Source organism: Takifugu rubripes, chromosome 21 (genome assembly GCF_901000725.2).
Source record: "Takifugu rubripes chromosome 21, fTakRub1.2, whole genome shotgun sequence".
Classification (NCBI taxonomy): Eukaryota; Metazoa; Chordata; class Actinopteri; order Tetraodontiformes; family Tetraodontidae; genus Takifugu; species Takifugu rubripes.
Genome location: NC_042305.1, coordinates 10998135 through 11142313, shown reverse-complemented (window position 1 = coordinate 11142313; position 144179 = coordinate 10998135). Strand labels below are relative to the sequence as shown.

The window sequence follows — 144179 nt, the reverse complement described above, 5'->3', positions numbered from 1 at the left end:
TTGTTCCAGAAATGCTTTATTCCAGCCAGCTCTGTCATACATTCTTTAACTGAAAATAAGTCATTCATGAAATAAAACAAATACTTAAAAATATATATGTCTTGTCAAACTGCTGTGTTAAGTGGATGTCACCAGATTCTACCTCTACACAATGACACACCACGACCCTAATTATTGTACCTAATAAATGTTATAATAATGACATGCAAATCTATATATTTTTTTAGCTATTTCCATACTTGCCATGTTGAATATGTCTTATTTTGAACTACTGTACTGGCATCAATTCACATTCAACTGGGTGGTTCCAACAGCCAAATGTTGATTACAGAATTGCATTTTGTCTGCTTAAGGTTCTATATGTTCCCCCCCTCCCCCTCCTTGAGTTCTGCTGGGCCTTCACATTTAATCAGGATGACAGAAACCACTTTTTAAGTTGCAAAATAGAAATGCAACACATGGAAGCCTTAAAAGGAAATGAGGACCTTCCCTGCCTCAATTGCTGTATAACGTCTGTGTGAGCAGTCACAAAAGCTGTGTGTCAAATCCTGCCTTAGAGGAACCGTCTTACCTTATAGAACCCCACTTTTTTACACCGAGATGTAAATATAGATATGTATGAGTGAGGGTTTTACGGCACCCTGTTTTTTCTCATTGACAACCATTTTTATTCACTGGATGCCCCTTTTATGGTGATTTCAGGCATTTTTAAGAACGCATCTTTACTGCCTAAAGAGGAAGTTGGGGATTGGCTCTGAGGGAGTGAAAGTTTCTGTGACCAATGTGAAACAGAAGCACATCCCAAAAATAAAAAAATACCAAATAACTGGGATGTACAGACCAAAAAACAGACAAACAGACTCACACCGGTCACAGGATTGGCTTAGAAATTTACCTATCTTTCTTTTTTTGCCATATGCAGGTAATCAAAGATTCACGTGCTTTCTGTTTGTGTGCTCATGCATTCCACAGACTAATCTGCCGCAGCCTCTGATTACAGATGTTTAACAATCAGTGGGAAAGCCAGTGCCAATAAAACTCCAGCTGCTACATCAATTATATAACTTGATATTAGACCTTTTATTAACAATTGCATGGAAGATAGGCTGCTAGTAGTGTTCATTGGTAATTACTGTCTTGCTGTCTGTTCAGGATTGACTAAATGTGGAGGCACAAAATCGTAATGAACGTTTCGATCCGCAAGTGTGACACAGTTACAGCTGTTCAGTCGGCTGATTAACTGCTGAATCAGAAGTAACTGTATTAACAGCCACCCCTCCTCCCCTCTGGATTGATCCATAAGAGGCGTGCGTCCATTGATGTCATGACGCAGGCATGACAATCACAAGCCCTACCCAGACACACATTCACACACCTGCTTTTTCTAGTCCAATGCATTGCAGGTAAATTGAGGGGGAGCATTGAACATACACACATCCATCTATTTGCCCCTCTGTCCATGATCATTGCACTTTAGTACACTTCCTGCACTAAAACCTAAACGACTTCCACCCCAGTGGACCCAGATCCTCCACTTTATTGGTTCATCGGTGGTTATACACTTAGACCATAGAATTATTAAATCCATCTAAGTGTTTTGAAATTAGTTTGTAGTACTTAACCTCTCTAAAATAAAGTACGGTACATGAGTGTAGCTTAAAGCGGACTCAATGAGATGAATTATTGACCGTTAAAGGTTTGATGGGTTGACCATTAGGTGCAATGTGGCAGTTAGTCTCCACAAACTCAAAGCGTAACACTTGCTTGTAATTCAAACATGAAACTTGGAGCATTTGAAGAGTTTTGGGATCCAGAATAGCTTTTAGAAACAGAGCCATCCAAAGAAATGTCTGGACCAAACATCCAAAACTGATTACACTATAAACTGTTCTGTACTCTAACAAAAATAAAATGCATTACACATCACCTGGACTACTGTGCACGTGGTTGTGTGATCATTTAGACCGAGCCTCCCTCTGAGCTCTCCTCCAGCCCTGTTTCTCATTAAGCATCTCTCCTGGTGCCAGAATCAATAAGCACAGATGGGTGAAAGGAAGAAAAAACAGCTGTCCTGTCCTCTGCTCCACTCTTTATGAATGGGCAGATCATTAGCAAATTCCAAAGTGTTTACTTTTATCACACAGGAAAGGCCGTTCTCTTTCAGGCTTCGCTGTACCAGTTTGTCATTTCTACAGTTGTAACTTCCTCTATGACCTTCGATTTAACATAAAGTGTTTCAACTGTTTAGTTTGGCTCTGCAGAAATCTATAGTCACTCAACACTCCCAGAAACAGATGAAAATACTTAGCTTAGAGTCTCTTTCTTTACCCTCCTTACCCACACACACACACACACACACACACACACGATGCATCTGTTTCCATACATCGCTGCATGGTTTCCACAAACAGATGCTTTTCAGCAGAGAGCTGAGTAGTGTGTGTTCGCCTGATGCACACGTCTGCACCTACATGTGTGAGTACCACCAGGCCTTTAATGAAAGGAAGCCAGGATGACCACTAACATCTCACGTGTGCCCAATCATAGCGGCTTTGCCAACCATCTCAGCACATCAGCAGCGCGAACCACAGGAAGGGAAGCGGAGAAACAAAGGGGACAATGAGAGGGAAGCCAGATTAAAAGTGAAGAAGGGAAAGAAAGAGAGAAGCTCAGGGCGGGATAAATGCTTCCAGTGTTTGCGGAAAAAGGAGAGATTATAACATGGCTTGGCATGGCTCCTTAGCAATCATCTGTAGCGCAAAGAGTGGGTGGGTTCTCCACCTCCACAGAATAAATGATACGAGGGGAAATAGGAGTAAACAAGATCAGTCATTATAATTACTCTCATACGGCGACTCCCATTCATCAACCACCCCACTTCAGTCTCCCTTTCTTTTCCATATGCCTCCACTTCCAGACTTTTATATCTGCCGCTTCATCGTGGCTTGATTGCACTTTTGTTTTATAATTCTCTTTCTATCATTTCATTTAGGCTTGTTTTGTCTGAACTCTACTACTGAAACTGAATTACTTGTTTCATGATTACAGGCTTGACACGTTGATGTGCCTCTGCGCAACAAGGAAGGAAACTATGACACTACAGCTGACGGCATATTAGCATTTAATTTAGAGCGGTTCTGGATGCGGCAGCCACGGCCAATGCTAACAATAATTTTAGCCAATTTCTTTGACTTTTTTTCACTGCAAACTATGAGTGAGATAGAATCTTTGGCTCTAGTTGCAAGACCGCGCATGCAGCACAAGGCTTTGAGCCATGCTGAAGGCATAGTCAATCATGTCAGCTGTCTCCAGGAATTGGATGTGGTTCTCTTGTTGTCTTGGACCTCCAGGCTGCTCTGTCTACCTCACTCTTATTCTTTCCCCTTTTCATATTTTTTTTCACAGAGGAATCTTGGATAGCAACTGCAGTGTGGAAGAAAATGCTTTCAACAATAGTCACCCACAGTTACTCACGTCATGTATGAATGAAAGAATGTGTTGTAAATGGTCTGTTCCAAAATGTGGTATATCCATTTAGGGACGCCTATAAGATAATAGGGGAAGGCTTTCTGGGGCCCTGCTGTATGGAAGGGGCCTTTACTGCCGTCACTGAAAAAAGAATATGTAAGTCAGGGAGAAATCCCTTGTAGAAAAAACATATAAATTCTACAGGTGACTGAAGCAGGACGAAGTTAACTTTAATTAGCTGCAAAGGCTTTGTGTGTTCAGCTTAGCAAGCTTGTGAGCTAACATTCACTAATCACCCCAAGCACACAGTAATCGTTAATTATTAACTCATTTGCAGAATGGAAAAATAAAAAGAGAGGACAGATGCTGCAGCTCTTGCAACATTAGCAAACCCAACACAGTTATGCAGCCACTAATTATCATTCTTGACAAGCAGGGATTATCGTTCTCTCCAATTTATCAAAGGATGCTTCTCACATGTTGTTCTCATTAGACACATTTTCTTGTTAAGCCCTGCAGGATGCTGTGCAGCAATTACGCACTGCATCTGGCCACTGGGGACATGGACCTGGCCTTCCTCTGGAAGGATGAACACGCTCCCGCTCTGGGAGATAAACCCCGCCAAGTTAAATTCTCCCCAACTGGGAGTGCACATAAGTACCAACACCCATACTGAAGCCACACCAGCACGTTCATGTTGGGGCTCTGGTTAGACATTTGATTGAATTAAAGAGTGGAAAAACATTTCCACAGAAGAATGAATAAATACTACCCTGCTATCTAAATCCATCCACCTGTTCTTTTCAGTGTGTTGCCAAGATAACTCATCAAAAGTTGGAACAAGGTGCTTTTTCGTCAGGACTGTGTAGGATAAACTTTGTGACTGGGCATCAGGGTTCAATAAGATTGGGGCTCATTTATCTGTGCTTTTCTTTCCCTTAACACCCCCCCTCCACACACACACACAAACACAAACACACACACACACGCACACAACCACCAACACCACCTAGCCAACTCTGCTGTCTTCCTCCTGTGGTGGATGCTATAAGTTGGTTCTTGTGTTGTCCAAGGGTTGCGCAAGGTCATTACAAGAAATACACACATATAGATAATTTATCTAGTGTGAGCGATCACATTCAAGTAAAAACCTCACATCCTCAGATGTATTTTTTAAATCTATAAAAAAGTGGATCTGTGTGTGTGTGTGTGTGTGTGTCCCTTGTGCAGTTAGCAGTCATGTCAACAGAGCAATCATTCATGAAGAGGAGCAAATACACTCACAGGGCTTAGCTTTGCAGGCAGGTGACGATAGACAAGCCTTTCAGAGAATGAGGGAGGGATGGAAAGAGTAGGAGGGAGGGAGGGATGGATGGATAGAAAAGAAGGATTGGAATGGAGGACTATACAGCACTAATGCATAGCCTTCATATTCTGGGGAGCAGTCGAGCATGCACTCGAGGGTGACTTAGATAACAGAGTGTATGGTTTCGGCCTGTTTGACGTGGGCGTAGACATCATCCTCAAACAGGAATTTGTTAAATATAAAAGTCACCCACACTATCACTACTTTTAGTTTGTGTATGATTGCAAGTGTAATTAAGAGTCTAGCCACTATTCCCTAGAGGGGTCGCTGGAGCCTATCCAAGCTGGGTTTGGTGGGAGGCGGGGTTAAAGATACTAAATTAAAACAACGTTATGTTTTCTAATATGTAAATGACAAAATCAAATTATTTTAAAAACCTTATTTAAACTGAGGCAACAGCCAAATGATCACTTTGAGGGAAATAAATAGTCCAGAGGTGCAGAGGAGTGATGAGAAATTGTCTACTTCTTATTGACGGAAATAAACTCTTTGGTTGTCTGTTCTTATACTTCTTGAATGCTTTTCGCCACAATTTCAAAAGACTGTGAGAGGGTTACGCTCAAGTTTTAGAAGCGGGTTTAGGTTAGCGTGACATCATTTGAAAGTCCCCACAAATTTGAGGATAAACAAAACATGCATATATGTGTATCTGTGAGTGTTTGCATACAGTATACGTACGTTTTTTATAAAAAAAAAGAGAGCAGAGTGTAAAACCAGGCCCAGAGGAATGGTTTATGTTGGTTCAGTGACCCGCGGCACCCCAGCAAATTAGAGGGATGCTGGTGAGATCTTACAAAATATAAGTACCGGTATGTGAACCGTGTTACCCATCAGCCACTGTGGCGTGGTGGTGCACATTTGCTGCGTTTTCATTTAAAGTACTGCATTGCCAAGAGTTCACAAGAGTTTGAAGCTTTCTCATTAAACAACAGTTTCAAAAAATGTTTATAGATGTCATATCCAGTCAGGAATGTTGAAAACGTGACACAGGACACCCCGCCACCCGGCGTTGCAAACACACCCCACACTTTGTAAGACGTCAGCTTAAATCTTGCCGCATTTTGGACGGCACACAGCCAAGTGGCACGCCTTTATTGGCTTTAAAAGATAATGACATGCCTACAGACAGACTCTACCCACTGACTCAGGGTCAGCGAGTTCCCGAGGAACGCCGCAGGTTGGGTGGTGAAACCTGACATCATTTTTGCAGCTGAGGAGAACTTACAGGCCTGTGTTGCTGCCAATCGCACGGTTTTCCAAACTCTCTGTTAAAAGTGGACAATAAATTGCTGCCACCCATGTGGCTGAAAAGCCGCTCCGCCTCTTTCAGCATCGGTGCTGCGCACTCAAAGCCATATGCCCTTTTTCATTACTCCGGCCAGGCCAGCTGTATTGTAACTACAACCAATTTCCTTGCACTCTATAAAGCTGTCAATCAAAATCATACAGAACAAGGAGTGGAGGAGGAAGAGGAGGGGGGGGGGGGTTGTATGTGTGTGTGTGTGGGTGAAGGTTGGGGGTGCAGGAGTGGGCTGCAGGCCTCCAGATGTCATGAAAGAGGGAGAAGGAATGGAAGAGGAGGAGAGGATCTTATCAATGGTTGTGCTAAGCAGTATTACATAAATGTCTTTTTTTTTCAATCAAAGACTGCATTCGTTGCTGGACGCGCCGCACAACTGGCATTTAGAACAGGATCGTTTTTACAGTTCAGGTCTTGCGTGTTGCACTTTTTCAAGAAGTCACTCAGACCAAATCAAAACTTCAACACTTTCCATTTATTAAAGTTATGAACAAAAAGACAAATAAGTTATAATATGTTTATTTGTTAGAATTCTATCAGTGTTTGAACATTAATATTTAGAGAGCTAGTACAATTTTCTACTCTCATGGCTAGCCTTTGACGAACCCACAGAAACAGCGGCCTCTCTCCGAGGATCGGAAACATAATACTGAAGGGGAGGTGTCCACGTTGTCTCACAAGACAGTTAGCAGTGAAAATGTGCACCTTATTGGTTTTTTTCTTTCCTGTTGTGTTATATCATTACATATAAACTCTTTAAAAATATACTTCTGTCAAATACCTTGACAACTACTATGTACACTACAAAAATAAATTTTCATATAAATAAATTATATGGCATACATTTATCTTTGTAACTGAAAACAGCATACATCCGTGCCAACTGAGAATGAAATGGCAGTCTGGAAGAACCAATTTTTTTTTTTCCTTTTCAAATCCTCTAAGAGCTATGATGAGACCTGTAGTGTAAAAAGTTATATACTCTTTTTCTTCCTATTTAACATTAGTAAGCACTTTATACAGATCAAACTCCATTAATGTAAAAACATTAAACTGTAATAGTGTTTTCTTTTTCAATAGACATAAAAATCCCTGCAATTGTTATCCACTGGCATCACAACAATATTGAAAGAAAATACCATATTTTATATTACAAAAATATAAATATCACAAAAAAAACATACAAACAAACCAACAACAACAAAATAAAACAGTTGCCAGCTATGATCCTCTCCACTATTGCCAATGTGACATCGGGAGACAACAAACAGAAATACCTATTCAACGCAAGCAGCTGACATAACACGGTGGACAAAAGGAGGAAAAGCTGCAAAGAGCTACGTGTGTTGGACAGGAAGTGAGTGTGTGGCGGTAAATTGAGGTGTAGACTTGGTGAGCGATGGGGTCAAAGGGGCTTGGGTCTGGTATTGAGGAAGGTCGTAGGTATGCAAACTGGCCATTGTGGCAGACAGAGAGAGAGAGAGAGACAGTGTGGGGGGTGGGGGTTGGGGCTGGCAGTGTAAACTCTGACCCCTGAGGCTATGGGCTGTGCCATTCATTGTCATCGATATGACCAATTAGCATCAGTGCTGCGTTGTGGATTTTTATTAGCTGAGGTCAGTGGTGACATCTGAGGCCAAATTATGTTGTCCTTACTGTCACTGAATGTTTGCTGAGAATGAAAGAACATCTTACTCCCCTCCCCCTCCCCTCCACCCCACACATACACACACACACACTGAACCACATATACTGTAGAGCACATGGTTAGGCCATAGAGGACTAATATAGGAAGGATGGACTAGCTTATTGGTTGGACATAAATAAAGAGCTTCTGGAGTTGAGATATTCCTGTAAATGCAGTTGAAATTCAATCAAGTGCCATGGTGAATTAGGTACATACACAGTTCAGTATGTAGTGTACACGGTACAGTATACAGTTTGGGATTTAGCTTATCCACTAAACACAGCCATTTAGGGTACAGAGTTAGTGCCCCAAGTTGACCCTGTTCCAGAATCAGTAACGTGAACGTCCCTGTATAAAAAAAAGTGAGTTTCTGAGATGGATTTACTGCTCGTATATCAGTATACAACACAGAACCTGTTTTTAAGCTTGTTAGGGTTTAAAAAAAACAATTAAAACCTCTTACAGTAAAATACACCTGAAGAGCAGCCTAACGGACAGTGATACAAAGCTGGGAACAGAAACAGGTTCCGATGTAGAGGCAATAACTAAAAGAGGAAAAGAACAAAAAAAGAAAACAACCTTTAAAATTCTTCATATCTGCTCGTCTTAAATAGCACGCATAGCGTGTCAAGTTAAACAGTAACTGTTTGATAACTACCACAGGTTTGTGATAAAAAAAAAGATTGTTTAACATGTGTACCTCTATAAAATAACACATGCATACACACGCACCCTCACATGCACGCACAAATAGCCCTGTTTGATAACAGTTGCCTGTTTTCAATAAGTGTAAATATTACGGTAGTCATTTTTGAGAAGGTCTGTTCTGATGTAGAAGCTGGAAAATAACAGGGTTTTTCACATAATATAGGCCACACACGTACACACGCACACTTACACACAAACACACACACACAAGCGTTTGAAGGTGTAGACAGGTCACTTATGCTTAAAGAGACCTTTGCATAGAGTTATAAATGTATCATTTTGAGCAGCAACAGTGAATGCTGTCATGGTTTTTTTTCTAGATTTAAATGAAACTTTCTAATGGCACAGATCCACAGATGAATGAACAGTAATCAGATCTCTCTCTCACACACACACACACACACACACACACACACACACACACACACACACACAGGCACACGCCATTGAAAATGGCAGCCCCAGTCTGTTAACATGAGGAGTTGAACAGCTCCTAAAATTATAGCTACTTTTTGTTCATATTTACATATGTATACATCTTTTAAATACACATAGAGATATCTGTGAGAATAGTCCACTGGGTTACAGTAAAAATGAGCACCATGAAGGCAACACTGAAAAGTTTCTTGCCACTTAAAACCAGAGGCGAACTGGGCTGGACTATGCAGGGCTGAACTTCACCAGACACGGTCAGCTGCTTAGTGATATGGAGAAGTCCATCTTTGGCCATTATATTTCCATCCACACCTAGAACCAGAAATAGATGATTTTACTGTCAGTATATTATTACTGGAGCTATTACAAAACACATGAAGGGAAGGCTCACCTCAGCTTGCCCGTCTGCCACTGTTCCTGTCAGCTACCTCAAACTCCAAATCTTGAAGCTCCATGGCTTCCACCTTCACGCCTCTGGCCCCAATTTCAGTGTCCTGTGGCACATGTGGGTCCTGGAAGTTAGGCTCCGGCACCTCTGTCGGTTGTGATGGTGGGCTGTAACTGTCTGTTGCAGTGTAACCCGGGTAAGAGGCAGGGGGGTTCTGGCCGGGCATGGGAGGCGGGTGGACGGCGACAGTGACAGAGGCTGATGCTGTTACTGTGGTGATGGGCTGGCAGAATGGAGGGAGGTTAGGGTGGTGGTGTGGAAGGTGCTGGGAGCTGTGGGAAGAGCGGGCTCTGTTGCCTGCTAAGTGTTCTCTGTGTCCGTGTGAGCCATAGTGGCCCCCAGCCTCAGTAGCAGTTTCAAAAGCGTCTATGCGCGGGCGGGCTGGGGGCGGGACGTGCCAGTGCAGCTGGGTGGGATCCCTGCTGGTGCGTTGCGTAGCCCTGGGCTGGAGCCCGGAATCGCAACCCTGAGAGGGGACAGACTGTAGAACAAGAAGTTTGGTTACGATGTGATATGGTGCAACGGATAAATGAAAACAGGTTGAATTTTCTTACAGAAGACACATAGGCAGGTGGGTCAGGCTGCCTAGCAGAGCGCCTGTGCCCTGATCCTGATCTCCTTTCCTCCCCTGTCCGGGCGGTTCTTCCTCTGCTGGTGTGTAGGTGGTACTGCTGCTCCTCGGCTCTTCCTCGGCCTCTGTGAGAAGGCAGGCTGTAGTTCTGCAGCTCACGGCTGATCCCAGATACAGTGGTGTTGGAGCTGTACTCAGAGTCAGATGAGTCTGAAACTGCACCGGAGGCATTGGCGGTTGGGTTAGGGTGGCGAGGACGGACCGAAAAGTGGACGGTGCTCGGGGGGGCCTCGGAGGACGGGGTCGGTAGCCGGCTACGGCCATCAACTGGCGATACCTGAGTCAGAAGAAGAAAGAGGCAGCAGTGAATGATAAGTCCTTTGATTATTAGCTACGCAGCAGAAGACTTGTTCTAACATCAGCTGGAGATTAAATAAGAAAACAGCATGTCTTTACCTCTGGGTAGGGTCCAAAGTATGATAGTAATACTGGAAGAAGGACTAATCCATTAAGAACTCCAAGAATTGTTAGGATGGCCAACACTGCAAAGAAATACCTGCAACACACAAATGCAAACACCAATCACTTTTCATTTCTTTCTTCCAAAACCAAACAGACCGATGGCGGGCAGACGAGATGAAAAACAGTTTAACAAAGAAAACACCTGCACAAAACCACAAAGGTTTAGACGTGGGGAGACATGCGAGATTATTCACAACGCATGCCTGAAATGATACTTCAATAAAGAAACTCCCAGAAAACAAACACTCATGTACAGGCAGTATATAAACCCCCCCACAGACAGGCAGGCATGCACCGCGGTTGTGAGGAGTGAAGCAGAAAGGTACCTTGTGTCCTGACAAAGAAGGTTAGTCTTAAAGAAGCCAAAGAGAAGAAAAGAAAAGGGGAGCATAATTAGCCAGGGCTGGTTAATTCAAAGGCACTGAAGGAAAGAGAAAAATAATGGAGAGAGACGGGAGGGGGGGTATCAAGGGTGAGGGCATTCTCTCTTGGGTGTGTGGTGTATAAGCAAACATGGAGGAAAACAAAGTGGTGAGGAATGTGCAAGGAGGGGAGAGGGGGTAAAGGAGGGTGAAAGGGGGTGGAGAGGAAGGGAACATTTGCGGGTGGGGGGGCACAAGAGGACAGGGGCCTCTCTCTCCTCTCCCGCTCTTAAAAAGTGAGAGGGAGAGGCAACAAATGAAGTGAAGGGTATAGAATTTAAACAATTTAGTCTAGGAAGAGGAGAAGGGGACCCTCAGAGCGCCACTGCTTCCCGTTCTCTTTTATTTCTCTCTCTCTTCTCTGCCTCACTTCTCTCCCTTCTTTCCCGCTAAGCCCCCGATGAAATTCCCGGCCATTCCACAATCTCCTCCATCTAATTAAATCCCCAATGTATCAGGTAAGCCGCCCTCTCCTCTCACTCGTATCCTTTTTTTCCTCTCTCGGACAAAGTGATGGACCACTTCAGCATATGCTGCACCGGGATAGAGTGATATGTTCTGTAGATGGGCCGACATCAAAAATAATCCTCATGAAGGTATGTCACAGGTATTTGACAGAATGGGATGATTATTCAGGACTAGTTGTTCTCCAAACACATGAGTCTTTAGCAATTATTTCTGTAAAAAAAAACAGAGCCCATCTCTCTTCCCTATTCTTCTATTAAATGGTTGGACTTGTAAGCAAATGAACTGTCCACATACCAGGAGGGGTAAAAGCCATCTCACCTCTGGACCCGAGTGTTCTATGTGTATATGCGTACAACGTGAATGCGTGCGGCCCACATACCAGGATGTGTGCCCCGCCGGGCTGTTTAGATAGAAAACATTTGCAGGGCTGACAGGCGAAAGTCAGGGAAACATTTCTTTCTTTCAATCCAAGCAGAAAAATACGAGCTGGGTCTGTTGTTATTGCATGGTCTTGGGCCACAGCTTTGTTTGCTCAAACAACAGCAGAACCTTTAAATGGAGGCCTGGGACTGAGCCAGACACCAGAGCACACCAGTGGAGGTGCGGAGAGAAGGTCTGTGAGGCCTCCCTGTGTTCGTGTGTCTGGAAGTCCTACTCAGTGTGTTCCTGCGCGGGCGCTTGCTGGCGGGCTCGCCGTTGTTGACCCTTTTGATTGCAGGGTCATGGAGCCGCTCTGTGTTTGCCTGGTGTGCGTAGGCACGGGTGTGCAGGTCAAGCAAATTATACCTCTGTGACTTTAAGCTCATCCCTCAGATGACTGGAAACTTCTTATTACACTGCAGGCTGGATAATGTACAGAATGATTACCTTTTCTTCCTTGTATGGAAGCAGCTCGCTTGCTAACAGAGCCACCGACACAGGGCCCCCCCACACTGTGTCTGCCTTCATTTCCACTTGTCTTGTCTTTCCGCAACGTTCGACCCCCACCCCATTAATCCTCCTTGTGCTTATAAATGTCTTGTGAGGGCAGTTAAAGTAGCTGAAGGACATTACAAAAGCCAGAAGCTTTCCATGCCTTCCCCCCCCCCATCTTAGTCTACTTCATCCTATAGCCCCCCCTCCTCTTCCTCCTCCTCCCCGTTCCTTGTTCCTCTGACCCTCAACCCACTATCATTCCCCTGGTTTCCTCTAAAATGGCATGCACGGGAATTACTAAGCAGGATGAAAGAAAAGCCGAGAGGGACATTTGGGGGGGAAAAAAAGAAGTTCCGAAGTTTTCGTAGAGAACAAACAACCTCAAAAAAATATTACAGGCAGGTTTCTGTCAGGTGGAGCTGAAAAAGAGAAGGAAAACAAAAAGGAGATGTGGGTAGAAGACAAGAAAGAGATTGAGGGGGATGAAGGAAGAAAGAGAAGTCCTTTCATGCTTGACTGGTGTCTCAGGTAGATTCCTGTGTGACATACAGGTTGAGGCATGGACTTAACGGTCTAGTGACGCCACGAAGACGCCATACCATAACCTTTGAGCACCCTGCGTGCTCACCTGTAGGAATTCTACTGAGATAAATGCTGCAATTTATTTTGCAGTGTTTACGTTTTGTACCCACCTGACAATGAAGTCAAACTCAGAGCCCGCGAGCATGAGGACTCCTAAAAGGGTGGAAAAGGCTCCGTCGAGCACCGGCGCAAACATGTGCTCTAATGCCAGCACTGCCCGCTTGTGGCGATCCCCTATGGCAGTCAGGAACGCCTACAACACACACAAAAACCTCATTCATGTCTCCTCTCCAGGGAATCATAGGCTTCAAAGTCAAACTTATCTTCCATAATAAAAAGGTGGCTATTCCCCGCTGAAAGGTGAAAAGGTCAGTCATGCATTTATTATTTCATCATGGGTACCTACCAGAGCCACATGGACAGTAAACTCCACTCCAATGCCCACGGAGGCAATGAGAATAACCACAGGAACAGCACTTAGCTTGATTCCCATCAGCCCCATGAAGCCAAAGAGCTCCACCGTCATAAGAGAAAGCACCAAAACCTGAAAGAGAGGACAGCGGTTAAGAAACTGACATGAGTGCTGATTTCACACTGTAGAAACACACTTTAGGGTTACACCGGTGCTTTTTCTCTAGTTTCTGGGCAATCATTTTTGTGAGCACCTTTATGTTAACCGTGCTGTAGTAAGGGTGCATGTGATTAAAATGTGTGTGTGTGTGCCTCTTCAGTGCTGAGCAGGACAGGAGCTGGGAGTAAATGCCATTATCAGCTGACGGGTGTCAGGTTGCATGGGGCCCAAACGCTTTGAAGTGAACACAACCGGGCTGTACATATGCGCACAAGCACTTATACACATTCAGCCAGTGATGGTGAACATCTCTAAACATTGTATGTCCTTCGTTAAATGAATCTTATGCTTTAACTCTCAATTTTGCTTTCTACCAAATGATATTTGGGATGCAGCACATGATCACTGTGCACTGATCGGAGCTCTGCTGAATGGATCAGAGACATCTGTACTCCAACAACAGACCAGCCAGTTAAACTTGACCTCTCTCCATAACTAGTCTTTTCATCTCACTGGTAAAGTCCTGAATGATGAACAGGAGGACCCCTCTGTTTAAGAGCTCAGGCAACCGGGCCCCTGCCTGTTGTACAACAGAACCCACTAGAGAGAAAAAACAGGCCCCTCTGTGTATGGGTTTCAACGTGAATTATGTAGCTGCTTGTTTACACGTTCTGTACTGTACGTGTGCAAACATATCAAGGTGTCTGTGAGCTTGCAGTGTGTGTTTTGTGTGTATCCTTGGAAACTGCTTCAGCGAGAGGGAGAGGACAGGGGGGAAATCAGACTTTATGTAGGTTTAGAAGGGGGAGCGAGAGGCCTGAGCCACTCTGTGTCGTCTCGCTATTTATTTCAGCCTCGGTGTCTGGACGTGTTGGACCAGACTAAACACTGCGGGCCTAACAAAACAGCAGAAGATAAACACTGGTGACTGGGGCTGCAATAACACGCAGCGGCTACTTCTCCTCTCCTTCTGTCTCATCTTTGAGATTCTTTCTGGACCACACATAAAACACAGGAAGTAAAACAGTAGAGTAGGAGAAGCTGTTACTGCTAATAACACGCAAGCATTAAGAATGAAATCAGGGTCATGTGGGTGTATTAGAGGGTCTTCTGCATTCCCCAAATATTCATATTACACTCACAATGATGCCAGCGGTCCACGGGTTAAGCAGGAACAGGGCACAGACGAGAAAGGTGCAGGCGAGCACGACGCTGATGGACAGCAAAAGCCAATGGCGCAGACTGACATACTGTTCCCAGAACAGGAACGGGTACCCATTAGGGTAGGAGGGGAGGCCGTGCCGGCTGTAGTTGTTGCAGATGGCTCTCACGCTCTCGATGGCTTCCACGAACTGCGGCGTCTCCCGGAGCCCGTTGAGGTAGAAGGGGAACTGTGCGTATTCAATGGGCTCAGCAGCTGGAACTGGATGGGGACACAACAACAGCTGTAATTATGCAAAAATAGTTATACCAATGTGAGCGACACATCACTGCATAACCTCAAGAAAGGCATCAGGTTAAATTAAAATGCCAACAATGAAATCCTCACTCATTGAAAACGGAGTATTTAAACATACGTGATCCCAAAGCATATTTACAAAGCAATTGACATTCCTCAGCTAAACCACAAATATCCAATTGACAGACCACTTGCCCTCTGCACCCAAGAGCAGCTACATCTGTGGATGAGTGCATGTGTGCGTTTGGGGAGGGGAGGCTGTCGTGGTGTCGTGGAACAGAGCTCCATTGAAAATGCAGCCCGTCCACAGCCAAGTTTGGCTAATGAGGCCCCTATCAGTTCCAGGCACAGCTGAGTGTCATGGCTAACCTGAATCTTGGTAATTACAACGTCAGAATAACTGCCATGACCACGCCCTAAAGTCAGCGCTGCCATGTAAAGTGTAATATAGATGCATGTGCACGTATACCTGCCTGTCACTCATGGGTGAAGTCATGTTTGGCTGTAAAACTGTACTCATTTATATTTTTGTTTCCAGTGGAATGATCAACTCCACACTGCACAAGGCAGATGAAACCAACTTGGCTTCTCCCCATTAATCTTTCTTTCTTTCCATATGTCGTTTTTCTTACATAAACATATGTTGTGTGCAGTCTGGTGTCGAGGTGCGTTGGATCCACAGTACCTGCAGGGTCAAACGGGAGCACAGAATATTCTGAACTATAAATTTCGATTAGGATACCGGTTGGCTTCAAGCCAAACAAACTCTGCTCCGGGGACGGGGGGGCCCTCCCACAAAGGTAAACATTTCCAATCACATTCCCAAGGCAGAGTACTTCCTGCTTGTGGTCCAATTGCATTTCCCACCATAAACCTGGCCCCTCCCTCCCTACCCAATCATTTCTCTCCCCTGCGGAGCACTTTTTAACCTGCTGCAAATCACAGGCTACAATCAAACAACAACATGGCTGTTCCTTTTACGTGATTTACAGTCAGTGTGTGTGTGGCAGGGAAATGAGAACAGGGTGTGTGTAGTGTTTGGGGTCACTGAGTTTTAATAATGTGTGTGTGTAATGCTCGGGCCCCATAGTAGTCGGGATTATAGCATTCACCACAGGCACCATTAGAAGAACCACAGTGAGCCGTGTCTTGGTCCTAAGCCTTGCAACCTGAGCTCACGCATATATGGGCACATACACATGCGTGCACACACACACACACACATATATAGCTACTGCTGCAGTACAGTAAATGCACGTTCTGCACTCATGCTAAGAGGCAGACAAGTCTCATTAACTGAAACCACAAGAAGTAAACAGTGCTCACATGTAGCAGACGCCTTATGGAACCTACAGCAGGAAAAGTTTCATCCAAAACCAACAACAAAGACAGATACTATTTATATTTCTCTAAGATTTTAGAACATTTCCTCAATCTTACTGAGGCACACATGGTGATACACTTTAATAATTACTACAATGTAATAATGACTATATTATTTAAAAAAAAGTATTTTTAAACTACATGAGACATTTATGTTGTTTGTATTTCTATTTTCATTTAAATCTAGTCTGCACAATTAAAAAACACCCATCAGTCTAAAATCAAAACAACCCTTTAGCTGAAGAGTGGATTATCAAAGTGGGCATGTTGACTTACTGCTGAGGGGTGTCTTGGGCATGGAGTCGCTGCGGTCGTGGAGCCACTCTGGAGGATTTGGGCGAATGTTGGCCTGTGAGGCGGCGTATGCCACGGGGTCGTTGCTCACCCAGGCCGTTAAGTAGATGTAGAAAGCACCTGGGTTGATGATGCCGTCTGCATCCACAAGTCTCTGACGAGTCAGCTGTAAAGCACAGACAGAATTAATTGTGTAATTTAAATAAACGTCTGAAGGTCTGCATTAATATGCATTAATATATATATATATATACACACACACACACACATATATATATATATATATATATATATACATAATGTGTCTTTTGCAAGTACTAATCAAAATACCACGTAGCAATTAATGCAAAATAAGTGAAAATACCAAATAACACAAGCTTTAAATCTTATTGCTGCTATTCAGTATACATTGGATTCAGAGCGTATTGTGGAAACAGGAAGTGTTTAACGAAAACTTTGTACAGGTGAGCCGACCGCAGAAATGCTTATTTATGCACGTGCACGAGTGGAGCAGCTTTCAAAATAAGAGTCAAATTCTAGTGCCTCTTTCTTTCCAACCAAAGAAAAATCAACAATTCAAACACTGGCCGCTTTTCTGAAAATGTTCATCACCGATTCCCAGAATGATGACGCCGCAGCAAAACACGGAAAATGTTGAATCAGCTTCTACTTTTACGTACAGAAGATGCTGGCCAGCCCCAGTGACTGAGGTCGGTGCGAAACATATGAACATATTTGTGCTTATATCGTACAGAAGTAATCTTGGGACTGCGCTGTTGTTTCTGGGGTTCCCTGCTTGATTGCTGTGACACACATCCCCTTGATCAGTTTTTACCCCCAAGCTTACAGTGCAGGTGTGAAAGCCTCAGAAAACCAATAGTGATTCATAAAAGGCGTCGGCATCACCCAACACCAACACACGCTTAAGACCAAACCCTGTTTTTATTTCAATCTGCATGCAGATTTTCCACGAGTTCTTTTTCATTTGGTCTCATTTGTGGCAACGGCACGTAGATGGCCACCTCGCTCTCCCCTGCAGGAAAGTGGAATGTAGCTTTGCAATGCTACCTCCTGAGAGGTAAATCCATTACTGCATACCGCTCTGCCACTTTCCCTTTGAGGATCCATAAATCCCTCCTTTGCGGAGGCAGGAAGAGTTTAGGGGTGAAACTGGACTCATGGGATGAGATGGATGGAGTAAAGGGAAAAGATTTTGTGATGGGGGTGGGGAGGGAGGGGAGAAAAAAATTGCTTGAGTTAGCGTAACAATAAAAAAAATTGGCTGGAGTCCCTGAACGCGTCTGTGTGCAGTTAACCTGGTTGTTAACACTGAAGGAAATGCCACCCAGCAAATGGAGTAGAGCTATAAAAATAACACAACATCTGTACAAATGTTGCTCACACTTGCTTCTCCCAACCCCTACGGGTACCCAGAATGCCCGGCGCCACAGATCAACCGGACCCTGAGAAGCAAACGATCTTGAGAACATTGAACCGGCCTTGTTTCTACATCAAAAGTTTCAGTTTTTCCCAAAAGCATGCCTTCCACATGCGCACAGCTAGCTTCCATACTATTCTACAACTGTGCCAGCATCACAAAAACATTAGCAGAGACAAATCTACGGAATAGCAAATCACAATAAACTATGTTTTTGACCATCATTTCGATATATATAAAAATGGCTACTGTACACAAAGAAACACCCACACAGAGAACGTGCAAACACATGGATGTAGTTCCCAAGAAAGAGGACAGGACAGTGCAGAGAAAAGGGAAAAAGAAGAAGCACAGAGGGCGCACAGGCACAGGAGTTAGAGCAGGAGTTTGTGGAGTGGTCCCGTTTTCCTGGGAATCTGGATTGAATTTAACAGCGGGAAACACAACAACTGTATGTCTTCAAGCTGTCACGGAAGCCCAAGCAGCTCCGCGGGCGGCCCCCACACCTCACAGCAAACGCACTTCCCTCACAGATGGAGGAAGTGATGTGGCTGTGCTTCCTGTCAATGACTGGAGGGGATCAAAGAAGAAACACTTCTGGATTTTTGTTCTTACAGATGCTTCAATGGCCCTAGTATTCTTTATTTCAAAAAAGCCAATTTTAAATATAAAGCCTTTCCCAAACACAGACACCCTCTGAGAGAATAGTAAATTGTACAAATGTTTTAAATAAATAGCTAACAGGGTTCTTAGAGACAGGCTTCAGCCCCAGCAAATCCTTAAATTCCTGAGCTTGTCAAAGTTTAGTAGAAAAAAGACAGGAGATGGAGTGAAAGACAAATAAATTACTTTTTTTTCCAGTCTGAAAAGATTCTCCTGGTATCGTGCACATCGTGGTAACTTGCCTGTTTGAGGTTAATTGGTTTGTCTCGTCGTCCTGTCTGCACCAACAGCTTGTATGCAAGGACGCCATCGTCAGATCCGTTCCTGTAGTTGTTGAGGGTGATGCGGCCAGCCGCCCAGTCCTTATCAAAAGCCTGCTGGAGACCTGTGAAAAAACAAATCTTTATCTTCACAAAACTATGCAAATAACCCACCAATACTTTATAATAAACCTGATGAATATGACCAGCCTGAAAAACAAGGCTCCAAACACCTAAAATCTTCTGCTTTTGGTTCAGTGCTTTCATTACACAATATATCAGTGCCATGTGTCTGGTGGTGGTCGACTGTGGGAGACGCTGTTTTGGGTCTCGTTCCTGCCTGGCTCCAATTTGTCCCACCATAGCAGTAAGCAATATAAGGCAAAGGTCTCTTTCTCACGCCCACGGCTCTCGATGTGGTTACCAACCAGCTCACACGCAGACACACACAATGTGTTTTATCCCTTAGTCTGGCATGATATTATTGTTGTAATGTGCTTACTATTTGATGTAAATTGTGTCAATATGTAAATTAACTTGTTTCATAGACAATGTGTTATGATTTACCAAGAGTATTGATGTAGAACATGTGCTTTAGCATTCATTTAAATCATTTTTAATTAGATGTAATCTTTTTTCAATAATTATCTTTGTACAATCCATCTGCTTACAAATTAAGTATAAAAAGTTGGACTACCTTGCAGCCAGTCCCTCAGGTAATGCAGCCACATGCGGGGCAGCTGTCCATTGTCTTCCTTCAGCACATAGCGGACAGAGTGGAACCTCTGGTGGAGCTGGTGCAGCAGAGGCTGGTTCTGGGCGTAATCTGCCCGCTGTGTCACCACATACATGTTGTAGAAGGAAAAGAATTTGAACTGGGCGCCGATGAAGTCGTACTCGCTGGTGTCTCTGGGCACGATGTCCGTCAGTTCCAGGCCATCCCTCACCTGGGTGGTCCCGTATAAACTGACTCCCAGCAGGCAGAGGAAGAGCACAATAACAACCACCTGGGAACAGAAGATGAGAGTTTCATCAACAGATTTGCCTGCTGAGTGCTGGCATGACAACTTCAGCTGGCATCAATTACCATTGTACACCACGCTGCATATTCTGAATGACGAGCAAAAAAGAAAATGAAACACATGCATGATCTAAGATGGACTTTACCAACACATTCCAAAAGTTACACAACAGGAATTCCTCTCAATCGTCACCAATAAAGTCTATAGTTTGAACGTCATCGCAAAAGACATATGTATTTTAACACCCTGACAGGATTGTGAGTTCAACTGAGGCTAAATGTTAAGATTAGATAACATGCCTTTAATAAAATGTTACTTAGTTTTTAATATTGCTCTGAAAGATTGGATTAAAAAAAGAAAAAGATATGACTTCTGACTTGTGCTTCTTCCTCGTCACTTCTAGTGCCTTCAATTGCCAGAAATTTGAAAGTCAAACATAATGGGCTATGAGGCAATAACAGGAATGCGTGAATCAGTCAGTGCATGAATGTGAAAACCAAAACAACATTTGGCACTGCGAAGAAACGATTTCCTGGTAATGCCAATTACAGGCCACTGGAGGACTTCAGTAGGAGAAGGCTTTGAGTTGATAGACCACCCAGTGTGTGTGTATGTGTGTGTGTGTCTGTGTGTGACCACAACCTCCATCTGAGATTTCCTGAAAATTCACTCCAGTGATTCATCGTCCAGTTCAGATGATCTCGGCAGTGAATCAGTCGCCACAGTTTTACGTTACACTGGGGGGGATTTTCTCATATTCAGCTCTTTCTACAAACACTAGGGCCGATGAAATGAGCTTACCTTGGCGGTGGGCTGCAGAAGAAAAGGAGCGTAGTGCCTCTCAGCAAACGAGGCAAAGGTCCAGCGGGAGCAGGGAGACTCGATGCAGCGCAGGCCTGTCGGGCCTTCTCCAGCCTGGGACAACAGGTCCCGGGTGGAGCTGTTGTTCTCTGCGCCCTGGCTGGCTGCAGAAGCTGCGTCACCATGAGGAACAGAGCTGGCGGGAGGAGGTGCGTGGTGATGATGGGAGTAGGCGGCGGAACTCCGCGATCCCACATTAGCCCGACTCCCGTTGTTGTTGTTGAGATTATCGTGATTGTTGCTGCCAGTGCCAGCATTGCTGCCGTAAAAGTCAGTGGTAGGATTGATGGGCTGCACGGAGATCTGGGACGTGGGCTCGGCCGTGGTGTAGAAGGCCTGTGTCCGCGGGTCGTACTCGGTTCTGAGCTGAACGGTAGACTGCATGGTGATTTGGGTCTGCTGGGCAAAGCTGTGGCTGCTGTAGGACGGAGGGGGGCTGCTGTAACTCGGTGGGGGAGTGTAGTACGACGGAGGGGGAGTGTGATAAGACGGGGGAGGGCGGTAACGACTCCCATCTGCTCCATCCATGTACACATGTGGCTCGATCTGGATCACGTGATTGGCACACGGGCTGAGGACAGAATACAGAGTTTGTGAATTTATTACAGCGGAACGCAATGAATAAACTGACACAAAGACAGTAACACAAAGTTATACAAGCAACACAATCATTCAATTGAAATTGCATGTTGTCAATGAGAGATTTGAGGAACACAAAATGAAACACTTCAGTGACAGTTTTAACCTTCATTTAGAAGATTCCTCTGTGTGTGTGTGTGTGTGTGTGTGTGTGTGTGTGTGCGTGCGTGGGTGCATGCGCACCTGTAGAAGCAGCAAAAAATGTCAAAACGTCTGTCTTCTCGTCGGTACAGATCCATACTCAGGATGGCGGGAAAGATGAGCAGCACCATGGCAAAGTTGAACACCACCACCACAGCAGCCTGCAAGAAACCGATTGTCACAAGACATATGGTTGCATTTAGCGTAATAAAAGGTCAATAAATGTGTCAGCATCGACACAAACTGGCAAATTCCAGATTGCACAAAGACTGGGATGGTGTTGCGCAATGTCCTGAACAAAAGCACCAGGAACGATTCACATCATACAATCGGAATAAGATAAAACTTGGCTGTTAACACATTTCCAGGTGCTTTCAAGAGTAAAAACACACAAAAGTGTCTCAATATGAGTCACAGAGGACACAGTTGTGTTGTAGTTAAGCATTTGAAGGTGGTGTGCTGGAGCAGAGGGTGGGGGTTGGCGTTGGGTTGGGGCCCCCACCTAGAGTGCATTCTGTGTTCCAGGATTTTGTGTAGTTTCCAGCACTTACACACACTCTCTCTCTCTCTTTCTCTCATACACACACAAAATCCAGTGCCAGACCACCCAGAGAGGTAGAGGCCTGCAGGGCTTGAGGTGATGAGCAAGCGCTGAGGCCATACAGACAACACACAAAAGAGTGCAAGCGCGCACACACACACACACACACACACACACACACACACACAGACACACAATAAAGTGCCTCACTTAAACCACACCTTATCAAGCACAATCAAACAGACACACAGACACACAACTCCTTCATTCCTAAACTCACTACTCAGTCAACAGGGGAGATAAATGATGTGAGAAAAGGAGGAAAAACTTCTGTGAGTTGGATAGAACAATTCATTCTCAGTTGGCCCACTAACGTCCAGACGTACACACACGGTGACCGCGCGCTGACCCCAGAGCGGAAAGATTTATCATCACATCTGTCCGCATATAAATGTGCGTGTGTGTTTTCCAGGGAGATGTAGCCGTGGAGGAGTTGACCACAGGAAGCTCTGCACGGTGATGAGTTGCGCACATGCATGAATACCAGCCATAGCTGTATGAGGTGTGTGTGTGCGTGCGTGTGTGTGTTCCTTTTATAAAAGATGGCTATCTGTGTGCTTGTCTACCTCGCTACAAATCTGCCTTCCACCAATTGCAAAACCACACTTGTAAAGTATGCACGCAATGTGCTTTTGTGTGTTATGCTTGCATCGGCGTGTGTGCCTGTGTTAAATTCAAGACCCTCTGTGTGTGTGTGTGTGTGTGTGCGTGTGTGTGTGCATAAAACAAGGCTGCAGGGATTAGACCCATGGGGTAAATGGATCATGTTTGACAGACTCACTCTACTAAAGCCATCTATCCACACATGCTAATATTGTACTCACTGTGGAGACATCTTGCCTCAATATGTGCTCGTGTGTGTGTGTGTGTGTGTGTGTATTTGTGAAAGTAAGAAAGTGGGAGGTGAGAGCGTCTCCATCACCCGTAGGACTTGCGTGTATCCATTTGGTATTATACAATCCTCGGGTTCATACTGTTTTCTCCCCGAATACATGTTTCATAATGACGGATTCATTTCTTTTAATCTTCACCCCAGAATCTAGTCGGCAGGTCAGAAAAGAAGTTCTGACCATTGGAAAAAAACGTCTTCCGAGATGCAATTAGCTGGAATTTTGAGCCTTGCTCACGGGCGCTGCACTGGATGTTATTCATCAGAGACAAATCCTCTTTTAACCCATGCAGAGAATAATTCTGGTGCTCTGAAGACGCCCAACACAGATCAACTAGATGATTGTAGCTTTGCAGCAACAAATAGAAAGAGGAAATGTGACATAACAAAAAGCAAACCTACAAATGAGATATTTACATATGTTTTGTGGTTTACAAGAGAATAAGAGGCAGGTGATTTAATGTAACACCAGCCTTGAGATACAGTATATGGATTCTAAACATATATATCCAATATATTGTCTCACTGGTTCGAAAGGCTGCATTATAGTACCAGTAGTGTGCTGTATCTATACATCTGCCTTCATATAGTTAATTCAAATCCAAATTGGTGAGAATCACTTATCAAGAAAATCATTGTATTATGAAGGTATGTGGTCACATATATGTTGTATAAGGAGCTATTCTTTGATTTCTGACACTGCTGCATACTTCAATTTTGGATGAATGAACTATTCGTTGCTTCTCGGGGGCATTTTTTCAGACGGACAGATGCTCTCATTCTGTCCCACTTTTGACTGTTCGTTCTTGTGTGTATGTAATTATTGACAGATGTTTCAGTGCTGAGAACCCCCCCCCCCACACACACACACACACAGCTGGACCCCCACCATCACCTTCACACACGCATGCACAAACATCAAGATCATTTATTTTCAACCTCCCACACAGATTCTGCAACTCTACACGCGCGCACACACACACAGACACACGTGCGCGCACACACACAGACACACGCGTGCACACACACACAGACACACGTGCGCACACACACACACAAACACAGCAGGATTCAGTTACATGGAGCTCAGCTGCAATCTGGACAGACGGGACCGCCACTGAACGGCCGGATAGATTTAACAAAACACACTCCTCTGTCTTCCTCCTTTTGTCATGACCCCTCAGAAACACATACGCACGAATACACAGTCGCTTAACACACTTACCTGTAGGGAAAAGGCTCGCAGCGCTGGGATAGGGATGAGGGCCGCCATGAAGAAGGCTGTGACATTACTGATGGAGGTGAGAGCCACACTGGCCCCTGTCCTCTTCAAACACTCGCCCGTACGGTCCTGCGGCAGAGGGAGATGCAATAAAATCACTGAAGCAAAACACTCCTTATCTGATTTTAGCCAGAAAGCAAATGAGTAACACTTGAGATTAACTATAATTGTCATACCACTGATATGAGTGACATTAATTGCAACATTTCTTAAAGCCCTAAAGTGCTCCGATGTTTGAAGAACAAAAGTAAACACAGAGCTAGATGGAATGCCGCCCCTCAAAGCAAATTTATTCCCAGTCATTTAGCTGATTTATTTTCTTTCACTTTTGGTGCCAGCAATTGTGTGAAGAGCAGAGGACGTGCAGGACCACACAGGGAGTGTGTGTCTGCCTCCGTGTGTGTGAGAGAGATCAGGTTCGGCTCTGTTTGGTTTTCATCTCAGCCACACAAAGAAAGCTTGGAGATGAGGGAGGCACAGAGATAAAGCCGAGAAAGAGGAGGAGAGCAGGGGCAAACAAAATACAAGCTGACAGAGTGGTGCATGGCTGTGGTTTCCCACTCTGCAGGTAAAAAGAATAGTTGTAATTTGGAGCGCCGCTTTGATAAGAGTTGGCTTGCTGCTGCGTCGCAGGCACAGACAGGCTTTCACGCATTCCTTTAGGGGCAGATAAGGCAGCAAAGAGATGGGGCACAGGGGAAGTACGGGACGTCGGCCTCACCTCAAACGGGATCCGCTTGTTCTGTCCAGTTTCACTGAAAGCATGAGCGAGAAGGAACACGTCATCCACTCCGACCCCCAGAGCCAAGAAGGGCAACACCTGTTGGATACACATCGTGAGCTCGGGCAGGACAAACGCATCAATTCTCTCTTCTCTTCTCTGGTAATTAAAAAAGCCTTTGGTCTATTCTTTGGTAGGTCGCTCTTGATTTCTATTTTCAGGCTACATCATGAGGCAGTTTCACAAAAATAAAAGTAATGCAAGAAACAAGCCGACCTGTGTGGTTGCAGCATTGAAGGTGATGCCCAGAAGAGAGCAGAGGCCCAGGCCAGCTGCCACAGACAATGTCACCAACAGGACGCCTGCCAGCCCTACAGCCCCCTGAGACTTGGCACAGTCCCACCGAAGCATAGTCAGACATGCATAGGCCAGCTGGAGGCAGAACATAATTACACTCAGATGTTGTGCTTTAACTTATTGTTTTTGGCTGTTTTTCTTCTGCGCTCCACATGTGTACTAAATGCAAATGTTCCAGTTTAATGCCAAAGGTGCATTTGGCCTCACCATCAGCAGGTATCCACTGGCCACTCGAATGACACTGACGTCAGAGAAGGACTTGAGAATGTCTTCCAGGGTGGTGGTGGTGAAAGTCAAGACCTTCTGCGACGAATTTGCGGCGACACTCTGCAGCACAGCCTGCAGCGAGACGGGGAAGCAAAATGACAAATTACTCCAGGAAAGGAAGCTGTCGACAGAGAACGGGATAAGATAGCATCGGATTCATGCGTGGGCAGTTTCAGGATGTGTGGCCACACCACGATAACATCTTCTTTCTCTCACCCTAACTCAGTGCAGACGGATGGCTTCAACACTGAACTGCAGTTGTGGCTGACGTACATTAGAAAACACACACTAGATCACACGTGCTTGCACCAATGTGTGAGCGAGACACACACAAGATAATATTTAAGCACACACACTTAGATATTTGTCAAGAATGTGTAGAATGACATAAAAATGCATTCAAATTTTCATATCCTCTTCCTATCAGTGGCGGATGAGCCACAAATCAATTTTTTACGCACATACACCGACATCACGCGCCTACACGCACACGCCGCACTGAGCCCAGGTTGAGGCCTCCATAACAAAGACTAGATGAGGTCACACATGAGCCACCAATGGGGCCACAGCTGGAAAAGTGATTGTGTGTGAACTTCTATGTGTAAGAATGTGTGTTTGTATATGTGAGAGAGAGAGTGTGTGTGTGAGGGAGAGAGAGAGAGAGATCCAGCAATACATTAATGTTTTCCAGACTTTGCTCGACCTGATGCTAGATCGAGCCATTTACCTCACACTAACAGTGCCCCTCGTAGATATGAGGGGCACTGTCTAAGGCTTGTAAGGGCTTAGACTATCTAGTGGGGCCTTTCCATGTTCACCTGTATCCTGTTGGTGATTTACAGTGTGGTTAAGGAGGATTTAGGGAAAATGTCTTTCCAGTGCCCCCTTTTCTTGCTGGGTCCCTCCCTGCTTCCTCTCTTAAGTGTTTGGTTTCATACCTCAGCGTATCTCCTCTGCCAGGCCTCCAGTATAGCTGCTGCCTTTTCTTCATTCCAGTTGATGTTGGAAACCTCCTCGTAGCCACGAAAGTGCTCAAACATCTGCTTGGGAGTCATCAGCTGGAACATAGTCTGCAGGGCCTGGGCACTGGTGAGGAGAGGGGGGGGTGAGCCAGTGGGTTGAGCAGGGAGGAGAAAGGGAGGCAGAGATGGGAAGGATGAAAGAGGGAGCAATGAAAGGAGGAGGTCAGTACGGCTGCAGGCTTTTAATGACAGCGTGATGTTTATAGCAGAAGATCTTCAAGGCTGCCGAATGGCCTTCTGGTTTTGCCTCTGACATCAAAACAAAGTCAAATCATCTGGCGTGAATGCGGCACGTGAGGTGATTGATGCCCATCACCCAATAATAAACAGCTTTTAAGCATTTAACTTTGCTCCACTGTGAATACCAACTCGATAGCTTTGCTATTTGTCAAACAAAACGGGGCTGACTTTGGGTTTGGAATGGTTTAAGAGAAAAAAACAACCTTCTAACATTCCTGTGGTGTATATACAATCAATCGGCTCAATAATTGCTCACATTTATATTATGTATATGTTTCGCCCACCAGCTACTTCATTAGCTCCACCTGGCCAACTGCTCTGTAATCAGTTGATCACATAGCAGGTCAATATGGTCTGCTGAAGTTCAGTTGCTGGTGCCAGACAGGCTGGGCTCAGTAGTTCCCAAACTGCTGAATTTTCATGCATAAGCATCTCTGGGGTGTAGACAGAACGGTCTGGAAAAACAGTAAATATCAAGAAGTTCTCCAGAAGAAAATGCTTCTCTGATGCTGAAGGTAAGCGTCTAGTCCAGGTTTTTCAGTGGAGTTGCAGTCAATGAGTATAAGTAAGAACTACACATCAGCAAATACATGGAGTGCAAATCTAACTTGAACATTTTCCTTATTTAACAACCAAGATACCCAAATATGGTCATGATTATCCTAATGGTGGCAGCTAGTAAACATAATGTGGAAACAGAGTGCCACACTCAAAAACGTTGCCAGGAAAAAACAATGTACTCTTGTGCAGTGCATAAGCGTGCATGTGCACAATTGCCTGCATGCCCGGCTTTATAGGTTTAGATGCAAAGCATCTTCTGTATGATTCCTGTATTTGCATTGTGATGAACGTGTCTTTCCCCCCATGCCCTATTTCCCCTTCTCCTCTTCATTTACATATGGGCCTGATCCTGCTGAGGGTTTCTTCTCGTTAACAGGCAACTTTTCCAAGCCAGCGTCGCTTGTTTTGGATCAGGCTCTGGGTTCTGTAGCGCGCATGGGGACTATTTTGATTTCCGCAGACTCTATATAAATAAAGTTGAATTGAATGTTCTGGAAATAACAGAGAACAACATCTGCTAACTACTGAAATCATTAAATATGTACATTAGAAATACATAGATATACTGTTGAAGCTAAAAATGGTCTCCTGGAACACTCTTTAAGCTGATATTAAGTCCAGGTACTTAAATTCATTGTATATTTAAACAGAGGCTATACATCACTGTGGATGTGTGTGTTTAGGTTGTGTCCAAGCAGTGCAGTCAAAGCTGAGCAGGAACAGCTGGAGCTCTAAGATTTCACTGGAATCTGCTAATGGCTGCAAGATTTACAGCACACTTGCATGTGCCGCTTCAGGGAGCGTAAAAGACAGGAGGGGAAAAAAGCTGGCTCTTTCCAGAAAAAGCCCTGAAGTGATCGCAGCAGTGTTTATGAGGCTGTGTATGTGTATGTTACCTGAGCAGGGATCCACTGCTGTTCTTGGTGGTCCCTCCAACAATCAGCTCCTCTTGCCAGTGCATGTACTTCCTGGACAGACCGTGGCAACCGCCAGTCAGGACCCGGGCCACGTCAAAGGGCTGACGCAAGAAAAGAAAAAGAACTTAGCAGCTATTTTCACGTTACCACAGCGCATTTGTAAAGATCGGGGATGGAAAATGTGTTTCCACACCTTAGTTGTGTTCTTGTTGGGCGCTGTGAGGGGGCAGTCGGGGTCAGTGGGGTTCAGACAGGGCCTGTCCATGTAGCCGCGGCCGATGCCTGCCTTTTCCAACATTTCCTCAAAGCCGTCCACGCGCATGTTTGACCTTTTCATGTCTTCCAGGAACTCCTTGGGGTCGAGGCTGGTCCATTTAAGTGTTGATTTACCTCTGAAAATGTAAAAGTGAATGCGCTTAGGTTTGACCATACCTTTGGGCTGTGGGTCAGCAGAGGATGGGTGATTCTCAGATGGTGTTACATACAGTCCACTAATTACACTTTAAGAAGGAGTGGCGTCTGAGTTCTTGTGCACCAAGGACAAAACTGTTCAGGGCTCTGAACATTTTCTCACATGGTTTTGGTGTGATATACATTAAAATGTTTTTAGGGAGGTGGCTCACAGGGGAAAAAGAAGGAAAAATTCCCACAATGCAACAGCAAAGTGCTGAATTCCATTTCCAGATCAGCTCTTGCCTGTGTAAGCCTCACACATTCCAGTCTCTTTTTCTCTGAAGCTCTCTGTGTCATTCAGACCACATTGTATGTGCTTAACCAGGCTTGGATTATTATTCCCAACCTCCCAACCAGAACATAGTAAAACAACACACACACACGCACGCAGATACACACACCTTCAAACATTCTGATGCCACCAACTAAGGCCGATCCACTTTCACACATGGACAAAACCCGTACTATACATGCACTGATGGCAGTGGCACACACAACATTCAAGCGTACACACATGCAGATGCAAAGGTCTACTGAGTGTTACTGTAGCAGCAGGCCATTAGCAACACAAGAGACGGACAATAGTGTGAGGCCCAGGACCGGCGAAAAACTATCGCCAGCGATACGCATGCCAGCAACCACTACAATAGAGCCTTCAGAGGGAATGAGTTCAGGACACACACGTACACACACTCTTCCTCTGTGGTGTCTCTTTAGATGGGTTCAGCATGTTTGGGCAGCCAAAACTGAATTCGGGTTTGTTTTTCCACTTGGTTCGGGTGGTTCTGACCGGTGTGAAAACAGTAATCACATTCCAAAATAAAAGGGCCGAATCCCTCAAAAACAAATGGTCTCGCAAAGTTGTGCACCTTCGTGTTCCACGTAGAATCGTCTACCTGCATCTACACTTTTGGTTCATAAACATCGGACCAGGAGCACCCAAGAAAATGGGCTCCAGAGAAAACCAGAAATTCCCAACCTTTATCAGTGAATGTAAATTCATGACACTTACTGTAGGTAGACCATTCCAGTGTGGAGCTTGGCTCCTTCCCAGAAACAGTCCAAGGGGGTGATGATGAGGCAAGGATGTAGCCCTTCTATTAGCTAATGGGACACACACTTGTTAACAGGGAAAGACACCAAATCCAAGACAGTAAAATTCAGAACCGACTACTTACCTGATTCATATAATGAGTTTCTGTGACTAGTTCTCCTGATTTGTAGCATAAGTGTTCTAATTTCCAATGTCTAAAACAGAGAAAAAGCAGTGTTGGCTCAGCTTGTGCTCGCATTTTACGAAACTGAAGTTGTTTAAGCTGCATTGCTTACCTGTTGTAGAGGTAAACATGAACTCTGCTGACTCGGATAGCTGACTCCAGGTGCTGCAGGAGCGCTTCCACTGTTAGAACATTGGCCCCTTCCTCCCGCGGCGTCTGGATCATCAACTGAGGGTTAAACATGGCCTCCTCACCTATCTTTTGCCGTGTGTATTTCAGTTCCTGGTTTACACGCCCCCCAACTGGACAGAAAAAAGCAGGTTCATTTTAAAAATACATTCAGGCATAATTTAATAGGATTGCTTGAATATTCAAAGCAGGTTATGCCACTGCATGCTGTAAACCTGATTTATTTACAATAATTCTGCGACATTGTGTGATATTTTTTTTATTCTCACATTTGTCCGGTTTCAAATAGAAAGCAGCATGACATCATTGTCCATGGTGAAAAACTTTTTGCTAACGTTTACAGACTAATGTTTACAGACGTGCTGTCTTGCATGTGTTTAAATAAAATCTCGAATTAAGGCCATTATCTGTGCAGAATTTTGTGTCAAAACCATCATACTTCCTTCAAATACAAACAAGTACCGGTATAGTTTTTGAAGAGATCCCAGCCGGGCCACGGCATTAACGCACTTGCATCTTGAACAAAAGCCAGAGCGACCAGCGTCAGACGTCTCAACAACACCAGTGAATCCAGTCATGTCACTCGTACAAATCTGCATCTCGCTTAAACAAGCTACTTTTCTACTCGAGTTTGCTACCAAGCCAGTGTGGCCAGACCACATTGACAGCACATGTCTGTGACTGTGTGTGTGTGTGTGTGTGTGTGTGTGTGTGTGTATGTGTGTTTCGGATACAGAGAGGGAGGCTCTCACCCAGGCTTTGCTCCCAGTATCGTGGTGAGTCTAAGCCCTGTGCGTGCGCTCTGAGCCCTGAGCGAGGCCGAGCTACAAAAGCAGCCTTTCAGGCCCTTTAGCTGCCCTGCTCCACTCTTGTAGAGCCAAGGCCAGCCTGGCAAAGGCTCTCTCCCAAACAAATGAACAAATGCTGCAGAGTGCGAGCGGGCCAGCATCAAAGCCAGAAATGTTCAGTTTAATCTAAAAATTCAATACTCTTCATCTAAAACCGCAACGCCAGGTTAAGAGTCTGCCCGGTTCTGAATTCAGCTGAAGTGTAGTGAAGCTGCAGCGTGCACAGCTCCGCAGATCTGATTTACAAGGAGAGGATTTGAGCCGTTCCATCATCAGCCACTAAATGCTTGGTGAAAGCCTAGCCAGTTTATAGTCATCCTCTTTCACTTGCTCGCACACAGACACACACGCACATACGCGCCACAGAAAATGCCAGGTGAAAGAGACGAATGTGTGAAAAATGTGTAACATTTTATTATGCCTTAATCCAATTTAACAATTCGGCTCCATTTGTGCAACGGCGGGCCTGGATAGAATATGTTCAGCCCATTGAAATGGCATTAAAGTCGGACATAAGCACGCCTGTTCAGCTGAGCCAGACCACCCAGTCAGACCAGTGGAACAGAGAGGGAGGTGGCCATGTCCTGGACCATTAGGAAAACACATTTGATTTCTTTTTTTCCTGTACCTGAAAAGCATTCCCATCTGATCCCGTCTGAAAGCAGGTTTGTAATATTCATCATTAATAGCAGGCTTGGCCTACGGCGACATGCTTTCCTCTCCAGGGGCGGCTACGTTACGACATGGCAGGCACTGAACTGACTTTGACACTGATGGCACACAAAGAAGTCGAGGAGCAATTAAAACCTCAGCCGAAGTGTGGGAAAATTTTTGAACACGGATAGGGAGGCAGAGGTGGGCCAGCTTCGAGCTCCTAACTGTGCTAAGACATAAAAATGGGCAAAGATTTCTCGGAAATGAATCACTGTGTGTAACAAACAAATCTGAAGTTGGCAACTGCCAAAGATTGAATAGAATTTACAGCAAGAGGCAGGCAATGGATACTCTCCCTTTCTCTACAGGAAACAGCACATCGTGGCCCTGAGCTGAGAGAATTCCACACTTCACAAGGTTACAATGTTTTGGGGTCAACATCCAAAGCCCCGGGGTGAAATTAACACCCCAGCTGGACCAAAAAAAAGAAGTGTGTGTGTGAGCACACTGGCGAGCATGTGTGCATGAGTGTGTGTATGTGTGTACACACAGCTGTGTTTCTTAAATGACACATATTCTCATATTCCTTCTCCGAGGAAAACTGGTTGACCCCAGCATGTGTCGATATTTCGGAGGTCGCCCACTCTGGCCTCAGCTGTGACAAAAAAAACAAAAAAACACACGCACTCTGTAGTCACTGCTTTATTTTGTTTTTAATATAGAAAAGGCAACCTATGTTACGACTATATCTTTAACCTAGCATTCACTCTAAATCCAAATATAAAATAAACTTGTGCCGCTTAATTGGAGACTCTAAGCTGTCCACAAATTGCTAATGTGTGTAAATGTGTGTGCTCGGAAATGAACTTGTAACTTATCGAGGGGTCTTGTTTGCTCTTCACCTGCTTAGATAGACCAGCAACTGTAATTGCGACTCACAATAGGCTAACAACTAAACTTCTTGGCCACGATGATAGAATTCAAAGCAACCTATAGAGGGCGGTCTCCATTCATATTTAAAGCAGATAAGAACAATTTAACTTAAATCGATAGTCAAAATATAGTCCCGGATTCAATCTGAAACACTATAAAACTTGTAATCTTGTAAAAAAAGGTCCGCATCTCAAGAAATGTAGATTAAAAATCCATTTATTGGATTGCAATACAGTGCTTGGGTGTGTTTTTTCTAACTGAAACATCAGCATTAAGAGCCCAACAGCGTAGAACATATACGCCTATCACTGTATCACAGTGCTCACTTTGAGTATTCAGCGTGTTGCATAACATTAACCCCTTGTCCCCACTTTTCTAAGGGTAGGAGAATGGGGGACGGTGGGGACGAAAGGAGAGAAAGTAGGTTTCTAAGGAACTGACAACAGCCCCTCCTTCCTTTCAGTTCCGACCCCACACCCCCTAATACTCTCATTTTCTCCCTCTTCGCTCTGTTCGGCTCTGGTCCCTGATTGGGTAGATCATGGTGGCATTCAGCCCGGCCCCTCTGTCAAAGACAGCCCACCCTCCCGACCTGTCCCCCTTTGCCAACTTTGACTCCCTTCTCCATCCTCCGGCAAACAACAGTTAAACTCACCCCCGACACACGAACACGTCTCTCACAAGACGGTAGCATCTTACACTTTCAGACAAAAAACAGCGCGCACACTGCCGATAACGCCGATGGGACAGAAGAAACCTGCATGAATTCATTAGGACAAAAAGGAAAGTCACAATAGATCTCGTAGATATTTTGGTACCAGACAGGATTCTGTGAGGAGGAGATCACCTTCTCAAGTATACAGTACGAGCGTGCATGAGCCTAAACATATCTTTGTGTGCATGCATATGTGTGCGAAGATAGGATTAGCTGGATTAGGCTCTCTTTGAGCAGGGACCCCCTGTGGTGAGTAGGAAGCCCCCCGAAAACAGGTCACCTCTCTGCCACCAAGTCTCCGGCGACCTCCCATAGCACGAGGCCCCCAGAGTAATAAATCTGAAGCAAAAAAACAGGAACAAACGTGTGCTGGTAGGACACGAGAGTTCCGTGGACCCTAGAAAAGATGTGTTCGCTCCTGTAGGCGTCTTTATGAATCATTCTCTTTAGCATTTCTTGGAATGCTGACGTTCCTTCCGGTTCATCTTCCTCTCAGCTGCTCTGGTCAGTCAGCGGCGCCAACTTTGATCCCCGGAGATAATCCACCTTCTGACACTTTTACCTTCTACTGCCTTCTTACACATTATCTTTGCTTTCTGGATTTTTCAACCAGGTGAAATCTGTTGTTTTCACATCAGCATTTCTGCAGCCTGAAGAAACTACACTGGAATAAATATTAAAGAAATCATTTGGTGATGTGCTTCAGACCCCTGGGCATGAACTGAACTTTGCTATTTGCATTTTCTGGCTAAATACTCTAAACTGTGCCTTTCCAGACAGTTTTGCGACAGATTTGCTCACGTGAGTAAATGTAACCTCATTTACCATCAGCGCAGCTCTAGCCTCGATGTGCTGTTGCAGGACCATCAGTATCAGTTGGAGTAACACCACATTTGGCAGTACGCAACGCAGTAATAGTAGTTTTGAATGTGGGTTCTGCAACGCAGGTGTGCACACAGCCACAAATATGTGATGAAAGGCCTCACTGAGAGCTGAGACCCTATCTGACCCATGGCGAGGCCCACCACCCTCCCGCGCTCTCTCGCTCACTCTCCCCCCCTTGCTCTCTCTTTCCTTATTTCCTTTCAGCTTCCAGCGAGCAGGGAGGAGGGGGCTGCTGCACAGAGAAAGGCTTTAATAAACAAGGTAACGGGGTAAGAGGAGAAAAGAAGTGAGCGGGTAACTGAAAATGGGAGAAAAAAAAGAGCAGAGAGCGGGGTTCCCCTTAGGTGGAGAACACCCTTGCGTAGGACACCCCTGAGCACCCTGATCCATGACACAAATATGACACCCCAGCTACACCCCCAAACTTCATCATTACCATATGTATGGCTCTCCCTCGCCCCTGATTATGCTAATCACCTGTCCAGCCCCTACAGATCCCAAAAATGGGTGTATTTAGCAGTCGGCTGGCTCCCAATGAAGCTTCCCCTGGGCTCGAGGTGTACATTCACACACTCCTCAATGGGCAGATTCTTCCACGTTGCTGCCTTCATTCAAGTCCACCCCCTACACTCCCCTCAACCAAAAATCCTATTCAGTGCTGGCGAATTCAGAGTAGTCGAAAAAGAAATAGGTGAAGAGCATGTATGAGCCTGTGTGCAGTGGTAATAATTGATTTATAATATTCAACACGTCAGACAGCATGTCCGATGAATGGAAGGCTAGAAAAAAGTGAAAAATGAATAGTGAACAACTCTAAAGACCTCGTGTGTGTGGTGCTAAAGAAAATCTTTATGTCATGTCGGAGCCTATCAAATGCAAGCCAGGTGAGTGCTCTATCCCCGCTGTGTTGTGATTGGCCCACAGCCCAGCCATAACAAACCATGACATGGGCCTGAGCAGCCAATCTCAGGCAGCCATCTCTCTGTCATTTCCTGTAAAGATGGTCTCTGATTTCAGGTATCCCAAAAATCACATATTCTTCAATTGTGGAACAAAGGACAGAGAGAAGGACCGATGTCAATGTTATTGCTGCATCCTAATTGTATTTCCAATATGTCCAATCTCTTGTAACCAACATATCCGTGCACCACTCCTGAATATGTTGCCAGCTCATAGCAGGCTCTATGTGAGCATTTCGAGGTTCAATACCATGCTCAAGGACTCAAGGTGCTCTGAAGGAGTCCTGGCACCTCCACCTACTATCAGAAAGCCTTCCATGATTTTTCCACCCAGGGGCTTGAACCGAGAACCCTCCGCTTCTCAGCCTAGTCCCCTACAGACTGAGCAACCGACATCCGCAATGTATTTCATGTGTTCTCATTAATACTTGGACTTATTTAACTGAAGTAACTACTTCCCATTTCTTCCTGGAGTAGTCTACACCCTGTTTGACTGAAACTTTCACACATCTTCGGAACTTTTCAGCGCTGGCTGTGCGCGCATCTGGAAAAAAATGTCAGTAGCAGATGTGCAAAGAGAAAACCCCGGACAGTGGCAAAAAAAAAAAAAAAAGAACCCCATAAGGCCTCGTTGCACAAAATCCAGCTGCGTCACGTCACAAGCGCTGCCATTGCTTCAGTCAGACTCGCAGGGTGGTCTCGCTGCAGGAATGTATTTCACTCTGACGCATACTGACTCAATCTGGAGCTCCGGACCTCTCAATCATCCGCGAGAGGAAATGTTTAACTCTTTATGTCTGTGTGTCGCACATGTGAATGTGTGTGTGCGCGCCACTGCCATTGCCGCCAGATTTCTATGACGTTGTGCTGCAGGAATGGAAATGAACCATACTGCTTGTGTACGTAACCAACCGTGCATGTGTGCCAGAGGGACTGAAAGCTTCCAACAAATTTGGGCTTGTTTATAGTGGGTCTACATCTGCATGAAAAATTCTCACTGTGCTGCGGCCTGAAAATCATCAATCTACACCCCAAACTCTCTCCTGGTGCACTGCGAGCGCCGCAGCCAAAACACAAACACACTACTGCTACTATACTCCTGGTTCTTCAACTCCCCCCAACACCGTCACACACACACATTCACACAGAGTCTCTCACTCTTCCTCTGCTGTTTTGTGCTTTCTCCACCCCTCTGGCAGCCGCTGCTGCGAGGGAGGGAGGGAGAGGAAAGAGGAGGGAGGGAAGGAGAGGAGAGGGGAGGGAGGGGGGCCAGACCACCCTGCTCTCATGGCAGGGCTGAGTGTTTACATTGCTGTGGCTCACTCTGTAATACATCTGGCATTCTGAGGCCACTCTCTCCAGCCAGGGATGGAGGAGCGGTGGAGGGTAGGTGGTTTGGGGAGGGGGGGGGGGGGGGGGGGGGGGGGGGGGGGGAAGGGGTGCTTGGGCAAAGAGAGACCTTTCTGGCAGAAAGAGAGTGAGCAAAAGAGAGAGAGCGAGAGCGAGAGAGCGAGAGGTGGGGGTGGGTAATTCTCCTCACAGTCTCCTGTGGTCGGTCATTCGCAGGGCTCTGGTTTTTGAATAAGAGCGGCTGAAAGAATGCAGAATGTAAACAGAGAGCTTGGAGGCATCTCAGGATGTCATTTTTGAATGGGAGTATGTACACACACATACACACACGGGCGAGCGCGCACACACACACATATGTACATGCAGAGCACTGTTAAAAAGTTTGTAATAGTTATTGCATATTTAATTGAAACAATTAAAAGGAAAATGCTTGCAAATGAGCGAGATACAGCTTGGGAAAATAGCGCTGGGAGTGTGTGTACAGTACCAGTGGCGGAGTGTTTTGCTCCACTAAATCCCTCACCAGCTAGCCTGCACTTTTCATCAACTCATAAAGTTTAACACAACACGTTGGAATGTTGTTCCTCCTATCAAGGTTTAATCCTGCTTGTGTTTAGCTGATAAACACAAACTTGTAGTGCAGTTTGGAAAAAGTCTTTGTGTGTGTGCGTTTACGCTCAAATGGACGCGTGCGGCTGCCCGAGGTGGTGAAATGGAGGAAGACGGGCGACTCTTTGCAGTCCAACCAAACTGGGGGAAAATAATGGGTGTGTGGCCATGTGGGTGTTTGATAGAGAGAAACAGAGAGGAGGAAAGGCTGAGATGGACAGCTGGAAAGAAATAAAGCTGCAGAATATAGTATTAAACATCAAAAGCGCCCGTTTGACGGCCCCAGTCCACCGCCTACTCATTCACAGGATTTCTGTGTGTGTGTGGGAGCGCGCACATGTGTCAGTACTCCCAAAGCCATCAAAAACTGGATGATTCAATCACGCAGACCACAATCCCCTCAGTGGTGGTACCACATTCACATTCTCCGCTTTGTCCACAAAAAAGGATGTCAAGTTTTTTTAGGCCTTCTTTAACATTATTCTCCTCTAGTCAATCCCAGCAAAACAACAAAACAACCACCAACTCTGTCAACTCAGCTTAAATCAGACTTCTTAATAAAAAACAGACGTCTTCTAAGACAGAGGTGTAATAGTAGATACTGTATTGGCCAATCAAAACTTCATGGGCTGATTCAACTACCACACATGGATAGCATAAAGAGAGAGTTTTAATATAAATCAAAAAATGTGCATTTTTAACATAAAGCCAGAGGTAGGCGCCAACTCTAAATGAAAATCTTGAAATGCATACATATGCCAGGTTAAAAGGAAAAAGATTCAATGTTTTCGCCTCAATACTAAAGACACAAGAAAAAACACCACTCACATCATTTAAAAATGTTCTTCTTAACTGCATTGACATAAATCTGAGAATATAGAACATATGAGAGCATATTTGTGAAATGACATCTCTGCTTCTCAGTTTGGATACAGCAAAATATGGATTTCAGAGTAAACAGATGCCCAACAGTAATTATTCCTTATTACAATAGGAATTTTGTCCATCCTGAGAGCAATCGCACCATAGCACTACGGCGTGCAACATCCACCAGAACATTTCAGACAAGTGTCGCTTCAGCTCATTTGTCTCTCGTGGTGAGTGCTGACCCCAAAGTTTGGGTTGCATGTTTTCTTTTTCTTTTTTAAAAGTGCTGGTAATTACATTGATTTTTTTAATGAAATATAATGTTTAAAAATCATTTTAAACTAACAGCACTGGATTCCCGCAATGACAACACAAACATGTCTGGTTCGCTGCCCTCTGCTGGAGGACAGATGTCAAAAGGTTAAACACAAATTCATAAAGCAAAAGATGAATATCGGAGCAGAATACACACTTAAGCACAGATTGAACTCGAACGCGTCGGGTGGCAGCTGTGACTTCTGCTCGTCCTCCCCTGCCTCTCCCACCCTGCCATTGGGGGCCCTCCCCTCTGTTGTGAGCTTTCACTCTGCACCCAAACCACAGGGTGGGTATCAGGTGAGGTTTTAAATAGTGGGGGCCTCTAAAAGATGACCTCAGGGTCCCAGGGGTCTACCCCTGCTGCCCTGGCCTCCACAATTATGCCCCCTGAGCAAGTACTCCATCACCCAGGTCTCCTTTAAGTCTGTGGCCTTGAGACTAGACCCAGGGTGTAAATTTGAGGCTATATGGTCACTCCCTCACATGAATCCTCTGAACAATCTGATCCATGCCCACACATGTCCAAGCAAAATCTAAAAGCTCACAAATAAACAACTGGAGCGTAACTCTCGTTAATCTATTTCAGCCCTATTTTCAAAAGGCCTCCCCTCTTTCTCCAATCAACACAGCCCCACAGCCATATCTACGGAGCCGGAGCGGAGGAGCGAGGGGGCCGTCCTACAGGAAGGCCAATGTTTACGTGATACTGTTTTAATTAGAGGCAGGCGGTGGTGCTATTTTCTTTACAATTTGCCCCATGTTTACCTTAACCCAGAATGCCGAGAGATGGTTCCATTTTCCATTTTGTAAGCGAGATGAAATCTGAAAGGAGGCTTATTCTACGCCTCCTTCAATCCGACACACGTATTATCCAGAGTCCCGTGCAATTGAAGAAAATGGATTTGAGCACAGGCTTGTTTTGTGAAGCACACAGTCACATTTGTGTGCACGGGGAGGTCAAGAGAGGAGAGCACAATACTACAACTTCCTGTTCAAGATAATAATTTCCTGTGCTCATCACATTGGGAAAAAACCTCATTTATCTACAGTGTGGACACTATCTGCTCTAAATTCCAATAAGAAGGACTAGCATATTACTGTCACTCCCAAAATGTTTAGCTGAACTCTTATATGTCCGCAGAGGGTTGAAACAATCACTCTTTGAGGAGGCACGACACCGCGCTCCCAATTGGTCTCTGTCGCTTTGTCTAATAAAGCAAACTTCCTGTGTCTGAGCGTTTATAAACAGTGCCGAGCGAGACACCGTGCGAGGGCAGACAATCCCGGCAGAGGCTGCAACACGTGACGGCGCGTAGGGTAAACATGCCATCCACCTCCGGCCCGCAGCTAATCACGTCCTGCTGCGGACCTCGGTCACATCTGCAAGTGACAAAATTTACGTAATAAACCGACGCAGGGGTGAGATCATGAACACACAAAAAACACAGCACCAGCTAACTTTAGGGAATAGGAGCAATTGTGTGCGCGTGTGCGCGCGCGTGCTCGAGGACACACACATGCATCCGCAGGCCACACAGCTTCCAGGCGGGGTTGACCGCGGGTCGACTGCGGAGGGCAGTTCCAAATGAAACATAAACAGCCGCTCTGTCCTCTCCTCCTTTTCTCCTCTTTTTCCTCTCGTGTGACGGGCCGGTCTCCCAGCACGGCCCAGCGTAGCGCTCCGCGGCCCAGGCAGAAGTAATCTATCCATCAGCTGTGCAGTCTAATCTAAACAAACAGATCTTTCCCTAACAACATCTGGAACCCCTCATGCACCGGGACCGAGGAAACCACTGCAGCCCTGTCCCTGTCAGGATCTGTGTGTTCCTGCCTGCGCATCAGTACAGGACAGTGTAACAATGTGCTGTAAACGTCCACCTGGCCCCAAAACGTCTATGGTGTACATTCCAAAAGAAGCCAAGGGGTAAAATACGCTCCAAACAAAAGCAGAGGTGCTAATGAACAGAGGTAATGCTACCGACCAGAAAGCAGCAGTAAAGGTCGGTGGGGAAAAAAGCAGCTTATAGATGTGTTTAGATGAGTTGAAAATATCATTTAAGGGGTGTTTTCTGGTCGGATGTAAGGGCAAGGCAACCAATTTGCCTCCGTGAAGGCAACCAAGGGCTAAATTGTGGGCTACAGGATTGTTTTGAAGCCATCACTTTTACTTCAAGGTGATAAGATGCAGACATAGATGAAGATGACTGATGATGAAAAGACTGGGACAACATCAAGTGCTCACAATGAAATTGGGAAAAGCTACAGAGACACAGCCTTTATTACAAATGTTGTTCTGGATTTATCCCAGATTTGGTCATGCTGGGGTTCTCCAAAGTTCTCTGGAAAAACAAATATGTTGTCCTGTGTGTCGCATGCGAAAAGAGGGTGTGAAACACAATGAGTTGCACTGACTCCAATTAGGAGTGTGATCCTAAAGAGACTCCCCTCTGCTTCAACCAACCGTGCCTTCGCCGCAGATTACACCCACACACCGTCTGTAAGACCCCTGTAAAAGCCAGGAGCGCTCGTCTGATCAGACGCGTTTCCCTCATTTCCCTTTTTATCTTTGAGGAAGAGATGGAGAAAAAAAGTCGCGCAAGTGTGACAGTGGGTTGGATGTGCATAAGCGCAGGTTTGGCTCACTATTTTCTAAACTGGCCGATCCAATTCCCTACAGCAAAGTCTGCTCCTCCATTCATGACTCTTAAAGCCAACTCTAGCCCCAAGTAGAGGAATGTGGATCAAAGGAAAGAAAAAAAGCAGAGCCTCTTTCCCTTACCCCCCTAAGCACCACCCATACACACAGTTCCGTTTTTCCTTGAAAACTTTCAGCCTTTGTAAACTCCTTCCCCCCCCCAACAAAAATAACAATTAGGAGGCCCATCCACTCCACAAACAAGAATTCCTCTCCTCGCTCCACTTTTTCCTTGCAGCCGGAGACCAATCTTTTTGGAAAGTTGAGAGCTGTCCAAGAAGGGACCACACACACAGTCTCCGAGCATTCAACTGCTGGGGGCAGGCAGACACACACTCATGCACACACACACACACTCTCACAAAATGGCGGCTTTGACAAAAATTTCCTCTACCCCAAAAGCTGCTTATGAACTTAATTACAACCTTCCTTCTGAGCCCAATTACAGTCACCTCTTTCACATCTTGCGTGTATATTCTGACATGGTTTGGGGACCTTTGAGAGGCTACCAAATCCAGAACATTAGAAATTTTTGTTTGGTAATTGGTTTCTTTGTAATTTGGCCAAATTGATAACCCAAATCAGCAGCATTGTTTGATACTTACTCCTGCCGTCTTGCATTGAAATTTACACTGAGGACAAAACTGAAAGATCAAACAATAAATCAAAGTTTCTTACCTTCCACCCAGAGCTTCTCCACGTCCGTCTCCAAATTAGCTGCCCTGAGGCCCACGGCGAACGCTCCGAAAATCATCAGGCCCACGACCAAAAATTTCCCGCAGTTCTTTTGTATGTAACAGCCCAGCCTGAATAAAAGTCTCTGAAACTTCGCCCTCAGCCATAGAGGTGCTTTCCTCCCAGTTGCCTTCCCCTACGATGAGACAAAAGTCCTAATGTCACCATCAGTTGCAACACAGAACACTCAAAACACTCACCTGCGCAGGTAAAACGGGCTTTGGGGTAAAAGGGTTAAAGTCACACGTGCAACAGGAACCTCATCGCCACACTGGTGCAAATCACCAAAGGAACGCGCTCTGTAATACACCGTGCAGATGGCTGCCTCCAAACCCAGAGCGGACTCCCCTGGGTGCGAGCCACAAGTTCTTTCATATCAGTAACATGTATAAACTGTAACTCTAGCGGGATACGTGGAGGAGGAAGATATCTGTCCCTGCAGGGCCCCCACAGGCAGCTCCGTCCGTGTCTGTCATTCCCCCATCCGCAGTGATGAGTTATGAAAATGTTGATACAGACGGGCTTACGTTAGGTGTCAGGGGTTTACTCTAAAATGGGACCGCAGCCGGACCTCCAGAGGTGAAGGAGGGGAGTAAAAGGACACAGTTCTCAAGCCACGGGTGGTCTTTCTGGTAATAAGCCCTTATTACACCGATATAACCTGCTCCGAGACAATAACATCCCCATGAATGGGATAAAAGGGTGTCAAAAATGGGAGTAGTGTGGGAGTATTCTGACGAACATCCAAATGTGAGGGCGCATGTGGCTGGAGAGCTGCACATTCCACCACACACACCTCGGCCAGCAGCCCGTGTGTTCCGGCTCGCACGGGGAGCGGAGGAGCCATCACGGGGGGACTCGCTCAAAGCCACATGGGTTTTCTTTTCTGCTCTGGACCAGTTTAACTGATCCGGAGAGGCTTCTGCACCGCCAAACCTAAAGATGGGTGTTATGAAACACTGATACGTGCTCGCTAAGAGACATCGGCGTGTTTTTTTCCTTCTCTTTCTGTCCCGTCCGGGACCGTTATAGATCGGGATGCGTGCAGGACGCGTCCGGGTTCCTGTAGAGGCAGCTCGCTCAAAACAGAAGCCGGGTGATCGCGGGGGTCTTAAACGTTGCGCGAAATAAATGAACACAACTTTTGGGCTCCCCCCCCCCCCCTTCCCCGCAAAAGACCAGCCTGTCCCGTTACCTAGCAGCGACCGGACTAGAGTTTAGGCAAATCTCTCGGCGAATGCAATACATGCAAAACATTCAAACTCTCTCGGAGGTTTAAAGAAGAACAATGAGCACCTCTGATATTTGCTCCAAAGCGAAGCCCGCATCGCAGTAGCTCGGCCGCTGCAAGTACTCCAAATCCAGCGGTGCGGTGCGGACACAGTGGCCCCTGTTCCTCCGCGTTACCCTCGGCCGTTCGGGGTCTCTGTTTTCCTGCTCAGAGGGCGCATTAGCAGCCGAGGCCATGTTGCGGGGACTGCGAGGTGGTCAGCGTTTCCCACTTTATAATATTTCCCCGAAGGCGCGTAGCGATATCCCAAGGCAACAAAGTTTCACTCTCGGAGATCTCACACCCGTGAAGTCGGACTTCATACTCCTGTAGGAGACGGCGAGTCAAAGTCTGCGCCTTCCATCCCAACATTTCGCGATCCGGAGGTCTCCGCCGCTTTCACCACATTCACCGTGTCTCTAAAAAAAGTAAGTTTCTCTCAAAAGACGTGCTGCGCAAAGCGATTCCCATACACGAGTCGATCGGTAAGAAGCCTCGATGGTGGCTGCATTCTGTTCGGATCTATGTGGTCTTCCCTTGGGCCGCGCGTCACGGCGAACTCTCAGATTCAATAGAAGGGGAGAAAAAGACCTCTCTCCATTTGGAGGCAGAGAAGGAGGAGGGGTGAAAACACGCACAAAAAAGACTCCAGGTCCCGCCTCTGGGGCTGTCAGATCGCTGGACTTTCTCGCATCTGATTGGTTCCAGAAGGGCAAAAATTACTCAGCAAACACGACTATTATTAGCTGCTTAGCAACAGCTCACTAAAGTAGAGGGACCACCCAGGCGGAGGGACCTCGTGTGCATCTCTTCGGGGGAGATTCCGAGAGCTGAGGTCCCTCGATGCGTTTGGGTTTTTTTTTTCTCCTTCTTTATTTCCACGTCGCGCCCTGTGGACAGTAAGAAGCTTTTCCCCGGCGAGGATCTGGAGTCAGAGTACGCGCCCCGTGCGTGCGCAGGGGGGCCAGGGAATGTCACAAGTCTTTAACTTATTCCTCCACCACCATGATGGTGGTAGTGGAGCCTCAAATTACAAAGATATAAGGGGAGGTACCAGATGTGCGGTGACAGATTCTCAGTTTACAGATTAGACGACTCGAAATCAATCTTTTATTTTGAGGCTATTAAATGCAAGGTTGTCAGAGCTTAAACATTTTATTGCATGCTTTGGTTAAGAAGGGATGATGTGATCTAGCCTAAATTTATTGCTCATGCCGCAACTGTGTTTACCCAAAAGCTAAAGATTTCTCCACAATTATCTTGTAGTTTATTCTCACCCAGTTGATACAGTAACCTTATTGTTGCCAATAACTGTCAATATGACCCTTCTTGTAGTCTGTGGTGCGAAATGAATGGCTCGTTCTGTCGTACTTGGAGCGCGCATTACGCACGAACGCACGCACTGGGTGACGCGCATCCAGCGGCACCGGCTTGAACCAGTCGTTTGGCTGTCATCAGCAGACCACACCTACCTCTAATCTTCATTATATGTGTCAAATTGACACATTTCAACCTCCCATGAAAGACAGAGACACTGAAATAAACGTAATCAAGGCAGAATCGCTCACCTGCTCTGATTATCAGCTGTTATCATCTTCAGCCTCGATTGGGAGAAACGTGAAACAACACCCCCCCTCCCCCAAAACCTGCATCACACCATGATTTAGAACTAAGACCGGATAGTTTTTCGGCACCATCTAATGGTGATGCGCATCAATAACGTAATGCGATTGGCCTCAAGCCTGGTGTGGAGTGGGGGAAAAGGACCTGAATAGGGAGAAAGTAAGACGGTGATGCCCCCTAATGCCCCTGACCAGAATCAAGTGTGTCTCCGTGGAGCATCGTTATGGTATGCGCTCTATTCAGGTTGTTGTCATGGCGCCGGTGACCCAGGACTCGGTCAGATTGTGTCTTTCTGGAAATGTCTCCCCCCCCTTTTTTTCTTTTGCATACTGTAGCGTAGAGGCCATAAAGATATGCCAGTAAAAGTACTCTGGGAGATTATACTGCAGGCATCTGTTGAGCTAATGAAATACGTATGCACATAAGATGCCAAAACACCCAACTGCAAGCTGTTTTTTTCCCCTTTTTCTTTCACATGGACCATTTTTAAGTTAAACAAACAAAGCAGAAGTCGATTCAAAGTCAGTCCTTGGAGAGGGGAATATGTTCAAGGCTGCGTTTCTGGGCTAATTGAAAGATTCTGCAATGAAGTGAGTGCATGTGTGTAAATCTAAATATTCCACTTCATTTAAGAGCCAAAAGGAAAACTGAAAATTTGTAATTGTCTGAGCAAAATGTTCCCCACAAAATCTGTTCAAGCCTCTCAAGCCTGATGGTATACAGTGTTTTTATTGAGTGTTATTATCAACCTAGGTATATGATGGGGAAGCCACTGTTTTGAACTTTAAGAACATTAAATACATAATGATTTATCATTAAAAAGTGTCTCTGTCAGCGAATCAGCTTCTTTAACCTGTGGCTGGGTGTTCACACCTCTCAAGGCTGGTGGCTGGCGAGCAGCCAGGGGACAAAGCAAAACTGCCTTGTTTAATGCATGTGGTCATTTATGATTTGCAGGTGGATAGTAGTTCAAAGCAGAAACGTGCCAGAAACGCCTTTAATGTCCTTAAAGGAATACTTGACTATGGTACAGTAAGTGAGGAAGAATTGACGGCAAAGCTGAATAGCTTTAGCCTGAATCATTAGCTCCTCGCTCACAGGCACTTGAGGGTGTGAATATTGCTCCCCTGTTACTCTTCATGGCTCTCTGTGCTAGTCACGGAGGTGTAATGGGAGTCCCAGTTCCATGAAGCGGCCCCTTAATCGGCTCTCTGCGTGCAAGGGCAATCCGGCGTTGCAGTGACGTGACGATGCTGTGATCGATAGCCGGGGGAGAAGCAGCCAGCAATGATAAGCAGCTAAAACAAAGTTCTTGGGAGATTTCCAAATAATGGCTAAACTAATTAGAGCTCTTGGCATATTCCAGAGGTTTCACAGCTGTCTTTGCTAAATCAACCACTCAAATAAACATTCTTATAACTATTGCCGGAACTGCCTGGGACAGGAGGAATCTGCTGGAACCCAGAAAAATGAGAGACCGACCCCCTCAAAGTCTGGACCTCAACCCCATCAAGCGAAATTTAGGGCGTGTTGGAAAATAAATTACACATATCTGGACTAGACATGCATCAGTTGCAGAAGGCATGGGGGTAAGATTCTTGTTGGAAGTGCTCAGGAATGAACCCAACATGATTTCAGAGACATGTTGAGGTCCCTGACAAACCATCTGCAGGTTTCATGAACTTGGTGCAGTATAATCATGTGTTAGCGGCGAATAAGCTCTATATTTTCAGATCTGTCATCTTATGAGCTATTTTCCTCTTTATTTTTTAACTTTCTCAGCGACATTCCGTGAAGCATTTCTCTTTTTCTGATCAAGTGCAGCTTGATGAGGAAGAGAGCGAATTCTCGTTAAAGTTCTAGAGAAACGATCTAACGATTGCTACAGGGGCGGTGAAGGCGGGCCTGTTCTCTGTGTTGGTAACAGCAGCATGAAACCACCTGTACATTAAAAACAGTGTACGTGAAACACTAAAAACGACGGGCAAGTGAAATGGAAACGAAGCATGTTAGGATTAAATGGAGGAGAACGCCAACAGTATTGAACCACATATACTTAAGTCTTTCAATGAGGACCATCTGCAGTGCTTTGGGAACTAGCAAGTAATGGAGAATAAAACACACTGAGCAAAGATCATATTGATGAATGTTTAACACTCATCATCATAGTCATCAAGTCTGTTTCGGTCAAATTCGGCCAATGTTAGTTTCTTCCCCCTCTTTAAAGCCTGTTTACACATCCATCTGTTGAGTGCATGTCAAGGTCAGGGCGGCTCCTTCGGTTCCTGATTACAATGTTATGACGTGAAGATGGAGTTGAATGGCGCAACATCTGTAATTTGGTTGAAACAACAAAAAAAGGGGGGGGACTCCTAAATTTAATTTCTAGGTGTTTTGAGCCTGTGCCCCCTTTCATTGTGTCACTCACAGCTGCTAAGAAAAATTTGTTGGGCCATTCTCCCCCAACGGCAGGTGACGTCATTAAAAAGCCTCTTTGTGATTGTTTGACGTCTCTCTGCTCCGCGCCGGCGTGGTGGCGATGGCTGCGTGTTTATCAGAGGCCTCGGCGCGCAACTGCATGATATCGGTTCACACAGGAAACTGCATGATGTGAGCTCCAGTGTAATGAAGTACGCACTTTTAAGGACTCATCCATGAGGTTTGAATGAAGTTTTCTTGTTTTATTCACTACAAAATAAATATATGTATGTATAATGTATGAAATGTCAACATAAAAGTCTTTGAATGTGTAAATACTTGATGGGTTTGGTTGGGCTGTGAGAGACTTAGAAGAGACCACATCAGGATAGATCTGCATAAATAACTCCACAGGTAATATATAATATAAGTACAGGTCATAATCCAGCATTCACAGATGAAAAAAAATTAAAACAGAATGTTCCTCTGGTGTTTCTGCAGATATTCTATTGAAGAGAAAACTGCGGCAGAACTGCTAAAGCAATTTCGAAGACGAGGATTCAAAATCACGCTCCCACTTGTCTCCTCACATTCCTTGCCCAGCCTTCATCCCTTCCATATGCTTGAACAATATTTGAATATTGTATTTGATTTTATAAAGCGTCAAGCACTGTGCTCCCCTGCTGGATTAACACATTTCAACCACGGTGCAACAATTTCTCTATCAAAAAAGATGAGTGTTCAAGGCCGGTGTGTCCTTGCGAGGACTATTTTCAACATCTTCAAATGATCAAAGCCATTTAAAAATCCATGCAGATAAAATTTGTGTCACTTGTGCAGATGACTTGTCCATAGGGGTCTTTTGGGAGGAAGCAGGGTGAAGACACGGCTCAGCATATCAACCCTTTTCCACCGAGATCGGTGAAGCCCACGTTACTTTATAAGATCTAGAACAACCCTGGTTTAAGACAGTTTGCTGGCCGATGCTCATAAAAATGTCTTTTAAAAAAAAAAAAAAATGAATACATAAATTGTCAAAAAATACATGAGCGGTCATCATAAGTGGCTAATGTTGAAAACAAAAATAATGAATGGCTTAAATGAAGTTGCCTAATTAAAGTCATTCCAGGGCGATGCTGTGGTCAGAACTATCGCCTGATCGTAATCTGATTCCTGGTTTCGCTCCCTTGTTCTCCTCATGTGTGCACAGGTTTTCTCCAGGTATTCTGGTTTCCTCCCACAGTCCTAAAACAGGCTCGTCAGGTTGACTGGAGACTCTAAATTGCCCCCAGGTATGAATGAATGGTATGTGCACCCTCCAATGGACAGATGACCTGTACTGAGGGAACAAAAAACAAAGCCAAACGGATGAGTGGACGGGATTAACGCTGTCACGTCATCTTCAACAAGTTGCTCGTCAGCGGTTTATGTCTGTCTGTTTATCTGCTTCGAAACAAACACGGTGTGGATGGTTTAAATGGTCATATCTGCAGAGGTGATCCAGTTTTAGGGCAACTTCTTCAGAATCAGAATCAGAATCAGAAGCAGGTTTATTGCCATTGTTCATGTAATACACAGTATTACACAAACTAGGAATGTGTCATGGTGTGACGCTGCGACAATCAACATAAAGAAGACCACACTAGAATAAGTTAAATAAAATAAAATAAGACAAAATAAGACATATATACATTATATACATAAATAGTAGGTCCCCACTTTACTCTGCACCTGATCATCAGCCCTGCACCTGCAGGACATCCAGACTCACAACCATCACACCTTTTCTATCCATCCATGTACTTTTGTTTCGTTAAGCACTTTCTAGGCTGTTACATCTTTAATTGGTGTACATTTTGTCTGTTGTGTGTTCAGTTTTTAAGAATTTTGCCACCGCTTAAACATGGTCCAAATCAGGCTCTGCATCACAAGACATATTTACTTTATGAATGTCTTATGATGTATTACACCATTGCTGTTTGTTATATAATTGAATTAACTGATTATTTGATGCTGCTTTATGAACTTGATAGCAGTTCCCGCTGCTCTTAGGCTGTAGAGAACAGGAGGTCTGGACACCTTATAGGGTTCTTACTTTGTGTGTCACTTTTTCCAGTTCCCCTCCCACAGAGACCCACCCTCAGCAAAATGTCTGCAAAGGTGGATTTGTGCAGCTGTTTGAATTTAATCCAATTGCATTGGTTGCTGAGTGTCTGTGTGACTCAATGTTTCCTCGTCCTCAATTTATAACTAGAACTCGGAAGAACACTCGGACCCCCGTTGTTTCACCACATATTGTGATTTACACCCATAGCGCAGTACATATATTGGGTTGCTTTATAATTAAAGCCTCTTTGGCTTCTTTAGACGATCTAATGGCAAAGTCCCTCTGGAGCATCACCAAAATGTAGACATATGGTCCTTTGCTCATTATCAGCATTTTCAGAAAATTTCATTTAAATCTCTTTATAACTTTCTGAGCCATTTTGCTGACAAACAAACAAATGGCAGCTGTTAAATAGCCTCTTTTGCGGAGTTAAAAAAAAGGATTTGTCAGCTACATCTGTGCGACCGCTGGGCGCCTGTTTTCTGTTGCCTCCCTTTTGTCTTTGCGCTTTCTCCATCTCTCTGTCCAGTGTTGATATTGTATCATGGTGCTTATTTGTTGAGGCATGTGTATACATTCAGGGCTGCACACATTTCCTGTTAACATTCAGGACTCGAAGTTAAAAAAAAAAAAAAAAAGAGGAATACAGCCTCTCGGGCTAGTTGTGCAGAACAGACCACTGCCTTGTCTAAATATGAGCCAGCTCCAACATCTTCTCCAGATCCAGCAGTAAACGCTGGCTATTAGAACGCTGTTGATTGCTACACGGAGTTTTAGTAGAGTTCAAATCCAAACTCATCCAAATTTACGAGCTTTCCATAATTTATGAAATAATGATGGGATCAACACATTGCAAAATTCCATTGTGCGGTCATTGGACTTCTATTTCACAATGAAAGAAGCATTAGAGTTTGCGTCCTATGATTAAGCCAGTTGTTTTCAGGATTTTCGCTGTAATGTCTGCTTTTGTCCCACTTATTTATGTTGCAGTTTAAATGAAGAACGCTGGAATTACCCTCTCAGATCCGAGCTGCTCTGATTATGTGGAGAAAGCCAGTCGGAAACTGGGAGAGATAAACAGAGGCCAGGCGGTGCTGCGAGCTGTCAAACTGCTCCGCGTATGATTGAAGACAACCCCGCGTTGGAACGTAAACATCCCTACAGGCCCTCGCCATGCACTCAGCCCTTACTGCTGCACCGGCGGCCATGATGGACCACAGGGAACCAGCAGCTGGGTCAAGATGGAGCAGGGAACAGCTTTATGACTGAGCAGAATTGTTGGAAGTCACACTCTTACAGTGCTTTCAAAGGGAGCAGAGTTTAAACAGATGTTCAGTATTGTAACATATGGGCACTGGAGCATGTTTGCATACTTAGTATTTCAAATGTTTCCAACAAATCTGTGATTTATTCAATGCAAGGGGGAGTATAATTTGCTAATCTGCTGTTCTCCTTCAGGAGTTAGAGAAAGCAAGGTCAAAAATGTGGTGTGGCTAAAAGTTGAAATGCAGTTTCTCTGCACACAAATTTGTATTGGATGCAGCATCGGAGAGATTTAATCGTTTTGGTTGAGGGACCCCTCGCTGCAGTCATTTTTAGATGATAAATCTGAAAGAAATTGACAGTAAAATTAGCAAAATAATTCATGCATATAGTAATTTAAGAATCTGTCTTGTTTTATTATAACATATCAATCTTATTTATTACAAGCACTATTATAAGCCAATTCCAGGTAATACAGTCTCCAGTCTATGAAGTGAATCCTCGCAACACGCGTGGGCAGTCACACATGCCTGAAATACCACAAAGTCGTTCGCACAAACACGCGAGTCACTCAAACTGTCCGCCACTGACAATTGATCAGAGTCCACCCTCATGCACGTTTCAAACACACGCACTGACTCCCTGGTGACTCTGCTGACCTTTGACCCGAGGTGAAGGGGCTTGTTGTCTGATGGTGTGGATTCATTCTCTGTGTGTGAAGTCATTTCCTGCCAGTGGCACTGTGAGGGGGCAAAAGAGGCTGAGTTGGGTGACCTCGGAGGGGGGCACACTGGTGGGGGGGGCAGAACCCAACAGGGCAAAGAAAGTATTGTGTAAGAAATACTGCACGTTGACCACATATTTTATTCTTGTGTTCAGAAGCCAACAAATATTGTATAAACCTTTATATTTTTGCATGAAAAGTGCACATGAGGGTGATTGAAGACTTCAAAGGTGTGAGTGTGTGTACTGTGACAGACTGGTCCAGGGGGGTATTCCTGCTTTTCCAAAGCTGGGATATTCGACACTAAGGACAAAGTGCAGTTAACAGAAAAGGAATGGATAGAAAAGCATACTGAAAAAAAGGACCAAATCAAGACAGCAGATTCTGGTGGGTTAGAGTGCAGTGCGTGAATGACGGTATCTTCAGTTCTGTCAGGATCGAGTCATTGCTTTGATTTTCATTCCGGAAGAATTTGTCAGTGTAGGAGTTCTCATCTGTATACTTTTATCACTCATCGCTGCCGCGCTGATGCCATAAACCGTGGCCCTGAGCGACACGTTCCAACAAACACGGGCCTTCCTCCGACGGAACCAAATGTTCTTTGTTTGTGGCATGTGTCAGAATAAGGGCCTGTGTATATCTGAGGGAGAAGGGGGAAACTATCCTCCCAAGACCGAAGAATCTGTTCAGAACTGCATTTATAAACAAGACATAATCAGTGTTTTGAGATCCACATCTGCCTCTTATCAAGCCCAGCCTGGATGCTGATTGAGAGGCCCAGCAGGCCTCATTGTTTCTTCAGTGTAGTAGCATGTCACCGAGGAAAAACAAAGCGAATGATATGTAAAACACTGTCATTGTGTTTAACAAAATACAGAAAGAACATAACCGACGGCCAGACTGCCACGTTTAAACATTATTACAGTGTTTACAATACAGTCTGTGTGTGATGTGGCTGTTGCAAAAAGAAAAAAAAAAAATTAATTACACTTTCGCTTTGCTGAGGTTTCACGTATTTGCTTCAGGTCAGTTCTTCGTCAGGACGCAAGGGGACTATATTTGCGCTATATTTGCTCTTGTCAAACATGTCAGCAGTGAAATAGCACTGTCTGTAGACCTGCTATTCGAAAAAAAGAAATGTCAGCGACAATTAGAAATTCACACATTTAATTAAAAATACCTCATGGACTGGAAATTCATGTAGCTGTAATTAATTTGCTGCTTCTCTAACCAAAGTACTTTTGCAAATGGCGTACTGACGAGTAGTGATGATGTTGTGAACACGCACAGCAAGCTGACGCCTGCTTAATGCTGGAGTTTAGAAAGATCTAAACCCTGTCATGGTGTGTTTACCTCAGTGGTAACTTTAAGTGTTTGTTTTGTCTGTTCTGAGATGTGGATGCACAAGTACAACTCCTTTTTTTATTTTATTTTTTTACAATTCCCATAAAAACAGGGAATGTCTTAACAGGATCCTGGCTTTTATTTAGCGTACAGGGTGAAATCAGCATACGTACATACAGCTCAGTTGTGGCCTTCCAGAACTTTCTGTAAAAGTGCCATCCTCAAAAAGTAAAAGCCCTCAAACATGTGACAGGGGAATGTTTCCATTTTTTTAAAGGAAAAGCTTTAATTCATGGAGACAAACTGACCCATCATTATATTTAACAGGGTATCATAAACATTCCTGCATTCTGGATTTGGTGTAAATGTGTCTAGTTTGATAGATAGTTGGGTAAAACCCATGACCTTGCAATGCAAACAAGGGTCTCCTGTTTATTCTCAGGTTGGAATCTGCATTGGATTACTACCTGATACTGTAATAATAATTTATTCTAGAAAATGTCGCAATGCCCTTCCTTTAAGTATTTGAATCAAAAGTGCCAAATGGCTAGTTGAGGGTTGTGTGGGGTCAGGAGGATGTTCAAACATGTCTAATCTAAACTTAAAAATTCTCAATTAATATTTATGCCAAAGACATGCTAATCTCAGCAGATTCTGCATAAAAATCAGGTCAAATTTAATGACCCAAGTTTACATTTTGGCCTTCAGCTCATTGTGTTAGAGCAACAGAACACAGGAAACTCATCTGGAAGTGAGAGTAACAGCTGGCTGTTGCATTTCACTATCAAAAATGTTTATTTCTTAAAATAAAATCTTATAAATGTGCAGCCTTGAAAGTTGATGCATGATTCATCAATCAGTTTTGTGAACCTTTTCTTTGTCAGTACTTGCACCTTGTTTACATTGATATCTGTTTCCCCTCGGGTCGAAGGTTCTGTTTAACCCTAAGAGATGATGGATGGTGTTAGATCGGCATCTTAACCTAATGAAGAGTAAACTGTGAGTGACGATACATGGGGTGCAAATGTCTGTGTTCCCATAGGCTCGGGGATAGAGCGCTTTTTCACAACGGGGCACGAAATGTCTCTGGAAATAGTTTCAGGGTTTGAGGCCTCACTAAGTGTTGATTTTAATTGAGCACAAGAATGTCTCTGTGTTTGATGTGCACACTGTGTTTGGATTTGTGAGAGCGCGGCATTTAAGGGAGCTAATTACATGCATATTTCATTAATCTCTTCATACTGTCAAATATGCGGCTGCTGGGCTTTTGCTGTTTGTTGTGGGACAGTTTTGTGCCACATGTACGGCACAAACACACAACTGCAGTGATTTGGTGTTATCTTATAGATTTGAAATCTCTTTGTCAATCGGTTGGCATATGGAAAAAGTCCGGCTAAAAAGGGATTAACGTTTCATGTCTCACAGTCAGAGTGCGTCAGAGAGCTTTACAAAGAAAAAAGAATTCTCGCTGGGTGAAAAGTGCATCTGTGTTTGCTTGCTTATTCCACATAAAAGAACCGTTCAAACTTGTTCGCCTTTCATACACAAGCAAAGGCAAACATTCTCTTTATTGTGCAGACTCCTTCTTTCTCCTTGTTTTAGTTTCTCCCTTCCTCTCCGAGCCCTGGAAGATTGCACTCAAACACCCCGGAACAAGCCTGGAGGTCCTCAGACCACACACAGAGCTGGATCTCGCTCGTTCTTTTCACCAGCTTCCCCTGTCATACCCAACATTTTGGTATACGGCCACTTCCCCTTTTCAATCTTTATTTACCCTTCGTATTTCTCCTTTCTGTTCCATATGTTTCTGCAGAGCTCGCCAAAGATTTGCATGACCACGCTGCCATGTTTCCATCTCCACTCGAGCAATTTGTTCCACTTTGTTTGTTTAAATATTCTGATGTGAACTGTAGAGACAATGGTCACTGGGAATGATATATGCGCTCATGAGACCACCCAACCAGCCAGTTAAAGACACGGGGAATACGAGTCCGTATTTTTCAACACCTCCACCGTTCCCAAGGCCTCGGGGCTAAACGAGATCTCTGTCATTATGAGTCTATGTGGGATTATGACACAGTTTGAATGATGGTCAACTGCATCCAGATGAAAGATGGGATGTGCAAACCCAGCTGTTTGGAATTAAGAATGAAAGCAGAAATGATGAGTCATCTGATAGAAATAAAGCAACTCCCTGCTAATTACCGTGGAAGAAAACACCTCAGCTACTTTAAGTTTCACTGAAGGAGTGTTGGCCTACTTTATTTCTGTTACCGTCAAAGGGACAATGCAAGGTAAACATGAGCAAAAGCAACTGCTGAAATGGGACTAAACCACATTTACAGCGCCCTATGTGGAGCTTTTGCCACTGCCAGATTCCACCCCCTCCACCCCAGAAGTGGGTTAAATATGATAGGAGTCCTGTCCACAATAAAGAAGATCAATAAAGAATAAATACAGAAACAAAGAGGTGGGAGGGGCAGAGAGCCTTGCATATATACTGCTGCAAGATTTAGACAACTTAAACTTTGTTCTGGAGTAAAAGTTATCCCCAGGCTGCAGCATTTGTGACTGTAGATGTCCTCCCGCATATTTGTATTTTATGTTCTGATCCTGTGATCCCAGACGAAAGATGAATATGTTTAAAGATGTAAATATGCGTGTGCCCCCCCCCCCCACGACTCCGATAGCCTTAAATAAAATCCGGTGCAACTGTCTTTAGAACACACCTAATTTGAAAATAGATTCAATTTGTGTGTATTTCCATCTCAGTATAAATACAGTTGTTCTGGGAAGACTTCAGAGGTTTGCTACAGAACACTGCCGAAGAAATCATGATGAGAAAGGAAAGCACCAGACAGATCAGGTTGTGGGCAAGTTTAAAGCAGGGTTAGGTTATGAAAACATCTCCCAGGCTTTGAATATCTCAAAGAACACTCTTAAATCCACCATCCAAAAATGGAAAGGCCAAGCAGGTCTGTTACAACCACCAACCTGTTGAGCTGCATGAAACTGGAGTGATTCTTCAGGACAACAACCCTAAACATACAACCGCAGCTTCATTTGGGTAGTTCAGATAATCTGACTAAACAGGCGATTTTGCAAAGAATTTTGAAATAGCTCCAGAAAATTAGTGGAAAAGAATTGCAAAATGAGCAAAAGTGGTAGAGACGTTCCTCAATTGACTGTAATTGCACTGGGAGAACTATCTATTTACTACTCAGAAAAGCCACGCTTTTGATATTTATTTGGAAAATCTGTAACACTTTACAAATATGCACTACTCTGTACTGGTCTGTCACATAAAATCCCAATAAAAATATTAAAACATGTTCGCGTTTCTAACATGACAAAATCTGAAAGGAGACTGCAACGTTATGGGACAGATCATGGACACACAGAAATTCTTTCCATTATCTTTTAGCAACAAACAACTAGTACGTACTAGTAGAAGTAAGTAAGATTTATGACAGACAACAAAACCACTGGATGCAAATACACAAGGTAAACCTTATCACTGTGTTTAGATAAGTGTTCCGTTCGGCATCTCTCTGAGCACAGGAGGACATTTTTTACGACCTGAGCATCACCTTGGGTGGCAGCGTCCTCAGACCACACACTAAAACAGTGAAGATGAGAGATGAACACAGGGTGGAAAGATAGAACATTAAAGCAATAAAGGAGGGGAACGTGGGGTGCTAGAAAAGGCAGAAAACGAAATGCTGGTCATTTTGTGTGGAGCAGAAGCATATGCGTTGACTATGTTACAAATTATATATAATTTTGTAGCTGTATCCAGGTTTTCCTGAATATACGGTTTTCCTCTTTTTATGAACAACTTAAAATGTGCTTTTGTTTCCAACATATTTGCAACTTTAAACTAAAATCTTCTATAATCTTATGGTTAATGTTTATTTGTGGCGTTAAAGCTGCTTCAGATTTTTTTCCATTTACACTGTATAATCTATGGTTTTGTGTCAGAATTACAGGTCTGGGCTCAAGGGGTGGTCACAATAAACTCATATACTTAGTGTAGCCATATTTTTTTTTTAACGGCCATTTCAGGTTGTGACATAATTGACAGATTTAAATAGAAAATAATGTTAAATATCAAATAAGTTGCAGGAGGGGAAAATGGAGTAAAACAATAGACAAATGTGGCAATAAACCATTTTCTTTAACCATTTTTTTCCCCCCGGACTTACATCCTCTGGGCCTCATGGGACCGTTCTCTCTCATTCCCTCTAAAGGTTTCCAGCTCTGATTTGTCTGGGATTGCAGTACAGCCGTGAAGAAGAAAGCAATGTGTGTTAAATAGCCCGTAAGCATGGCTCCGTGAACCTCTCTGGCTGCCATATGGTCAATGTGTATGTGCGCCACAAGCACTGATGCATGCAGACCCTCAGCATTTCCAAACCCCCTGATCCATAAACACATGCTCTTTGTATAATGATTACGAAATTGTGACCTGAATGAAGTTATTTATTCATGGTTTTCGGATTACATGCAGACAAATAGGTAAGTTACACATAATTACCTCCATTCAGCTTTTAGCTCCCCTCACACACAATTCCTGCAATCAAAATCCAACCAATTGAGCCAGCACGTACCCTTGTCCCACATCGCATTTGCAGTTCAACTGCCACAGACACCACAGGGTACCCAACCCTCCCAATACAGACTGAACTGAGAAGCACAGGGCAAAGTAATTGCATGCTTAAACGCTTGAGAAACAAACGTCCAGTTCTGCTGAGTTGGTGTTTTTTTGTGTAGCCTCATTGTTGGGATGTGCAGTCATGCAGCTCTTCGAAGTGCTCGTCAGTGTTTCATGTTGGGTAAGAGGTGGTTCAGATGAGCCAAAGAGGGGGATATTTCGCTCCAAGATCAGACACTTCGACTCTAATGTAGCTGATAGGTGGTGGACAACAGTGATGTAATAACAGCCGTGGGTATCTCTGGAACTGTCTTTATTTCGCATCACACCACGAAACATTTGGGAAATTTAACCAACTATTCAAAGGTGGCAATAAGCATTTTAAAAAGGTTTAACCCAACAAAAACTTTGATGCACATCCTGCAGTGAGTTGAACTTTTGTAGCTGACAAACAAAAGGCTCCTTTAGGCGGCTGCAGAGTAATGAGGGATGCTAGATCATAAGTATGTTGCTCTACAGATTTTCCATCTCACTGCAGGACAAAAGGGACGACCCATCAAATTCAGGTCATCAAGGCTTCGACGGTATAAATCAGCTCACTGAGCAGAATCACTTGTGTCATCATGGCTGTCTGTGGCCCCAACGTGGTAAACAAGGCTAACAAGACTGCCCTTGCAAAAGATATAAGATATATCATTATTTCACTTCAAAAAGAGAAAGAATTAAAAAGTATATCATATTTCTGAAATCTTGTTCTACTGTCAAACCAGAATATAGACAATACTCTAAAAGTTTTATTACATTCAGTAACTCAATGATAACACAATGTTACTTTGATTTTTCATACATGTCTCTCGTTTTATACGAGAACTATTTAAAAGGGAACTGTAACGATATATAAAATGCCACACTCTGTTCAAACTGCAAAGTTTTGCTGTAAATTAGCCTTCAGAGGGTTGTAGCTCAGTGTCAACAAACCTGTGTGAGATCCAGCGCAGTATGTAAAATGTTTGACATCAGTGCTTGGCCTTCTTTATGAGAACATCTGTGGCAGCTGCCCTATAAATTCCCAGCTTTGAGAAAACAGGAACAATAAGTTCCATTTTTGAGTGGCAATGTACCATAGCAAGAAGCAGACCAAGTCCTGTCGGATTTGGGGTGCCAAGTTTAGGGAAAGTCAGGTCAGGGATGAAAAAATGTGACAACGTTACTGTCTGTTCTGCTTAGCAACAGACGCACATATGTCTGTTGATGGTCATTGTAGAATACATGCAAACACATTGATTTGTAGGAAATAATGGACAGTGAGAGTAACATTTTTATGTGGTGAAATTTAAATGAGCTTTATAATGTCAAATATTTGTCATTTTTCTTTTCAAGGTAAAACCAAATCTTATTCTGAGTATAATCAATAGTATGCAGGTACACACGTTCAACAATATTTCAAGTATAAATAATAGGGGCATTAAAAACAAGAATTATTCTAACTCGTAGCCAATTATTATTTCTCTCTTCTTTTTTTTAAAAATTGCAGCATCATTTATTCTTTGAATATGTTCAGGCCATATTTATAAAAACGACTAAGACCAGTGCCCTAATAAGGAACAATATTCTTATAAATCATTTACTTTCTTTTTTCCCGGTGCTTAATGTCCAAAATATTTCTGGATTTTACTCAGTTTTTTTGTTTGTTTTTTGCTATTTCATATATTAGTGTGATGGTTGCCACACATTTGTCAATTAATACTGCAAAAACAAAAACTCTGCTACTAGAACTACACGTTTTCCTGCTAAGTAAGGATTTCACATCTGGACAGACCCGAGTGTCAAAAATCCAGAGTGTTCTTGAACCTTCTTCTACGTCTGACTTGCACACGTTTATCCATTTAATCAAAGCACTTTCGTTACTCACCGGTTTAAAATAATTAAAAGAAATTTAATATGTACATAAAAGCCTAATCAAATCATTATACTAACAATAATGGCAGATTTGATTATATTTTAATAGTTTGCCCAGTTGGTTATAATAGTGATTTAGAGCAATCGAAAATGTTTCGAAAGTGCGTTTGCCTTCAAAAAACTTATAAACACCAGCGGCTCTTGAGCTGCGGCACGTCTATATTGCATTGTTCTCCCTTTCGGGATATAAAAAGACATTTTAATTTAAAGAATGGATGGCAATTTTATTATAACGGCAGCTCCACACCTTATAGTCTGTGACAAGCCTTTGAGCAAAGCGGTTATTGCATTTATAGCCCATAACATCTTCTCAAGCTAGTTAGCATGCTACTGTGACTTTATCCTTCTCACGAAGAACAGGATATTTCTATGGCTACAGATAATTGGGTAAAGAATGGTAAGAAAAAGTTATATGCATATTAACGTTAAATGTTGGCTTTATGATAGACATTGATTTATCCTGCAGCACGACCCCGAGAGACATCCGAATTGAGATTATGTTAATATTTCCTTCTTACATTTGCACTTTTAACTCGTTCAGAATGTTGGTCCTAGGTGATCCATCAGAAATAGTTAGTGTAATGCTTCTGTGCCTTGTTCAATATAATACAACCAGTGTATAAACATATAATTGTTAGCACATAATTTACCTTGAGCTTGTTGTTTACCAGATTCTTGGCAGGTAGGTGACAAATGTCTGGTTCATGACCCAAAAGATGGCACCTTGCAAGAAGCCACCATTCAGAGACTCAGCACCTCTCATGATGAAGATACCATGGCATGGGTTGTCTTAAGCAATCAGAGAAACGATGAACAAGAGGAGGAGGTTGTGCCTGTCTCTAAAATCATAAGAGCAGGCTTGAATCACTGGACTCAGGAGAAACCCGTGTTTTCAAGCAGCATCACAGACCCACAGTCCTGTGTGGCCCTAGAGCTGAATGATGCTGATGGAGATAAAGTCCCCTATACTATCAACAGATACCTGAGGAATTACCAGCGAGAAGGGGTCAGGTTCATTTACAATAACTACATTCGTTCCAGTGGTTGTATCCTAGGGGATGATATGGGCCTAGGAAAAACTGTACAGGTAAAAAGCACATCAGCTGCTAGACATTTTTTGTCTTTTATTTCAATGACTTTATTTTGTGTTTGTCTCTCTCACTGTTGTTCTCTACCACTTAGGTCATTGCTTTTCTTTCAGCTGTGCTGCATAAAACAGGCACATGGGTGGATGTCCAGAAAAACAGGCCTCAGTTCCTGCAAAGTCAGTTTACCTCGTGGCAGAATCCGCCAAATAAAGCAAGTATTAAAATATCCTACTTGCATAAAGAAGACACACTTGTCACAATATATAGAGCTTTTTGTCCAGATCCAGCCACTAAGTGAGTGACCTGCTCTAGGTGTTTCTCATTGTGGCCCCACTATCTGTTCTGTATAACTGGAAAGATGAACTGGACACGTGGGGCCACTTTCAGAGCGTGGTGGTCCATGGGTTGAAGAAAGAAGAGGAATTTGCTCGCATCAGGAAGGGACGGACTGAGATTGCTCTTACTACCTATGAGACACTCCGGCTGTGTCTTGATGAGTTTAATGCGTAAGATATGGTTTCATTTTAATTTCAAAACACCATCAGTGCCCAACCCTAAACCGTTTCCTTAAAGGGGCGCTTCTCTCTCTCTCTCCTTTATCAATAAGTAACAATAATCAAGAAGAAATGTGAATTTTCTTATGTTTTCTTTTGAATGTTTTGATGATAACACTTTGTCGTCCATACAGCATTGACTGGTCTGCTGTGGTTGTTGATGAGGCCCACAGGATCAAAAACCCGAATTCACAGATCACTCAGGCCATGAAAGATCTGAAGTGTGAGGTCAGAATTTTCATTATGAAATCAGCCTTTTATGTGAGAATTTAAATAATTTTAATGTGGATTTAATGATAACAAAGAACTCAGTTGTGACCATTCAAATCCATACTTTTTTACAAATTCATCTAAATACATAATTATCCCAAATGGTTAGATTTTGAAATTTGACTTCTTTCCATTTTCATCAGGTCAGAATTGGCCTCACTGGCACAATCTTCCAGAACAACCTTGAAGAGCTGTGGTGTGTCATGGACTGGTATGAAGTAGCATGTCATTTAGTACGTTTGGGTTCAGATGCCTCCTGCTCGGCAACTGACTTATTATCAAACATGATTTAAATTCTATTTAGGGCCATACCTGGTTGCCTTGGCAGCCTGGGACTGTTCAAGACTCATTATTCATACCTGATTGAGCAAGCACAAAGGCACAGTGCAACCAAACGTGCTCTAGCTACAGGAAGGAAGACTGCCAAGGCCCTGGCCAGGAAGATTTCCCACTGGTTCCTCAGAAGAACTAAAGCTCTAATCAAAGAACAGTTGCCCAAAAAAGATGACAGGGTATTTCCGTATTTAATTAATTCAACATTTCTTATTGTTGGTTATTCATTATTAGATATTCTTTCCTTGGTGCATTCCGACAAGGGTTATTGGTGTGAGAAATACTGTGGTATTTTCTTCTAGGTGGTCTTTTGCTCCCTGACAGAATTTCAGCAGATGGTCTATCAGACAGTGTTGGACACTGAGGATGTGACGTTACTCCTGAGGGCTTCAGAGAAATGCAGTTGTCAAAGTGGACGCGCCCGCAGAAGCTGCTGCTACAGCGTCAGTTCACCCTGTTAGCTTTTTATTGAGCTTCCTTAATGACACAATGTGAAGTGTAGTAGTGTTAAGAAAATGTTTTGATTAGATCACCTCCAATTAGGCTGTGATAGGAGAGATTTTTAATATACTTTGTATGACTTGGCCTTTTTTATGTCTAATCACTATTTCTTACTTTTTAATTCATGTAACTTTATGTTGTTTTTCCCCCTCTTTTTCCATATTCTAATTGTATTTTCTTTCATTACAGACAAACTCAGAAGGTTTGAAAGTGAAGCATCTCTACTTTATTTACTTGGCTATATTAAGGAAAGTCTCCAACAATGTAGCCCTACTTAAGTCCACTGCAGGTACCAGCAAGTCTCAGGTAAGAATATGGTGACCAAAAACAGCTTTTATATATTTGCTACTAAAACCAGGACCGTTATTTGACTGTTCAAGTGCTGACTTGATTTGAAATATACATATTTTTTTTACATACAACATGCATTTTTTTTGTAGGAAAAATATGTGGGTGCCATTTGTTCAAAGGTATTCCAGAAGTTTCCAGATTTTGTTCGTAGATGCAAAGATGAATCCTTTGAGGCTTTGTCAGACCCAATGTACAGTGGAAAGATGAAGGTATGGTTTAGGATCTCTGTCATTGACGCAATATTTGTTGTGCTCTTGTGGATTAATTATGCCAAATAATCACTTTCCTCCTTAAGGTTTTGGAGAAGCTGCTGAAATATTACCTGCAAAGAAGAGATAAAGTGCTTCTTTTTTCTCTGTCAACCAAGGTGAGTGTTTTTAAAGCAATTCAGGCTAAAGTGACCTTCAAGTCATTGATCTGCGGACATTTCATGACCATATGTGTTGAACCAGCTGCTAGATGTGTTGGAGAGCTACTGTATGGCACAGGGGCTGGACTACAGCAGGCTGGATGGAACCACCAAAGCCAAAGACCGAGTCCAAATTGTCAAGGAATTCAACAGCTCCTCTCACGTGAATCTCTGCCTGGTGTCCACCATGTTAGTTAAAGAAAAAAATAGAGATGTTTTTATTGTAATTCATATATTGTGATGTTTTTTGCTTTTAAAAATACTTTTTGCATTATTTAATATTTTGTGTCCTATTATATTTTGTTTTCCTGCGATCTACACAAACGCCCTTTGCATAATCAGGGCAGGTGGACTTGGTCTGAACTTTGTGGGAGCCAATGTAGTGGTGCTGTTTGACCCCACCTGGAATCCATCCAGTGATCTACAAGCTATTGACAGGTAGCTTTTGACCTTTTCAACTCTAAAATTTAGTCACATTTTAGGCACGTTAAAGTCCTGAGGGATTTGATTCAGTATTCGTGCATTTTCTTGAACCACACCAGTTACGTTGATTGAAGGTTAAATCTTTTAACACAACATCACCTGGGAAGTTGGGGGTGAAGAGATTTATATAATATTTTTTATTTATTACAGAGAGAATGCTAATGCCTTATGCACTAGCACACTTTTTCCTTTTAGGGCCGAGAATGTATCGGCATTGTTAAATAATTCTTTATTAATCAGAGTTGATATGGTGAAGAGACATTGGTGTTTCTCCACAGGGCTTATCGCATCGGCCAGTGCAGGGATGTGACTGTTCTTAGACTCATTTCACTGGGGACTGTAGAGGAGATTATCTACCTTAGACAGCTTTACAAACAGGTATGTCCAAACTAATAGTCACGGTTGCATCCTGATACACAATCTGCACCTGATATGCACCTCTCTCTTATTGTACCATTTATAGCCTGAACAACGGTTACAAAGGTTTAAATTGTGTGCTCTCTGACCTATTTTGGTTTCTTTTCCGTCTTTCAGCAGTTGCAGTGCACGGTCTTGGGTAAGGAGAGTTCACGGAGGTACTTTGAAGCAGTGCACGGCAACTTCAAAGGGGAGCTGTTTGGGATCAAAAACCTCTTCAGGCTGCAGACCCAAGGAACCTGTCTCACCCAGAAGATCTTAGAGGTTAGAATACCCAAAAGCGATGTTTTGTTTTTGTTTAAGTTACATTTTAAAGGATTGTCTCTTTAACTCACATAAAAAGACAGTCGCAATTATGCTGCATTTCCTTGGAATGTAGTCTTATATGGTCATGTAAGCTACTACTTGCACTAAACTGGAATGTCACAATGTATTACATGTTCTTCCTGACAGCGTGAAGGACGTTTGGAGGCTGGAATCACAACCACCAGCGTGTACACAGGCGAAGGGCCGACAGAGGAGGGAGTTAGCGTGAGTACTATTGCCCTTCTTGGGGACCCAGAACACAAGGCACACATCTTTCCCATCCCTCAATCTGTCTTCTTTCCCAGGCAGCCCACTCATCCCTCGATTCCCATGTGAAAGAAGGGGTACCTCAAACCCTCTCATGTGTCAGTCAACCAGCTCGTATAAGTTAATTTCTCTGTTTGCTTCAACATTCTTAATTCCATTTTTGGCATTTAATAGCAGTTTATTGTTTCTTACTTTGTGCCAAAGTTATGTGTGCCCCATTTATGAGGAAAAACAACTGCCACCAAATATTCTTATTTTTAATGGAACACAGACAGAGCTGGTTTTCTTTGACATTCACATTATACAGGCATTTGGTGTATAGATTTACAGTAGACAGTATCATTATCATCAGAAACTCCAGTCTATATCCTTACACTTGAATTCCATCAACGTTTGTCCAGAGCTCCAGTGTTTGAGACGTACCAGAACTTTAGACTGGTTGTAGGGAAGTTTTGATGTTTTGTTCAGACTTCATTCCATTAGAACTGAACTGGCCCATCAACTATCAAGTATGAAATATTCTTTAAAAGCGGCAAACCCCAAGTGTAATTTAAATGTCTTGGCTTGTAAATCTTTTTTTTTTTTTTTACTAAACTTTGAATCTTAACTGGTGGAGCTTCTTTGTTTGCTGCTTTTGCTCTGATGCGGTGAGAAACAGCTGGACATAATTACTTGCTTGTCTTAATGGAAGCTTCAGACCACACCGAAGCTGGTTCTCTGCTCCTCTCTTATTTATTTACACATAGATAGAACATTCAGTAAGATCTTTCTTCCAGCCGTGCTTCCTCCTCCAGTCCGCCCATATTCCCTCAAAAGCACAGAGCAGAACATTGGATGACTTGATACTGCTGAGGTCCAGCAATGCGAGAACAATTATTGTTCTCATTCCTGACTGTTCATATGTATTTATATTTATGTGTCCTATTCATATTTTTTATGTTTTATTGTGTACATCTGTTTTGGAATGCATATTGAAGGCTCACACAGCTTTGTGTACGGAAAAAGGTTTGAAAAACAGTTTAGACATATAGTGTTGTTAATATGTATCAGATCCTCAAACCACCCAGAAGGCCACATTTTCTATCTAAATCGGTTCCATCTTCAGCTGTTTGCAGTTTGTTTATTTTCATTTCAGGGATCTGGGAATTCTAGAGTCAGACCAGATGATAAACCAGCAAATGAGAGGCGAGAAGCATTACAGGTCCCCGAAGGAGTGTTAGACTTCAGCAGTGGGAGTGAGGAGGATGAGTGTGAGTTTCTGAAGAATGCTGTGGATACCAAGAGGGGTGGGCATGCTGCCACTGAACCAATGAGTCTCCTACAGCATGGATTCTCTAAGCTACTAGAGAGGGTTAATGGCAAGGCCGAGCTAATAGAAGATGAGAGTTGTCCAAGTAGAGATGAGAGCTCTGAGGAAGACCTTGAGGATCAAGGGAAGACTGCCTCCTCCATCCCCTGTAACCCAGACAATCACGCAAGATGTCCAAAATTACAAAGAAAAACAGCTGACATCTCCAGTAGTTCAGACAGTGGAGGCAGAAATGAGGGCAGAAATGACAAGACGAGACATCATTGGAAAAGATGGACAAAAGAGGGAAGGACTGGAGGTGAGGAGGGTGAAAAGAAATCCTCACCCAACAATAGCAGACAAGGTGACTTCAGCAGGCCCGTCCAGAAATCATACCATGCTGAGGTGTACTCAGATGAATCTGAGGATTTGGACACAGAAATCACGACCAGGCAGAAAGAGAGCACATCAGGCAGTAAGCAAAGGGCAGACTGTAACAAAAAGAGACAACATGTCAGCATCAAGGACAGATCAAAATCCTCTGAAGACGTAGAGATGTTCACATCCTCAGAAGAAGAGCACACTCCTTCAAAGAAAGGCAAACGTGCTCGATGCCATGTCACATCCGTACAGACTAAAAAATCTGGTCCGAGTTCCAAATGTCAGCCCTCGCCAACATCAGGGAGGAGAGCGGGAGCTATCGACAGCGTGCTAGGTCAGGTTCAATCCTATAATTATTTTGGAACTTTCACAAACTGAGTGTCCTTGTCAATGGGTTTGTGTTGTTGTTTAAAGGGCGTGTGCAAGAGGTGAAGTATACGCACTCTAATCAGCGTGTGGTGGGCGGCAGCAGAGCAGAGGAGCTGATCAGCAGAGCTGCAGAACGGGATGTGTTTGAGCGCAAGATGCACTCTCAGCTCCCAGCCAATCACCTCCTAGACAACGCTGAGGTCCGTATGCCGCTGTTTTCCTGCCTGTTGAAATGACTTGGACATCAACTGAAGTGACTTTACCAACCCAAAATTCAAACAATCACTCAAATTTAAGTGATTATTTCCTGCCTGAAAAATAAAGAAGGGACACTCATTTGTTTTTATAATAACAGTCTTTCCAAACATAAAATAAAACTCTTTCTTCAGCAGACCTCTGTCCTGCTTAACTTAAGTGGTGAGAAATAACAGAAAACAATTGAAAGCAGAGCATGTCTGTAATGCTGCAGTTAGTGCAATTAGAAAAATGCTAACAGAAGTCCTCTTAGAAACATGCTGAGTCACAGCAAACAGGCTACAGAAACAGTGCGACATCAGACTGAACTGTGAACTGATATTTTTTTGCAAGCAACAGTCCCAGGACTAATGACATGAGCCGGATATATCATTCATTAATTCTATTGACATCTTATATTTTATGTTTGATTCTCATGATTACTCAGGATGAAGCACTCCTGTGTCAGCTCAATACGGGGGCGTTTCCCTTTATTTCTAAAAATGGGATGACTCCATTTTTCAAGAGAGGGTGGCAACCATAGTCAGGCTGCGCATCTCTGTCCCACACCGGTTCAGCAACAGCCTGCACTGTTTCGCCAATTTTACCGAGTAGTTAGAACGAAGAGTTGGATCTGTTTATAGCTTTGCACATCATGTGTTGTATTTTGAAAGATATACATCAGATGGGCAGGTAGTATGTTAGTACAGCATACTGATGAGAGGTAACAGAAGCCCAGACACCGATATCAGTATTCTCTTCTGTAAATCTTGATTGTAGCAGAGCCTGTCAGCGAGCCCAGCCAATCGGCCCTGCCCTTCAGCTGTTAGATCGCAGAAGCCCAGTGCAGACCATCCAGTAATCTTCACCAAAACCAGTGTGCACCATACCAGACACACCACCTTCATCGTTGGAGAGACCCCACAAGCCATACGCAGGTAGGGCAAGTGAAAAAACAACCGGGACATGAGATGGACTGAATAGATGGTTGGGCATGAAAGGTTGAAGTGGTGACCAGCAGGAACATTAAAAAAATGTTTAAACTGTAATAAAAGAGTTTTTGAGAAGAGGAAAGGGCTGAAAATAATGTGCGGTTTGAAGTCGGCATGTTCGCTTCAAAGGAATTCCTTGAAATTGTAGAGAGACGGTTCAAAAATCGCCACAAATATGATGTCTAGCACCCCCACCTGGGCCTTTGTGTGCGTGTGTTCAGCGAGACCACCGCTGAGATTTCCCTTCCACCTATTTCCCAGGACCGTGCCAAAGATTACCTCGTTATGTTCATGCCTGACAGTGCAGGAGTTTTCTCCTTCACAACCGCAGACCTCCTGAGACTAACCAAAAATGATCGCCTCAGGACTTCCAAACCCACACTGACGCACACACGCGCAGCCTCAGAAGAATGCACACACACACAGACACACACACACAAGTACACACCTCTGTCCCATAATATCGCCTCCGCCCACTGCCATCCAAAATACTCATATAGACACACAGACACCTTTTGTGGTACTAATCTCACTTTCCAAAGGGAAGCCTGTTTCTGCCCCCCATGGCTGAAGTTATATTGACGTCCCCTTAATTAACCTCACTGTTGTAATGATTTAAGTCCACAGGCATGTCACGTTTTACTGCCATCACTTTTAATTTATTGTTTTTCCACTGAAACCCACAAATGTTAGTAACACCATCATAACACGGCTCTACCACCAGCGACCTGTGGTCAGAGCAAAAGCTTTAAAACCTGCCTACAGGGTGAAGAAAACCACCCCCTGCTCTATACGTAGACTAACGCTAATCCTAAACCACAACTTGTTGAATAACGTCGCATCGCATATATAAATTAAAGTGTCTAAATACACAAGATGCGCCGTCTTATTTTTGGGATGTTTTCTTTCCTGTGTATTTTTCACATTTGTTAGGCAGCAGCTCGAGGAAATGGCGGTGAAATTCCAATTCCCCTCGGTGCGCCAGTTTGCTGCGGAGCTTCTCCGAAGAGACCCGGGGCAGAGGGTGACTTGGCTGAGGCAGTATTACACGTCTCTGGACCGTCCCGGCCTGTCTACAGTCACAGACAACTTCCCGCAACCTGACTCAACGCGGAGCACCTCCTCTACATCCACAATAATAGCTGCTATGGAAACTCACGCAGACACCAGAACCTTACAAAACTGTTGTCAGTTAGCCCAGAGAACTCCTAAATACACTCGGAGGAATCCTAAATCCAGGCCTGGAACCCCACAAAACAGTGTTACTTCATCACAGAAAAAGCCCAGAAAACCACAAACTGGTGCTGAGGAACCCCATAAAAGTGAAAAAGTCTCCCGCAAGAACAGTCTAGGTGCTCCGAGTGATGTTCCTAGTGTGCAGTCAGAGTGTCAGGAAGAGATGGTCTGCAGGACCAGAGAACACAGGAGGACAAAGAGAGCCAGTGTTTCTGGTTCTGGAGCTTCCAGGGCGGGCGGCGGCGTTGGCTCGGATCAGGCCAGCAGCAGTGGTCTGGGGTCTGCGGAGGCAGACAGAGACGGCCGTTCTTCTGCGGACCTCAGCCATGACACGTCCGCCATGTTGTCCAAACCCACAGCACAGGAACATCGGCAAGAGCCAAAATCATCGACCGGGACCAGTGAAAATGTTCAAGGCCAAAGGGAAAATGTTCAGAGCCCTAACACCCCCAGGCAGAACACACCTACCTCCCTTCACAGTTCCTTCCTCACTGACCTGATAGGAGACACCTCCATCCTTGACGATTTACTAAAACCCAAGTCAAGAAGCGCCCAACGGACCCCCACCTGCTCATCAGTAAGGTATCCGGCGACACCGACCCCCGGAAGGAATTTCAGCACAGACTCGAAAACCGAGCAGACCCGATCAAAAGGCAGTCGCAAAGACTTCTGGGACATCCTCAGCGAGGGTAACGAAGAGAGTATTAACAGACTAACGGACCCAGCAGAGGTGAGGAGGGTTTGTATCAACACTAACTTTGCAGCTGGAAGCAGGTCTGGAGAAACGGAGGGCAAAAGTCTCTGGAAGACTAATGAGAAGTTCCTGTGGAAGAAATAATGTCACTTTTAGATTAATTTTAGTTTTGTCTATTATTTAAACGACTGTTACAAAGCTTCATTTTCTTGAATTTTAAAATCCTGCCTATTGTTTTTTTACGATTTGATCCATTTTTGAGGGGTTTGTTGAAATCAGTGCATAATGTGATGGCAATGTGGGGGGAGGGGGAAGAATTAAAAAGGATGTTTTTGAAATATTCAGTAAAAACATCTCAGTCCCTGACACTCCTCTCCCGCTCCACACGAGCGCATACAGTATGCTGCGGGTTGAGTTGACCTCGCTCACCGTTCGGCACAAACTCCACTAAAGTGCCCTGAAATCAAAACTATTGTTCAGACTTAAATCATCCTCATCCTCACACGCACAGACACAACTCGATCTCAAACCGACATTTTCTTGACGTTTTCCCGATCCCCAAATATGTGGAGCAGAAAAAAGGTCTTTTGGAGCGTGGGACCTCTTTCTGCTGTCGCCCAGAGGAGAGCTGCCGTGTGCAAGCGTTGTTTTGTCAAGCACAAATGTAAAGGTGCTGATAGCCATCAAATGTGGAAAAAAACGAGGTGGCGTGCAGCTCAGGAAGTGTACGCGGACCCACTGGGTGGGGGATCTCAACCGAGACCACACACATCACACCATTTCAGCCCGAAGTTGACAAAAGCCAACAAACTCCTGCCAAACCCGTTTTTCAGCCATGTTGGTGGACGATGTTAGCTTAGCATTAGCATCGGCTGGCGTTCTGACATATCTCAGATTATCCTTTACACAACCTCCTGTGTCCGTAGCACTATTGGAGTGTCAGATAGTGGTGTTTTATTACATATTGGGGAATTTTTCCATAGTGTGAGCTGTACCGCGGTGTTTTTCCACCTCACCCATCAGTGTCTTGTCTCCTCATGTCAAGGTCTGGATGAGACGTGTGTTTAGGTTTCCAGTCACTTTAACCTGGGTGTCTGTTTGAGTCTTTTATAAACCACACATCCAGGCAGAGCGGCAGGCAGGCGGCTCTGGCGATGCTGGTTTATTTGCAGAGATCAAACTGTGACACCTGATTTGATTTGATGAGGCGAAGGCCGTGAATGAGCGCCGACCCCCGTTGACCCAGGTCCCGAGTCATTTACGGCTCAGGTTTCCGTTCGGTCAATCTGCAAAGCGTTAAGGACTCGCTGATTAAGATGAATTTGTGAGTCTGTTGACTCTGCTGGACCAAGTACGTACTGGCAATCGGCAGTGGATCACATTTGGAGCTCCGATTGTCTTTTAGCTAGACTTTGCTGGGACTTTTATGGCTCTGGAGCGCCAGGCCCGGCCGGGCTGCTGCTGATGTCACCTTTGTAAGAGGCCGAGCTGGTGAATTCCTACAACTGCAGAACTCTTTGCTGCTCAACTCTTGGAACTGAAATGTTGATTTTTACATTTTTTCTTTTTTTTTTGCACTCGGCACCTTCCCCACAGCTCCGTGCGATACCTTCAGCATCCAGTGGGATTCCAGGGCCCAGACAGACTTGTCCTCTCTGGTCTGACGTCATTCCTATGGGATGGAGGGACCGTCGTCCCGGTACAAAAGGAATGGAAACTTGCGTGCTTCCCTGTGGGGTAAATATTGACAGAGCGGATATGTAAACGTACAAAAGCAAAGGCCTCTCCTGAGCTGCAGCGACTCGTCTGTTGCGCTGCCAAGGTCCTGTGCGTCACTGGATCCATTGTTTACCGTACGGAGGTCTCGGTAAGCAGGCGACGGCCTCCCTGCCCCAGCTGCAGCTCCTCTGCTGTTTACGTTTGCTCGGTCCTTTGCCTTGAAGTGAGGCTACATAAGCAAAGGCCGGGCCACATGTGAGCGCGGGGCTGCCGGAGAACTGGCCCACTCTTTCTTTTACCCTTTTTGATCCCTCTCAGCCTCCAGATTTCTTTTGGTCACCTCGCTTTAAAATGAGATTTATCTCAAAAAATGTTCAAACCCTCCCCGACGTCTGAGGGAATTATTGAGCTCTGAATATAAAGGTATAGAATTTTTACTGTTTTTTAAACTCCAGTGCCAATACTGGAAAATTATAGGAGGTGCAGGTTTTGTGTATTGTGTGTCTGAAGGTTGTGGTCTTGACCTTGGCTCCTGGGTGGGCTGTGGCGGCTGCGGGTTCCACTTGGCTCATCTCTGGACCCTCGTGTTTACTAAAACAACAAGCGAGCAGTGTCCACGGAGGAGAGAGGAGTCACGCAGGGAGCATCATCAGAAGCAAGCCCTCTTCTCCTTTTCTTTCCCCCAGCTCAAACACACACAGAGTCCCGACCACCCACACACACACGCCACCGCGGCTCGCTGACACGAGAACGACTCGCCTTTCACCCCTTCCTCAATGAATCTTTCATCTGCTCGAGGCATCAGACACGTCGAAGCTGGCCCGACTTCATATCTGTGCTATAATGTGATCCAGGGATGGTAAAATCGTTCCTCCACCGTGCATGTTGATGCTCCTGCTAGCCTGTTATTATGCAGTAATAAAGTACCATTTGATAAAACACCGTTTGATGTTGGAGACACTTTGAAAATTGAAGATTAAAAGCTGGCAAAAATGAATTTTAGCTCACCTCAGGCGAAGAATATCCCCAGCCTTCATCAGCTGTTGTAAAAATGAACGTATTGTGTTCATATAGCAGTTGTTTGTGTGTGTGTGTGTGTTGTGGGGAGATGTAGACAACACATAACCTTGAAATATGTGAGGCTTCATCACATTATATTATATTTCACACATTTAAAGTGATCACGCATAATATTAATTTGATTAAAGGGTTGTGTGTATGTGTATTCAAGCACTGCACAAAGCTAGGTGTGTGTGTGTGTGTTTGTGTGTGTGGTGCGACTTCAAGTTGCCGAACAGAAAAAACCTTTGCCTGTTCCGCCATCTAGCGGTTATATTGAATATTACCTGCGAGTGTGTCAGAGGACTTACTTTAAAATTTAAAAATTGATACCGTTATTAGAGAAAATTACCATGTGTAATGAAAAGTGACTGAATATTTTGGAAAAGTATCAATATTTCCATTTTATGTCGAAAAAAATATTTTGATCTTCACAACTACACCTTTGTATTCACTGTGAAATAATATTGTCGAGGTGCAGGGAGACCTGTTAAACTTAGTCCTATTCAAAAGAATACACAGCAGATTAAAAGAAAGTCTTTTGTCAGCTTTCACAAATGGATTGTTAGGTCATTCTAATTCCTTCACGGTGCTGTCTGACTGTTCTGGCGGAAGATGACTTCTTTTTCTGTCAGGCCAGACGTGGATTGTCCAGGTTGCTCTGACCGTCCCTCTCCTGCTCTCCATTTCTGAGCAGCATATTTCCTGTTCCCTGCCCTTTCTCTCATGGGGAGCATCAATTATCAGGGCTGCCTATACAGCCCAGTCACCCCATGATTAGTGACTCTTAGGTAAAACATCCCTGCAACATGTGCTGCAAACAGTCCTGCAGGCCTTCTGCTGCAGAAGCTCAGGTACATGTGGGGAAATGTTTGTGCATGCTCCAAACACTGTATATCATCCTGTGAGCAGCAGGCCATCAAGCCCACCTCTCCACAACCTCCTCGGTTCTCAGGCCCCATGCCGAAACTCATCAATTCTCTTCCACCCCCGACCGCTTGTGTGCATGTCAGACTGGTGACTGACACCTGAACTCATCAGAGAGGAGAGGTAATGTGAGTTACAGGTGCGCACGTGTGCATGCAGAATTCAGGAGACTCTATTTTCATATATGAAATGGTGTCACCTCAGTATCCTTCCTATTGATTGGACACATTATTTTTTGAAAATGCATTATTCATAGAAAATGTAGAAATATGACTTTAAGTCTGTTTATTTCTGTTGTCAGATTTTTCAAATGTACATTCAAAAATCAGGTGAATGCAGCTGCAATAGTTGAAATACTTTGATAGATTTTCATCACAAAGGTCAAATGTTAAACTTCCCTAAGTACTAAGGTGATTGGACTCAAGCCCTAGGAAGATTTTCTTTTTTAATATCAGTTGGAAATAAGGCAACTGATGTTTTTGCAGGGTTTTTTGGTTTTTGCAGAGGTCCAGCTGAGTTTGTGGACGACCCTGCCAGGGAGGGCTGTCAAAACTTGGTTCTGATGTTCAAAAACCACCGATTTAGAGGTCTTAAAAGAACCATTTGTAGCAGCACTTAGGTTATTTAGATTGTACATCTGCTTTCATCTCTTTCTACCTGTGGCTTCATTTCTCACAACTCAGTCTCATATTTTGCTATCAAATTAGGCAGAAACAGAATTTGTAAGTCTAGATCCATTACATTTGAAATAACGGTGAATTAGTCAACATTCAGGCCATAAATGGACCCAAAAAAGCATCATCTTAACAGCCAAACATTAGTGAGCAACAGTGCATGAGGAAGATGCGTGAGACGACTCTGAACTCAGCCTGATTTATATGCGGACCTGTGGAATCAAAATCAACATTGTGCGTGAGCGGAAGGCAGAATGAGCACATAAAACAGAGAAATTCAACCTGATTCAGTCTTCAGGAGAACTGTGAAAAGGTTTTATTGCCTCAAAATTCCATTTAAAGGTTACAAGTTGCAGATCAGTAAATAAATACCTTGGGTTTTTGGGTTTAAAAACGTTGAGCTTGACATCATGTCTACACATAATTCAAGTGACAAACACCCGGTACATTTTGGAGTCACCGGATTTTACAATTCCTATTTGGTGCCTTGGTCCTTTGCCGTTTTCCTCTTGACATAGTTGTTTAGGCTGCGTTGCGTAGCCTCGGCGTAGAGAAGCTTGAGAGGGATGTGCTGCAGTACCCAACCCTGTTCACACACAGATCACAGGCAAGTATCAGGCTCTCACTACATTAAGTCTTTTTTCCACTGTTAATGAATGTATCCTGTGGCTCTTTCTCTCACCATAATGATGTGACTGACATTGCCGTACGTTTTGTCTCCTGCTCTGAGGTACAACAGGGAACGCTGGACAAAGTCTTCTGGAGACAGAGTCACCATGTTGGTCTGCTGAAACGCCGCCATTCGAGTGGAGACCCCGAACGGAGCCACCACCTGAAACCCAAGGAGGTGATCAAAGAGGGCGGCAGTGGTTTAGGAGGTGGCGGAGCCTCAGGAGGTACCTGAATAATGATCCCTTTGTCTTTGTATTCAGCTTGAAGGCCTTGAGAAAATCGCTCCACAAACACCTGCAGGGATGGAAAATACCTGTGAGGGCGCAAATGAAGAGCGAAAGTCCAGGAGTGCAGGTCTGCACCTTGGAGGCGGCGTACAGGGTGTACATGGGGAATGGAATGGAAGCAATTCCTGAGGACACGTTCAAAATCAGGCCTTTCCCTCTGTGGAAGGAGGACCAACGTTTACAGGTGTGTGTAAAATCTTGGGTTACTTTATCTGACCATGTAAACGTGGGAAGAAAACCTGTTCTCCATGCCAGGAAGAATCATTTTGCACATCTGGGGAAATAAAAAGAATGAAATGTCAAAAAGATTTTCTTTTCTTCTTCCTTACTTCCTACTTTTCTTGTGTATTTCTTTGTTTTATCTTTTTTTAAATTATGTTATCATTTATTCTCTTTCATTCAAGTGTTTCTTAGTACTCCTCGTGTGTGTTTTCTTTTTAGGACAGGGTTTTTCCTTTTAGGTGTCGCCCAGGGTTCGTCTTGATTTGACTTCCTGTCAAACCTCCCTTATCTGATCATCCTTTGCTCCCTCCATCCGTCTGTTTTTCTGGCTCAACTTGTTCTTTTATCGTCACATCAGAAATATGGACTCTGCACTGACTTTAGAGGTGCATTCAAATGGGAACTTTGTTCCTTTTGTATGCAAAGATTCTAAACACTGGAGATGTTTAATGCATTTAAAGTTGAAATTGACTTTTCGAAATTCGATCCTTCCTTCACTTTTGTATCCAGGGGAAAACCACCATGATAGAGAGGTCACTTCCTGTCCCCTTTTTTATTTGCTTTTTTAAAAAATGTGTAAAAGCAAACTCCTACCTTGACAACAGTTCTCACATTACAGTTAATCACCCGCGTCACGTCCTGAAATGAGAAACAGTTGTTGGAAGCTGACAATACAATAATAACACGTTATTTAAAGGGAACACCTTATCTTCACTGACCTGGTCCAACTCTTTAGAATCAAGGAATTTTGAGGGGATGTAGTTTGGCAGGATACCTACATTATTGACTAGAACACATAAAGAATACTAATTACAGAAGAGGAGAGGAGAGGAGAGGAGAGGAGAGGAGAGGAGAGGAGAGGAGAGGAGAGGAGAGGAGAGGAGAGGAGAGGAGAGTGAGGAGAGGAGAGGAGAGGAGAGGAGAGGAGAGGAGAGGAGAGTGAGGAGAGGAGAGGAGAGTGAGGAGAGGGGAGGGGAGGAGGGGAGAGGAGAGGAGAGGAGAGGAGAGGAGAGGAGAGGAGAGGAGAGGAGAGGAGAGGAGAAGAGGAGAGGAGAGGAGAGGAGAGGAGAGGAGAGGAGAGGAGAGGAGAGGGCAGAGGAGAGGTGGATCTTTTAATATTACATGTGGTGTTAATCCCACCTAGAACTCCAATGTTCAGGTCCCTGAGCTGGTCCTCAATTTCACCGAAGACATTTTCCTTTACAAAATCTGTCACTATGACTTTCACGTTCCTTCCAGTGGTGTCAGCTGACAAGAAAAATAAAAGGAGCCCTTTAGCAACACGCTTGCCATCTTTGTCCATATATTCATAAGCAGGTCTTTTTTTTAAAGCTGTTAAAATAGAATTTAAAAAGCATTCCTTTACTTATTTCCGCAGCCACCTGGTCCAACGTCTCCTTATTCCTACTCATGATCACAACGTTCATTCCTCGTTTGGCTAACTGAGAGAACCGGCAGCGCAGTGGTGAATGGTCAGATAAGAAAACCCAGCAGAGGTGACGAATCAAAATACAACATTTTCCCAGACGTGATAATAATGTTACTTACGTACCTCAAATGCATAAGCTCTTCCGATGCCCTCTGAAGAGCCGGTCACCACTAAAGGATGAGAAACATGAAAGCATCCGTTAAGGTTCCTGCACCATCTCCTCTCATCACCAGGAGCACCGTCAGCCAAAGCTGCACGCCATCATCTCCCGTCCTGCTGCTCCCAGGTAGTTCCCACGATCTTGTTTGTATTTGTATTTGTTTTCACTATTCCAAACCCATCCTGTCCTAACGGGTCGTACAGTGTCTTCCTAAGTTCCGAGAAAGAATTTCCTGAGAACAAACAGAACCTGCTGGTCTTCTGAGTTCTCTCCCGTCTCCGTCTGATCATGCCTATAAAGGAAACAGGCCCTTCTTTCACTGACAGATTATTGTTTTTATTTTTCAGGACTGGGAAATTTGGCAAAATTTGGGAGTTTTGGCAAAGAAGGCATGGACTTTGGCTGTGCTCTTCTGGATCAGCTCCCAGTGTTTGTTTAGGATGTTTCTCTGAATTATTTGCAAGAAACGTTCCCAACTGGCTGCATCCCTGTGAAAATTCTTAAGTAATAATGATATTTCTTTCCTGCACTGTTGTTCCAAACTGTGGCTCTTGTGACACATCACCACTGGTGACCACGAACATTTGGGGGTCCAAGCAACAACCAGCAGAGGCTCGACAGACACTCCAGAAGCTTCAGCCTGCCTCAGGAGCTCCAACCTGTTGGACGTGCTTCCGTTCTTCAAGGAATGTTTGCTTCGCTGATAAATCCTGGGGTGAATTTCTTACAGGGTTTTGTTTATGAACATTATAATAAGAAAAGCCCTTTATTAACACACTCTTATAATTGATTATAACATTTTTTCTGATGTTTTATGAAATTTGATGGCACTGTCAGATATCAATTTACCCATTAAATCACCCTGGACAAGTAATCTGTCTATTACAGGGCCCACATGCCATTCAGACCTTTTGATCTCTAATTAAGCTAATGAGTATTTACTATATAACCATATATATAAAATATATTATTCTCTGTCAGTGAAGATAATGAAACAACAATAAAGCAACACAACTATATATCAATTGGGCACTAAAGACTCTGGGAAATGACTCTGGCCTCAGCGTGTGGTTTAATTGGCTCTGAAAACGAGAATTAAGTGCTCGGCCGTTCCGAACAGTACGTGAGGATTGGGAGAAGGGCTATCCCAAAGTCCATATTTAGAAGTGTAACAAATGTCAGCAGACAATAAAACACAGGACTGCACTGAAGATAATTTGTTGTGAAATGAAATGACATTGGACCTTAAAAAGGAAGGGAAACTTGTCTCAGCATGAGTTCATTTAATTGGTCCCATTCTGGCTCTCCCAGATGCTTCTAAAGGAAACAGGAAGAGATTTGAATCTGTGAGAGAATTTTCCACGAAAGTAGAGATTCACCGTAACCCTGGCTGCGTTCTCACAGTTGCCTTCACGTGTCCTGTTATTGTTCCCCAGCTCATATATAGGTAAATTTGCCATCACCAATGGAAGAAATGCTAATCTTATCTCCTTATCTTTAATTTCCTCAGTTAATTCATTCAAATATCAGATTTCTCTTGGGGTGCAGAGCAGATTCCATAACCGATGATGAATATGCACCCGCTCATCTCTTTCTCTATTGGTAGATTGCTGTATTTGCATCTCTATCTGTCCTCTTCCCCTCTCCTTCTCCTTTTTTTAACCAGCCAGCCTTCAGCAGGAGGGTCCCCCCATATGAGCCTGTTGGTTTCTTCCAGTCACAGGGGAGTTTTTTCTTGCCACTGTTAGGCGTCAGGCCCTGGGGTCCTGTAAATCGCCTAGAGGCAATTATAATTGCCGAAGACGCTATATAAATAAAGATTCACTGGAAAAAATACCTTCTGCAAACATAAAGATTGCATCAGATATAGCAAGTTCAACACATCTTAACACATTCAGGCTACTTTAGACTTTCTGGTCACGCATCTTATGCTTCTGTGACAAAGGAATGTGAGCTTATTTAAGTCACTTTTTGGCTAATGGGTAATAGTATAACCTACCGAATAATGGAATGTGAGCTTATTTAAGTCACTTTTTGGCCAATGGCTAATAGTATAACCTACCGAATAATGTTTAACACACATATACATAGACAGACAGACACGTACTGACCTGCCCACTCTCCCATGGATGTCATGAAGGCATTCGGCAATGGAAAACAAAGTTTGGGGAAAAGCATCCTGCTGAAAATGAGAAGTTTCACTCCATAGTAGACAAAGACTACAGTCCCCACACAAATAAAGAACTGCTCGCTGAACTCCATGCTCATTTCTGGGCGCCTGCTGCTCTGACAGAAGGTAGTTTCATCATTCACTGTAAATGAAAAATAATAAGTTGGGACTAAGTGTACCAGAACAGGGGGCACGCCCAGTTCTCTCTCTCTGGCTCTCTCCCTACACACACCTACAACACACACATGTGCACGCCCACAGACTTACACGCACACACATATTTTAGATTTCCCTGATCCCGGTCAACTATAAGCCGGACTTTAGCCATTTCTTATTTTAACCAAAATCCAAAATACTGAACTTAGAACAGTAAGAATGTTTTGATATGTAACAAGGAGGTAAGGAGGGCCAGCTCTGTCCTGGGATGTCCCCTGGACTCGGTGGAGGTGGTGGGAAACAGGAGGATGATGGCTAAGCTGTCATCCATGTTGAACAACACGTCCCCCACCTACAGGACACCCTGGCAGCACTGGGCAGCTTCTTCAGTGAGTGGCTGCTCCACCCTCGCTGTGTGAAGGAGAGGTATCGCAGATCTTTCCTGCCGGCTGCTGTCAGACGGCACAATAAACATACAGACTGAATATTATATATTCTGATATGTATATTGTTGAACTACCTGAAGGGAACATCACAGATGTGCAGGACAGTTACAAATACCTGGGGATCCCACAGGCAAATGGTAACCACGAGGAGGCAGCTAGGAGGTCAGCCACAGCCAAATACCTGCAGAGGTTAAGACAGGTCCTGAAAAGTCAGCTGAATGGTAAGCACAAGATCCAGGCCATAAACACCTACGCCCTGCCAGTAATCAGATACCCTGCTGGCATAATACCCTGGCCACTGGAAGAGATACAAGCCACTGACATCAAGACAAGGAAGCTCCTCACCATGCACGGAGGGTTTGACCCTAAGTCCAGTGTCCTGAGGCTGTATACAAAGCGAAAGGAAGGGGGCCGAGGACTAGTAAGTGTCCGAACTACTGTCCAGGAGGAAACAACAAGCCTCTGAGAGTACATCAAGAAGATGGCCCCCACTGACCCACTGCTGAGTGAATGCCTCAGGCAACAAAAGCCCACCAAGGAGGAGGAACCTGAGGGGCTATCATGGAAGGACAAGCCCATGCATGGAATGCACCACTGACAAATTGAGGAAGTGGCTGATATCGAGACAACATACCAGTGGCTGACAAAGGCCAGACTGAAAGACAGCACAGAAGCACTAATCATGGCTGCACAAGAACGGGCCCTGAGCACCAGAGCAATAGAGGCCAGGGTCTACCATACCAGACAAGACCCCAGGTGTAGGCTGTGTGGAGACGCCCCTGAGACAGTCCAGCACATCACAGCAGGGTGCAAGATGCTGGCAGGCAAGGCATACCTGGAACGGCATAACCAGGTGGCTGGCATAGTGTACAGCAACATCTGCACTGAGTATGGACTGGAGGTCCCAGGGTCCAGGTGGGAGACACCTCCGAAAGTGGTGGAGAACGAGCAGGCCAAGATCCTGTGGGACTTCCAGATCCAGACTGACAAGATGGTGGTGGCCAACCAGCCTGACATAGTGGTGGTGGATAAACACCAGGAGACAGTGGTGGTGATAGATGTAGCAATCCCAAGTGATAGCAACATCAGGAAGAAGGAACACGAGAAGCTGGAGAAGTACCAAGGGCTGAAGGAGGAGAAGGAGAGAATGTGGGGGATGAAGGCAACAGTGGTCCCAGTGGTGATCGGGACACTAGGGGCAGTAACACCCAACCTGAGTAGATGGCTCCAACAGATACCAGGAACCACACCAGAGATCTCTGTCCAGAAGAGCGCAGTCCTAGGAACAGCTAAGATCCTGCGCAGAACCCTCAGACTCCCAGGCCTCTGGTAGAGGACCCGAGTCTGAAGGAAGGAGGCACCGCCCAGGAGGGCGAGGAAGAGATTTATTATTGTATTCACCCTCTGTACCATGTACAGGTATACAGGAGCTGAGTATCCATTTACCTGGATTATTGTATATACACATCCTCTTTGTATATTCCCAATTGTATTCTATTCTATTCTATTCTATTCTATTCTATTCTATTCTATTCTATTCTATTCTATTCTATTCTATTCTATTTTTCTCTGCGTGCTCTTGCTGTTGTTGCGCTGAAAAGTTCCTTGTGTGGGACAAATAAAGGACCCGAACCCAAAATTGACAATTTGTAGTTTGGACTGTATAACACAGTCATAGTGATTTTAATGTTAAAACTTGTAACGGTCCAGCATAAAGCATCTAAATGTAAAAAGGAGCCATGCATGGCTTACATAAATCTAAGCGGTCACTGATTAACCATACATTTTGGGATTATATTTTTATAGTTAACCCAAGTAATGGAAACATTATGAAGGAAGAGTATCAAAAGGTTAGTAAATAACAAAACAAAGTCTGAAGAGCGCTTATCACCCTTGTACTTGTTTGAATGTACATTTGCATTCGAATTTTGTTGCTTTTATCCACCATGCATTTTATTTGTTTCTGGGTGACTTCAACTGTTACAACTTTAATGTATCTTAGACTGATATTTAAAAAAAAGATAATTCCATCTCAGTAGGGCCGACCTGTTTAAATAAAGGTTCAATAAAATTAAAAGTAAAGAATATTGATAGCGATTCATTTAATTTGATAGGGTATCACACGTTTTAAGACAGATGACATTCATGCAACTGCTGAGACAACATACCCTCCAGATGTAGAGAGACCGCTTCATCTCACGTCATCATTGTGCGCCTGCTGCGTTGGTCGCGCCATTCCTACAAGCGTGTGTTTTCATCTCCTGTTACATTACCATTGACACAGCTTCAGTTGCCGCTCTACAACCGCAGATCCTGATTTTCTACGGCCAGGCTTCTGGGTGAGTGCACGTCTACATTTACATTTCCTTTACGAAACATCTTATTTGGCCCTACAGACGCTGTCGGCCCTGCGTTTTGTGTTGAAATGTAGCTTGTTAGCTTGCTAAAAGTTAGCGTTGGGTCTTGTTGTGTCTGTTACTGTTACTTATCAGTTCCCTCTTTTGTCGTTTGTTTTGTTTATTAGACTGCCCTAAGAGAAAGGAAGGAACCTTCATTATAAATGTCAAATGCAAATGATAAACTGTAAATTAAACCGTAAGGTTGTAGTTGCTGTCGTTTCTACGACCATCACTGCCTTTCCCCTTTATATCCCTTTAAAAGAAAATGACAGACTCCTTGCTTCGTTTTTTCCCATGGGATTTGGTCGGTTGCGTTACGACAGTGAAATATTTATCACCCCAACATTTACAGATCGCGACAGTGACTCATGAATAGCAATTCTTTTCCATCATTTCATCATGCATTGATCTAGTGGCAGAATGTATTTAAGAACAGCGAACTCTGAGCCCATATATTGATAGAAGCTAAAATAAAGTATTAAACATCATTCAGTCACCCCCCCTCCAAATAAGCCCCCCCAGACTCAGCGGTGACATGAGCATTCACTGGCTCATCAGTCTTTTGTCTACCTGCTACATTGTCCAGTTCTGCCCTTTACATCCACCCCGATTTTTCCCTATTTCAGACGTATTTACAAGTGCAACAGTACGGTCAATCCAGTTTATAGATTCCAGCACCTAGTATTTACCCCAGCAACACCATAAAGGAAGGAAAACCTACTTTAAACTTTAAGCATTAATACTTTTGTACATTGGACAAACGGAGGCCTTTCTTGAATGGGATGTCAGATATTCTCAAGCACGCGGAGGTTTGATATCAGCTCATCTGCAATGTCGGTCTGTTTCTCATCTTCCTCTCCTTGACAATACTGCACATCATAGATTCTCTGTGGGGTGTTTGCAGCCAGTCACAGCAACACCAGGCAACAAACCATTTACCAGCACCTTTCTTTCATTGTCTGCAGATTTCTACAACACAAACAGATGAATCTCCTGGTAGGCATGCCGACCGCGCACCTAATAAAATGAAAAGCTCAGGATTTGCAATCCAGAATCATCACTTGCTTTGAGTTCACACACTGGCCTTTAAGCAAATTTGATTTTGTGTTTAGTCACCATCCAGACTGGGAGACTTTGATTGAAAGTCTGGGCAGCAGTTCAGTTATTTTACTTTCTCCTAAGCCCTCTCCTTAGGATGTTGTAGGTCTGTTTGAATGTGAATTGACACTCCTTCCTTTGCACACTTTGGTCAAATGTTTGTGAAGTTCCTTTAAATTGTCAAACTAGCTTTTTTGCCACTTTTTCCATGGCTGTTTTCACTTTTGCAGCTTTTTCTCCCCGATCAGCTTAACCATGACTGTGTTCTCTCAGCCGTGGTGCTGAACTGTTGTCGGTGAATCTGGTTCACTGTAAGTTTAGCCTTCACTATCATTGTGCTTCTGCGCCATGAAATGCAGTGATTGGCGATATTTATAAACACTGGCTGGCCCAGAGAAAAGTGAAGAAGAGTTTTAATAATTAAAAATAGAAGTATTCCCTTCTACACACTGAACTCAAGGGATTGGGACTGAAAAGCTGAGATAAACCCTAATCAGTGAGCCCAATTGAGTAAAAAAAAGACTTCAATTTGCTAGGGAGCATAAAGAGTGGACTCTGAAGCAATGGAAGGTCATATGGTCTGATGAGTCCAGATTTTTCCTGTTCATGAGGATGGTTGCATCAGGGTGAGAAGAGAGGCAGATGAAGTGATGCAGCCATCATGCCAAGTGCCTGCTCCACAAGCTGGTGGGGGCAGTGCTGTAGCCTGGGGTCACCGCAGTTGCTCTGGTTTAGGTTGTGTTCCCAAAGAATGAGGTCAGCTGACTAACCTGAACTTCCTCAATGACCAGGTTATTCCATCAATGGATTTTTTTTCTCCTCTGATGGTTTGGGAATATTCCAAGAGAGTGGTTCATGGAATGTAAAACATCATTTTCACACCACAGTCCAGACCTTAAACCCAATCAGAACCTTCGGGATGTGCTGAAGAATACTTGCACAGTGGTCCCATTCTCCAAGATCATGGTGAAAAATGAACACAACACTGAACGCAAATAAATCTTGTGACCTTGCAAAATCTCATCAAACCAATGCCACCAATGTGTGTACTCCTGTACTAGTAAATGCTGAAGGTAATAAAAGTCTCTGACAACATTCCTTTCTTTATTTCACACTTTCAGCACTATTTTAGCTTCCTTAGCTTTAGGTGAGGGAAACCAATATTTAATTTACTACAAAACAATACATGATAAATGTGCATGAGTACCGGTAGTTTAAAACAGGGTCTTTATAAGGAAAAAAAATTAATACTTTTTGGGCAAATTGACTAAATATATACCAATATACCAAAAATATTTTGCGTATAGGTGTTTCCCCAATATATTAATGATTCAAGATACAATCACTCCACATGACAGATGTTTGGGTACTAATTTTCTCCTAAATTAATAATTCACGCACTGTTTATTGAAGGAATCACTCTATTGTGTGGCAACTGTTGCCAGAAGCCCTGTTTTGTAGAGGGGCTCCTTGATGGAACACAGTGCTGCACGTTTGTTTCTGGCCTACAGGTGGCAGCATTGCTTACTGTGTGAACTCTTTTAAAATCCTATTAAAGTCTCAGGGCCAACACCACCGTCTTATATACTGACAATACTAGTAAAATACCCACTGCCTATCATTTTGTTATTTTAGATGTAGGCTCCTAACCTGTTTATACATGAGAAAAATGATAGATCTTAGTCTGAGGCCTTGATTTCTAATCTGTACTTTACATATATGCATTAGTTTGAACAGATGCAGTTTTTGTGATAGCTATAGATGAAGAGGAGAAAAAATTACATGTAATCTAAACACATAAATATGCTTTAATTTTATTCTGTTTTCTATTTTTTGCCTTTGAAGATAATGAGATACAAAGTGTAGCAAATTTCAGCTAAGACTAGTTTTAATACTAAATCACTTCATAGAACTAGTGACGTAACATTTTTAACAGGTCAGTCTTTTTTGGAGCTTAAGTTTTTTTTTTTCTTCTCCAAACGAAAGTAATTTTAATCAGCACAAATATAACTGCTCTCTTTGCTGATCTTTCCTAGTGCGGATATATCCAAGTATGGATATGGACAGTGCCAGTTCGGTGGTGCTGCAGGCCTTAACTCAGGCGACCAGTCAGGACACGGCTGTGCTCAAACCTGCAGAGGAGCAGCTCCGACAGTGGGAAACCCAGCCTGGATTTTACTCCGTTCTTCTGGTAAGACACAGTTTAAAAAATGCACACTGCATGGAACGTGACTGGCATATGGAGACGCTTTATCACAAAGCCCCAATTTCACTTTTTCATCTGATTATTTTCATTATTATTATTATTCAAGCTGATTATTCACTCAACTTTGATTCATTGTTGGCTCTTAGAGACACAAAAACTGCATTTGTAGTCCTCTTTTGTGTTTTTATGTGTCATGTCTCACTTTATCTAGAAAAATGCCTGTACGTCATGGCACCAGGTACAGTCAATCAACCAGGGGCAAGGTTGAAGTTACATGCTTACTAAATTCAGTCTTGGATAAAAATATATCCCATACAGACTGCAAAACTTTGTAAAATCACTTGTGTTCCTGTGTCTTCAGAAGAAAGCTGTAAGAACATTAGTTTTGCCTTCTGAGGCCTCCTGTGTTTGCACTGAATAAAGAATGACCTTGGAAAGTGTGACACTTCCGCTGCAAGAGCACGTCAGTGTTATCATAAACCCAGTGTGTATTTCAGCTAGTCTGGGCACAAATGGGGCAGAAAATATTGAGTGACTTTTTCCCTGCTCACATCAAGACTTTTAATCAGGTTATTTATATCTTTGGAGCAACTGTTTGTGCAACAAGTGAACGCCAAAACGAGACTAATGATAATTGAGTCATAATTAAGAGCCGAGGGTAGGGAAGAGGTTGGATATGTGTTTATGCAGCAAACAGGGCATGTGCTGTGAGGCTTTAATTTGCCTGCAATTAGTTGAGTTAAACATCACCTAAGTGCGTACCTGTTGTTTTTTTTCTGTTTTTCCACCACAGAGCATCTTTAATAACCACATGCTCGACGTGAACGTGAGGTGGCTGGCTGTGCTGTACTTCAAAAATGGCATCGACAGATACTGGAGGAGAGTAGCACCTCAGTAAGTCTTTTCTCTTGTCTTAAATCGCTTCCAGCTCCTTGGCGTCGCTTTCGCAGTGTTTTTCTTCGATCTTTGGTCTATCATCTTCATCCCCTCCTGTCAGCCTCATCCGCTCTATCTCTATTCAACCTTAATCTTTCTCCCTGTGTTCAAGGATTTACATTTTTCCTTGTTCCCCTCATCTCCCCTGTTCTCATTAGGTAGTGCCTACCTCTATAACTCTCCTCAGCCTCTTTTCACAGCTGATTATTCATATTGTGTTCAGATATGAAACCTTTTCTGCCCGTGTGTGTCTTTTTGTTGCCTGGTGGTAGATTGGCTGAGTATTCAAAGCCAAGCGTCTGTCCTTGGATACCCGACGAGAAGCCTTTTGTTGGATTTTAATTAAACATTTGCTCTAAAACTTGCGGGACAGCAGTGGCCATAAGTAATCAGTTCCACCTCAGCAGTGTGTGGACACTGTTTGACCGCTTCGGAGTATTGCTCTTCTCGTGTTTCTTCCGAAAGTTCTTCCTAAAGTTTCACTCTCATCAGTAAACTGAATTTAATTTACCAAAGTGCTGTGCAGGGGCTTTAGCCCCTCAATTGTGTATCCGATTTCTTTTGGTTTTGTACCATTAATCCAGCTGCTGGATGCAGCATCAGGTCACATGCTGCCACCACAGAACAGAGTGGACACATTACTTTGTATAATGCGGCTAATAGTCATTTATCCCATCTCGGCTCATTGCTGATCACTGTAATTGTGTAAACAAGTTAAGATCCCTACACTTTAGTTAGTTTCCTCTGCTGTAGTCCTAATATATTGATGCTAATATGTGATTTTAGATGATGCTGATGCTCACATGTTCGCATGGAGCCATTTTTGTTGTGTTTTCTAGTGTTGACAGTTCAAGACTTCAGGTATAAATGGTGCATTCTCTCTGTTTCCTGACTTATTAGTCTGTTCAACCCTAGAATGAATCTGAATTCATAACCTGAGTGCGTAAGGTGTCCCTCGATGGGGGACGTGATTGTAGTCAAGTCTGCGCTGATAAAGAGACACACTTCTGACTGTGAGCGGGTTCCTTCTGGAATTCCACATTTCTTTTTTATGTTTTCATAGGAAGGGACTGGAAAATACTTGTGTACATTGTTGCATTTTGCATATTTCATACACGCGCACTTGGGCTGACACAGTTTTATTCACAACCGAGGCAGCTTTTTAATGTATTCCATGCATTTCCATCCCATCCCTCTGAGAGCAATATCTCATTAATACCTCAACACAAATGTGGATCATCTCTGCAAGTCTGCAGAATACAGAGGTTTATTACATCAACATTCATATTAAAACATTCTTTCCCAGGTGTCATGGATGCGGTTTGTATCCAGTGTGTATTTTCACGCTCGACATGAGTCCGTTCACATGGGTGTATGCACACAGACAGATGTCTGTTCATATTTGATTGTGGTTGCAGCTTCACTCCTGGGCTTTGCTCTGTCAGGCATAGGTGGCCTATAGGTTTGGACCTTTTTAAAGGTGTTGAGAAATTATGATTGAAAAGATTAGCTTGACATTTAGCAGATGAAACATAATTCTAACCTGTTACTGGCAGGTGTTTTCCCGTCTTCCTGATATGTTACTTTGCTTTGGAAACCCATTTGAATGTAACTCCCCCCCCGACCCCCGCCCGACTTCCTCATTGGAATAATCCAATTGGACGCGTTTACATGCTCTTCCATCAACCCCGGTGCACATTTCAGTTCCATCCAGTTTATTTTTGAGTACGTGAGCATGTTTGTTGTGTTGCTGCCTGTTCCTGTTTTCCACATGCACGCAGATAAGGGGAATACATGCATGAAGACATGAAGACCTTGGAGTGTTGGGGAGAAAACAGGGCGTCTTATTCAGATTTCTCATGAACAGATCTGCTCTTATCTGATGAAATATATCACATCATGCTGTTTCCATGGGCAGTTAATTGATGTGATCATTCCAAATAACGGATAGTGATCGATTCCTCTGGCTGTGGGATAGGACTAGAGGGGCTACATACATGGAGACGTATTTCTTGCCCTACTGCCAGAAGTATCTGTGCTGTAAATCTTGTTTTAATAATTCACAGCCTCACCCCGAGTAATTTTGGTTGCGCCCAAATTTTTCCACTCTGCCCAGGGTTACAGCATGATTCATTCCTTACATCAAACGCTGTCTCACTTTATCTTGTTCCAGCAGTCGTTGAAGTAGACGAAAGTGGTGGAATTTTGGTAATTTGAATATGTTTTTACAATTTCGCACCATCAGTTTTGCATATGCCCTCACAACTTCTGGCAAAAACATTGGCTGATGCTGCAGAATTCCACTTAGAACAGAGCAGAGAAGTTATGTCCTGACTCAACTCGGATTCCAGCTCTGCAACAACATTACACAGGGATTTAAATGGCGCCGTAACAACTTGGCAGATGTGTCATTATCATCATCATTTATGTTTGAAGTCAAACATTGCAGATCACAAAAGATAAGTCTTACTGGCACGATGGATCATCAGCATTAGAGAAGACTCTTGCACGAACCGTCTGCTTCATTTTTAGCTCAATGATGCGTTTTGATGTCACCAAAGGTGCTCCAATTGGTGCCGACCTGAAAGGGCTTTGCTAACTAATGAGATGCGAGACACTTGAAACGTGTTGGAGACATTTGTCAGTGCGCAGACGTTCCCATTGGACTGGTCAATGAGGTGTAAATAAATCTCCTGCTTCCAAAACATCCACTTTGCTTTGGTCAGTTGATGTCACCCCTTCCTCTCACTCTTTCCCTGTCTTCATGGTTGCCTTTCTGTGTGTTCCCCACCCACAGTGCTTTATCAGAGGAGGAGAAGACGTTGCTGCGCGCTGGTCTGATCACAAACTTCAATGAGCCCGTCAATCAGGTTGGTGAAAAGAGAGTGGCATGTTGCTCGATAACATTTTATTGATGGCTTCAGATATATGACCAAACCTGCAGAAGGTTTTTTAAAAACAGGTCTTGACTTGATCTGCTAGAGTTCTTTTCTGGTGGTCCCAGATTCTGCTGCTTGGTTCAGATTTAAATCCCTGCAACTGCCTTCACTTCACCTGTTTATTTACATTTAACCTGACATGGATACATGACTTCAAACAAGCCGAAACATAATGGGGCTGTTTGCTCTGAATCCCAAAGACTATTATTTCACTTTTGATGAGGAGTTCTCGAATGTTTAGAGGCTGCAATTATCAATGGATACACTGCAGGTCAGCTGTGTTACTCACACAAGGAAACGGAGAACAAGAAGTCTGGCCGTTCGTTTGATGAAGGTGCTTTGAAACTGGATTCAAAGCCCCTTTTAAACAAATGCAACAGCTTTGCGATGTAAGTGTTAGACTGAGTGTCGGTGTTGGGCAACAATTATGATCACTGCCTGTGTATTTCTTTCCAGTTTGAGGAAGACTCAAAGTTTTTCTGACTCGTGTAAAATTTAGCACATCATAAAATGTTTTGGTCACGCTAGCTAAATTAGAGCGACAAACAAATGTAGCCACGCAAAAAGGAAGCCTGAAGATGTAGTGCCCTATTTCTCCTGCACAGAAAAATCACACACCAGAGTCAAGTTGATAGAAGAGATGATGAAACCACAATGCAGGCTGTTCTAAATATTTAGACTCATTAGCATTCTGTTGTGTAAATCTGTGAATTGGAGGACCCCCTCCAAGGATGAAGAATTACTGTGTCCTCTGTTTAGTGAGACAGCCTGTCCAATTGCTCTGTCCTTCCTGCTTTTCTATGCCTCCTACAGACTTTAGACCTTGCAGCATATGTCCTCTTCAAATACATATGGAATCATACATTTAAAATTCAAGGCTGATTTACATTGCATAGTTAAAGAGGAATGGCATTGAAAGGACCACCTTTATGTAAATATGGATGAAATGCTCAACTATTAGTGCCCATTTTCAGGGACTACTTTGAATAAAGCACTTAAAATGAAGCTGTAATTTGTATTCATTTTAACAATAGATTTTCTTTTAAACGGTTAATAGATTAAGGTTACGTTTCTTTTTCTATGTTTCAGTCAAAAAAAACATTTGCTGTATTCTTGGATATTTTAGCAGCTACTGATTGTTTTATTGGAAATGTTTTTTTTTTTTATTGGCTTCTACTTTAACGTGAGCAGAGGTGTGTGGATAGCCTCTTTTATGGTTTTTACTGAAATACTGCAGCCAACGTAAACTCAGTGACGGTGTAGCTTGTCTCTAACATACGAGGAGGGGCGGTCCTGAATCGTGGCCATCCATCCTGGTCTCTCCAGCCTGTATTACCGCAAGGCAGAGTTGTCACTAGTATCAGGACAGACGGCTTCCATATAGCAAGCAATGAATGCCATAGAAAAACCTTTTATTCGTCGATTTTTAAACCCCAGAAGGGCTTGTGCTTCATCACCAAGCTGGGAAAAATAAATAAATAAAAGGAAACCCCTGAAATGCTCTCTAGCAATGACAAAATAGCAAGTTTCTTGCTGACGAGCTCAACACCACATAAACTGAAGTATACATCACGAGACCAATATGGCTATTTAGGTTGCATGTAGAGATTAATGCTGTTAACCAGAATGGTTATCCAAACTTTGGTAGGCTGGGCATCAACAGGGTGTATTTCTCTGTCCTGGCCCAGTGATTCCAGGGAAAGGCTTCAAAGTCTCCTTGATAGGTGGATTGACCATAATCCAGAGAACAATTTAAATCAAATATTGCACTCAGTTAAGATTTGTTTTTCCCAGAAATTACCGATTCTTCCAACAGAGCCACCTGCTCATTTTTTGTTTTCTGTCTCTGTTTTACAACAGATAGCCACCCAAATTGCGGTGCTGATAGCCAAGGTGGCCCGCCTGGATTGCCCCAGGCAGTGGCCAGAGCTCATTCCCATTCTGCTGGAGTCAGTGAAGAGCCAGGATGGCCTGCAACAGCACAGAGCGCTGCTCACCTTCTACCACGTCACCAAAACACTGGCATCCAAGCGCCTGGCGCAGGACAGGAGGCTTTTCCAGGATGTAAGTCCACACTGTTGCCGCTTCTATGGGAAACCTTTTGGTATTCTTCCCCTGTAGCTCATTTAACATAGTTTGTGGATTTTGTCCCATGTGTGCAGCGATGCCGAACGCCGGCATAAAACTGAACCTTGCCATAGAATATGAAGAAGAATATGCTGGTGGTTTTGGCTTCATTTCTTTGTCTGTGCTGTCAGATTTTTATTCTCGCCCTTGACGTGATTCCATGGAACGGTGCTTGATTTTTCACTTTCATATTTTGCCTCAAGGAGATGCTGTTTAGCTGCTGTATACAACTTTTCAAAGCTGGGAATAGTGGCAGCTGGTTTCTCGGCACACACGTTCGATTGCAGGAGCAAATTTGTTGCTACATGTAAATTGTTGTAAAAGAGTAAATGCTATTCAAGTTGTACCAACACTTGGACCAGGGAGAGCGGTGTGATTGAACAAGGGCACAATATAATCATTCACCACTCACCTATTTATTTGGAAACCTGAGCCTGTTCCACTCTTTTGCTAACTTTTATCTACTCACTGCATGACAGGAAGAACACGGCAGAGACGGAGAGACGATGCATTAATGCACTGCTGCCACATCTACTCCCTCCAACAGTAAAGTGTTCCCAAGCAGTGAATCTTGAGCAAGAGAAATTGGAGTGGAATTATTCTTTTTTTTGTCTAAAATCAAACAATCAAAATACTAAAAAAAAAAGGTCTGGGCAATAACAGAAAGCTATGATTCTTTCAGGCCCCCACAGACTGATTATTAAATGTGAGCCGAACACACAAATAAATGATACTAGTACTTTTCTGCCTGCACGTGAACCATCCTGATAAGCAAAATCAGTTGTCCCGATGAGCCAGAAGTTCAAACACATGGCAGGATGCTGTTGCAGAGGCAGTTTGTCAATTGATATATAGCTATTTTTGGTTTCGCTGCTATTTCCAACCACTGTAGGGAAATGTGTTGGCTGCAGTAGGTGGCTTTTTTTTGGAAGGAAGCCCCAGCGCATGCTTCTACTGCACCAGTGACCCATAGAGCCCCTTGCTTCCACCTTGTCACCCTGTGACTGCTAGTCACCGATAGCAGCTGTGCATTGTTTGCCCTGCACCCCCCCCACTGCACCAGCCCCTCTTTTATGCCTTGAGATACCAAACAGACTGTGCACCTGCCAAATACTGGACAGCATTGGAATAATAGTTCCAGAGCCCACTTTATTCAGCTGAAATGGCCTTTTAAATATTCCATACTGCTAAGTATGCTGAAAAATGTGTTATTCAATTAAACTTTAGTGAGGACGATGCTAATGGTTGAACCCGCTACAGACATTTTTCCAGAAGCCAGTATATCAAATGTAGGCTGTACAGTGTAACACCCACCACGTTGTTACCAAATTTACCAACGACGGCTGTGAGTTATCGCAGCAGGAATGCACTTTTCTTCAGAAGAGAGATACTCCCACTGATGGACAGGAACACAATCATCAAACCCGAATGGATTTATGTGACCACACAGAACAGATCGAATGCTGTTTATTATTATTATTTTTTTGATGATTCATTCGTACCTTCGATTGTTATGCTTCCGGATCGCTGTGATTCATATAAAATTGTCGTTTTTGTGCTGCATTTTGAAATGTCAAAGCTATTCTACACCGTTCTTCCATCCTGTTGCATTTCAGAGGCATCTATTCCTCACAGCATCTCCATTTACGGCGTTGTGATCCACAGTTACTCAGTTTATTCTCCTAATGAAATTCGAGTGACTGCCACTGCACAATGTCACATTGAAGTTCCCTGCGTTAGTTGATTTCAATCTTCTTTTATTCATACATCCATAATAACAATCGATTGTCTCAGGATACTTTATAGAACCCGGAGCCTGAACCCCCCCCCCCTCCTCGGAGCAAGCATCGGTGCATAAACGTGATATATAAACGATACACAATGAGTATTGAACGCTACACTGCAGATTAATAGTGGATAAGAGAATAAATGGAACCAGCCAAGTGGTGAGCGGACAAGGGGACTGAGCCAAAGTCATTGACAAGCTGCCTGGATGTAGCACATGAATGGAACAATTTCGTTTTTGTTTTTCTGCATGGTCTTGATTTTAATACATTTGGATATTGCATTACTACAATACCAGTGTGAATAGGCAGCAGCCCTGAAGTGACCCCAAATGTGCAGAAGAACATTATACATGGAAATAACATAACTTTAGGCGCAGTGTGTTGTGCATACAGAAGAAAATGTGCGCTCCTCCACTCGAAGGTTATGGTCTAATTTTCAAGCTGAGCTCAGTGAAAAAGCAATGAAAGAATTAGCTGATACTGGGAAAAAAGATGAGGGCAAAAAGCAATTTTAGTGACCTTTCCTGGAGCAATGACTTGTACTTCTGTACTGGGGTGGATGGGGAGTCAGAGCCAGGCGGGCTGGGATATGAGCCTCAAAACAGATTTTATCCAATGTTCAAGGATGTGGCTGCATCTGTCAGTGATTGTCCAACATAAAAGTTGGATAGAATGTGACACGACTGTTCTGGCGGCACATCAGACCCCTCGTGGCCACACTCTGATTTAATGAAAAATAATAGCAAATTAATCAAAAACGGCAGCAATAACGAATACATTGCTACAGTGTCAACAGCCAAGATGTTTTGTCTCATTTCCGTCAAACAGCTTAATCCACACATGCAGCTCGCCAAGCTTAGTTCCACACGAGCTGGACTAAACCCACAAACCCTAATTGTCTGAGTTTTGGGGCTGTTTGAACTAAATATCATGGGCTGGAGCTTAGAAGCCTCTTTTCAGATCTTCTTTACAATGGATAAAGCAGGCCACCCTAATTAAGTTAAGGCTGGAAAAACAGCTTTTAACATTTATAGTTATAGTGGAGATGAATAATAAAATTGCAGTTTTGTCACAGAGCTTCATAGGTATTTTCTAAACATCTTAAGATTCAGTTACTTTCCCGAACTAAGCATCTTCAGCCAAGATGCTGATACACTTGGATGCAGTGAACCTGGATACCTTTTCCAAGAACTTGGTGGCTTCAGTATGGAACAAAGTGATGGTGTTTTGTTTCTGCATAGAAATAGAGGGAGAATATTCCATTAAATGGGTATTGATGAAAAGATGGTCAGGGGAAATGATGTGTAGATTCTAGTATTGCCTTGGCTTGTGAGCTCTTCCCTGTAGATTTAGGAAATCACTTGGTTGATAAAGGAAAATAATTTACATTTAATGCTATTTGGCTTTGTATCTGCCTGCTCTTGTGAAAGTATACAACATTCGCCCATGCATTCACCCAAATGCACAGAGGTCACACGACCGCAGAGACTTCTGTCACAAACAAAACAAATGTGGGTAGGAAAATTAATTGTTCTGTGGAAGCAACAGCATTGAATATCTGTTTTCTTCGAGTTCTAATTGGATCAAAGTAAACCCTTGGCTGTGCTGGTATTTAAGGAAACCCTTAATGATCCCTTGTACACTCCTATTTATTTATTTGTCTGGGAAGAAGCGTTTTCAAAGTATCTTTCTAAAAAAAACATGCTGTCGGTGTATTCAACATCAACATAAACTCACAAATTCAATATTTTACTTCAGTCAACAAAAGTTTCCTCTCAGGTTTTCAGGTTTGATCGAGGCGATGCACATTTACGCACTGCAAATACCGATGGACCAAAAACAGATGTTGGCCTGCAATATTTCTTTAAACTACTCTATTTCCTTGTGGAAATGTAATGATTTCCTCTGGCCTGTTCATTTCTTTTTATAGATGAACAAAGCAAAGCGTTATCCCAAACTCATTTTTATCCCATGGGTGATTGGTTATATTGTCTGTGCGACAGGGCCAGGCTGTATAAATGGAACCATTGGTACTTTTCTCCCTGCTTTTTGATGGTCTTGTTTTCCTCCTAACAGAAAGCTTCACCGAACAAAACGTAATTGGCTTGGATTCAAATAACGTTACGACTGTAACGGGAACTTCATTTAGAGCCAATTTACATCTGTGACTCAGCGGGCCCTCCTAGCTCTCTGTGTGTTCGATTTTGTGGGAGAATATTGCGCCCTTGCATATTTATTGTCATCATTTTACAGAGCTGCTAGTCTTTTTGATGAATAGGCAGCTGTGGGCTGATGCAATTGATCGGTTTTCAAGATTCAGCGGCGAATACCTGCGTGTGATGGGCCGGTTGTTTGTGTCTGTCTCCAGCTGGCATCGGGCATCTACAGCTTTGCGTGCTCTCTGTGGAGCCACCACACAGACTGCTTCCTCCAGCAGATCTACGCCAGAGACGAGGCCGCTGCACTGGGCTTGCTGGAGAGGACACTGCTCTCCCTTAAAGGTATCAGATGCATTCACACGCACCCTGCATCCTCTACAATGCAAGCCAATAATTTATTAATGGCTCAAAATAAAAATCGGGCGCAGCAAAATGCGGTTTAATAATATATTTGTCCGCTCTTCCCTCTCAGTGCTTCGTAAATTGACGGTCCATGGATTTCAAGAACCGCAGCAGAATATTGAAGTGATGGTGAGTATTCGTTCGGCTTTGATCGCCATAAAACCTGCTGCTTTTTGTGTTGAGTTTGAATAGAGAGTGAGTCCTGTCCCAGTGTGCGAAATATGAAGGCTTGAAAGTGCCTTAAGCCTTGAGGGGGGTCTGTATAAACTCTTCCAACTTCTCAAAACTGTTAATTTAACTTTAGTCCATCTCTTACACATCTCTTCCTTATTTAAAATGATGACACATGAAACATTTGTCAACATAAAAAGAAAGTTTGATAGTTTTCCTAGACTGGGGCCGTCAATAGTCTAAAAAAGCTTAACTAAGACAAAGTCTCTGTTATAACTGATCCCTCCCACTCTTTTTATTCTTTCTGCCTATGTGACTGTAGAACTGATTTATATTCCTCCCATAACTCATCTTAGTGCTCCAGAAGACTTGAATTCTTCTATCAAACTCTTGGGTCCCTTGTGCAACGTGCAGATGCATCAATCTTAATATGTACCCTTTAATGCATTCCTAGCTAACCATAGTCTAATACTCCATTATTATGACTCTCAGTATCTGTCATAGCTGATGGTTTTATAATAATTCAAGTTGTGACATTTAAAATGTCATTTGTCTCGAGCCATCCCTGGTTATTTTAGCATCTGCTCAGTAAGCAGACGTAATGATTTTTGGTTACGCACATGCTTTTTTTGTCTCAAACGCTGGTTGTATTTATTGTTACTCCATTGAGTAATGTTATTTGGAAAAAGTGCTTTGGATGAAGGGCAATACACCGTCTCCCATCTTCACAGTGGTTCAAAGAATCATTTTTCTGTTTGGAACAGCAATAACTTGTGGTCACGCTGTTTAAATATTCATGCGAAGTGTCCAGCTTGGAGCGAGCTCCCTTTTACACAGAGACAGCAGCTGAAGGTTATGTGATCCAAACAAACGAATCGATAATGATTTTAAATCGGATCAACAAATACAACTAATAAAAAAAAACAGTACCAACAAAGTTGTCCTTGGTTTGGCTCCACGCTGTCTTGCTGTACTGGCGGTCAGTGTCGCTTTTGTGGTTCCCAAATCAAGGGTCAAGCTCAGGGGAGAAGGAGCCTTCAAGGTAGTGGCCCCTCGGCTTTAGAACGAGCTCAGATTAGACTTGTCTGATTCAAAGACTTGTTTATTCTCATGAGTGTTCAGAGCATATATGAGAGTTTTGGATGTTATTTTAATCTCTGTATCGGTTTTATGTCTTTTATGCTAGTTGTCTGATGTCAGATGGATGCGGGTCCATGCCAAGACGTAGTGCCTCCCTCTGGCTAAAATGGCAGTGGTTTATTGATCATGGAGGCAACGTTATAGACACAAAAGTTTATTATGGATTCATTTTGTCCTGGGTTTTGCGTCTTTTTAAAGGCAATCCGAATTGCTTATTAGATGTAATCTTTGATACCGCTCAGTTTTTTCCGGGTAAAATGTCTGATTACACAGGTGAGCTTCTTTCAGTTGGGTAATAGATTCTCATTCAATCATTTTGACAGTGAACTTCATCCTTAAATATTTTTTCATTCATAATGGTCAGGGAAAGTTAAATGGTCTGTTGCAGTTTTTCAAATATTGCCTATGATGGTTTGAAACCATTAAAAGCGGTAGAGGATGGATCATCAGAGCATAACAAGAATTTATCAATGTAGCGTGTCTTATTTTACTGTCATTAATGCTCCAAAACCATTAAATTGAAGCTTTCTCACCAAATTGGAAGTTAAAAGTTGGTCCCGCACCATGCAAAGTGGACATATTTACATAATTGGGACATAATTGAGTGTTAGAAACTGGAGAGCCATCACAAGATCCTGACCTTTGTAAGAGTGGCGTCAAAGGGAAGAGTTCTGTAATAGTATTCAAATCAGCAGTAGGACCAAAATACTGTCTATGTAAACACAAATTTCTGCTCGGCAAAGAAAGATTGGGAAGCTGTATTATCTTTTTAATAAACCTGCTTCTTTGTAGTATTGATGAAGCAGTTGTGAATTTCCTGAGATTAACCCTAGAAATGGCAAAAAGATTAGTGTTAATCTCCCTCAACCATCCTTCATCTCTTGGTTTTCAGGGTTTCTTGAATGCAGTGTTTGAACGACTAAAGCAGTTCCTGGAATGCTGTGAGTACTTTTTTGTCTCCTTGGTTTTCATTTTTATGATCCCTGGCTTTTCATTTCAGGATTAAACACATTTACTCAGGTGTTTGAAGATCAAAAGTGTAATTTGCCATATAGCAGAAGTGTACTGTAAAAGGATTTCCTAACAGTCTTTCTTCTTCTTCGGGCCATTCTCATGTTGATATAGTGGAATAATCTCTGTATAGTCAGATGGAACAATAATTTAAGAACACCATTTCAGATTGTTTGCTAAAGTCACACGAATAATCAGTGTCCTACAATTAAAGTAACAATTTCCACTAGTCCCCTCCATATCTTCGCTCATGTTATACTCTTTCCTACAATAGATTGCCATGCCAATCTCACACCATCACACCATTATCTTGTTTTTTTAGGGCTCAATTTTTATTTTGACATATTGCTACCTGACATCGGTCCCACCTTCCCATCATCCAGTGAGATATCTTGGTATGATAGTGGAGTAAAATAGGCAGTAAAAAGACACCTCACTGGCATCCTCCACTGTTTGGTGTCATATATAGACGGGACGTTCTTAAAGCTGCTGGTATATTCCACCTCCATAGACTGCTGCTGGATCTATTTTATGGTCCATTCACACTTATAATCCATGTGACTCCATCCCCCCTCCCAGAACAATCATTTTGGGGTATCAGCTGCTGCTATCGTCTCTAATATTTGCTCATGGCAATACAGATGGGGTCAGGCTCCTGTAGATGTTTGGACCCAGGAGATACAGACATAACTCCAGACTCATTGTTGAGCAGGAAGAAACAGCAGCGCTGCACAGCTTTATAAGTTCAGCCACCGTATATAACCTCGGGCTGTTTATTTCCTGTACAGATGTCTGATTCTTCCTGTTTGGAGATTTTTCTCTTCTGCTGTGGTCAGCTTTGCAAAGTTAAACCCTTCTGTGTCTCCATTCTCGTCCTCTTGTTTGTTATCTTCCTTCTGATGAATGACCTTGGTGACTTTGTTTTCTTTTCACAACTGCTCATCCTCTGTCACCAAGGTGCAAACAAGCAAACACTTGCATGGGCACAAAGTCAATATTATCCACCGGTGCTTCAATAGTTTGAGACTCATTTTTGTTTAAAAGAAATGGAGAGTCAGACTACTTACAAATGGACAAAGAAGGTCAGAAACTGCAATCTGCTTATTTCTCAATAAGTTTGACATGAAGGAAGAGTATACAGACGCTCCACTCCTGTGCTAATAAAGCACCTCTGATGACTTCTGTCTCAAAAGAATCATCTGGTGGATATTGAGGTCAACCCTCAGTAATGTATCCCAAACCACCATGTTGGCCAAGAAGCTATATTATTTGCCAGGAAAGCAAATTTTGCTAAAGTATTTTTAATCCAATTGCAGCATCTGTGTCAAGAAATGACTTGTGGTTATTTATTCTGTTGGGTCCGTTAGCTTATCAACTGTAGGTGCTGGGAAACCTCACTGTCTAACTGCTGTGATTTACAGGTCGGCAGGTTGGTTCTGACAGCCCGTGCAGGGAAAAGCTTGAGAAGACAATCATACTTTTCACCAAAGTTGTGAGTTCACTCTTCAGTCACAAATGACATTGTGGTAAATGATTGGATCATTGAACTAACGGGTTCTTTTAGAGAAATGTAGGGTGCCCATCACATTTTAATCCTTGGCCTTCTCTTCTTCAACCTCCAATATGTTTAGCTGTTAGATTTCCTGGAGCACCACCCATGTGCATTTATACCACTCATCCATCGTTCTTTGGAGTTTGCCGTCAGCTACGTCTTCACTCCTGCTGGGGAGGGGGTGACTTTTGAACGGTTCATTGTTCAGTGCATGAACCTCATCAAGATGATCGTAAAGAACGACGCCTACAAACCTGCCAAGAACATTGACGGTAGGAAGCAAAAGGAAGGCTTTGGGGGAAATGGCAACAACGGTTAACGATGATGTGGTAACGCTGGGGAGTAAAGGGCATGCCACGGTTGATGATCGAGGAGGAGAGAACGCGTTCACAAGAAAGCTTGCCATATGTTGTTACAGCTCATGTTTAGTTCAGGCATCGTTAGCCATGGAACACATTAAGGCTTTGTTCTGCCTACTCGTGCAATCTGTACACGTTTATCAAAGCCGTTTCTTTTTCTTCATATAGTAGGAATGCATTGCCTCAATCCTTGAGTCTGACAAGGTTCACTTCAGAAACGCCATCTGAGTTAATCCTTAGATCCATCTATATGAAAATGCTGTGTGTCCTTGTTTATTGGAACTGCATGGATGTCCTTTTCCTCAGGAAGGCGTCGGAAGATACCGATTCCAAAACCACCGACTTTTTTAAATCCAGTTTTTACAAAATGTTTCCCAGTTTCAACATAACATGCCATCGCAGAGCTAAAGTTTTAAGATGGAAGACAGAAAACCATTTGCATTTTACCACACAATGGAAAAAAAATTCACTGTCAATCCTGTAAATCTAGAAGGCATAAAGCAAAAATAAACCCAATATGTCTGTACGTATCATTTTGGTTCAAGAAACTGCAGTTTTGAATTGACCGATTAATATTTAAACAGCCTTCATCGTGTATTTAATTTAATTTATTTTTCCTCTACCTTTTCCTCTACTAGACAGTAAACCTGAGAGTCTGGAGGCTCACAAGATCAAGACGGCTTTCTTCACTTACTCCACGCTGACAGAAATTGGACGCCGTCTCGTCTCGCACTACTTTCTTCTCACGGAGGAAGAGCTGACGATGTGGGAAGAGGACCCCGAGAGCTTTGGTAGTGGCCCCTCTGCAGAAACACGGAACCTTTTTAGACTTATTTAGACCTGCAGGATGTTCAGAGTGCACAGATGTTGCTGGAAAACAGGATAAACTATGGTTGGTTAGGTTTGCAATTGAATCGCAGTTGAACAAGTGTTACACCAGTGCCAAGTTGGAACTGTTGTACATAGTAATCTTTCACATTTATAGTCCTGTGATCTAGAATAGATAATCCACCATACACTGATGGTATTGATATGAGGTATTGGTATTCACATACCTGCAAATATGTAATGACATCTTGACTGTTTGCTCATTTCCTACAGCTGTTGAAGAAACGGGTGGCGACTCGTGGAAATATAGTCTTCGGGTGAGTGAAGGCATTAAATCATCTGATTATGTTTATTTTAGTGGTAAAAATCAAAATTTCTGAGGGTTACCGGCTGTGTATAGTGTCTGTGCCTGATAGTGGAGCAAACACTTCCTTATTTTGAAGAGGGTTAGTGTTTACTCTGTTGTGTTCATGAATTCATTATCGGACAACTAACAGTTGGCGGTGCTCATGCAGGATCTTCTCTGGTGGTGTCGAGTCGTCCCTCACTCCCTCACTTGTTTAGTTTTGTAAGCACATCATAATCTGCCTCCACAACTGTTATTTTCCCTCTTTACCATGTTTTCTTAAACCTCATTTTTGAGGACTCTTTCTAAACGATCAAATTTTTCCCAAGGCTAAAATGCCGCATCACTGTCCTCAAGGAAGCAGTCAGTTTGTTCTACATCTGTTCTTGTTTATTGCTCCCTTTGGGTTCATTTCATTTCTTGGTCACAACGTAACATTTGAATTACAGATAAGATCGCTGTCTAAGGCTGAAGGTTGGCAAAAACACAGTTCAATATTATTGCTACATCGAAAGAAAGTTCAGAGGTTCATATTAGAGTTTTCCATCTAAATGCAGGAACACATCTAAATTCAGATGCACTGTATGGCTTTTGTGTCCCATTGGATTTTTTTGTGTGTGTCACCCGTCCTTTGGCACCTGTGCATGAGGATGAAAGTTAATGCTACACGCTCTAGGTCAGACCCCAGAGCTTATGCTCTGCCATGGTTGTGGTCACACATTGATTATCAATATTTTTTGCGGCTCTGTTTAGCATTGTCTACATGTTCCGTTATGCTTGTGTGTCCTTCACAGTCACATCTCACTTATCACCCTATACATTATTCTCCCAATTCACTGAAACCTCTGTACTTTTCTCTCATTCAGCCTTGTACAGAAGTTTTGTTCCTGGATATCTTCCACAACTACAGTCAAACTCTGACACCAGTGCTGCTGGATATGGTTCAGAACCTCCAGGGTCAGTGAAATCTTCTTAAAAATATTGTCACAGCAAATATTTTAATATTCTGAGCGATTCTGGAGAAAATAAATGTTGCTATAATCAATATGTGAAGGAAAAACTTTGTTTCCATATTAGATGGAGGCTCTTGTGACCGAGGATGTGACTGCTATGCTAAAGCCCTTCAAATTAGTATTTGGATCAAAACTATTCATAATGGCAATGAGTCACACACTTGCTCCAATGATGGGGAATGAGCATGTGGCCTTTAATCCAATCTTGACAACATAACAAATAGACCCAGAACCACTCCACAAATGTAAAAAAAAAAAGGTTAGCTATTTGGTGTTTACTAAATTATTTTAAGGAGCATTGTTTTAAGTGGCGGCTTTGCTGCAAAGTTGTGTGCATTACAGCTTCATTAAACAGGCTTCCCCGAGGATCCCGTATCTGGCACTCGCTCCGCTGCGTGCTGGCAGCAGCTTGTCATAAGCTGATTTTGTATGTAATGATATAATCCCCTATTCCCCATCTCTTTAGTTTTTATCCCATATTCTTTTAATCTCATTTAGTAAAGAGTGTCATCTTATGGACATGAACATTAAACAGCAGCTCAGTCAGCACCGACCATTAACATATTGCTCAAAACAACATGAAGGGAAATCGAATCCTTTGTAAATCTTAAGAAATTTACACTGCATACACATACTTACATTTTAAATGTCCCTTCCCAGTTCTTCTAAAGAAACGGGCCTGAAAATGACACATAACTAGGGATGCGCCGCTCCACTTTTTCTTTTGAAGTGGTGCTTCTTCAAAGGTTTGATTACGTCAAAAGTATTAAACGTTGCGACAGAGCTTCGGCCTCAAATAATGGCTTGCAAACATCGCACATTGCTATCTTGCTGTGCAGTGTTTTGAGTGTACAATGTTTCCGTAGCCCCAAGGCTGCTCAATGCTAGCCCACTAGCTGCCCAGCTACAAACTAGCTGACAAGGATCTCTTGTGAAGTACACTGGTATCGTAACCCGTCTCCGATACTGGATCAGAGCGGCCCCATCACTAATATAACTACCAGGTAACAAATGAAGGGCAGCGTCATCTTGTGTGCTCTGCCACATATGCGTGTACTGTACATGCAGCACAGCCACTCTTCCACCGATGGCTCCGAGTAGAACAGCTGGGCCTGTCTACTACGTTACATTCCTCTCCAAATGAGGAAGTCTCCAGACCTACACAACAGGTGTTAATGGAGAGGAAATCTTTAGTCTGGTGATATGTTGATGTAGCATTGAGGAGGAGTGAGATATCAAAATATTTGCACAAACCAATTAGTGATAGTGAAATTTACCCCCTAGTTACACTATTGACAGTGAATTAAATCATTTTTGAATGGTTTGGGCATTCGTGCAAAGGAGAACGTCTAAATGATGTGTGTCTTTTAGGTCCGACCAATGTGGAAGATCCTGTTCAGCTGCTAATGAAGGACGCAGGTAAAATGCTTCAATCTTTGGCCACGCCAGGAACATGACCTTAAAGAAATGGTCCAGACATATAGATGTGATCATCTAAAACCCTACTTATGAGCTAATGTATGCACAACAAACACTGAGACTAAGTTAGAACCCCTTGAATTGCCTCTTTTGCATTGAATTCTAATAGATTCCCTGGCTTTTACTACTCTAATGCCTGTGAGCATCTTGTTTGTATCCTTGCTTGATAGCTCTTAATGCTGTTTACCCTGATTTTATTTTTTTTAATATATAAAGATGCCACTCTGCCCGACTTTGTTTTTCTGGGTATTTCCTTAGGTGATTGTGCATGGTACTTTGTTACTACCTGCTCAGCAGGGATTCATGTGACATCAACAGCCTTCAGACCACTGAATGGGCAAGGCGTGATGTGTCCTGTCACTTTTAAGTCCTGGCAACAGCAACTGTGCGTGGTTTTGTATCTGTGAGCAAGTAAATGGCTACAGGCAAAACCATCACCTTGGTTAAATGACCAAAGGGCAGCCGTTTGGGTCGATTTACACTGAAGTGGTGCTCCACTGTGATGGAACACATCCAGAACCATGTAGAAGCGAGTAGTAGTAGAAACTGCAGTAGAAAAGAACCAATATATAATATGGAACTGTTGAATCTTGTTTCCTGATGAGTCTATTGACAGTAAAATAAAACAATTAAAGGTAAGCATATTAATTTTACTCTTGTAAAAGGAATATAAGTTGTCCTTAGCTTGAAACCCATGATTTCATGTGCTAGCAATTCCCAGTGGGATTGTTCAGTTGCACTGAGTTTAGCTAGACACTATTGGACTCTTTGTGAAGCTCTATTTTGGTCACTTTGCGAGAAGCTATGGACACACTCAGGTACCACAAGCTTTTAGAATTAACTGTATAATACTCTGTAATGTCGCATGTCCTCTTTTCCGCATACAACGTATCCAAATATTAGAAGAATAATTATTTAAAATTGAAGAAAGTAGCCCTGCTTGCATTGTGTTGATATTGTCAATTTTTAAGGCTATAAAGAAAATTTCTATCAGATTATGTCTATTTTTAGTGCTAGTTGACCTAATTTTGCTGACAGAATATAAAAACCTCCTCTTCTGACTGATTGTGATTGTATTGTCTACAGTATACAATGCAGTGGGTCTTGCAGCATATGAGCTGTTTGACAACGTGGACTTCGATCAGTGGTTCAAGAATCAGCTTCTTGGAGAACTACAAGTCAGTCACCACAGGTATTGTGTCGATTTGTTAAATTGTCACTCATCTTTGTCTGTTTTGATGAGAAACGTTATGAGGTCATGGCAAATTTAAGGAACGGTTCCCCCAAATGTGAACTTAAAATATTCAGGCTTATATACAGAGCTGCATTTTTGCTCTGTATGGCAATCCCACCTCTATATCTCTATACATTTTGAACAAATCTGCGCCGTTGTCCATTTAAATTGATATGCCGGCAACAACACATCACTTTTGAATAAAATAAAAACTAAATGCATGTACCGGTATATAAAATGGATCCACGTAGGACTCAAATAGCCTCAATATCAAAGCTAGTATGTAGACATGGGTGTTGTAAAGGAGTGCTTTTTACTTACTTTGCTTTGGGTTCATTTCAAAGGGCTTTCTGGTGGATTGATATTGGGGAATTTTGTACCCATTAACTCTGAATTATAGACTTGTAAGTACTTCTACTGCCTGGCTGTTTTACCTTCTAGTACATACACGGAGGAGAAATGCTGCAAATCTACAACAATCAAATAATCCTTTCTTGCACAACGAACAAATACATGTCCTTTGTTTATTCAGTGGATAATTGCACTGAACTTTATTGTTGGGAGGAAAGGAGTCCATGCTACTTTACTGTAGAACTGGGAACAGAAGGTGGAGCTACTTGTCAATGGTCAAGAACATCAAATATAAGGGGCAATATTTAAATAATTCTCCGTCACACAGCTTTAACCATGTTGACTGGCTCCGTATCCAGTTTTCTTTTAATTTGACAGCCAGCTAAGGGGTTGACAAGGTGAGACTGACCCCTCAGCATCCATCTATATTTATATGGTCACCCAGGCACTGTAATAAATAGTTGCACCTCAACCTGTTACACATTAATGTAGTCGCTGCGTTACTTTAAGATGATTTTCGCATTGGTTCGCTTGGTGTCCTTTAGTTGGAAGAGTAGGGAGTGTAGCGGTCATGGTGCTTTAGATCAATAACTAGATGCTGCTGGATTCCAGCTTGCTTATTAATTCCTTCCTTTATGGACCCTATTAGCATTATTGTGATTTAAACCCTCTTTCATTCAGTTTAGAGCAATTATTTGTCAGTTTTCAAAAACTACTGAGGTGACAGAGACCTGTAGTTAATCTCTTTGAGAAAAGATTGGGATGGTGGTGGTGAGTTTGGTAGTAGCAGTGTCCTTGTCAGGCTTAACCATTTTAAGACCTTTTTATTATGCTAGACAGGCTGAGATGAGTAGCTGAGAGACGCACAGCGGGGTGCCTCAGAGAGTTCTGTGGTTCCAGTTTCTGACATGCTGTGTTTAAACTAGCATCTGTGCTTTTACTTCCCATTATCACAAACTTTGTTGGTAATAAAATACTACAGTTTCTACCTTTTGCTCACTTCCTAAACTTTGCCAAATAATTTTTTTTTAATCTTTTTCCATCTGTCGATAAAAATCAGTATACAGAGGGATGTCATAACTGTTTCTGCAGGTCAAAAGGTAATAAATGTCTACACAGTCATGGTAAAATGTCAGGATTTCGCGACATAAAAAATGAGATCAAGGGAAACCATGTCAGAATTCCTTCATATGTTTGGGTTATGTGATTGATTGACGCACAGCTGAAGCCTTTTTTTAGTAAAGAAAAGATTATTAAAAGTGTGTCCGGCTCAAAAACAACATTGTGCATCATCCCGAGGAGCCACAGTAAAGTATGGTGGCAGTAGTTGCAGCAGCGTCATCCTTTTGGGCTGTTCCTCACCTGGAACGGCAGCCTCAGTCAGGGTGGTGGGACTCATGAACACTTGTGTATATCAGTCTTAACCTTCAGGCTTCTATTGGAAGTGGGGCAGGAAGACAAATTTCAGCTGCACAAAACCCCCCAAAATATTGATCCAACCCAAGAAAAGCGTGCTGTCACCAGGAAAAGGTTAAAGTTTTAGAACGGTCCAGCTGCATCCAGCTGCACATCTGTGGGTTGATCTGAAGAGGCCTTCACAGGAGAGGCCCTCCCAATCTGGTGGATTTTGAGCGCTTTTGCAAAGAAGAGCGAGTAAAAATTGCCAAGTCACGATGTGCTGTGTTAATAGAGAGCCGCAATAAAATTGAGAGGTGCTTCAACAAAGTATTGATGTAAGTGAGTGCATGCGTTTGCAACCAGGTTATTAAAAGTCTTATTATTTTCCCCTCTAAAAGAGTTAAAGTCAATTACAGTAAATTAATTGTTGACACTGTGGTTCACATTCAAGGCTGAAAACATTCAGACATTTTAAGAGGAGTCTGTAGATGTTATGACCACTGTCAAAATCTGATCGATATATTTGGTGGTATTGGTGTGGAATAAATAATAACAAGAAGTGTCAGCTTAATGCCATTAGAGTGACAACCACTAGTTAGCTGCAATTTGGTGGTAATGAAATCAGAATTCACTTGTATTTGCATTTAGAAATGATGGTCCTGAAGATAATGCTTTGAATAATATGATAATGCTTCAGTTAGGTTTAGGTTGTGTTACAGTGGCCAAGACTTTGGTGTCTTCCTTATTTGAAGAGAATCAATCAAGACCATCCATGTCCTCACCTCCCTCCTTGTCTGTACCCTACACCAGTTCATTATGGTTAGGTGACCCTCAGACCCTCAGATCAGGCTTTCCTAGCAACTGCTAAATAAACCATTAGTTCCTGATCTTTCCCCCTTTGGGTCATTCTCCCTTTTCCCCAGATTTAATTTACAGTATATCGCACCTCTCTCAGCCTGCGTGCATTCAAATATCCAATCAGAGTTTTTTCTATCTGATATTGTGGATGTTATTCCAATTGCAATTCATTTTCAGTTCATCACTGCAAATTATGTTTGAAACACGGTGGAGGCTCAATGCTTGAGAGAACAGCGGCATTAATTAGGACATCTAATAGAAGGACAGCGATCATATAATTAGATGTCATTTTAACATTTTCTCAGAACTTTACTTTGCTTTCACAGAGCATAATGGGTCAGTATAATCACAGAACAACTAAAGCCACAACATCGCAAAGATGCTTAATTTATAGCAGTGTGAAATCTTGTTTTGTATTTATGTGATTTTGTTGTTTTTTTCTGTTTTTTTTCGTATACCATACGGGTCATTCAATTAATGAAATAAATGTCTCTAGCAAAGGACTTTGACATCCAATCTCTGTCTTCATGAGCCGCAGCCGTGTTCACCTCGACCTGATTATGTGTGACTTTTCTATATTGTATTAATTGGCTCTTTGTATGTCTGATGGTCTAATTTTCTCTGCCTGCGTCACAATAGGAGGTTCATGCCTAGATTACTTCATACAGTACTTTCAAATGGACCAGAATGCACACTCTATCGTAGTGTGTCTGCACTTCAAGAGCTGAAATTCTTTAATAAACTCTTCAGTCAAAACTCAAAAGTGGTCGTGATGCCGCTGACCCCCCCCCCCCCCACACACACACACAGAAATGCAGTGTGAAGAATCTGCTTCTTTTGTTTTCTTCTGCAGGTACAAGCTGATTCGTAGGCGAGTCATTTGGCTAATAGGACAATGGATCTCTGTCAAGTTCAAATCTGACCTTCGACCCGTACTCTACGAGATCATCTTGAGCCTCATGCAGGATCCTGACCTGGTGGTAAGGCATCTTCAGACAGTTTCTTTGTCTCCTACACTGAAGTCCTTCTTTATAATAATATGGCTTCTTATCCACTAGCAATTTGCCCCTTTATTTTTGTGTTTCTTAATGTGTTTACTTGATAACCTTTTTTATATTTTCCCCCTAATTTGACTCACATGATGACCAACAATAGCATCAAACATCAGTTTTACCACAACAAACCATGAATGTGACATCAAATTTGTCTTGGCTGTTACACAGATGAATTCTATGAAGCTATCCTGATGTGGAAATAAATCTAATCAAAATTCTATTTCCCATCTCTTTTATTGTGAAAATAAAAATAAAATAAAAAATGTGTTATTAAATTTACATGAGTTACTGTCTGAATGGGTCGTTAACGCAACTGCCGATTTGGCTAAACAAGCACAGCGTGAAATGACAGTTATTATGCTGCCAGCTGTGTTTCAGCAAATTCATGGACCGTAACATGGTTTTTGTCCTTGAAATCCCAACTTGTATCATATCATAACTTCTTTCCTTATTATATTTGCGAGCACCCACACCTTCATTTTTCACTGTTTGCAGGACCTTTATAGACATAATACACAAACCTAAGCCCAATGCTAACCTCAACCTTAGAACGGTGCCTTGACCCTCAAACAGATCTTTTGAACTAAACTGCCTCTACTTTGCTAGTAGAATGAGGATTTTGGTACATAATATTTAGTAAATGTGAGGAAGCACACACACACACACACACACACACACACACATGTAGATGCGCAACAACAACTCGACTCAAGCATCACAGTAATGATACAGCTTCAGAAATTGAATTCAGTGGTTTTTGCTTCATTGAATTATACCTTGGTGGCTGCAGTACCTAATAGGATTGGCAGGTGTTCCAGACTTGGTGCTTAAACTGATTTCATAGCCCAGACCTTTGATGTGTAAGGGAACTCTAAACTATAGAATCAAATGCTGCTTTTTCTTCCGTTTTGGATATTTCTCGGTTGATGATGTTCGTTCCATGCATGATGTAAAATTTCAAATCTGGTCATCATCATGTATCATCCTACATCCTTCGTTTATAATAAATTATGTAATTTAAATGGTCTAATTTCAGTGGTGCTTTTGGAGTTTTCTCTGATGTTATGTTATAATTATTTTTTTTACGCCCCATTGAAAGTGCGGATCTGCACGATGTATTCCCAACCCTTGGGAGCTTTAGCGTGTGCTGCCTTCTTTCATCATCATTCTATTGGTATTTATCACGAAGCTGAAGCCTCATTCCCTCCTTCCATCTTCGCTGATTTTTCCCCGCAGTCTGTAAATGGAGGCTAAACATTCACGGCGGCAATTTGAACCCCCTCTGACTTCAGGCTACTTACCATCTTAGTGGGAGATGATGGAATTTTCTTTGAATTTACCATTAACGCCAGTTTTGAATGCCTTATTCTGATAATCATAATGCTGCATATTTTGTGTCTTTGGTTTAGGTGCACTAACTGCAGTATTCAGGCAATCACTGACTCCACTGACTTTAGTCCTGGAATAGCTCTCATCCCAAAGCGCGAGCAAATGCAACTGGCTTTTTTCTTTTCTTTTTTTTATTTAAAGCTCCTACAGATTTTTATGTCATCAGCATTTTTTGATAGTTTAATTCAGCTTAAATTATATAGTTTTTTCTGAGACTCTCGTGAGTTGAAAGCGTTCGTCGGCGATAATTTTTCTCATTTACGAAACATTCAAAATCTTTTGAGTCATGTTAGCCAGTTACTACAGGCGCACTTATGTTATGTTAATATGTCTGTTAATTTGTCTAGAGGTGGCTGAAGGCAGTCGCGTTTTAATGATTTCTTAAAAAAAATAACATCTGTGTTATTTCCCAAATTGGCCATTCACTTTCATGTAATTTTAAGCAATTGAATTTAAAATTCAGTTTCCAGAGGCTGTGTTCATTGAAGATGCTGTGAGATTAAATATTCATGTGAAGCAAATGTTTTGACAAATCTGGCACCGTGCGTGTTTATTATGAGACCTTTAATCTTCCTCAAGCACTAAATCTCCTCCGCATTGCTTAGCATTGAAATTAGTTTTTTTTTAAAATTATTACTGATAAATGTGTTGGACTTATTAGTCTTATATAAATATTCCAAATTTTTATGATTTTAAAGAATAGCCTTGGGCATTTGTAGCTCAGTCTGCATTTGCTAATGACTTCACATTATTTTAAAGTGATTTTGAAGAGAAGATGGCTAAACTCATTTTGCTTTTGGACTATATTCACGCCATTGCCGTAATCCTATTTTCAAGCCCCTAGTCTGAAGATTGAAACATCTCTTCAAGTGGATTTTGGAAATTAATTCTAATAGCCTTAAGATGTCTCATGTGACTTAATTTCATGAATTTATTCCCCCACAGGAAATTAACTTCTCAGAGGTCTCATCTTAAATTCCCAACACACCCAAGTTGAATTACAGTTAATTAGCTTTTTTGGTTTGTCTTATTTTGGTGGTAACATGGTGTGTTTTTTAGTGCAGCAGATTTGAGCTGACGACATGGCAGATGATTGCTTATTAACTAAATAAATTAGCCCAGAAATCGAAAAACGTCCAAGCTGTTGAGCTGTGATATCACACCGGCTAGGTCTTGGTTTAATGCGCAGAGAACGGTGAAACATTCTAATGAGGCCGGCTCCACTTTTGAAGTAAATTATAGCATCCAAAGTACAAAGTCTGGAAGAGAACATCAGACCTTGTGTTTTAAGAAACTAAGCTGCATAGCCGATGCATTAATTATGGTTTGGAAATAAAATATTGATCATTACACACTTTTTTCCTCTGGAATGTACTTTATGTTTTCATCTTTTTTAATAATGAATGAATTTGAAAGGAGAAACGTGGAGAAAACAGTTGCTGATATGGTTTTCCTGTTCAGTTTGTATTCATAGCAATGCTTCATGAAAGAGTTCTTCTTCACCGATTTACAGGAACACAGATGTCTTTTACATAAAAACTTTCTCTTCGGTGTTGTAACAGAATTTCTTGCTTTTCTAGCATTTGTTTCAGGTTGGAAATCTGCCCACGAGACTTTTCTTGTGTCTTACGTTCTCTGAATGTGTTTAGTACAAAGATGGGCTATAATTGAGTTCTCCTTCTTTTTCTTCATTTGTTTACCTTTTGTGATCTCCTCTATCTAATCACTCTCTCTGGCGGGTGTTACCCCCTCCATCACACTGACGTCGTTAGAATCGCTACAAGTGGAACAATTGCTTCTTTTTCCTCACAATTTGATAGCTTGAATTTAGCTAACTTACTGCAGGTGCACGCTTGGAGAGAGGATAATAAAACCTTGTTTCGCAGACTGTCATAACAGGAAAAATGTAATTTAAGCTTTTGTTTGAGGGTGAACAGAATTCTTATCTGTGCAGCTGTGGCAGTCAACTTCTCCTTATGGATTTTTCTTCTTCTTTTTGTTTTCAAATTTTAACTCCCGACATGCTCAGTATTTCTCTTTCCGTGGCTTTGAATGGCTAATAGCCCAGATCTGCTCCTCGAAGAGGTAAAATGTGCAGCCTGAATTATGTCATTAACTCTCCCCTTAATCTTTTCTTTTCCCTCCACTATAGGTGCGGATTGAGACGGCAACAACATTGAAGCTGAATATCCTTCTTTGAGTGATTCGGGGTGGCTGCAGTAGTTTATTTTTGTAAGAAAAATCCACCACACTATCGCCTTTATGCTGTGTAGCTTTACTGCATCTAAGAGCGCAAACGCTTTGTCAGTCCAAGCTTATGCAAAAAGATGACGATCCTTTTATTAAAATGTATTTTTTGCTTAACTCACTGTCACCTGTTGATGACTTTGAGTTCCGGACAGAGCAGTTCCTCCCGGTCAGTATATTTTTATTAATGCCATCTCTCCTGTAAACATATGACAATGGCAGCATGGTTCATCCAATCTCAAGACTTGAACTTCCCCATTCCAGTACCTGGAGTCCATATTCGGGCTGCTCTTCCAGCTGTTGCAGCAGGTAACGGAGTGCGACACAAAAATGCAGGTGCTCCATGTCATCTCCTGCGTCATCGAGAGAGTCAGCATCCAGGTGAGGTTTCACATGCAATACCTGGGGAATGCACAGTAATATCACCTTCCCTACAGCATGCCAATCAAAGCCTTGTGTCATGCACCACTACCCATTATTACTGACTCATCAGGTGAAATTTAAAAGCTGAAAACATATGCTCTGCCTGGGAGAATTTTTTTCCCTTCAGATTACTTGATGGCACATCAAATTCTTGTAAATAACCAAGCCAAAGGCAGCTCTTGCGCTGATGTCATCCCTCTTATCATCATCTGTCTCTTTTTTAACCCGAGGATACAGTCGCTCTACCACTACAGTGTGGCCGTATGGATTTTTTTAAAACTGGCTTTCAATAAGTCATTCTAATCCACTTAGTCAGACTTGAGGCAGAAAAAATTGACCTTCTCTTCGACCTGCTCCAGGCTCTTTTCCAAACTCTTATGCCCACTTTTTAAATCAAATGATCCCTTTGACTAAATCTGTCACACAAATGGCTTTCGTTCTTGTGATGTGTCACTATGGTTAAGTCTTCACCAGCTTCTGGCCCTAAATAAACTATAAACAGAAAGTTCTATTAGTTTTCTAACCAGTTTTGTTTTGGCAGCAAGAAAACCAGTCAATGAAGTTAGAATTCACTCATGAGACAGATGTGATGAGATTTAGCTCCTATCTGTCACATAAATTACATAGCTGTCATCCTAGTTCTGTTTTAAAAATATGTCCTTGCCCTTAAAGCTTTGTGCCATTTTTTGGTTCCTGGTCTGTGTCAAGAGATCCGAGAACACAAACAGGAAAAAAAAACACTCCCCTTGGTGGTAGAATTGAGGTCAAAAGCATGGACGCAAGATCCATTTCTGCAATCTGATCGGTCCTAAGAGAAACGTGACATGTCTGTCTGGAGCTAACCTGTGTGACATTACTCTGATTTTGTGCTATTTGCATAACCGATGCAGCAACTCTCCATCTGTCCAACATCATATGTTGTTTCACATTTGTCATTTTGTTTTCTCTCCGGTTCAGATCCGACCATACGTAGGCTGCCTGGTTCAGTACTTGCCTTTGCTGTGGAAGCAGTCAGAGGAGCATAACATGCTTCGATGTGCAATACTCACTACGCTCATCCATCTGGTGCAGGTATGGAGAGACCCATGTCGGCGATAAAACTGAGACTTTGCAGTGAACGTTTGCAGTGTTTTCCTCTGTTTGGTCTGGAAATGCACTTGTAATTATTATATGTTTTCTTTGCAAGGGGAGCAGTGTGCTCTTATTGTGTTACATTTGTAGAATGTAATTTGTTTTCGCACAATTGGCCAAACAAGCTTGAATTAATGTTAAACGTCGTTTCAAAAACTAGCTCCATTATATCGGTACGTCTGCAGTGGAAATAACCTACACAGCTTGTATCACAAAAGTTGCTTAGTATATTTTCCTTTTGTCGAAGCATATATTTTCAATCTCTTGCGCCAATGTAACATTTAAAGACTCAGTAGGTTGAAGAACTTTTTTTTCCTCATTAAAAATGTACTATGCTTACTTCGCTGGGGGGGGTCTGTAATATGACAGGTGGTGCTTTTCATGTGATCTGGCAATACGTGTGGGTCTACTGGCCTAGCCACATGGTTCTATGGCCGGGTTGATCACACGTTTCATTACTTCCCAAATGTCTCAGTGGGACATCCTCTGCCAGACCCAATTTTCTTTGTTTCAAAAGTCTGGCTCTGAAGTGTAGAAAGTCAGGTGCTTTTAAAGTGTGTAATTTTAATAATTTGCCTAAGTCTCTTTAAAGTGTGCCACTTACTTTTAAAGAAGTGTTTTTTCATTAAATGTCAGGCCATATATTGTTTGCTCTTTGGAGCATTCGCAGTCACTTGGGTGTAAGAAGTATCTGAGAAACTAGCCTGTAATCCTCCAACCAGAGCCATCTGGTGCCTTTTCCCTGTCATAGTGCATACGCATTACGTATTGCAAAGGTATTGCTATGGGATGATTTTTGCTGGTCCTTATCTCTGACATTTTGATTTTGTTCTGCCAGATGGTGCAACTTACAGGCTTTACTCAGCTGACCAACAAGCACCCTGAAGGGCTATATCTTTAAAAGTCTGTATTGAGTCATACTTATCCATAGTACTTCACACAGCACAGTGACTTTTGCACTATTGCTAAAGCAGCACCACACAGTGGGGGTCCGGGGGTGTATACTGTGGAAAATACTGATATTTTTCTGGGTATAATCGACACAACAAAGCCTGGCTTCCCTGTAGCACAGCAGTAGCATGTTTCATCCAACAGGAAGATTAGACCCCCATGTGGTTGCTGCTGCTGCATTGCCTCACAGTGGGAGAGGAAATGTTAGATGATAGAGATGCACCCCCTCTGTAGAATTTATGAAACTGTAGGATTTCTGTAAGGTCAATTAGCACATTAGGAAGCTGCATACTAATTTAATTCAACATATACAAGGGTGCTGATGTAAAAAGCTGAAAGAAACATGTGCTTTGAGTTCTATATTGAGTAGTTGATTTTAAAGACAACTTGCATCCTGTAAAGTGGATTTGCTAAGGTGAAATGTTTAGCAGGTTGATGCCACAGTTATGTGGAGTTCTCAAATTTTAAGTGGTTGCTAAGAAATGTTCCGATGTCTGAACTACAAGAAGAAATGTTTTAGAATCAGTTAAGACCAAGAGTAATTTTAGGTTAAATGGTGAAAATTGGTTGCCTCTGGGGCATTTATTGTGTTAAACTATATGAAGGTCTGTGCATACTGTCCTTCCAGTGTTTTATTAATGATTCACCCTTGGGTGTAATTCTTCTCAAAGGATAATTATAACATGCCTTGCTTGTCCATATGTCACCTATGAAACTGTTTACTTCTGACCATGACACATACATTAAATTGCATGAAATAGTCTCCCCAATTCTGCTGATGTACTGGACATGATGTTAGAAAGACGATGTTCATGAAAAATATCCTTCATCCACTAAAGTGTGTTAATCACCAGCAGAATTTGCAGCCAAACTAATTTTACATGGGTTTAAGTATTGTTGCTGTGGCTCTTTTCCTGTTTGTGATCTAAGATCCACAGAGAGACCTGGTTATTCATATCCCATTGTATGCCATACATATTACTAAGTTGTTATACTTACAAAATGCAGGGTGAAGCGTTTTCTGAGCTCATCAGTCCTAAATGCCATCATCACCTTGTGGAGAAATCTTATCCGCCTCATTTCCTGCCACAGAAGAACTCAGGGGGGACAATGAATGTCCGTCTGTCACTTGAGACAAGAAGTAATGGGTGATAAAAGTGCTGCCAATGTGGAGTTCACAAATCTGTCAAATTATTTTTTATGGCTAAAAGACAAAGCATTGCTCTGATGTTCCAAAAGTCAGATCCTTACATTGCTACCATGTTTATTTAGTCAATAATATGAAAGGCCAGGCCCAGTTAGTTGTCAGTTGTTAGGAACATTATTATAAAATATTTTTATCTCATTGCTGCTGCTAATAGTTTTTAAAGTGTCTTAGAAGATCACTTGATATAGCTGCAGCTGATACAAGCATACTCCAGAGTTAAAGAGAGCCTTATTGTGATGGTAAATAGTTATTATCTCTTGAATGCCTCTTATTTATTGTTATTGGAGTGGTTCTGCCTTGGACTGTTGTGCCACAGCAATATTGCTCAGCGAGGGTCCCTCTGCACTCAATGGTTGGAGAGCTGTTTCCTCACTGCTCTGTTTCATTCTTGAACATCACAAAGTCCGGCCAAAGGTTTCATTTCATAAATAACGAGGGAGCCGAAGTCTGCGGTGAGTGCATGTGCCGTTCATGTAATTGAAACGTGTCATTTTGTTGATGCTTGAACCACCTGGCGACCGTGTCGGTTTAAAAGCCCCGTGAATGTTCCAGCTGGGCCCCGTGTCGGAAGGCGTAGAGGAGTAAATGCGCCGCTTTGAAAGCGGATCAATAGAAGTACAGAAAGGGGCTGGCGTGTAACTTTATAGTTTACGATAGTGCATGAAGCATCCTACAGCCCACAAGCTGAGCTCTCATCTGACGACACAATGCTTTGAAGAGGGAACTGTGGTTTTTTTCCCCCCCAACTGGGCCTTGATGTTCTGCTGTCTTTGTGTTCTCACAGGGTCTCGGAGCAGAGAGTAAGAATCTTTACCCCTTCCTTCTGCCTGTCATCCAGCTGAGCACTGATGTTTCCCAGCCCCCGCATGTGTATTTGCTGGAGGACGGATTAGAGCTTTGGTATGAATCCATACATTAGCTGCACAGTCACACAAAAGCAGAAGAACCAAAAGACCTTGAAACATACAAAATTTGAATGTCATGAAAAGGTTATTTATTTTTTGTCGCTTATTTAGAAAGAAAAACCCACATATTATATAGATTCATTACACATAGAGTGAAATATTTCAAATTTTTATTTTTTTGAAAATTTGATGATCAGCCAGTGGTACTACTTGGGGGTAATGGAAGCTCGGGTCACTCTGAGAGCAGCCTTGAGGACCAGAAGGAACCAAGTCCTGCTGGACACTGAAGCATCTCCGTAAAAAGCTTGTCGGCAGGGGGAAGCACGTGTCCTCAGTTGAATCTGTGTTGACTTCAGAGAACGCAGTGGACCAACACCAGGAGCTGACCTGGCACCTGACCCAGACTGAGACCGTTTAAATACGCAGGAAACCTTTGCAGGTTTTGGGTTAACTCGTTTATTAGGATGTGACACCGTGACTTTAACCTTTTCCAAGTCACTGATTTTTTTGGGGTTTCATTATCTGTAAGCCACAAAGTGTCAAGAAATAAAATCGTGACCTATTTCACTCTTGTGTGTAATGATTCTATGAATATGTGGATTTCACTTTTTAAATTAAGTAAATTTTTTCATGATATTCTAATTTTTGAGATGTACCTGTGCCTTCTGGCAACGCCGGCTGATCCAATTTCCACCCTCACACTTCAGATCACTCTGACATACACCCACACTTCATAGTTGTCTTTATTACATTCTTTTCTCCTTATTTCTGTCGCTCTACCGCTCCTATTCTTCTTTTGCCACATCACTCATCAGCATAACATCCTTTGAGAATATTTTTAGAAGCCAGACTCTGCAGAAAAGTAGCGGTAAAGGGGTGTATTCTGAAGTTTTATTCTGAGAGTCACTGGAAGGGAGATGAAGCGCTTGGAAATTGATGTGAGCTTGCATTTTATGTTGTTTTTTTGGGTGCATGTCACTTAAAGCTATCTCAAGAGTCTTCCTCTTCATCTTACTTTTCTACCAGCTAATAATATACAAGTTTGCCTGTCATCCAAGGCCACACGCCTATTTTCCCTGTCACATTTGTATCCATACCAGATTAACAGCAGTGCCCTAAACATCTGGTTATATTTACAAAGTCATTCTCTCTCCACTGTCTCTGCTTCTGTGTCTCAATCTCTATTTTGCTTTTTTCTTATTTTTTATGCATATTTATCAGTCATTCAGGTCTCATTTCCTTGTTTTGGTTTTTCCATCTGCTGAGCATTTCTTATAAGCTTCAAAGGATTTTCCAATTTTAAAACTGGTGTAATTTTAGTAACCTTGATTACGATGTGTTGTTTTTACTCTCCACAATTTCCAGGAGGCACTGGTGCCATTGACTGGATACTAAACTCCAAATATTTATATAATATTTCCCTGTATTTTCAGAACTTTAACTTTAATGCCCCTTTTTTCCCCACATGTTATGTCTTGGATGCTTTAAAACCCTTTTTGTCCACATTGTTTTTATTATTATTATTTCTTTGGTCACTGCTTCCACCAATTTATATTTTCTGGTTTTGCTTTTTCCCATTTATTCTTTTCCCTCCCCTCTCTTCCTATCATCTTCCAGGTTGGTGACTTTGGAGAATAGCCCAGCCATCACCCCCGAGCTGCTCCGAATTTTCCAGAACATGTCAGCTTTGTTAGGTAAATTTGTATGAATTGTGTGCATGGTTATGTTTTTTCCTCTAAATTCTGTGAGAATTGTGACACAGATTTTGCCGCAGTTCCAAATTCACCTTATTTATCACAGAATTCGCATCATTAGCAAACGGCTTTGCTCCATTTTTGCCTCCACTATGTTTAACTGATGAGTTGGCATATTTTGTCTTAATGAAACCATAAAAGCATTTTATGGATTAAGACTTTTAGCTCTGATAAGATTACTTCTCCTCCATTTAATCACCCCAAATTACAACTTATTCCATGACTTGGACTGGATGTAAAAATTGTCAGTTCAAATCCCATCAAGTCCCTAAAAATGGATGTACTCTGCCTCTGTTGTCTCGATATGGTGAGCATTTAAAGCAGTGTTTATCTTGTGACCGATTACCATCTGGTGTATCAGAAGGAGTTGTTGTGGTAAGATATGACATCAACAGGGTATTTGCATTTCAATGAGAGAGAGAGAAAATCTACCTCTAAAGGATCAAATGTTTTTAAACTCAAAAAAGAAATCTGGGCATACACAAGATAAAATTGATGCAATCCATGGAGACAACCTTAAATTTCATAGGTTTTCCTCTATATTCTATGCCTTACAATGATCATATGGCTTTGCAGTAGCTTCCAGGCATTCGGACCTGCAACTGTAGATAACTGTGAGTGGTGGCAGATTGAATGGACCTGGCCAGATGATTTATCACAGGCCTGGAGAATTGGAATGTGTTAAGTAGTGTACAAAGGTGTGTGTTGTGTGTGCGTGCGCGTGTGGCCTTCAGTGTGATACTGAAGAGTATTGATTTGGACCAACACAACTTGCAGCCCTTTTGACGCCATAAAATGCTCTATCACATTATACCAGTTGTTTACAATGTAGCGGTAGAATTCTTGGCAGAGATTAAATGTTTTATTGGATGGGGAGGAGAGAATTAAAAAAGCAAGGGGAAGGTTTTTGAAAAATAAGCAGGAAGCAGCGGCTAAAAATGATACATGTTGATGGGCGGTGTTTTGATCTGGGCAGTTGAATAAAATGGATTCCTCTTTCTCTCCTTGCAGTTTGAATGTAACAGTTAACTGATAATAGAAAATGTTATTAACTCTACACAGTCCAGGTTGGTTGGCGTCATTCAGGACCACTTGGGCAGCTGAATTGCCTAAAAAACCCCATTGAATGATATAAGAGGATAGTTCACTACTGTGACATTTTGAAGATAGATTGCTGAACTTCTTGCTCCAAAATGTAATTCAGCATCATGTAGTCTGACCCATGACTTATTGGAGGTGTCACCCAAATTTTTCAGGCTATTGCTCACTACATTGCCTGCGTCTCAACTGACTATTATTATTTCAGTGGAATGAGGAAGTCATGAAGGGGGACTAATTAAATCCTATTGACAAATCCTGAGAGTATACTTTACACATCTTTCTCTTAATGGAACATTGATTGCCCCAACTGAGCCAGTTCCCCAGTGCATGCATCACACATCGGCTTCCACGGCTCAGCCATTGGGAGGCTTCGCTATCAAGCGGGAGGTTATTGTAGATCTTCGGTGGATCATCTGATGCTTTCAAAGAAGGGTCACTTGGCTATATCCTTTTTACTGCCATCTTTTGCTATTGACACTGAATGTTTTTAGTAATGTTTTAGTTTATTACCTTTTGAGACAGCTTTACGCAGTTCTTTAGCGTCTCTGTTGGCTCCCCTGTAATTCTTCTTTTATACCGAGAACAGGTGAATGGTGCTTTAGTATCATACTGTATGAATCTGCAGGTTGTTCCAGTAATCAGAAAACATGATTAATTAACAGGCTGTACAAAGATCTTCCACACCTGTGATACTGACAGCATTATACTGTTTCCTGCTCTTTTGCAGACCAGTAAAACAGACCTCACCATTGCAAAAGTTATGGGTTATCTTTATGTTGAGCATTTTTTTAAAATATATTTGCTAAGTTGATGCTTTTGTTAAGTTTAAGCTCTACACCTCAGTCCCTGTTCTATGTGTTTTGTGTTTCTGCGAGAGGACGGGTTATGTTGGTCAGGTTGCCTCCCATTAAACTGTCAGTTACGTTGTTGATTCATGGCATCGCCCCCATTTCACAAACAAACGGGTCGCCATGTTTTTTGTCGTTCATCATGCTGTCACCGTAAATTTGGTGAAGGTCTCGGCCGCTACAGCCAGAGATGCGGTTCCAAGATCAATTGCCTTAATGTAGCGTGGGTGTGCTTTACACATCTGGTGGTCCCTCACCAGGAGATTTTATGTGACTGGTTTACTCGTGGAAGCACAAAGACGTACCTATGGAATACATAGCACATAGTCGTTCGGGGCGTGCTAATGGGAATATCTACTGGTTTACAGTGAAGGTTTACAATGGTGGGTTACATAGAAGTCCCAGGCTGTCTGAGTTTATTTGTTAAAAAATAGGTGACAATAAATAGTCATCAGTCCACAAGTGATGGAGAATATTCCCAACTTAACATAAATTATTACAAATCTTTGTTAAATAATTTACTAATAACACATTGTAGTGTGCTCATACACTCATGGTCTGCATGCCACCATGGAAAATAGGCCGATTCTGTTTCCTATTTTATTACCAAAGTAATACGTTTATTTTTGGCTTTACAGGTGGAGACATTATAGTCCACTGTGTGACAGAGTAAAGCAAAGATATAATCAACAGACAGTTCCCCAGAAACAGATTTGAAAGCAAACATTGATGTGACTGAGGACATATTACAGTTGTTTAGTTATAATTTAACTGCTGTTTCATGTCTTTTTAAAAAATAAAAGAAAAAACTTGGACAAGTGTTCTTGAATGAACCTATTAACACACCTCCTTATTTTGGAATTTTTCACCAGCTGTTTTCTCACGAATATTTTGTTTTCTTCCTTCTCTTTCATACTGATATAACATGTTATCCTCATGATCCTCAGTAACATTGAATGTAATTAATATGCTATTAGCAATACATTCCCCCGCTTTTTAAAAGCACAACTACAGCAGATACATATTCAAATTTAGCTCTCATGCATTTGTTTACATCAGTTGCCAAGTATTTAATTTGGAGAAAGTTTTTATTACTTGCCAGTTGCCTTTTGTCATCAAATGCTGGCCTGTCATCCTCTTTGGCTGCTTTTCACGACAACATTTATTTAGTATGAGGAGAGCTTAAGAGGGGACGCGGGGCATTGAGAGTCTGGCTCTGTTTGCTGTCACAGCTTGCCAGGTGCATGGCCTGGGCTGCCTGATAAAGAGCCCTGCTCCATCACTGCTAAACTGGAGCAGCAAAATCCCTAATTAGAATGTCAAGGGCCTTGCCGTGGTTAAATTGTTGCACTCTTGCTGCGTCCTGTCTCAATGCCACTATTCCCCAAACTGGGGCATATTTCAGCTAAATATGTTGCGTTGACAATGTGATAGAGCGGAAGGAAAGTTTTTCATGTTGGCATGTCGGTGATTATCGTGAGAAAGTGATGGAGGTGCTTTGGCTGGCGCTTTGGCTTCCTCCTGCAACCAAAAGACGTTTGTTGATAGGTGAATTGGCAACTCTAAATTGTGAATGTGAGTGTGAACTGTTGTTTGTCCTCTACGTGAGCTGGCGACTTATCCAGGTTGTACTCTGCCTGTTGCCTGGATGGAGCTGAGATAGGCTCAGGCCCCTCCACGACCCCCACGAAGGGATAAAGCTGTAGCAGCTGGATGGACTGTTGGAATACACCCTTAAACGAATATCATCAAATATTTCTGGGTATATTACAATCCCATGTTTCAGTAAGTCTCCGCAAATGCTCTTTAGAATTAAATGTTCTGAACAACACACCATGTATCACCATGCTTTTTTTCCACACCACATATCAAACTTTTATCAACCCTGACTGACACCTAAAGAAAGTACGGTATCAGCACGTTTCTATTTTAGATAAATACTCAACAATGCTGGAGATTTTCGGGCGGAACTTCAAGAAATGATCCTAGTTAGTATTGCATTCTGAACATTTTTTAAATGCAAGGCAATATGACGTGTCATGATATATCTTCATCCCAAATTTAATATATTTAATTACACAGCCTTACACAATGCTTAGTTAAGTCATTTAAATTCTTATTGAATTAATTCATCAGAGGGGGTTGGTAACTTGAGCATATGAGGTTCTTATCTATCCTTTTCCTATGTGCTGTATTTCCTTTTTTTTTAGATGGGAGATGAGCTATAAAGAACAAAAGGTCACTCATAACACCTTGTAGTAATCCTGTAACACCCACAAGGCTGTAATTTGTCATGTTGTTATATTGCTGCAGATGTCGAGCTTCAGAAAATGTACCTCCCAGCTCTACCGGTTAGTAGAAAAGCTGTAAGGATAATTGGAACATTGTGAAATGTATTTTCATGAAGCATTTGGAGTGCCGTTTTGGCAGTGTTTTCATTGCTAAAAGAACACATGGCCATTTTGTTCATTTGCATCAGTGATGGAAGGAGATGTTGAAAGATGTATCGGGTCCAAACCTCTTTGCATACAGCAGCCTAACCTCAGTTTGTCACATTTCATGACTAGTGCTCTATGACTATTAATAAAATGCTGAGTGTGCATGTGAACAGCCTGTTAGCTGTGTATTAAGAGGAGTACCATCATGTAGTGTATTTTGAATGCCTAACTAAACCACTTCCTCTTACCTTATGGGGTAAAAGCAACTTTATTCAACAGCTCAAATTAGAGCAGGTATCACCAAAGTGAAAACAAACATTTCCAGGTCCCATTGGTGAAGCAGGTCATTGGTCTCAGCCTGGCAGGCTCACTGTGAGAATTCAAATGCACACCGTGGTCAAATCTAAAATATCCGGGTGGTTCTGCTGCCCCGTGGAATCTTTTGTTGTCAAGAATCTCATAGAGCTTTGTTCTTTGTACGAGAAAATAATACCACGGATGTCAGGGTTTCGAGAGGTCCAGGTCTGGAAGAGGCCACAGCTGGCAGTACAGCTGCTGAATTAACTCTGTTAGCCACTGATCTCACAGGCAGCAGCAGGGAATTACACACCGAGCAGGACTGAGAAATAATGTGTAGGTATAGTAGTGAGATCCAGCTCCAGGTGGCATTTGGCCATAGCACTTTGCCCCACTGTCCCTGATTGATCTTCCTCATGCTATTCAGTGGACTTCAGGTCATCATGAATCCAACATGTCTCAATTCACAACACTTAAAAATAACGCAATGTTAGAAAATTACACAGAAGTCTTGGGGTGCCTTCCTTCTTGGATCCTCCTGGACTCACTGACCCACCACTGGTGCCCTGAAATGTGTTTATATGAACTTAGAATTATTACTTAGCATTCTACTTGCAGGTTTTATATGTATGTACTGCAGACAGATGGCATCACTCTCTTCACTTTCACATGATATTGATTAGTGCCAGTATGCCTAAACTTGTTCCCTTTAAGGCTTGTTTCCACTTCTTTTTGCTTATATTTTTACTTGTAGTAAAGATTTTCATTGTTTTTTCTGTTCCAGAGTTAAGCTCCGAAAACCTGCGCACCTGCTTTCAGATTGTTAATGCCTATTTATACTTGTCCGCCACAGATTTCCTACAGGTGAGACACTCAAATTATTGAAATTGTGTATAATTTTCCCCTTTTTCTGTTGGTTATGTAAATATATGTTTTGCCCCCCCCCCCACAGAACTATGCAGAGTCTTTGTGTCGCTCCTTCTGTGATTTGCTAAAAGACATCACAAACGAGGGGCAGGTCCAAGTTCTGAAGGTACTGTCTAAAGTGAATATCACAGTCAAAATAACACCCTATTATACTGTATTATTATTATTACTCTTACTCCTGGACGTTTATTCATCTTTCAACCCCAAAGCTTCTTCAATGATTAACTGATTTGAGTCAGAAGTTTTTAAGCAAAGTTCGGATTGTCTCTTGAAGCTGTGACTGGCTGCACTGCGATGGGCAGATAGTTGTGCCCAAGGCCACCACCTGCTTTTTAGAGTCGGATGTTTCAATTTAACAAAGAGTTTCTTTACCCCCCCCCCCCCCCCCTCTCAAACCACTGGTTTTCTCTGTCCACAATGTGTACTTCCACGTACTTCCAAGTTCCACGCTTCCGTATAGGCCGCTCATGCTTTTGCTGTCTCTGTGATAAGGTATTGCTACTGTTAGGGCTAATGCTGACATCTTTCACATGAATTGACATCTCTGTTAATCACGTGCAAAAACAGTAGTAAACACATCATTTACTAGTGCAGGAGGGACCCTGGCAGCTGCCCACGGCACAGCTTGTTGGTGAATTTTCCATTTGTGCCTGTGTAATTTGGGAGCAAGGTTAAAATGACTATTATTGCTAAACAGCTAATGTGATATTCTTGTTTCCAAATCTGTTGTGATGGTTAAAAGAGGAGAATTGTCTTCCTGTGTCCCTGTTCAGTTGTTTTGTATATGCTGGATGGAATAGACATAAGAGCTTCTACCACAGAAAGCTTAGTGGCATTACAGCACATCTGGCTGCGCTAATCCCCAGTTCTGTGAAATGAGAGCTGATAAACAACAACCCTGACAACCTACACAACAGTGAAACAGCCGCTCACCACTCTGGGAAGAGCAGATAAAACAGCTGCAAATTCTCACATTCGTTTTGATTCTTTTATTTTTAAAAAAAAGGGTGTTTAAATGAGCTGAGGGTTTGATTAAGTCCTGTGTGTTTTTATTCCTTCTTGTTATTTGCAGTATAGAACATTTGTGCTGAGACTTAACTCGAGCTCTGGCTTTGCATCTTCTTTATCGTCACAGTTGTCTAAAAAATTAAGATCATTCCTCCCACTTGAACACTCATTTTCACAGGCAGCTGGACTTTTTACAGTTCAAAGAGAACTCATCCAGATTACCTTAGTGGGGAAAGTTTATTGATTTAATTTTAAGGAGTTCTGATTTTCACCTCACAATGTAGGTCTTGTATTGATTGAGACTTTTTGGCTGCTGTAGCCAGTTCTTCATCTGTGTGAATTGTGCCTTAACATGCATCTCATGTGCTTACAGGTTGTGGAAATAGCTCTGAAGGTTAGCCCTGTGCTGGGGGCCCACATGTTTCAGCCTCTGCTCCCTGCTGTCTTCAGAGGTATTGTAGACGGGGAGGTGAGTTTAACCGGAACATCTCAGCTTGATCTGAACTGGATATATTAAAACACAAATGATTAAATGCCACCGATAATTGTCCAGTCTATTCTTACAGTTTATTCTTCTTTACGATATTGTAATTATATGGAGAGAAGATAATGACATCTATTGGCTGTTCAGTGTAATTGAAGTTATATAATTGTTTGGTTCCTCACATTGTGTGCCCGCAGCGATATCCTGTGGTGATGTCCACCTACCTGGGAATTATGGGCCGGGTTCTGCTTCAGAACTCCACTTTCTTTTCATCCCTGCTCACTCAGATGGCATCTGAGTGTAACCAGGAGGTGAGTCTCTCCTCTGTCTCTATTTCCTGTCTGATCACTTTGAAAACTGAGAGCGAGAGCTACAAAGATCCCTTTGAAAGGTGACTTGGCTTATTCTGAATGAGAAGAAATCAAAATGGTATAATATTTGAAATTTTCAAAGTGAAGTCTTTGTCATTTATTTTGCTATTTCTAACACAATTTGGATTAATGAAAGGCTCCAGTACCATTGTATTACCTTTGGTGATTATTGAAGAGAAAGCAGAGGGATGAATAAGTCATTATTCTTGTTCATTTCTTTGCATTTATATAAAATTGCTACACTGTAATTTGAGTTGTTGCTGACACCATTAACTTTTATGGTTAACAGACCATTTAATCAAACGTCATCTGGGTTTTATATTATCCAGCTGTACGTCTGTCTTTACTCGAGGCTGGTGTTACGTGTGGTGTTACGTCTTCTTGCTTATTTGGGAATCGCCCAACTGGACTTGGTCTGTTTGTGTTTTGAGAATGCGTGCTGCTTCATACCAGTCACACAGCCAATTATTATGATCAGCGTGTTGCTTCGTTTTTCGGTTTTACATCAGTACAAATGCTGTTTGCCAGGAAAGCAGAGTAAAAAAACAAAGCCACGTTTCCCTGATAGAGGATGTGTAAAGATCTCTCACAGGGTCTCTGGAAGATAAATCTTTGAAAGGCCTTCTTGAACATCACCTTGTTGTAATTTCTTCCTCCATTTTGCCCTCAAGAAGGACAACACCACCTGATGAGCCGTAATAACAGGAGAAATACTTTTTTGTTTTTTTGTTTTTTTTAAATGACTGCACTCCCCTCAACCAAGGCAATTCACATTCCGTGAAAGGCATAGACCTGTCAGCTCAGGTCAGCCAGGACAAGCTTCTCAAGAGATTTCATTATGACAGAAGAGCTAAGGTGTGAGGGTTTTCTCACAGTAGACTTCTTGGGAATAATACTCAGCACTAGATGTGTCTTGCTATTGTGAATTCTGATGAAGACAGACCCCCCCCCCCCCCCCCCCCCCCCCAAAAAAAAAAAAAAATCACAACTCCTCTTACTATCCATCTCTTCTCCACATCACCCATGACATCTCATCAGATGGACCAGTTGTTGGGCAGCGTGATAGAAATGTGGGTGGACCGCATGGACAACATTACTCAGCCTGAGAGGAGAAAGCTGTCAGCGCTCGCCTTGCTTTCCCTCCTACCGTCTGACAACAGGTGAGAGCACGTTCATTCCCGCAGTTCAGATTCTGTTTTATTTAAGGTGTTTGATGATGTACTATCCGATTTTTCTCCCGCTTGTTTGCGCGTGTTGCTCAGAAGGTAGCGCGGCCATCAGCTGAAGCTGATTGAAGGCACTTCAAACTCTGACCCCCACTGTCAGCTCAAGTGTCCTCAGAAAGTGAATCAGGAAAGCATCAGAGTTTTTAAATTCCTCTTTTAGACCCGCTTCAAAGGGCAGCCACTGCTTGAAATCTCTCCTCACTGTACAAGAGTGGCTGTTTTTAACACTTTTGAAGCTGTATTTGCATTCCTCCACATAGACTAAGACGTTCGCTACAGCTTTGGGTTTTTAGCATCGTAGAACACAGCAAGACATTTACTTTATTGTTTCTTAGAGAGTTCCAGGATTTGAGTTTTTTTTTGTATGATTTCATAATATGTTATTCTATTTAATGTAGACCAGTGTTCTGATTAAGCTGGGTTTAATTTGCAGAGTGCTGGTACATACAGTTTCAACCGTTGACATATATGTCATTCCTGTTAAAACCTTTTGATTTGAGTTTAACTGCTTGAACACTTAAATATCTTCTCTTTGTTTCTTTTAAAAACTTAGATACTCTGGGGTTACAAATGTCAGTAATGTACTTTACCGGTACATGCACAGCCACGAGGTCCTTTCTACAAAAGACTGCTGTAGTCATCAGGCCCCTTTATTCTGCCTTTTCATCACCACAGACACTTTTGCGTTTGCAAAAGTGTCTGTTTAAATATGCAACGAGAGTCGTGACCTTTACAAATCAAATCAATATGCAAATGTTTCTTGTCTGCTGTTCATACAGTTTGTTTTATCACGATTTTAGTTCCTCGAAGCAAACAAATATCCTTCATTAAAAGTACTGATTACCTGTCGCAGTTAATCTGGATTTATCATGTAGTGGGTTCTGCTTCGGCACTCTTCGATGATTAGATTTTTGAAAATGACCTCAGAAGACTATACTGTACACCTGGTTTACACCATAAATCGGTTAGCGCACCTTAATTTCTAGTTTGCATACACCCTAAAAACTGTTTGCAGCTTTCACCCCGTCATGGCGGAGGCTGATGGGAGTGACGTCTCTGATGAGGGCTTTGTTACAGAAACTAGTTTTAGTAGAGGCAGCCTGCCAGCATTCAGATCATTTTTCTACTTGGGTCCTTTTGAGTGGCAAGCACAAAGCAGCAGGCAGTAATTACAATGTAATCACTCGAAAGCTGTTGGGCTGAATAGAACTATAACTGACACATGTTTAAATGCTTGATAATGGATAATTTAATGTAATTCCTCCAGCTATTCGTTGCTATGGCTACCCATTATTATCTATTTCAGGAAAATCTCTTAAGTGCTCTTTGGTGGTGGGGGGTGGGTGTTATACTCCTAAATATAAGTTGTGCAAAGAACTGTTCGAACTAACCAAGAGAAAACGTAATAATAAAACGTAATAACATGCCAAACATGTACGAAGATGAGTCGGTATACAACCTGTGAAACACTGAAGCATTACCTCATTGTTGAGTTTGTCAGCCTTTTAAGTAGAAAATTCTGTTATAGATGAAATATTGATATATATAATCTAATATTGTTGATCCATCCTCACTTTCACTTCAGTTTAGGATTTAGCTACATTCTGAGGCTACGGCAGCTTCTCACATACAGATTTGCAACTTATGACAGCAGTGTTTGGCTGTTTCCAGTCATTATTAGTTCCGCTGTTGTCGTTTGAGCATTTCATCATGTTGCCAGTTTCCCTCAGTCATAACAAGGCGTGTTTAAATTACAGGCTGGCTATGTGACTGACACACACTGGCTTTTCATTTCTTTATTAATGCTCTGTGATCCTGTGCTGCACTGCCTGGAGTCTAATGACCCACACAGAGGCAACAGAGGTTTTGTTGCATCAATACCAACACATAAAGCTTCATTGGGGCTTTTTACTCTTGTTTCTTTTATTTTGATTGACATGGGGAAAACTGTGAAGGTTGTTCAAATAATGACTTTAATAATTAATCAGTTATTACCATCACACATGTTTGCATGCCTGTACTTCAGTGGATCTGGCACACTAGTTAAGGACTTTTGCTGGTTTATAGTCTGATTACAGAATCGCAGAGTTTTTTTGTCTTTAGGGCCCAACTTAGTCATGATCACAACATCAGCACAGCAAGTTTTGTCACTGAAGACGGGAGAGGAAAGTTAAAGCATCTCTACCTCTGTCCAAACCTTTACGGACCCCTCATTACAGAGTTATTAAGTGTGAAATTGGCTGTATCTTGCCTCTTAAAAGACAACTGCCTTTGTGGCAAGATTCTTTTTGTTTTACTTCAGATGTATTGTGGTGGGGACCAGTGACAGAAACAGTGACCCGAGTGTGTGATTTACATTATATACATTTACAACTACAGATTATTTCATTTGAACTTTTCTCACTCTTTGGTGTTAAATCTGTTACACACAGATAAACACACAAATCCTGACAGGTGAGGTGATGGATGAGAAAAATATTCTTTCTCTGGGTAGTTTCTCTTTCTTTTTTGGATTGGACAGGTAATTTATCACTCCGAAAGGCCAAGATTTACCATAAGATGTTTGTGATCTATTTAGCTATTGATCTATTAACCTATCGTAGCCATGTCTGTTAATGAATACCGATCCTGTGTTCTGTTGTCAGTGTCATCCAGGACAAGTTCTGTGGCATCATCAACATTTGTGTGGAGGCGCTACATGACGTAATGACTGAAGACCCTGACACCGGCACATACAAAGAGTAAGGAAATAAAGTTTCCAAACATTAAATATCATAGAGTTCTGTGTTGTGAATAAATAATGAAAATATTAATAATTGTTTTGCAATGACTTAAACCAGCCACTGTCACTGAGTTTTAGCAGCTCATATTCATCAACAAGCTTTGAGGTCTTTAAATGTAATAATAATATAAGCGATTCTTTATTCATTGAGCGTGACAGTGTGCTAAAAGAGTCCAAGTAGGAGAGTTGGATAGGACATATTTCTGTTGAAATATAATTGCCTCCGGCCATAAAACACTTGCTGGCTGTGGATGGAGACAGTAATTACATTTCCCCTACTGCAAATCTTAATCGTCTCCCTGACTTCTCTTAGTCCCTGTAGCGCTTTTTTCAGCCAATGTTGATCCAAACAAGCACTCTCTTTGTGGAGACACACACTTGGCTTCAGAAATGTGTGAAATTCAGTGTCATTTATGTGCAAAGGTTTTAAGAAACTGACTTCATTCCATGTGAGTTCTGTTCCTGCTGTTCTTGATTTTGGACAAAAAAAAAACTATACCAGTGTTGAGTGTGTTTACTCAAAAATCACCACTGTCTGAATGTTAAGTTGGGATTTCTGGACCCTATTTGGTGCCCTCAGGTTATCCCATTGTGCATATTATTTTGCATGTATCCCATAATGATTTGTGAAAAGTATTGTGCGGCCAATGCTCCCTGACCAGGCAGTATACAGTATACCATTCTCTGCAGTCCCACTCAAGAAGCTAGATATAAAGTTCATAACATTAATAATTAATGCTATAATAGTACAGCAATAAACAACCATTGAATATATTATTTATGTTTATTGGTTAAGAGAAAAAGATACAATTGCTCGGCCAGGAGCAACTTCAATCTGGTTCGTATACATTATGGGACTCTAGCCGTCAGTTTTTTTGGTTAAACCTCTTGGGTGGTGCAGAATCAGGTGTTGATATATCGCCCATGTATTAAAGAATCCAAGCAACATTAAAGTTGAAAGACTTTTTTCCAGTTTTGCACACTTTAATAAGATTCATTTTCTAAAGTACTGCTGTTCTCTCTGTTATATTACTGTTCATTTGTCACTTTCAATACTAGTTAGTTAGATTTAGAGTTAGAGTCCAGTTTTGTTAGTTTCTTTCCAAATTGTCATAAATTCTGATGGATGAAGTTATGAAAAGAACAAGGTATTACAAGAACAAAGGGTGTAAAGGGAAATGTATATATATATATTGAGGCTTTGGATTTAACTCAAAGGTAATTCTCTCTGCATGTTGTAAAACCAATATGAACATTGCCACAGGGATCATCCTTTTTATGTCTGCCTGGGACTGTTCTGAAATTGCCTGCTACTGTGCAGTTTTGTGTGTGTTTATTAATATTGACTCGAACATTATTGTGCTTGCAGCTGCATGCTGATGAGCCATTTTGAAGAACCGAAGTTAAGTGACGATGAAGAGCCACCGACTGAGCAAGACAAGAGGAAGAAACTGGTCAGACACACACACTAAAATCATTTTGCAGGCAGAGGTGTTTATTTCTGCACTGCAGAGTGCCTCTTTCCGTCTTTTGATGACAGAAATGGCACCCTGCTATAGCCTCTATGCCGTTTGGCAGCCAAGAAACAAGATTAAAACCCTCCCCAAAAATAAGCAAACGTATATCTCTGTCAAGCCCAGAGATAATAGACACCTCTGATAAATTATAGACACCTTTCGGCTTCAGCGGCTGCAATAGATTTTCATCTAGTGCTCAGCTTAATTACTTTAAAATATAGCTGCAGGATTGAGGCATCTTAGAATGCGTCATATCACTTTAAGATAAGATGGAAGTTGTTGAGTGCCTGTAAATGTCACCCAGAAAAGGGCGGTAGTCTGCCGGGGAAAAGGTGCGCTGGAATATACAATCCTTATGAAGAGGCATAATTATAGCTGTGAAAGTTTATGTTCTGCGTATCGTGGTAGTTCTGATAAAATATGTACGGCAACTTTAAATTTGATGCGGTGTTGATTCAAAAAGTCTTTTCCCCAAATCCTCAACGAAGGGAGTATTTTATGTTTGAAAGTGCACATATTTACCGCTCTAAAAAGACATCCATTACTTTGTATAGTTCTCAGTCTTCTTTTATTTTTTTGTGCTTCTCTCAAAAGTTCTATGTTGTTCCCCCATTTACCCAGTTTGGAGCGACGGCTGTGGTTTAGACATTAATTCTCACTTGTTAGAAATGAAAGGGGAAGTGATAGGTACACAGGGATCTGTCACCCTAGAGGTGCTGTGTTTGCCAACTTCAGCAACTCTGAAATATCTTTTTTCACCTTCTTTCAGCTTTAGAATGGCATCGCGTGTTCTAGTTTTCTGGGTTCGTATTGGTTTCGCTGTGTGCTTCCAGAATGGGTGGTGTGGTCTTCACCGTCCCCTCACGCCGCATGAGCCTATGTCCTCACAGATGACGAGCACAGACTGTTTGTAGACACAGAGCTCGGTGGTTGTAGCAGATTCTTGCAGCTACATTTGTTTTTTTCCCGCTCGATTTCTTTGATTGCACTAATTCTTTATGACTCACAAACCTCACACGTGTTTTGGCATCTATTTGGCTCCTTTGCTGTAATATTACGTCTGTATCCCACATATGTGCATATGTTGTTTGTGCTATCAGGAGCGACAGCTGTTGTCATTTTGCTGAATGGACAACAGATGTTGTTTTTGGGGAATCACAGCATGTTGTTACCTACCACACTCTTTTCCCATAAGATTGGAGCATCATTACTGTAATACTCCGTTTCATTTTGGGAATGAAATCTAATAATTTACCCAGCTTTTCTCTTCATCCATGGCGCCATGAAAACTGGAGCTCCCCATACCGTTGCCTGAAGTCTGTTTACCCTGTGAGGGAAGACAGGCGAATGGTGCACAGCGGCCCTCTGATTTTAAAGATTTGCTGCAACTCATCAATTTTACAGCCTGTTAAAGCCTTTTAAAATGGTTTCCTGAGTCTTGTATATGCCTGCGACCACACAGCATCCCTCATCTTAATGTTAGTTCCTGGTTCAAAGTACATATTGAAGAATGGGCTACAACATTCAAATGAAAAGTTCCTCTTGTAAGAAAGATTGTTCCTCTGGTCCCCAAGACAGAACTTTGTTTAAAATCTCCAGGAAGAGTTCCTTGCGGTAGATTTTGCAGCGGCAGCTGCTGACTTTCTGCTATAACCAGGGGAAAAACACAACACCTGCAGTCGTAGAGGATTCATTTGCTGGGAAAGATCTCAGTGCTCTTATCACCTCGGTCCAGACCCTGGCTCTTGCTCCAGGGAATAGAGGAAACCGTCCTCTCTAAAGCGTGCTTGGGGGACATGCATGCATCCGTGAGACAGGTGTGCCCATGTGAAACAGGTTTCAGTTTGAGGTGAAAGTTAATGAGGGAGGAAACTCCGGCGTTTCCCTCGCAGATATTCTCCTCACCAGATGACGTGCAGGTAAAACGCTTGTTAAATGTCTCATGAAGCCACAGCAGGTCATCTCTTCATGCTTGACTGAGCCGCACTGTTGGACAGTTAATTTACATGAGTTTAATTTTCTGTGGAGCCAAGATTATTAATGTTTGTGGAGATGCTTGGTTGGTTCTTTTTGAATAAAAAGGAGTCTGGAGCAGTCAAGAGCTTCTGCCACACCAAGCCCTTCATCTTGTTTTATAGGTAACCTATAAGTTGAGAGCCTGGCATCATTAAACCTTGGGTTCATTTTTGATCTGTGTTTCTTGCTATTAGAGGCTAACCGATGCTGTGTCTGAGACCTTCACGCATAATACATCATTTGATTTGTGCGCTTCATCTCCAAGGCCAGTCCTATCAAACAAGAAGATGGATTGGCCACATCAAAGACTCTGCTACTGGTTACTAATGATGCCAGGCTGTCCACTTTGCTGTGGGGACACAGCCAAGCTATACATTCTTTCTGTTGACAAGGGTCAAACATTGGCTGGTTCTTGTGATGTGTCGTGTCAGTTGCTTCCAGTCGCTCCTCTAACATGAAAACAACGTTTGGATCATTAATAACCGAGTTATCCATTCCACTTTTAGTTGGTAATCAGCGATAAAGACGTTGACTACATACAAATGCCGTCTTTAATTTGACGGCATTTCAGTTCTTTGGTTGATATTCCTTTCTGATTATATGTTCTTTTGAAATGGCAGCTCAGCTAATGCAGAAGATTAACAGTTCAGCTGGAGAACATTTTTGCAGCACTTATTAATTAGTCTGTGCCTTCTTTTTTCATTTTCATTTTGCAGAGCAACCACATGATTGATTTCCTCTTTAACAGCCTTTCTACTAAATCATATTTTGCTGTTTAAGATAAGAAATTATTGAAAATTATGCTGTTACATTATTAGCCAACGGCAAATGCATTTTAATGCCTTGATGAATTGGTGATTAAGCATGAAATTGTTTTGTCCTTGAGGTTTTGGGGCTTTTTTTGTATTTTGTTGAACAATAAGACCAACTCCTGGGATAAGACTGAGCTCTGTGTGAGTTGAAAATGAGTTTCAATGTCTTATCAATCCACTCCGGGACGAAGCGAGTCACAGCAATTAAGACTAGCCACTTTGGCTTTATTGTTGCTCCAAGGCTCAAGGAGACCATCATTGTCGACATAATTTGTTTTTTTCTGTACAGCAGACCTCTCCTACTGTGTTGTTTTGATGCACAGGAAAGAAATATTCACCTTTATGCTGCCAGAGGCACAGAAAGCTATCAAGTTGCAACCTGGGTTACTTCTCAGCTTTATAGCCATTTGCCCACGAGAGCTTCCAGAGCACTATTGTTTTGAATGTGACGATGAAGTTTAGAGAAGTATCTCATTTGTAATGTCGGAACCTAAATGTTTCTGACAGCAGGTATTCAATATTAGATTGAAATAATACACGCACTGCATTCAATAAAAAAAGTCCAGACCTGACAGTTAAATCCTCAGGTTTTAAATATAATTTATTTAGAACATTAAAGGCTGAGCAGCACCACAGTTTAACCTTTTCCATCACAATAGCGCAATATGATTAAAGCAATATTTACACTTTGCAAAGTGTTTCCTTTGCCTCAGCAAAGCTTCTCACTCACTGTTATCTGCGTCAGTCAGAGTTAGACCAGCCAACCCCCTCTACGCAACACACACACACACACACACACATTGGGACATTGGGAGATTTTATTTGCATGGTTTGCATGAAAGGACGGTTTCCAACATTATTTTGCAAAGTGCTAAATGTGGCCGTTATAACTGAAGGCCCATCTAATGTTATTAACATCCCTTTGTTAGACAAAGGCAACGTTATTCATGTTGAAGCGCCACTGCTGTTTCCAGCCAAGTGTTCACACCTTGAGCAGTTTAAACTGAAGTTTAAAAAAAGAGAGAACCAAACCCAACAATGGCTGAGAAAGAGACAAGAGATAACCAGGAGTGATGGCTGGCTAAACAGAATATTGACCATGGGGAATAACGCTCCTCACTCTCCTGAACAACACAACAGAGAGCATCTTTGCTAATAATGCTACATAGTTAAACCTCGCATGCAAAAAGTGATTTACAGATTATGGAAAACAGTCCTCTCTACAGCCTCCCCACTGGAAAATAAAACAGTTTCCTTATGCTTTTCCACTGAATTTAGAAAAGTAATAAAAGTCCTGTCTCTCTTATATTGCTGCTTCCTCAGACTTTCATGCATAAAAGGGAAGCCCTAGTTTCAGCTATTTGCCCCTTCAAGGCATTTTCAGGGTCATAACTTCAGATTTGTAGTTGTTTTAGAAGGCCTATGGTACAATCATGTATTTTTCTCTGTTTTTTAGCTGCTGCATTGAGGAAATATTGCAGCAATCTTGAGACCTGAAGTCAAGAGCCTTGATTCTACTACCATTTTTGGCCATCTGAAGCAATTGCAATGCAGCCAGCCTAATACTGCTGATTTGTATTGGCTATTAATGAGGTTAAAATATTTAAGTCAGCACTCACTATAAATGCTGATCAGCAGAGCTGATGAGGTGATGTAGCACCCTGTGCTGTAGCGAACGATTAGATGTGGAGGCTGAAATATCAGCAGCGTTGGGTTCAGGAAGCCTCGTCCTTGGGATTAATATGGTCGTGCAGCGCTTTACAGAGCTTTGGAGCAGCATGTCAGCAAATACCTCAGACTAGCTTACGCAAGCCTGTGGCCAGGGAATGACACTAGAGATGCTGCTCGTCTGTTCATATCAGTGCAGGGGCTTCCATTTGCAAACTACTATCTCTGTATGTGGCTCCGACACATTCAGAGAGTGCTGTAAAGATCTTGGACACGCGGTTAAACCGCCATCCTGAGCTGCAGTACTGGGTGTTTACATACTGACAGCAGAGTCCAGGTCTGAGAATATTAGTGCTTATAATCAGCAATATTGTCTGAAAACCTGTGATTTTTGTAAATTCTTAGGACTCATTTTATTTCATGTGGTATTACAATTGAGGTTTTGTAATGTTAATGCAGCCATTGCTGTGATCCTGTGCTTCCAGGCTTAGTGAGCCTTATGCACTTTTCATCATCACATACTCACATATTTATGGTGGTCTTTGCTCCCAGCAGATTTTCATGTTTTCCATGTTTTCTTTCTTTTTTTTCCATATTCTGTGCCTTGCATGTAAGCAGCAGGCACCCTTGTGACAGCTTTAGGGCTCTCGCTTTTAAACTCTGCACCGCAACAGTGATCAGCGCATTAGAATTTTTTTCCTGGCTCATTTAATAATGAATATCACCATAATCGAGCTCTAATCCACCCACTGACTCCAGAGATCAGAGGAGGCGGCGATAGATGGGTCCATCCAGGAACGAGTTTACGGACGTCCTTTGTTGCTGCTGTGATCGATTTTATGATGTAGAAGACTCACTTTTGTCATTTGATATAGTTGTGATTATTTTCTTTTCAATGTTCTATTGTTACATAATATGGGCAGAACTTTTGATTTTTCTATGTAGTTACTGAGTTGTATTTGTGATTTATAGAGTTATACTATTGATTCTGCTGCTGTGGCCTCTAATCAAGGTTTGATTAGCATGCACTGTACATATTGTTGGCTTTCGGTCCTTAGAACTGCCTCCTACCAGCCTCCTCACATTTAAGACTGTTCCATTTGTCATCAGTACTCCGAACAAAGTCAGTGACGGAGCTTGATTGTGTTGAGCAGCTCAGTGCCAGAACATCGCAAAAGCCACAAACCCACGTCACGTTCTCAGGGGGGTATTTAATCAAAACGCTCCCCCTCTGTTTTTACACAGAAGTGGCTTCATGACGGTGCATTTTGGTATGTGGTTGATGCCTGTGACAACTGTTGTTTAATGTCTCAAGATCAGGGTTTTATGCTATAGAACATTGAAAAACAATGGATTATGCTTAATCTTGGTATACTATTAGTCAGATTATATGCGATAGTTAAATTTAGACACTTTTTTTCTTTGATATGCTCCATTTATATCTGTAAATATATATGTCTCCACAGGAGCAGATGTGCCTAATGGTGTGGATGCTGAGTCTTTATACAGTATATGCATATTTAGGCCTTGGGTCTGCTGGACAGTGTTGGTGCCACAGGAGTGTTACTGATGTATGACTGTGTTTATTCATGCATGAGTGTGAAGTATGAAAGGCCCTGATGGACTGGTGCAGCATCAGCAGGAGGATGCCCACTCCAGCATCAGGCAAACACACTCCTGTGTGAAGAGGCGAAGCTCAAAATAAGCCAATTATCAACAACACAGGGGGAGGAGCTTAAACATTCAGGCCCATTGTTGAGGCTCTGCACCTCACCAGGAAGATGTTTGGCACTCTAACGTTCACTCTAAGTTACCGAGTTGGTTTTAGACAATAAAGAGGTGATTCTGTTGCTCTTTGGTTTTCATTCTGGTCAAGTTTAGATGTTCCTATGGAAGCCCGGATGCACCATCCAACGTGGTTGTCGGAGCTGCTTTTGCTGCTCTCCAGCATGTTTGAGTCTCTGGTGTCCTGTAGTGACAAGATTGTCTTTAAGGTACACAAACCACTCTCTGGGGAGCCGCACGGTTCCACCCAAAGGAACGCCTGAACTACAGCAATAACATTAATTAAGACTGTTTAATTTGAGGCAAAGCAGCAGGCACATTCTCACAGCCCCTACGCTGAAGAGAGAAAAGTACACCATGGCCAATTACAAACTTTGCCACTAATGTACTCAATCTATTTTCTCAGGCCATTTTGCATTGATAGGCTGAGCTCGCAAATAATTAAGTAGAAAGCCTTGAGGTAAATCGAGATTCTGGGCTACATTTTACAATTATTCTGGCATAAATTTGGAAACTTGCGTAACCTCAGGTAGCAACATAAATCTTTCTGTCTGAAGTGCAGAACTTTGATCTGTCGTTTTGGGCTTTTTGATTATGATTTTTAAGTTTTCTTTATGCACATTGATGAAAAGATTATGACCTTGAAGGGCAAATGAAGAGCATCCCACATCTGTTAGCTCGTTTAACTCAATCTATGTTAATAGTACTTCATATCGTATAACAAACACGTGGTCTTGTAATTCTGAAGTAATCCCTTTAACACCATCTGCACTTTTGACACACAGGAAACAACACTCTCTACTCAACCACGCCGGGTCATTATCTGTATAATCAACCTAATTTATGCTACTTACTCAGGGCCGTTTTACAATATTGCACTCACATATGAGCAGAGATTAGTCCTTTTAATCTGGGGCATGACGCCGTGGGATCACTGTCCACCGCTTATTGGACCACGTCCTCCTCACAATCTGTTTTTTTTTTTACACTGTCAAAAGCAAGGCTAAAACTGTAAAAGCTCAAAACAGATGGTGCTAAATGACCTGTGAGCAAAAAGCAGGGGAAAAATGTGTTGTGCTAACTTGCCAAATGACTTTAGCAGAATGTAGCCATTGTATATTATCCATGCACCATTTGCCAAGATTTGGCTGATCTATTTTGGGCGTTTTAAAATTAATAGCTGCAGCGATTCCTGTTTATGTACTGATTTAATTTGTAATTTTTAGGTATGTTACAGATCAGCATCATTATGAGAAGCTGTGATTTTATGAGTTTACCCAATTCAGAATTCCCTACATTGGATGTGTCATTAGATTCATCCCTCTTTCTTCTTCATCATCCTGCCTGTCATTTATCTCTGTCTCTCTCCAGGCATGAAGCCCAGTGCTTCTCTACCAGTCAGCCACAGCAGGGGGCATGTCACTCTCCCATTACCTATTCCTCTCATCACATTTCTGATCTTTCTGAAACCCGCCGTGCCATGTTTCCTCCCCATCTTCCATCTTTGTTCCATGTGGTCCTTCAGTGAATTATTTAGTACCTGTATCTTAATTTTCACTTGAGGTTTCGTTCCATTTGAAGTTTTGTGTTTAATTTGGCTGAACTTCTACTTTCCCTGCGCATTCACAGGCCACAATTGTGCTTTAGGCTTTGGTTTAAGAAGGAAGACTTTAGATTGCTTCTCAGAAGAACACCAGATTAAACACCTGAAGGTACCGGGATGCTTTGAGCCAAATCATCGTCATGATTACTGAAAGGCTTTGTTTGTCCCTCAGGTGTCTGAACTTCAGGCAGGTTTACCAGTGTCCATTGTGGAGAACTTTGAGAGGAAGGTCCGTTAGTACCGATGTAGGTGATCAGGCCTTCTGGTTTATACAGGAGGAGGAGAACCCTGGGGACATCAGCAGTCTCACAGAGAAGCTCACCTCATAGTTACCCGAGCAACAGAAGTGCTGGCGTTTAGGATTGGGGACATCAAATTCTCCTTGGCTGGCAGCGAACCAGGCTGGCTCCAAACCCAGCAGAGGGACACCAGCTGCTGATCTCTTGGTCAGCGCTCCAGAAGCTTACTCTTTGGTAATAGCTGATCTTGTAGCCAATGTCAGATGCCTCAAATCGATTTCTTATTTCTCATTCAGTGCAAATGTTGCTGACACTCAGAATCATTTTGAATGCCTGGAAGTCAGAGATTATCTTCTTATTCTTCATGTGTCCACAACATTGATGGGCTTAGTGTTTATAAAAACCTGAATGTGCTCCAGGAGCAGTGTTCATCTGGACATCTGGACATCCCTCAAATGGTTCACCAGTATGCAGTTGTAAAATGTATGCATTTATCTTTCCATCCTGCCGTGCATCAGATCCTCAGCAAGGTTAATTGAGTGGCCTCCCCTCTCCTGGTGTCGTGGTATTTGTTCTATGACACCGGAGACCCAGTTGAATAGGCACCATGGTAACCTTAATATCCACGCATTGGAGCGGCAGGTCTCAGTGTTGTTCAGTTGAAGTACTGGTGAATCGATCGATCCTTTTACCAGATACAGGGATCATATCTGTAACAGCGCCACACATAGTTGACTGGTTTTTTGGATGTCTGGAGGAATGAAGAGATGATTTCTCACTGATGGTTCTGTTTGTCTGAATGTAGCATTAAGGCTGGAAGCATAAACGAAGCCTAGAAGGCATGAGAGCTGTTTGGGCCCCCCTCAGTGGCACCCACTCCTGCCATTCCGCTCCTCTACTCCGAGCTTTATGGTTCAGCTGATTGTTGTTTTTCTTTAGTCTGCGCAACGTCATCTCAGTTTTGTTATTCTCTCTTTGCTTTGTTGCCGTTTGGGCTGTCTTGATGGCTTCTTTCCACTTATTCCCCCTCCACCTTGTAACCAGTACCCCCACAAATGTAACCAAAAACACTCTTTGCCTTCTGCTCTGCCTCTGGATTTCCAAAGGGATGGAGGTTGAAACATAATAGAAATAGAAAAGCTCCAGTACCAAACTGAGATCGTGGGAATTATGATGAAAAATGGGGAGTTTGAAGCAAAATAAGCTGCTGTAGGACAACAAATTATTTTAAAAGGTGGACATAATCTAAAGAGCAGAGCTTTGATTGCGCGTATCAACCCCTTTAATTTATTTGTAATGGTGCAGGCTCAGAAAGCTTTCATGCTAATGTGTTTGTTGTCTCTTCCCTTGTTTTTCCCCAGAGAACCAGTTTGATTTCTCAGAGAAATGATCATTTACATCTGTCCTAGTTCACCTTTTACAGACAGCTTGCTTTATGTTCCCTCTTTCCATGAACAAGAGCTGCAAATCAACTGAGTAATTTCTGCGCCTGCCTTTGATGGAATGACAAATATCTGCTCCAAGTGTCTTCGTTCTTGTGAAAAAGGTTCCATCAGAGGCAGACAGTTGACTTTCTCTTTAACTTTTACCCTTCTTAATCAAAATACAAACAAGAGTGCTTTTTCAACTTGGAGGGTTAAATAGGCACTCAAAAGTGAATAAGCAGGAATAGTGGCTGGTAAATTAGTGTCATGTCAGTTATACTTGCTAATGAAAGCAAGTTTCTATCGAATGAGAGGAGGAGAAATTGGCACTTTTCCATGAAGAACGCAGCAAAGATGATGATGTCTTCACATGGATAGCTCACGGTTGTCCTCTTGTATTGCCCACGTGCTGAACTATCAGGATATTTACATCAAATCCAAGAGTTCATGGAATTATTCATCAGCAGAAGTCGCAATCACGTAATTTCACTCCTTGTTCTTCCCTCCTCGTTCACCCCCCATCTTTTAAATCAACATTTTTGTTTCTAAGCTGGCGTGCAAGTGGCAAGTTTTGGATTCTCACTCATTCAACCAAAGCTGGAATTTGCACAACCTGAAACCTGTAAATGGAGAAGCGATCAAATATCTGCCTGAAAATAAACAATGACTCAGAAATTCCCAGGTATTTTTTTCCTGCACCTCGAATGAGTTGTGAAATGTCGTCTTCTCTCTTTTTCTTCTCGGTGCGGCTGCAGCTGGCCCTGGAGGACCCGGTGCACGCCGTTTCCCTCCATCAGTTTGTCTACGAGAAGCTGAAGGCGCAGCAGACCCTGATGGGAGACCCAGGCTTCGGCGCCCTGATGGAGCTCGTGGACACAGAGCTTGTCAGGCAGCTCCGGGAGTTCCTCCAGGGGTTCTGAATCACATCTCCTCAGACATCTTTATCCAGTGTTCCCTACCCAGCCCCATTTTTGAACATGTACTAAAAAGTTTTAAAGTGCCCAGAGTGTGGACTCCTTCATGAAACCCTTCTAAATTCTGCCTTATCTATATTTCTGGTCTAGCCTGGTCTCCTGTTATTAGCCTCCATCCCATGTCTGTTTTATGTGTTTCCTTTGTTTTATCACAGGAGGATCTGTGTTTAAAAACCCCTTCCTGTCTATTGAGCACTTGCACGATGACTTACAGTCAAGCGCTCGCTCCGTTCTTCTACTATCTTCTCTTTCTGTGATCTCAGCGTGGATGGGTGGCAGATTGGGCAGACGGTTTTCAAGTAAAATGGGGGTTGGAGTTAAGAAGTTTAAAGAAGAAAAAAAAACTCTGCGAGTGCCAGAGCCGGAGTCTCTGGATATTTTCTACTAAATAAGAACTTACAGATTGTAGCAGAGATATGGACGACCCATGCCTAAAGGACCTAAAGCAGTGTTTACAGAATCTATTCTTCAAAAGAGACAAAAAAAGGACATGTAATTTTGTATGTATGTATGTGAAGAACTGTGTGGATGATATGCTGCATGATGGTGTTTTGCTTTTTACTTTGTTTTTATTTGAAGTTGTTTTCTCCTTTTTTTTAAAAAATGTGACAAAGAGAATCCAGTTGAAGTAACTACTGAGAGGGTGGGGACATGTTCTTTCCTGTATTTTTGGTGGGTTTTGGAGCGATTTTTAAACAGATGATTGAACCATGTTGTCGTGTGTATATATATATATATATATAAATAACCACATGCTGCTGCTGCTAATTGATGGGGTGTCGGAGCACTTTAATAACCAAAAACAGTTTCACGTGTTTACCTGTTCCTCACATCATTTACACGGCGGGAGGGGAGGGTGGAGGGGGGGAACGGCGAAGCGGCCGGTGACGCTCTTATTTTCTGTCTTTCCGTTTGATTCGTGGCGCACAGTGGTAGATTGTGCGGCGTTGTGGCCTCTCAACATTGTCTCAATAGTTGTGTCCCATCAGCATTTCTGAAAGGCGTTTGTGTTTGACCTGTTACCGCGCCCTGATTTCTTTGAGTCGCCCTGCCTTTACAGTGAATTCTCCTCCAGCTTGTGGGTCAAAGCGGATTTCTCTGCTCTTGCCTGATTTATCAGAGCTCTGCGAAGGAAATAAAGCCGACACTGGCTCCGTTGACACTGTGACGGATATGAGTAGCGGTCACAATCACGGCCTTATGCGTTCAGCCTTACCTGTCCCTGAAACTCAAACGACCTTAGCTCTTATCTTTATTTCTTAACATTTGAGTAGTAGAGTAATCCTGTTGTGTTATTGATGGTAGAACACAACATTAGAGCGGTTTTCAGTTTTCTTTGCTTATGTTTAGATGGGAAATATTCCTTGTGTTTTCCAAAGCTTCCAATAAAGTGCAGTAATTACCCAACAATTCAGATTCTGTCAAATCTGTTTCAAGAGTTTAGGTTCAGTTTTGGTTCATTTTCTGTGAGCTAACCCAGGTTATTCTGGAGCATAAATCTTGTTTTGGTGAATGGAGATACAGCACAGTTATTCTCAGAAAGATGTGCAAATGCTCAGATGAACATCACCAATAAGATGATGGAACAACTTCAGATGAACCGCGGTGAGTTCATCAGCGAAAGATGCATCTTTTTGAAATTTAGCGGCATCACAGAGAGGTTTTGTGTTCCGTTGAAACTTCTGGATCTCTGGACTGCTGTGCTAAACAAGAAATGATTTCCCGTTTTGCTTGAAGTTATCCCGAAGGCTGAGTCGTCCTCTGCCAGCGCCTCAGGAAACAGCAGGTAATTCATCTTTAAATCTACCTCTAAATGTGTGTGATGAATGTGCCCTGACGTGAGTCAAAGTGGCCGGCCGCAGCCTGGAACCCCAATGAGGCCGTGCTAAAACCTCAACAGGCTAAATTGAATCCCCCCCAAACCTCCTTTTGACACTCCTGCGGCTCTTTGCTCACAGTTGTACATCCCTTCGTGTCGTTCCCGCTCGCATCAGTACCGTTGATTTACCCGTACTGATCGATCGGCCCCTTACTTTCCTCCGCTGTCATACTAATTGTCTTACTGAGCAGCGATGCATCAGTGGCGGTGGGTGGGTGAGGGGCACTTTCGCCCCAGCGGAGCCTGTAATTAAAGTCTGACGGTATATGTGAAATCATTACACGGCCCAGCTGCCAGGAGATGCTGATCCTGGTATTCAAGGTCGAAATGCCACCCCGCACCTGTTATCATATGGGCGGCCCACTCCAGAGGGGTCTTCATCATCGGAAGTGAGGTGAGTGCAGACCATTAACCCTTCACCCCTCATGAGATATGGAGGAGGAAATGTTTAACTGCCAAAAACCTTTTTTAAAAAAGGGTAAAATTGAGTGGTGCCACAGGGATGGTGGAAGGAAAACCCAAAACGTTCGAAATGCCACCTTTGTCCTCAATGTCTGTCGGC

The 144179-nt window shown here is 42.6% G+C and overlaps 4 protein-coding genes across 7 annotated transcripts; 2 read left to right on the top strand and 2 right to left on the bottom strand.

The window, feature by feature from the left end:
• Nucleotides 1-6589: 6589 nt before the first annotated feature.
• On the bottom strand, nt 6590-43782 carry ptch1 (patched 1). The gene is made up of 24 exons (XM_011615593.2): nt 43204-43782; nt 41851-42043; nt 30263-30452; nt 30112-30181; nt 29946-30037; nt 28674-28872; nt 28460-28581; nt 26679-26826; nt 25681-25812; nt 25393-25548; nt 25117-25215; nt 24339-24464; nt 21666-21784; nt 20784-21414; nt 19658-19967; nt 18943-19085; nt 16582-16765; nt 14606-14886; nt 13299-13436; nt 13003-13145; nt 10440-10539; nt 9967-10320; nt 9356-9893; nt 6590-9276 (listed from the first exon to the last, which is right to left on the bottom strand). The coding sequence occupies exons 1-23, from the start codon at nt 43372-43374 to the stop codon at nt 9357-9359; spliced, it is 4638 nt and encodes a 1545-aa protein (XP_011613895.2). The 5' UTR covers nt 43375-43782; the 3' UTR covers nt 6590-9276; nt 9356.
• Nucleotides 43783-59390: 15608 nt separating this feature from the next.
• On the top strand, nt 59391-72100 carry ercc6l2 (excision repair cross-complementation group 6-like 2). 2 transcript variants are annotated; one of them, XM_029829697.1, is made up of 20 exons: nt 59391-59666; nt 59941-60356; nt 60452-60568; nt 60670-60863; nt 61046-61139; nt 61325-61392; nt 61486-61693; nt 61817-61957; nt 62205-62321; nt 62456-62575; nt 62662-62733; nt 62819-62964; nt 63118-63213; nt 63537-63636; nt 63793-63939; nt 64129-64206; nt 65384-66251; nt 66332-66486; nt 67304-67458; nt 68446-72100. In XM_029829697.1, the coding sequence occupies exons 1-20, from the start codon at nt 59639-59641 to the stop codon at nt 69584-69586; spliced, it is 4461 nt and encodes a 1486-aa protein (XP_029685557.1). In that variant the 5' UTR covers nt 59391-59638; the 3' UTR covers nt 69587-72100. The 2 variants fall into 2 exon arrangements, with proteins under 2 accessions (XP_029685557.1, XP_011613896.2); XM_011615594.2 differs by having other exon boundaries at nt 67301-67458.
• Nucleotides 72101-74097: 1997 nt separating this feature from the next.
• Nucleotides 74098-79187, bottom strand: hsd17b3 (hydroxysteroid (17-beta) dehydrogenase 3). Of its 2 annotated transcripts, none has more exons than XM_029829699.1 (11): nt 78703-79187; nt 76555-76601; nt 76369-76440; nt 76143-76250; nt 75722-75789; nt 75597-75641; nt 75020-75054; nt 74856-74937; nt 74722-74787; nt 74504-74653; nt 74098-74407 (listed from the first exon to the last, which is right to left on the bottom strand). In XM_029829699.1, exons 3-11 carry the CDS (start codon nt 76427-76429, stop codon nt 74297-74299), a joined length of 726 nt encoding a protein of 241 aa, XP_029685559.1. In that variant the 5' UTR covers nt 76430-76440; nt 76555-76601; nt 78703-79187; the 3' UTR covers nt 74098-74296. The 2 variants fall into 2 exon arrangements, with proteins under 2 accessions (XP_029685559.1, XP_029685558.1); XM_029829698.1 differs by having other exon boundaries at nt 76369-76444; nt 78703-79186.
• A 2363-nt stretch (nt 79188-81550) lies between these two features.
• On the top strand, nt 81551-143148 carry ipo11 (importin 11). 2 transcript variants are annotated; one of them, XM_011615597.2, is made up of 31 exons: nt 81553-81702; nt 82728-82758; nt 84897-85051; nt 85860-85960; nt 88800-88872; nt 90802-91005; nt 95224-95356; nt 95487-95545; nt 97620-97668; nt 99160-99230; nt 99370-99562; nt 100288-100440; nt 100751-100794; nt 101690-101780; nt 103208-103255; nt 104402-104507; nt 108010-108136; nt 111753-111786; nt 111976-112016; nt 112112-112228; nt 113228-113341; nt 116344-116459; nt 118082-118158; nt 123687-123766; nt 123855-123935; nt 125211-125306; nt 125519-125632; nt 126731-126852; nt 129564-129659; nt 131070-131154; nt 141520-143148. In XM_011615597.2, exons 3-31 carry the CDS (start codon nt 84914-84916, stop codon nt 141682-141684), a joined length of 2928 nt encoding a protein of 975 aa, XP_011613899.1. In that variant the 5' UTR covers nt 81553-81702; nt 82728-82758; nt 84897-84913; the 3' UTR covers nt 141685-143148. The 2 variants fall into 2 exon arrangements, with proteins under 2 accessions (XP_003974845.1, XP_011613899.1); XM_003974796.3 differs by lacking the exon at nt 82728-82758 and having other exon boundaries at nt 81551-81702.
• Nucleotides 143149-144179: the final 1031 nt, after the last annotated feature.

Coding starts and splice junctions, on each gene's coding strand:
- ipo11 (XM_003974796.3), top strand. CDS start 84,914: ATGGATATGGACAGTGCCAGTTCGGTGGTGCTGCAGGCCTTAACTCAG. Junction 99,231..99,369: donor TCATACTTTTCACCAAAGTT/GTGAGTTCACTC, acceptor CAATATGTTTAG/CTGTTAGATTTCCTGGAGCA. Junction 123,936..125,210: donor GGCAGGTCCAAGTTCTGAAG/GTACTGTCTAAA, acceptor ATGTGCTTACAG/GTTGTGGAAATAGCTCTGAA.
- ercc6l2 (XM_011615594.2), top strand. CDS start 59,639: ATGGCTACAGATAATTGGGTAAAGAATG. Junction 61,958..62,204: donor GCAGAAGCTGCTGCTACAGC/GTCAGTTCACCC, acceptor CTTTCATTACAG/ACAAACTCAGAAGGTTTGAA. Junction 62,734..62,818: donor TTTTTTCTCTGTCAACCAAG/GTGAGTGTTTTT, acceptor GTGTTGAACCAG/CTGCTAGATGTGTTGGAGAG.
- ptch1 (XM_011615593.2), bottom strand. CDS start 43,374: ATGGCCTCGGCTGCTAATGCGCCCTCTGAGCAGGAAAACAGAGACCCC. Junction 14,887..16,581: donor GCCCAAGACACCCCTCAGCA/GTAAGTCAACAT, acceptor GTCCCCATCCAG/TTCCAGCTGCTGAGCCCATT. Junction 13,146..13,298: donor TTACTGTCCATGTGGCTCTG/GTAGGTACCCAT, acceptor TGTGTGTTGTAG/GCGTTCCTGACTGCCATAGG.
- hsd17b3 (XM_029829698.1), bottom strand. CDS start 78,859: ATGAGCATGGAGTTCAGCGAGCAGTTCTTTATTTGTGTGGGGACTGTA. Junction 75,642..75,721: donor ATTCTAAAGAGTTGGACCAG/GTCAGTGAAGAT, acceptor TTCTCATTTCAG/GACGTGACGCGGGTGATTAA. Junction 74,408..74,503: donor ATGTCAGTCACATCATTATG/GTGAGAGAAAGA, acceptor GTGTGTGAACAG/GGTTGGGTACTGCAGCACAT.